This window comes from Zonotrichia leucophrys, chromosome 3 (genome assembly GCF_028769735.1).
Source record: "Zonotrichia leucophrys gambelii isolate GWCS_2022_RI chromosome 3, RI_Zleu_2.0, whole genome shotgun sequence".
NCBI lineage: Eukaryota > Metazoa > Chordata > Aves > Passeriformes > Passerellidae > Zonotrichia > Zonotrichia leucophrys.
The window spans coordinates 66,416,666-66,560,844 of record NC_088172.1 but is presented as its reverse complement, the minus strand read 5'-3'; the positions used below and the strand labels follow the sequence as shown (position 1 = coordinate 66,560,844).

Here is a 144,179-nt window from a genome sequence, read left to right as displayed (position 1 = left end):
TCCACTTTCACTAAACCATCAGTGGCAGGTCCTGGAACCAACCCCTCCCAAGTGTCTCCACATCAGGCATCACACAGAGGAACAGGTTTCCATACCTAATAACCTGCAGCTAAAATATGGATCTCTTTCAGGTCCTAATAAGCACTTCTGCCTACCCACCCTGTGGCATGGGAGTGTGTCAGGGGGCTGCAGTGATGTTTGATTTGATTTCCAGTGCATCCCATCTGGCCACACACAGGTTGCACTAACAGGTGTCAAAATGCCTCTCTCAGCACCTCCAGGGGATCTCTGCAGCCATTCCCGACCAAATTCCTCTTAATTGGCAGGCCTCTTACAGGCACATCCAGGAGACATTAACTTTAAGCCAAAAAGCACTGATGAAACAAGGAAATTAAGAAGACAAGAGCATGAAATGAGTGGCCTGTACAACCACACTTGGCCCGTGCCTTTCCCTTTTCCTCAGAGCAGGCATGCCTACCCATTTTATTTGCATAGACAGTCAAGGGTCAGCACAAAGCCTATAGACTATTTAAGACCTTGGGCTGGCCTTCTGGGCAGGGCTGAATTTTGCCAACATCTTTATTATCTTGGAGTAATCTCCAATCTCTTGGGTTTGCCACATGCAAAAATACCTCAGCTGGGAGAAAAAACCCTCCTTGACTATTTGAAAGATCTAAACTGGGTGGAATTTTCTTTTTCCCTAACATTATCCACATGATATATATTTCATTGTAATTTTGATCTCTATCTGTTAAGTTCATACTTCTGCTCCCACCAGAGTCTGTGGCTAACACTCCCTTGATAACAGGAAAAGCAAGCCATTGACCCGGAGGGAGTTAGATCTCTGTGGAAAGAAAAGCAATTATAAGAGAATTCTAATTTCATATCCATAGTAATAAAAAGGAACAGATCAGATAATATTGAATTAAAAGAATGTGAAAGCTTCAGGTCTGTAGGTTATTGTGAGATTATTGTGTCTTTAACAGTCTCTGTCTTAAATGTTAGACTAGGAAATCAAAGTTTGATCCAACATTAAATCATCTGCTTAGCACAAAATCTGATGCATTTAAAATGTGGCTTCATGAAAATGTCATTCATTGATGCAGTATAGAGAGACTGCCTGGTATGTCAAACACCTTCAAGTAGGTCATCTTTCAGGGATTAGTCTAAGTTGCTATCTGTTGACATTTCACATGTGACATCATAAGCTTCTTAAAATGAATGAAATTCTGTTTCTTTTCTTTGCTTTTTTTTTTTTTTTTAAGGCAAATGATGGCTGAAAGGCAGAAAGATTTGCAAACCCAGTTAGTGATTTTTGGCTGCCTCATATTTGAAGTATCCACTTTAACAGAATCTAAAAAGTCTGTTTGTCTGCAAGCGAGTTTATTTTGTTCTGAAAATTAGACCTTTTGTCAAACTGGAAGTCAAACCGTGAAACATCACAGTAATGAACAGTGTACTCTGAGAATCCCAAGCCATCTCCTTCCAATTAATGATATGTTGCCCTGTTACTTGCCAGAAAAATACCAGTTAGGAAGATAGATGTGAGCTTGATGCTCTAACTTCCAAAATCAGGTCTGGTACCAATTTCTAGTGTGCCCTTGAGCAAGATAACTGTATTAGGTGTTTCAGAGGTGCTCTGCTGGACTGTCCCTTGGGCATTACAGCCCACTTGGAAAGGATCTGCAAAGCCTCCTCCTACTGCAGAGGAGCACTGTCAGCACAAGGAGTGGGGGTTTGGCACCATCCCCATGTAAAACTGACCAGTGAGACCTACACAGGTCTACAGGGCATAATAACACACAGATTTTTTTTTTCCAGATTGTATTTCAACAACCAGACAAGAAACCCCAAGAATGTCTCTGAGTTGGGCTTTCTAATGGAGTGGCTGAAAAGTACAGCAGGGCTGCAGCTTATTTTGGTTGCTCCTTTCCTCTTTGTCCTCACAGCAAGCACAGGCTCTGGTGTTGAGGACAGTGAGGGGAGGTGAACTGCACTGGAAACTGAGGTTGCTCCCTGCTACTGGTCAGGGGAAAACGGGACAAACTATTGCTTTATGATGACCAAGACTAATAACTTCTCTGAATGCATTTAATAAAAATGAGAGACATTATACAGGAATGTTTCCTTTTAGTGTAGGGAAGCAATGTGTTTTTATTGTGTGTTCTAATGATTTCAAGCCATCATGTTGGCCATCTTGAATATAGTTAAGAAAAATATGCTTACGGAACGATTTTCTTTGTAACAGTAACTGGAAAGGAAAGCTAGTGTGAATAATGGTACACAAGTACACTATTTATAAATGTGATTTATTTATACATCCTTTGTATATTTGTGTATTCATTGAGACCCTAATTTCTGAAGAAACTTATCTCTGTATCTTATTTACTCGTCTGGAGTGGCTTCCCCTTTTGAAACAGTCAACTAAACATATAATTGTTTAGAAACTCTACGGAACTTGCCAAAATATGAAGTCATGCACAAGGAAGGGGCAGAAGTTCAGATTTCAATCTGGCCATGTGGGGCGGCACGTGCTGTCCTAAGCTGCTCTAGTGAAGTTGTTCCTTTTAGTTGCTCTCCAGAGGCTCTTTTATTGGGAGAGAAAAAAGATCTGACTGCCAAGAAGGAGGACGATGCTGTCTGCAGAGATGTATCAAGGCTCTGATAGGGAAAACAGAAGATTTATTTTGTCTTCTTTCTCTCCCTGTTCTGAGGGACTGTGGGAGAAAGTATAAGCTGAAAAATGGTAACTCTCTGCAAGGCCATACTTTCCACTCTGGGCCATGGTCTGGCTTTCAACTCACTGTGCTGGGACACTGATTGCCCCTTTTTGTTACACTTCTTTGCCACTAGAAAGGAGCCCCTAATTCCAGGGTCACAGCCTTCTCTTTTTCTTCTGTGGTCCTGCAACTTGTCATGCACCAAGCAGCTGTAACCCGGATGGCAGTCTGCCTTACTGACACACAAGTATTTTCTTGCACCTTAGATACAACTCATAAGCAATATGCCATCATACAGTTCCACACTGGGACAAGACAAAAAAAACAAAGAAAAAAGTCTTTTTTCCTTGGACACACATTCAAAGGGCTAGTCACCAAGAGAAAAACCATGGATTCCAGGAAAATTTGAGTTTTTCACCTTTCCCCAAAAGCAAGACAAATGTTTGTCTTCAGCTGTATGGTGCAGGGAAAAATGATCCACTGCTTTTGACCTTAACTACACACAATCAGAAATATGGATCACTAAAGAGTACGCCATAGGTCTCACATGTTGTTTATTTTTTGGCAGGATGCCAAGCAGCCTGTGAGCACAGAAGTGGAGACCACATCCTCCTTGCTCTCACATCTTCCAGGATCATTCTCTTAGGATGCTGACTGGTACCTATGCTGGGAGTCTCCAGGTCTGCCATGAAATGAAATGTCTTTCCAGGTGAACTTTACAAAAGGTGGCTGCATTATCCCTGCCAGGTACCCCTAGTGTCATTCCAGGTGGCTCTTGTGGGGAGCAGCAGCCATGCTGCCAACTTGCACAGCTCATTCCAGGCTTTCTGTTCCGTTTGAATTGCTCCGTGTAAAATGCCAAGAAACGCTGCTGACCCAGAGTCAGCCAGAGCAGGTGGTGAGGCAGAAATGCTGTGACTCCTGTGAGCTGAGGTCTTGAGAAGCTGTTGAGCAGCAGCTGTTTTGTGCAGCCTCAAGGACACATCATGAAAAGAGCATTAAGGCATCTTAGAGCCTGACAGCGCAGCTTCTTTCCCAGCTCAGTATTCAGACAGCATTTCTCAGCACTTTAGAAGTCACAAACTAGTGACAGGCACTCCTGTGAGCATGCACAAGATGCAAAGGACCCATGCAACGTGAATGGCATGCAAGAAAACTCAAGCTAGCCTTCACTCACCCCATCATTCAGATGAGCTGGAATAGGTCATTGCAAGGAAACTGTGAGAAGATGACTGCTTCTCCCTTCTGCAGAGGTTTGCCATGTGTTATGGCTCAGATGGCAAATTCTTCATGGGATTGAGCTTTCTTTCCCTCCTTGGATAATATATCCCATCCCTTCTTCATTCGTTATTTTCCATGGTACATATGGCAAGGCTTGGTGCACAGAGGGGTGGGAGGAGGTGAGGGTGCTGTGCTCAGGTGCCTCCTGCAGTCAAATCGCACAGCCTGAAAGCCCTGGCTGGGAGGAAGACAGGGTGGCACAGGATGCCGGGTTGCTATTGGCATGTTCTATAAAATATGTCTTTTTGACACATTTTGGGAGATAGTGCAACAGACATGCATATGCCACTTAGCACACTTCTGGGAGCATGGCAGCAATCCAGTGGAGTTAGAGATTAAAGCTAAAATGGGATAGGATGTCTTTCAAAGATACGTACCAGGCACTCAGGTTAAGACCTGTGGATAAAATTTGTAACTTGTAAAAAAAATTGTGCATATGTTTTGTGATTTCTCTTATATTTCTCTTGACCTGTATTTTACCTTGATCAGCAGATATTTCTTCTCAGATTAATTATCCTCCCTGTGTTCTACAAGGAACTCTTAGATCCAAACTCCTGGAGGATACATGCCAGCAGTTTTAAGGAACAGGTTGGAGAATTATGCAATTATAGGGACATCTAGGCTATGCTTTCTGCCTACTGACAGTTAGACTGATTTTATGTGCAGCATCTGAACATTATTTTGTGGGCAAAATTAGTAAAAAAGGTAGTTGCAATTCTCTATGTATATATATATATATATATATATATATATATATATGTATTGGGGGGTGGGGGCTAGAGGAGAGTCTTGACATCCCAGCCATAATCCACTCATATATCAGAGCTGGCCTTTTGCCACTAAGCACTCCAGGCCTACCTTCCAGAGAGAGAAAACGGTATAGACAACTCTCTGTGTTCTTCCTCAAGGTGTGGCATGAATTCAAAGCACATCTGAAATCTGATAGAGAATCTGTATGAGTATCCTGACAGCCACTCCAACTTGACACCTCTTTGATGTGCAAGACTACTGTCAGACACTCTCTCTTCCTCATGCCTCTGACTTCCAGACATGCAAGTCTATGGTCCTTCTAGGAATATCCCAACAAGAGGGCAATGTATGTGTTACCTGTCTGCAATTAGAATTTTTCCCCATCCTCCAATTCTGCATTGCTATTGATTGGTTTTGTGCTGGCTGGCTGACTCTAATATACAGCATATTCACCACCTCTAATTGATTGCAAGTTCATCATCCTTCGCCCAGTACCCTGAGCAGATTGCTGTTGACATTTACTTATTTCATGATACTCTTTATTGCTCTTTGTCTTCTCATCAGCTTTTCTCTTTGCCTCTTCTGTCCTTTTTGCTTCCCTTTTACTCTGGCTTCCAAATCTCTGTTTGCCCATGTCTTTCCTTTTCTTCCTGTTACTTCCCTACTCTACTACATCATAAGCCTGTTTTTTTGCCATGGTCTTGGTGAAACTTGTGTTTGCCACAGTCTCCTTTCTCACTGACACCTGTCTGCACCACAGCCTCTCTGTGTTGTATTGTGGGCCTCTCCTCATCCCCTGCTGCCCATGCCCTCAGCAGCTCTCAGGAGACACAGATGGGGTGGCACTGAGCACAGCCCATGGGAATGCAGGGATCTGAACACACACCTGAGGTGATGTGCAGTCCTGAGCCCTTCCTCAGGTGCAGCTCAGTTGTGCAAGTCATGGTGCACCAGGTGAACCAGATGAGAGAACAGGCAAGAGTTAACAGCAGGCCTTCCTTCAGTGCACAGTGAGGTGCCAGTGTCTGTGCTGTGGTGTGGGAGTATTTTCCACAACCCCTTTGCTGACCTGCCAGCATAATCACACAAGTCCTGGTAAAAAAATCCCTAAAAATGAGCAGACATTGTCTGTTGGGTTGTGAGCCTCTAGCTGATGAATGTGGACAGTCTTCTACGTGGCAATGGTGCATGTGTGTGACCTCAGAAGGTGACAGCCAGTGGGACTGTGGGCAGCACCATGCTGGTGGATGCACACTGAGGGCTGTAAGCCTCCAGCGTGCCCTGCTGCACTTGACATGAGCCCAGCCAGAATGCAGCCCAGAAACAAGCACACCTGTCTTCAGCACTGCTCATCAGCATGCAGAAAGTGCTACCCCTGCACAGCAGGGTACAGCTACTGAGAGCTGAAGGCCAAGAGAGAGATGCTGGGGACAGCATGTTCAGACATGACCCACAGCTTTATGCATTTCATGGATCAGCACCAGGGAGGTTTGTGCATCTCCTCACCTGCCTTCCCACTCCCATATGTGCTTGGTAACCACTGTGTCCCCTTCCCAGGTGGTGGCTGTCACTGCAGCAATGTGCTGCATGATGTTACTTCACAGACAGGAGGAAAGGGCACAGGCAACTGGTACCCAGCAATCCCCTTTAGCTGGTGCCCAGTCCCAGTGACTCTACAAAAAACAAAGGAAGGTTACCTGGAACACTCAGAATGCTCAGGAAAAAAAAAAAAAAACAAAACCAAACCAACCAACCAACCAAAAAAAAAAAAAAACAACCCAAAAAATACAAAAAACCCAAAAAACCTGTAAGAAGGGGCTAATTTTAATAGCTTCCAGCCTTGCACTCCTGTGTGTCTTAGAAGGAGTTATATTGCTCTTCAACCTTTAAAAATAGTCTTGGGTTTGGAAATTATCATAGTGCAGATCTTCCTTTACTGGAAAGTTGATAGCAAGGTGTAAAAAAAAAAAAGGAAAAGAGCAGACAAGGATCTGGAATCAAAGGCAGGGAAGCACTTAGAGATGTGTCGACAAGAAGTGCTATATAGATGCCACATTGAAAGGACTGGCAGATCTCTGTCTAAGCTGTTCCTCCTCCTGGCTGCATTCATCTCTCAGCACAGTGCTTCTTCATCCATACCATCCCTGTGACTGCAGTGGCATTTCCAGGGAAGGCCATGTTTTGAGCAGAAGTGCACCGTCCTGTCCACATTCTGGGTTCATAGGGCCCTTTCCAAAGCAGCAAGGTCCAGCCTTTGGTCCCTGACCTGTGCAGTGCAGCAAAGGGGCAGACAGCAGGGAGGTGACCGTGGCTCAAGTCCATGTGTTTTTCACTCCTCCTTTTGGCCCATGATGGAAATAGACCATGTTGAGCTTCACTTCTAATGCAGAAGCTTAAAGATATCAGTTCATAGGTTCCAAGCAAATACCTATGGGTGACCAACAAGACAGCCAAGAGTTTTCCTCTTCTAGTGGGACCTGCACTTGCCAGCACAGTGCTGCAAGGCAGGACTTTGGTCATAAAAAATTTAAGCTGTTTCTCCTGCCCAGCACATGCCAGAAAAAGCACAAATGAACAGCGCTAATTTCAGTTAATTTGCTGGACTAATTATGTCTAATGAAGAAATGGCACAGACGGGGCAGCTGAAATGAAGGGTGTGCAGAAAGGAAAAGTGTGAGAGATCCCCAGGCAGGTCACCTCAGACCTCTGAGCAGAGGAAGGGCAAAGCCTCCCTGCACCAACCCCAACATCTGCCCAGGGCTGGGGACTCCCAGCAGAGGAAGGGATGGTGTGGTGAGCAATGGGCTGCTCAGGCCAGGTAGGTCACCCTGGTGTCACTGGAGGGGGCAGAGAGAGTGGCTGCTGGCTGGGGACCACTGTGGCTGAATGGCACACCGGACCCTGCAGGCACCAGTCCTCTGCTGAGGAATTTGGCAGTCACCCGTCTGCAAGCAGCAGGCAAAGGGTCAAAAAGAAGCCAAAACCTTACCTTTTAAATTGATTTCAGAAGATACAGCAACACAAATTTTGAAATCAAAATCATAGTTCTGACAAATTAAAAATGATTGAAATTTGATTCATCATTCTTATTATTTAACTTTAGGTGGGAGAAGCAAAATTTTCCAGAGAGGAAGGATAGATAGTTGAGTTTAGGCGTGATACAAAGCTAGTTTAAATTTTTTAATTACCTCTCCTTTATCTCCATTTTTATCTTCTTTTAAATGAAAAAGAGCATTACTTTCTTTTATTTTTTAATCAAATTGGTAGAATTTAGGCTTTGAACGGGAGAGAAGACATCTTCACCATAAACAAAAGATGGCTTGTGGAAGTTTGTATTTGACAGCTGTCTTCAAACAGGTAATCAGATTAAATAAATGCATCGGATATTCACTGAGAGTTAACAGTAAGAGCGCTAACAATTACACACAGGAAGATGTGACATCATCAGTTTTGATGGTTTCCCCTGTGGTTTTTACTTCTCCTTTTGGTCAAAGTGAGACAACTGTGATTTTCTCTCATTTCCACTCTCTTCAGAAATAGTGAAAGTATCTGTCTTTCTTTTATATCAGAATCTTCACTTTGCTGTTGATTCTCAAGCAAATCCAGTTGTACAAACAGATTAAGTCTAAAGTGAAACATGGCTAGAAAGCAGCATTTTTCTCAGCCAGTAGTTTATGCACAAAACCTCCAAGCCACAGAATCACAGAACAGTTGAGGCTGCAAGGAACCTCTGTGAATCTCCTAGTTCCCCCCTCTGCTGCTCAAAGTACATGACATACGGGGACCAAAAAAAGTAGAAGTGTGCTCTGCCTGTCACTTCAATGAAATGTATGCAACAATTTCTGTAAAATACTAGCATCTTCTTAGTGCATCTAATGAACAGTCATTGTTTAGATATTTTGGAATACAGATGGCATTCAGAATTCATAAAGTAGGCCAGAAGCACTAATCTTCATCCCAGAAATCAGTAACACAGATATAAAATCAAATGAATACTTGTATACTCATGCCCTAGATGATAAGTTTTTGACATAACAGCATGCCAATGAAAAGTACTGAGCAATTTTCCTTTAAGCAGAATGCAGGACATTGTTTTTGTGCTTGCAAGCCCCTAGGTGTGTGAATCCTTCTGCAGTTTTATAGTTTTCTTAGCCACCAATTTATTTTACACAAAGGAGACGCACACTCTTCATCAACATTTAGCTGCAAGCAGCAAGTACAGAGAGGTTTTTGAAAGAATATGAGAAGGCAGCTGCATCCAATGTTTCTACACAGGAACACTTACCAGCAGCACACTGACATTGGCTGGTCTGTGTCCTGTTCTGAGCCACTGACCCTTCCCTGTGCTCTCTCTAGGCAACCAAGCCCCTGAACATTGGTTTAGATGCAAGATTTTATATGCCCTGGTTTTAGCCACTTGAACTCTCTTGGCTTTTCCTGTCTGCTCCTGAACTACACCACCCAGTGGGAGCCACCAAACACACCTGTGCTTGTGCCCACACATGGCTCTGCCAGAGCAGGCAAGGGCCAGCTGTCCAAAATCGTTTGCTTTAGGGACAGGCAGGCTGCAGCAAGGCTCTCCCTCCTTACAGGTCTTTCTCATTTCCAGCTGCTCCAGATTTAGCTGTAGACTCTTTCTTCAGGTTAAGGAGCATTGAGGATTTTGGTTCATGTTTTTCTCACAAGTCACTGGAAGATTTTCTTACCACCTTTCTGTTTCTTGCCACCTCTGCCAGCTGTCACCATCCTCAGAGCAGAATCAGGACAACAGCTTCAGCCTCTGTTTTAAGAGTGGACTGTCCTGGGGAATGATGCCTGAGACAATAATGCTCTAGATGTCTTCCCCATGCCTGCTGTACCTGGCCTGTGCTGCTCATTATTCAGGTCTGAGCTTCTGTGATTTCCAGTCAAAGAGTGAAAAGCGAAGCCTTGCAGATTTTGGTCTGCTCCAGACATCCCTCTGTGAGAGGCAGCAGCAGAGGGACTGTTGCACAAGCAGTTCCAGCATCTGCATGACAAACAGGACAGCAGAGGCAGTGAGGAAGAAAGCTGTAAGTCACACAAATGACTAAGTAAGTGGTTATGCCACTCCCAAACATCCACACAGTGATTTCACTGCCATGTCAGTCGACACATGGACAGCCAGCGACACTGCCTTCGAACACTGGCAGGTTTGGCTCCAATATAATTAATTTAGAACTAATTACAACTGCCATACCAAAGTCAGATGAGCCTCAATATTATATAGGAATTTAGTCAAATTCAAAAATAATCAGATCTTACCTTATGCATTTTTAAAAGAATCAAAGAAGAGGGATGTCCTCTGTTTAGAAAGTGAGACACTTTTGCTGAAACCTGTATAGTTGTCATTGAAAATGTTAATCTTCTGTATGCTGAAATAAAACTACCATCTGACAATTTGATTGTCTTAGAAACCATGATTAAAGCTTTCTTCTTAGAATTGTGTTGTTGAATGGTTGAGTACTTAGACAGCCTTCTCTGTGCTTTCAAAAATCATATTGGCAACCTTGAAAATCTAGTTGCTGCTTTTCCCTGCATCTACTGTCAGAGATGCTTATTAATTTGATAAGAAGTTTGAAAACTTTATTTACCAAGAATTGTAGATAATGGATTCTTTTCAGACTTTCAAACGTACAATAGACTCTAAAACCAACTTTATAAAATATTGTTTGGATAGTAAAGCCTCCCCTAGATTGACCTGCCATGTGCTCATATGCATGCATTTGATAGGCCTGTTTTCACACATCAGATTAGGGAACATAAAAAGACCATGGCATTTCACAGCATAGAATAATGCTGGGGGGGAAGGAGGGGAAAAGTAATAATAAATTTCTGAACATAGTTGAAGTCTGAGAACATGTCAACTCTTTCAGGCTTCTGGATTCGTACAAAGCAAAACCTAGGATCGCATCCAATAAGGCAGATGGTGATCTGCTGGTCATCACATCTCCTGGACACATTTTAGCTCCATTCAAGATGCCCAGGCACAGGCTGGTAGGGGTGCTTTTTGGTGCTGTGACTTTTCTCTACCCAAGGTAGATAGTCATGGAGATTTTTGCTTCTTCTTATTCTTTTTTGGGTCAGATCTTCTTGCTCTCCCTAGTATCTGTCCAAAGCATTTTGACAAATCTGGTATGAGGCCTATCTTAAAGTCAGTTACCAAAAACTTTCAGGTCAACTCCCTAATTAATATCAGCTTTTAAGAATTCTTAATTTAAATATAGTCTGTGTTCTGCTTCCCACAGTGCCTCCCTACTCCAGTTATGTACAAAATCCTTAGACAGAAGACCTTTTTGAGGAAACTGGTGTGGTCTTATCTGGCTGAAAGGTCTTGAGATAACATTGTGTCACTAATGTAGAGAAAGTTCAGCATAAAAATAGAAGTCACTACTTAAAAAGGAACTATGATAACCATTCATCACTAAGCATATGCCCATCAGAGATATTCAGCATGTTTATTTTAAAGGTAAGTTTCACTATGGTGATTTTTTTTCCCAGAAACAGATGATATATAATGTTTTACTAGCACTCGAATGGGTTCCAAGTCAAGCTGTTTGTCAACTGGAAATTTCATCTTGCAAGAGAAAAGTATCTTAAAGCTGCTCAGCAGTGAAATTCACATAAAGGAATAAACTCTATATAGCAGATTTGTATTCCTTAGCTCATCTTCCTGTGCTGGAAATCTGGACTTCACAGCTCTGTGCTGTTGAGAACAGAGAATGGTTGAAAAATATAGCAAATACTGCAAATATACCAAATAGTGCAGAAATTTCTTCCATAATGTCACTTTCACTGGGAGCTGCATTCATGGGAATGCTACCATCTCACATTGCCAGCAGCAGTAGAAAGTATTATTTACATGAATCCACACAGACATTTACATCATTCCCTCCTTGAATCCCACAGCAAACCACCTTTTGTCTGAAGTCAGAGCAAACAGAAGAAAATAAATATTGTGCTGGTGAATGTGATTAACAAGGCATAAAACATTACAGCCATGGTGACTCTTAGATGGGAATAGAAGCATAAATGCCAACTAATTCTTTGTCCTGAAAACCAGGGCTCAATCATCCTGTTGGCAGAACTACTAGTGCTACAAGTACTCCTACAGGGAAACTGTCCCATGACAGAGTCTCTGCAAGGCAGATTTCATCATTTATCCACAATAAGAAGATAAGAGCAAACAGAAAACTGCTCAGAAACTGCCAGTGCTAAGAAGGAATGACTCTGCAGGCTACAGATGTAGATTAACAGAGAGAGACCATCAGGAGCTATGACTCAGAGACAGTTTCGAAGCTGTGGTTCCAAGATTTGGGCAGAAGCGTTCCCCCAGAATTGCTTAAAAATTATTCTTATTTCTTTAGTCTCTTCCCTGACAGAGTTTGTCATCTTTATTTCTACCCATGCCTCCTTGGTCTACATGCTTTACTTTGCATCTGTTGCCTGGACTAATTCTTGTCCTAATTCTTGTCCCTCATTTTTAAGTCTTTGCTCTTTATGTTTCTCCTTCCTCCACCAGAAGGCTTGAGCATGGGGTATTTGATATGCCAGGAGCTCCTGACTAGGGCTGTTACAACAGTCAGGACAGAGGGAAGCCCAGGCTGATGGACCACTGCTGGAGCTGATGCTCATATCTGTGTGAATTTCTACACCTGCCTAAGCTACAATTCCCACAATACAGAGGGAACATGAGTGTAAGGACCCACCTTTATCTACAGATAAAGTAACACCAGAAGCATCACTTGTAAGGAGCAATCGGACTTTGGGTCACTCATTTGTGCTCCCTTCTGTTAAACCTATGACAAACACTGGGGAGTAAAACAAATATTCATACATTTTTAGTTACATAGCCACATACATATGTGTTACAGCCAAGTATTAAAATTCTTATGCATCCATGATTTCACACTGACTTTGCGCTGTATTTATATCACTACAAAAGAGGCTTTAAAAATGCACCAGATTTTCAGCAAGTGTAAATCAGTTTAGTTTCACTGCAGTGCATTGCCTTGACTTTGGTGAATTTAATTCAGACCTGAATCACTGAAAGCCCACTGACTTGTACCAGCTGAAAGTCTAAATTTAAGACACTCATGAAACAACTAATGCATTTATCTCTTTGTATCAGAACAAGCTTGGGTGAAAGCAAGCCAATGAGTCTATCTGTATACATACTACTTTCCACAGGACTGCCAAAATTTTTTTTGTTTAGAAAATGTGGCTGACATATGAAATTCTCCATGGGAATCAAACACAAAACTGTTAAAATTGCCTCTCTGCAGCTAATTACTTCTTCCAGTTCTTATCCATATGACTAAGGTTTTGCTTATCTGACAGCTAGAGTCAGAGTTCTATTATGTATTGGTAAAGGAATTACTTATATTTAACTTAATAATGAAATAACTGGCTGATTTCTTCCTGTCTAAAGGACAGGTCAATTTGTATTTAGTTTGCTTTTTTTTTTTAAACACTCTGCAAGAAAATGCATTCATTTTTTAGAGAGCTACAAAGCAGATTTAATCTGATACTCACTGCCACTATGTAGAAGGCAAATTGCCAACACTGCTGACATAAATGAGCACATAATCTTAGCAGCCCTTAAGACCCTCTGCAATCTATTCTGGCTTCCACGCTGGCATTGTGGACTTAGCTGCTAGCTCATCTACCAGACATTTTCCAGCAAGATCTCTCAGGCATAGTCTGAACTTCTAGGATCTCATCTCTGCTTGGTGCCTAAAATTGAGGTTTTTTACTTTAATTGTAACTCAAGTTTTACCGACTAACAGTGTGGTGGAGTCCTGCCTTCAAATGTGGAGCTTTTGCTGCTGAGATTCAAACACACTTTTGCTGACTTAATTCTGTAACAAAACTCTTGACCTGCACGTAGTACACAACAGGAACAGATTATGAGTGGAGAGGTCTTCAAGAAGTCCTTTTTGGGAGAATTTGACAAGGCAAGTTGTGTGCTGGGGCTGCTGCTGAATATGGGAAGGGCACTTACACCTCCCAACTACCCTCTCCACTGGAATGGAAACTATTTGTATCAGCTCTTGCCGAGTTCCCTGAACATATCTAGGGTACTTGACAGGTATTTAGCCCAGGGTGGTGTCTGCCCAGGGACAGCTAAGAATAGCTGTGTTTACTAACACCTCTCACAAATGACAGCCAAGAGCGGCAAGACAGGTAGTAGGGGGTGAGTAGATAGGAGGAGTCAGGAGACTGCTTCCTCTTTCTGCTTCGTTGAGTCACTCAGCATCTGCTTCCTTCTCTCACAATGGGAGTTTCTAAGCTCACTCCCACTTTTGATAGCTGGATGAAAAGAGGTGATGCACATTATGATTAATTTTCATAAGCAGCTATTAGGCTTGCTCATGGCTTTGAAAAGCCTGTCAAAGAGAAAATCAAACTGAGATCATGATCTGACTCCTTCCCCACATCTGTAAAGACTCAGTAGTCAGTGGACACTGAACCTTCTCATGTGGCAGGTTTATACCCCACTCTGAGATACGGCAGTTTCAACAATGCAGTCAAACTCCCCGGCTGGGCAGGTCAGAGAAGAGTAGGATTCCCACAAGGGAACTTGTTTGCCTGACTTGGATATTCAAATTTTATCAGATAGGATCAGGATCTCCCTCTGCAGTAGGCGAATTTCCTTCTGTCCTGTGTAAGGTATAGCACAGGCTATAGTTCAGGAACATGACAGCATTGGGTACTTCAGTGCAGGAACAAGATGAGTGCCAAAACAGGGTAGATTGGGGCACAGCTGTGAAAATGTCAAGCAATGGAGGATCCATCACAGCATGACAGGAGACTCTGGAACATGCATCTGTGTCTTCTCCTCTTCCTCATTGTTCACATATGTGTGTGCCATGTCCATCCTGTAAGAAAACATAGTATAATAAATGTGGTGGATTAATCATCCTGAGTTTTTACCCAGTTTTCTCCCCCAAGGAAGGCCAGAAAAAGGATATTTGCTGCAGCTGACCTGACTCTAAGGGCCTGGGTGCCACTCAGCTCCCAGGGATGTGGTAGTAGTGAGCTTGAAGCACATCATCTGCTCTCCTGCCCTGCACCAGGCTCCTTTGCCCACTCCAGCCCCATGGGGGCCAGAGACAGCACACCATGAACAGCAGAAACAGTGACTGAAACACCTTGCTCCAGGGTGGGGGACTTCCCACACACAGGGTGTGGGGTCTGGCATGGGATGAGACTTGAAGTGTGTGATATGGGAAGGATTTCCTACTGTTGCTTCTAAATTAAGGAAGAGAATAATTTCCAGGGGTTGATTCTGAAGGAGTAAGGAGAAGATCTTGTCCTGAAGTGCCCTTTGTGAGTGAGAGTCTCTCTTAAACAACAAAGAAGTTGCAGTGAATGTGGCTTTCCCAGCCTCTGTGAGCATCTTGTTATCAGCTGGAGAAGTCTTTGAAGATTCTAATTAAGGTCTGACTTCACCTAAATATCTGTAGTCAAGAAAGATACTTAAGCCTAGAATGAGCTGTGTTCTTCATAAAGAGGATACTCAGCAAGTATGTAACTGTCTTCTAGAATGGGCAAGGCTAGGCAAAGAAAAGCTAGAGAAAAGAAAAGAAAAGAAAAGAAAAGAAAAGAAAAGAAAAGAAAAGAAAAGAAAAGAAAAGAAAAGAAAAGAAAAGAAAAGAAAAGAAAAGAAAAAGAAAAAGAAAAGGAAAAGAAAAGAAAAGAAAAGAAAAGAAAAGAAAAGAAAAGAAAAGAAAAGAAAAGAAAAGAAAAGAAAAGAAAAGAAAGAAAAAGAAAGAAAGGAGGAAAACAGAACAGAAAAACCAGAAAAAGCAGAGTGAGAAGAGGAACTTCTAAAATGGACAAGGTTTTATTTTATTTTACCCTCATCCCTTCCCTGTGTATCTATTACAGGTTCAATGTTACTTTTGCTTTATCATTAAGCATTAAGTGTGCCAAATCACCTTGCAAAAATCTTGAACCAAAAATGAGCCTCAATTTTGATTTTGCTACAGTCACTAGCAAATCCATTTATATCAGGGGCTAAAGATCATGGTGGCTTTGCTTGAAAAACATTGCATCAGTAGCAAGAAGGTGATTATAACGTGTTAGGCTGGGTTCTTAACTACTTAATTCAGTTTGGGTCTGGTGTAATTTTATTTTTCCACCAGTGGTGTGGAACCTAGAATAACCCTTTTAAATCTCCTGTAGAGTTAATCCCACAGGCTGCTGTACAGAAATCAGAGCATGGCTGGGCAGTTGCAGTCACTTTAAGATGTTTCTTAAGGAAAATAATTATATTTAAAAGGAATAATACTTTCTGAAGACTGTTTTTTTCTCTGCTCAGTCTAATGGAACCCCTTGAGCTCAAGACATTATTGTATATGACAGTATGAAATTGCTATTTTCTTTGAAATCTGTTTCACTTTCTTACCCTCGCTGAAATGCTGAAGGCTGTAACACTGATATATCTGCTTCCCAGGGACAAATGCAAGTAACTAGGACTTTGAAACATTTTGTAAATATTTCTGAAAGCACATTTAATACCCCTACATAATTTTTCTCCTTTTTGAAGTGTATGTGCTGTAGCTTGCTCTGAGAAAGAAACCCCCAAACTGGCCACTGAACAATGCTGTGGATCACAGGAATTTTTAACCATGTCCTCTCTGACCTGCATGACTGTGTTTAACAATAACAATAGAAGAGTTATCATATATATATATATATATATATACACATATATATACACACTCACATAGTCTTCAAACCCATTGCAAACAATCTGGGATTCACTGCAAAAAACACCACTGCTTTCCTTAAGGATGTTTTAGTATTTCATCCATAAGCACCCCACCAGATCATTAGGGCTGAACTTCAGACCCTCCCTGATGTACCTTAACACATCACTTCTTGGCCTAAAAGCTTGACATGGGAAAAAAATCCCTACATTATACATATTTATTTCTATTTAGAGAGATTTGTGAGTGATTAGAAGTTTCTTTGCACTTTCAGACATCAAAGGACAGGTTTTAGGAAATGAAATTAGTTGTATCACTGCAGACAGAATTTATTTCTCCTTAAGATATTTAATGTTTTTTAAAGAGACATACGGCTAGAAAGAATGCTTCTGTGCACATGGAGGAATGTTGCCTTAATATGCACTTCTTAAAATTAATTTGGGAATGCTTTGTACTCTCAAATGAAACAATACAATACTGGAAGTTCAGGAAGAACTTGATACAAGAAGTACAGCCTGATATATGCAGAGTTAACCTTTGTGCCAGGAGGCCCTGAAGAACTTGGTCTGTGCTCCAACTCCTACAGCCAGAAATATAAACAGTTGTTCTGCTAGATGCTAGTATCTCCTCTCTGAAAAGTCAAAATGTGCTTGCAAGTGCAGTGAACAACCTTAGTGCTTACTTCCAAAGTAGGAAAAGTGTGTTATGGTGAGAGGGAGGGTTGTCTGTTTAGCTTGTTAAAAAGAAGATAAATTGATGTCCCTTTAAACCAGCAGGTAAGATATGAGTGTCTTAAAAGAGAGAAAATAGAATGTATCAAAGGGCTATTCAACAAAACAGAGAAGTGTGACAAGTACCAGTGCCTGGAAGTTGGATTTGGGCACATTGGATACGATGCATCTCTCAGCAGCAAGGATGATTAATGGCTGGAACAAACCCCATGAGGTTCTTTATCCTCTGTCTCTTGCCATCTTGAGTTCAAGCTGTTATGAAAGATGGGACTTCACCAAGTGTAAGTCTCTGAATTACTCTAAAGACCAGCTGAATTAAATTCTACAGTTTGCATTAAACAAGCCAGAACAAATCTGCTGCTCATTCTCCCTCATACAGATGAGTTTTCCCATTGCTCCCTCTTCACAGTGGCACTTGTGCCATAGTCCATGCCTGCAGCAGAACATTTTATATTTTGTCTCCTTAGCAGATGAAGCTTACTTAGTTCACTGTGAATCAAAAGTTATAGTGAGAAGGAGCTGTAATCTTTTCATACTGCCTTCTCATAAGACAATGTCAGATTAAGGTCAATAACTGTATGGAAATCCAATATCCAATCCCAGGCTTGGGACTTCAAAACACCCTTATTCCTACTGAACTGCCCATGTCTTGGGATGACAACACTGTCCTAGCTGTAGAATGCTGCTAGCAGCATTCTGGCCCCTTGGCTCAGCATCATGCTCAGTGAGGTTTGCAGAGCTCCCTGTTGCCACAGCATCCTTGCTAGCAACAGGCCAAGCGGGCAATGCAGCCCCATGGCAGAGAGCACAGCATCGATGGGCCCAGAGCAGCTGGGCACTGTGCCCTGGGGCCAGGGCTGAGCAGGCAGAGCCCCTGAAAGGGAAAACCCACAGCCTGGCAGCATGGCCCAGCTTCAGAGCAGTGCCTCCAGACACCGGTGATTTATCACACTAAGCAGTTTACATCCATCTGCCATAACCATGTCAGGTGAAGCAATTTTGCCTTTCTCTTGAATTCCCATATTCAGACAGGTGCTGTTGGGAGGCAAAGGACACATTTTTCAAGCCTCGTGGTCTAAATTTGTAAATGAAGACTCGAAGGTGCCTTTGATGACTGGGAATTTATGACATTTTGGAAAACAGGTCATTAATATAGGTGCCTATTTCTGTGCATGTTTCTAACTTTAGTCAGAAAGCAAGAAATTACTATCTTCCCATTTCGAAATGTAGAAGTAATGTATTTGAGGATCCTTCACTTACAGAGCTGTACTCCTCCATAATCTTTGTCTATAATCATCTTTGAATTTTTGATTTCTCATTTGATTGGCCTGCAGAGCTGGATCTGAATAAACTTCCTTGGGATATATGCCTTGGCAATGATACTTTCTTTGTGTCAGATCTACTTCAAACTGTTTAGGATTTGGATTTCTTTTTCATCTGGTAACATCTAAGTGCACTTTTACAATGTGAAAACAATGTAGGGACAAACTTTGCACTTATAAAAACTGCATTTGGGAAAGTTTGTCTGGGAGGTGTTGACCCTGAAGGTAGTTACAAGGTAGAGTATGCTGTATTTGTTTAAGTGAATAAATTCCACAGTGCCTTGCTGGATTAACATTAAGTAAGGACACTCTTACACATTTCTTATCTGACCTATGAGGGTCATTAACAGCAAGATGTAGCTGCTATTGTGTCACCCTGACTGTACTGGCCAGGAGATGGTCTGATTTTTCCATTCCCTGTTACTGTACAAAATTGCACTAATGGGAGAGAGAGCCAAAGATACAAAATACTGATGATTGTTGTACCAGGGTCTGGTAGTGCCACTTGCTTTCCAGCAAGCTTTAATATTAATCACATGGTGATGCAACCTTCCCCTGCTGTTTTGAGCTGTGCTAACTGCTAACTGCTACATGTCCATAAAATATTGGTCCTTGCCTCAAAACAATACAGAAATCCCAGCACATACTGAAACACAGTAACGTACCAAGGAATACAATGACCAAACAGAAAGGGGAAATATGTGGAAAACAGGGTAAAAATGTGAGGATTGTGGTTAACATAGCAAACAGAGGTCACACCACAGCAAGTGCGTTATCGATATGCTAGTACTTGACAAGCTTCACAACTGTACTGAATTTAGAAAGGTCTGAAGGAAGTACCTTGGTTATTTTGGGTGGATGTATTCCCTCAATAAAGGAGTGGCATGGGATAAAGGTGAGGGTGTCTGGCTGAGAAAGAATAGCAATAAAAAAAAGCACAACCTGGTATTAAAGGTTGATCTCACAGAGAAGAGTTAAGGCTCCATTATTTCAAAGTGTAATTATTGAGTATTCTTGCACTGGCATATGCAGTATTGAGCATAGATATCACAGAGAGCTGTCCAGAAAGTGAAACAGAAAGGAATTTTACCTGATAAGTTTAGCATATCATGAAAAGGACATGCTTTAAAATGTAGCCCAGGAAGCTCTATTTCTGCAGTGTAAACCTATTTCCTAATATGCCCCCCATGGCTATTTCCTTCTTTAGCCAGTTGGGCAAGGCTGAGCTGTGACACCTGTAAATTGAAACCCAGGTCCTTCACTGAGTTTGTGACATTTGGTTTAACCCAGATGGAGAGACTGGACTTCATGTAAATGAGATGATCAATACAGTTGTGCCATACCTGATAGAAAAATAGCATAATTGGCTAAAGCAATGCAGGGCTTAGAGGTGCAGCCTATGCCAAAATCAACAGACTAAAGCTCTGAGGAAGATGAGGGATAGCAGAATTACCCTCAAAGGAGGATTCATCTCACTTCTCTGCAGCCTTCTAAAATTATGGTTTAATCTTGCTATATGTGCCATTACCTATAGATAGAAGGGTCTATACTTACCCTCTTGTTTTAAGTTTTAGACAATTCAGGTTTGCTAATATAAATCCCACTCCAGGTTTCTACACAGGAATTCCCTGGTGCTTTCCATTATTTTTTCATTTTTACATACAAACTCCACTTCTATTCCATACTTGTTCAGGATGAAGGCCTCAAAAATGCAGAAGCATTACTATGGGAAACTTGTAGAGGGGAAGATTGACTTTTTTTTTTTTGCTTTCATTTCACAGGTTTACATTACTGTTTTCACTTAGAAGCATTTGTTTTAAGGCTGAAGTTCTCCACATACAGAACTCACACATATTGAGTTGAAAGAACTGCAGGTGCTGGACCAAAGAAATGAATATCCATTACACTTTCAGCTCACTGGATATTTCTACATAAAAATCCTTTTGGTGCTTTTAGACCTCACCTTTTTCACAAAAAAAGTGAAATGAAAACAAAAAAGCCAAAAGCCTGCTGACCCAGTCTGCTCCCAAATGAAACTTTTCTAACAAAAACTGCCCAGATGTGGCCAAATGACTTCTGCTAATAAGTGAAATGTACACAGGAGTTATATTCATCGTGTGAGTGTGAAGGAAGATTAAAATTAATGCTCTTTTAATTTTCTATACAATGTATGCTTTGAAAGGTGTTATTTTTTCAGTCAAGTAATTACAGGGTGGAGAGAATGTGAGGCCAATGGCAGGAGGTTAATTACATGACCAAACACCCACTACATCTTGCTCAAAGGACCCTGAAATGATTACACATTGTTGTAACTAATAGCCCAGTCTGGACTGCTGGTTGGAGGGCTACCCTCAGCTTAAAAGAAATGCATAACTTCTACGTAAGTATCTTTACTATTTTAAAAAAAAATACTGTATACCACAAAGAGACTAGCTACATTTCTGGAGACGGGAGACATCAGTTTATTTACACGGTCCACTTGAGGATTGTACATAGACTCTATTTCTTATGGCCAGCCAATTTCTCATCTTCTTTCACAACACAGCAGTTGGTAAGGAAATAGCTTACTTAAAGTAGAAATCTGTGATTAAGAATAAAAACTATCGGAATGCTTTTTTTCATACCTGCAGCAGCTCTGAACTTTGCTTTAACTGATTTCATTTTAGATTATATTGGAAAAGGCCAGGAGATATCATTCTATAATCTAATGTGTATAACAGTCATTAAATCTCTCCTCTATACTTCTGCTTTGAAAAAACCCACTCCCTGGATGTAAAGAGTCTTCAAGAAAAACAGTCAGTATTTATCTGAAAATGAATCCAGCAGATATTACAGTATTAGGATAAGACTGAGTGGTAACCTCTTACTGGGACCCACCTCTCTTCCCAAGTGCTTCTGATTTCCAGGAGCTGTTCACCTGAGGACAAACACACATCTTGCTGAAGTCAATCTGAATGCCCATGTGCTACAAGACAGTCAGACTCTCATCCCCCTTGCTGAACATGGATCACAGCACAGCTCAGCAAAGACAGGACAAAGGCTGTCTCTGCTCTGAACCTACACACACAGGTATGCCTGAGCACCCCATCCAGCAGGAGACCCTGCCTTGAAGCCAGATGCATAAGAAGAGCTTCCAGGCTCTTTCTCTAAAATGGTCCCCTGGGCCATTTCAGCATCCAGATCTACTCCTTTATTGCCCAACTATCTGTAAGTTAAGTGGTTAGCAAAGTCTGGCTGGGAAATGGATAGCTCATAGACAACTCCTGGGCATGGACTATGAAAGAACATGTGCCAGCAACCTCTCCAGCAGGCAATCTGCACACAGCCACTCTATTTTACAGCTAAAACAATTTTAAACCATGGAGGTGGTGAAGCTAGGTCAGCTGGCTGTAGGGCTAGAGAAAGGTCCTTACATTGCCTATTTCATTAGTACAAATATAACTCTAGATATTTTGATCCAGGAAGTATTTACTAATAAATTACTTTGAAAGATCTATACATAATAAAAATTAAGCATTTTCCTTAAGGGAAGTTTCTTGACAGTTTTCATCCATACAGAAACCAAAAAGTAAGATGTATTTATTAAGATAGCTGCCATTTTATACAGTTCTGTGCTTCCCCCTCCCTAAAAATAGAGCGAGGATAATTGAACTGAAAAACCTAAAGATTTCCAAAACCCAATTACATAACTTGCCACACTTCCTTTGTTTTCCCCTCTTACTTGTATTTCAAAGAGGTCAAGGTTATTAAATATAGGTTTCTGCATTAATACAGTAAGAAAATCAGGAACTAAGCACATAGTAAAGATTTTTCATGTAACGTGAATTTGCTCACCTAGCCTGTATAAAGTATGTTTACCAATTTGGGTATGAAATTGATACTTTGATGTACACAGTGTGTGCAGTTCTTCTAGGTGAGATAATGGTACATTAAAAAACTTTTCTCTCCCTGATTTATGTGTGCTTATAGTGTCCAAAGCTGCAATCCTTATTCTGGATAATTTATTTTCCTCAGTGGGTGTGTCATCTATGCAGACACTGCAGTTTGACGACCCAGGTTTGTTAATATTGCTCTAACATAAGGTTTTGCACTGCATTATGCCAAATTACAGCTCTGGTACCTCTGCTCTCAAAACACACACATGCTTGGGAAGCCATGAGAAGGGTTACTTTAATAATTTTGGTCTTACATATGAATTTATAACTTTCAGTAGTGCACTGACTTACACAGCATGGCACTATACATCAGATGCATGCAGCCTTGGAAAATTAATGCTGCATTCTGGCAACCATATGGGCAGCTGGCAAGCAGCCAGGAGACCAGCAGAGCATGACCCTACCTTCATGCAAGCCTTCCCGATGCAGGAGAGCTGTTTGCATGGGCTGCACTAGCCAAGGAGCAGAAGTAAAGGGATCCTGAGCGTGGTTGTTGCTCATAACCATCAGATCCCACAGGGACCAGCATATGCCAGTGTGATTAATGAGAGGAGCTGCACAGACAGCAGACAGACCCTTGTGGCAGGTAATCACATGGGCACTTGTGACTTTGTGATGTCCAGGGAATGAAGAGGATTGCAAAGCCATCCTTGTACATCTATGTTTCTTCTTTATGGTCGTCTCTTCTAGCTGGTGCTCTCACCTGTGACAAAATTCAGCTTGCAAGCTCTACAGGGAAGGGCATTTATCGTATTTGTTCTGTAAAATGCATATTAAATATTGAGTGCTGAACAAACAATCAGAATAATAGCTTACAGCACCGTAGTTATCTTTAGCACATTGGGAAAGAACACTGTTCAGCAAGAAAAGAATTTTTTTAAAAACTACCATCACTTGCAAGGAGAGCAGTTTTTGTTTCCCGTTCTTTTGCTTCACTTACTCTATTATTTCTTATCAAGCATGTGATCTTCTAAGGACTTAAATCTAGTTCTGCCACCAGCTTCAGCGGGCATACCTGCAGGAATGATAGTCTGAATTGGAAACTCCTCAAATAGGATTGTCTTCTCACTGTGTAAATGATAGAAATCTCACAAAGAATAGAGAGAAGAATTTAATTTAATGGTTTCAAGTAACTTTATGCATGACCTTAAATGGAAGATGCCTTGATGACAGTCAAACACACAATCCTGTTTATAATATATTTTATACATGTAATGCTTTCCATTCATAAACATCTTTAATTTTTTTTAAAATTTTCACAGGAATCGTGTCACTCTCCAGGCTTTACAGCAGCTGTTTTACTTCTCATTGCAATGGCCCTATGAAAAAAAATAGGGACTGCAAGTGAAACAGCACACATTTTCCACAGAAAACTAGCTGGTACACTGTAATTTAATGCTTTAGTTCCCTGAACACTTGCTTTTCCAAGGAAATCAAGGCTTATGTTTTATCTTCCACAGTATAGTCTCTATATGCCGGTCCTGCTGGTTCACTCAGACATCTAAATTTTTGTCTACACCAGTATTTTCCTTAAATCCTGATTCTGTACTAAAGATGCTGTCATTTGCCTGTTGATGGCAACTTGTTCAGCAAGTACAAGCAGGCCTGGTTTCTTCCAATGCTGCTTCAGCACTGACCAGATCATGGCAGAATTAATCATCAGCATAGTTGCTGCTGCTATCTGACCATCAGCAGCATTTCCACTGCTCCTGCTACACAGAAATACGTTGTAGTCACTCAGGATTTCTGAGAAGTCACATCTAAACATTGTTAGCCTGCTCCAATTCTGCTCCATTTGAGGGATTTGTTTGTATCCAGGCTGGAGTCTAGCTGTGGTTTAGAAATGCTGACTAGACATAGTTAAAATAGAAATAAATAAATTCTCAGCTGATTATATCCACCATGTGGATCCAGCACAGTAATAATTTCATTCCTGGTGCTCCCTGGCATTTGAAAACCCAGGCATGCCAGCAATGCTAAATCAACTACTTTCAGCAGCCAGTTTTCCCAGAGCAACCACCTCTTTTCCCCAGGAAAACCAATTTTATCCATGTAGCTTGTAACAGCAAAACATCCATCTAATTCCTCCTTTCTAATCCTGAAGCAATACAGCCACTGTTTCTCACCCTGTGAATTGAACCAACCCATTTCACCAATATGCAGACAGAACCAAGCATACAAACCAGCACAACATTCTGCAAATGTCATCTGTGACAGAGCACAGAGATATCTGCCTTGGGTAGTGAGCTATCACATCACAGATGTGATACTTGGTTTCTGGGAGGCATTGCAAAATATCAAATGCTATCTGGTAGCACACTCCGGATTTTGGAAAAAAAAATAAATTCAGGCTTATTTTCCCCCTTTCTTTTATGTAAGAAGGGTTTTGTCTGATTTTTTCTTCTCTCTACACTTTACATCTAAATGGAATACAGTATAGTTTTAGTATGATAGCACTACAAGAACTTGAGATTTTGTGTGTCTCCCCTGACTCCCGCTAAGTCCTCTAAGGGCTCAGACAGGCTTTCAACACATCCCAAAATCTGGGACCCAAGAAATAGAATCCCTTCCACCCTTGGAACTGGAAACTCTGAATATGGCACAGTTACATATGTAGGGCAAAAGTATAACTGACCTTCACCTGTAAAACCAGAACTTCTGGTAGTTATACAGGTGCTGTACTACTGGATAAAAACAATAATTTAATTGCTTAATGTAGACAAGGCCTCTGAGGAATCTCCTTCTTTAAATAACCCAGCCAAATCAAAACTTCATCAGCAAAACTCACTCCTCTGAACTCCCTCAGCAAAGAGGAACCTGAAATACTTTGCCAGGTATGCTAAAAGGAAACGGTAGTTCCCCCTTTTTAACCACTCAAAGAAACCAAAAAAGATACACACTTGGACAACCAAGTTCAAACAGGATTGTTCAAGTAGTAAGTTTCAGAGGATGCCCAAAGCACAACAAATATGACCGCTGAACTATCAGGATGCATTACTTCTGCGGGTTAAGAAACAAAGCCAAACCCCCAGAGCTGGACTGAATTCCAACGTCTACACAATGGGCGATGCCTCGTAGGGCCAACTGACACGTTTTGTGAGAAACCACAGAAAAATGACGCGTCTAAAATCCATTAAAACGTATCTGATGCTTTAACTTCTTATCAGGTTTATCTCAAGCTGTGGAAATTTCTGTCAATACAGCTTTTTTAGACAATTCCTTCCACGCGGCTCTCCCAAGGCACTCCATAACCATCATCAAACGCAGCAGCCACCGGGACACAGCGGAGCGTCGTTCCCCCGGCTGTGCCGGGAGACGCCGAGGCACCGCGGCGACCCGGGGGCCGCAGGGCGAGGGGGCGGCCTTGACCCGGGGCCACTCCCGGGCCGTGCGCCCTGACCTCCGCCCGCGGGCAGGGCGGGCTGGGCAGCGCCGACATTCCGCCTTAGCGCGGGGAAGCTCCGGCGGGGCCGCGCCGGGATCCGCCCGCAGGTCTTTGTTCCCGCGGCCGCGGCGGCTCTTTGTTGGTGCCACAGCCCGAGCGCGGGCCCCGCGCTAAGGCGGCGCCCGGGGCTCCCGCCGCTTCTCCCGCGGGGCCTCCCGCCGGCACCGCGCTCCCCGCCGGGCCGCGCTGAACCCGCCGCCGCGTGTCCCCGGCCGCCGGGCGGGCACTCCCGCTGCACCTGGCCGCGCCCCGCCCCGCCCCGGCCCCCGCCGGGCCCCGGCCGCCCCCCCAGGCCGGCAGGAGCAGGGCAGCGACAGGAAGGCGGGACACGGAGGGCACTCTCCGGAGGCGCGCGCCGGCGGGAGGCGACGGCCGCCGGGAGCGCGCGCAGGCGCGCACACGCCCGGGAAGGGGAGGAGGAGGAGGGCGGGCGGCCGGGCGGGGGCGCGCACGGCCGGTGTGTGAGGGAGAGAGCGAGGGGAGGGCGATCCCGGGGCGGAGAAAGGCGGCGGCAGCGGCGGCTTCGCTCGGCTCAGGGCAGGCGAGCGGCCACAGGCGCTGCCGAGCCGGGAGATACGGCGGGCGCTGCCGACTCGGGGCATCCTTCCTCTTCCTCCCCGCCCCCTGCCCGCCCTTCCCCCTTTTCTTTCTCTCCTTCCCCACTGTCCGCCGGGGCCGATCGCTGTCGGCGGCACGATCCCGGGGCGTTTCCGCGGCGCCCGAGCCGGCAGCGGCCGCGGGGAGAGCCGGTGCCTGCCCTGCCCGGCCGGGACTGAGGGACACCCCGCTCCGTCCGGGGCTCGGCTGAGAGGGCCTGGCCCCGGCCCCGGCTCGGCTCCCCGGCGGCGGGCTCGGCGAGGATGTCGGGCGGCGGCGGCAGCCGGGAGGAGGAGCGGCGCAAACTCGCCGACATCATCAACCACTGGAACGCGAACCGGCTGGACCTGTTCGAGATCAGCGACCCCACCGAGGTGAGCGACCCCGGCGAGGGCCTCCCGCCCGGCCGGCCCGGTGAGACGCCGCGCCCGGGCCAGGCCGCGCCCCGCGGCCGCCGGGCTCCCGCCCCGGCCGGCGGCTCACACACGGGCGCTCCTGCGCTGTCCGCGGCCGGGGCTCCGCTCCTCGGTGGGCAGCGAGGGGCCCTGGCCGTGCCCGGGTGGAGGCAGGTTGCAGCGGCCGGGGAGAGGAAGGGAGCGCAGGGCCGGAGCCCTCCCCTCCTCCCTCTGTTCCCTCCCGCAGGCACATGCCGGCCTGACCCCGCGGGACAGGAGGCTCCGAGGCAGGGGAGAAACCCGCTGGGAGATGGAGGTGGCGAAAGGGGGCGGGCAAGGGCGACAGAACAGGAGCTGCCCCCGTCCCGAGCCCGACACCGGGTACCTCCGTGGGTTTTTGGGTTTTTTTTGTCTGTCTGTGACTTTAACAGTACGTACAGGCGGCTGGTGGAGGAGGATTGAGGAGCCTGGTGCTAGGCGCTTTTTTTGTTGCTAGCTTGTTTGTTTCTTTAAATATTCGTCTTTGTGCGGAAGGCGCCTCTTACAAAGCAACCTGCCGCTTGCAGTCCGGCGGCTCTCCGGGTTGCTGGTGCAATCCCTGGAGTGGCTTTCCCAGGGCGTGACGGACGGAGCGCCTTGGCTCTCCGAGCCTGCAGGCTGCCAGCCCGCCGCCTAAAGTAAATACCAGGAGCAGGTTCGTAGACCCGAGTTCACATGTTGTACTGGAAAAACACAGCGGGTAATTTCTGCCTAATGAAGTGGGTGTTTCTGATGGCCTGGAGAGGCTGGGGTTTGTCCTTTTTGAAAAAAAATAAAAATGTAATAGTCAAACCACACCCTCCCGCTGCCCCTTGTCATGTTCCCTTTGGCTGGTTCGTGCTGCGCGTCTGGTTTGAAAGCGGCGAGGGGGGGTAGGGGGAGGGCTGGGGACGCAGGTTACAGCCCTGTTTGTGTGTGAGAGCGGGCTCCCTGCTCCGAGGGTGGAGGCTGATCATGTGCGTGTTCCCGGGGAAAAGGAGGAAATTCACACTTGCTCTTGGCCTGGCCCTGGTTGTTTATTAACAGAAGCCTCTGAGAAATCACGTTGGCTTGGTCTTGAAGCTGGCTCCTGTTCTGCACCTTGGTGCTGACTGCTAGCAGAGCCACGAAAAAGTGTTGAAAGCAATTCTAAGATTAGGAACTACGACACCTTCGGGTATTTTCAGTTCTGCTCATCGCAGACAGTTTCTTGAACACAAAGAGGAAGGTTTTCTGTGATTATTCCCTACATCTTCCAAGATTTATCCTAATTAGAGTTCCTTGATTGCGTTGCTTAGGTTTTAACAATGTCATTGTTGCTTGATAGTCACTATCTCAAAAAAGTGGGCTGAAGCCAGTGTCAAGAAGCTTTCATGATTGTGTTTGAGAACATAGCACGGTCTTTTTGGAATTGCAGGTTGACTGCTAACTGCCTGTGGCTGAACTTTTTGTTTTATTGATGAGTTTGTCCATTCCCAGTACATTCTAACTCCAGACTGCCTTTGTGTTTATGGCAGACTGTGCTTCTGTGGTTTTGTTAGTAAGCAGTTTAACAAATCATACTTTCTTTAGGTCAGCCATGCATATTTATTATCATAGTTAACTAGAGTTTGCACGAAAGTCACCAGCTTCATTATAAATATTATTGAAAGAAAAAATAATTTTTCTGGCATTCACTCTACGCTTCTGCACTTAAGCCTGTGAACCTGTATAGGAGCATACTCACCATTGTCAGTGATGACATTTCAGTTGAACTACTGAATGTAAAAAATGAAGTGCATGCATAATATCCTTGAATGTATGAGGTCTTTAGCTTACTAGTTCTAAAAGCATTTGATAAGACTGCAGGTGAGTTTACATCAAACTGGCAGCAGGTAACAATTTTATAGATAAAGTCTGTTTTCCTTCCAGATAATTACATTTACAAATGCTCGCATTTATTTTCACTCTTACCCTGAGCTGACACAAATTTGGCAATATTTTCAACCTAGATAGTGGTGTGATTCACATTTGTACTGTTTATCAACTTAAATGAAAGCCCTTTTACTAGACTGCTTGAGAACTGACAATCCTCTGTTGTTTCCCTGTTTTTCCAGGCTCAGCTTGATCATAAGGCATATCTTGCTTTTTGCAGGGACTGCAGCAAGTCTGGCATCTGTGAAGATGCAGTAACCTGGATATGACTTTTGGCTGTGTGTGCCTGAGCTGAGTCAAACTGAATCATTTTAAGCTGTCCAGGCATAGTTGTTGGGCTGCTGGGTCAAGTTTGTAGCCCAGACTGCAGAATGTCATCCAGGAGCTGCTGGTTGGTGTGTCAGTAGAGTTGGTGCCTTGTAGTGATTCTCAGGCACTTCCTCACTGAAAGTGACCTGGTTTAAGTGAGTTGTCTTGCAACTTTCGGTGTAAGAGAGTAGGATTTTCCAGAGGGCTAATCACAGCCTCAGTAGTGGGGTTCAGAGTTTTTGGTAAAGCAAAGGAAAAGTGGAATCTAGTATAAATTGACTAGGGTTCTAACAGTATAGACTATGCAGTGACAGTGAAAGGAATTCAATGTGACCAACTGATGTACCTTGGTATTAGCTTGGAAGGTCTAATTCTTTGGTGAGATGAAGTTGTTCCAACTCCATTAGATCCTCTTCGCTTTACTGCAGTGTGTAAAATGTGACTTTGTTTTGAAGGTTGGGTGGTATTTTGAAAGTAGTTCAAATGTGTGGGGCTTTATTCAGAGAAGTGGTTCATGAAATTAATCTGTTTGAATTCCTGTTAATATTTTATTGAGTAGACTAGTCCTAGGGAATTAGAGATCTACTTGTTTACTTGCCTCTTGAGAGACTTCAGGAACAAATTGTTAAGGTATGTAAGACATTGAAGAGCAAAGCCTGGATAGGGCATGTTGAGTTCTGTTACTAACTTTTTCTTAACTTCTCTTTGACTCTAGTAGTTAACTAAGTAATTTAGAGTGGCTTTACTCCAGCAAAACAAAAATGAAAACTTTCTTTTGCATGCTCAGAGTTGAGTATTCCTCTCTCTGTATTATGTGGAAAGCTGAAAGACTTCTTGGGAGTGAGGATTTCGTATCTTCACTGGCCTTTACTGAAGTAATTTGTGGAGTCATGCTTGAGAGCAAAGTGATAATTTTAAATTTATTAGATATTTACCTATTTGAGCCATTGTTGCTGTTATGAAAAACCTGTTAATTTGCACTATATTACTCTGAAATTTTAAAATTATTTTTATTCAGAAAGTAGCTCAGAGAAGCTCTGTGGCTTGAGAAACTTAAAATTGAACAAACCCAAAACTCTGCATTTGCTAGCAGAAGTTTAAATGATAGTGTTTCAGGAGTGCTGCTAGGTACAGACCTTTGTTAAAGATGTCTGTAATACTGGTCATCATTTAAACTTGATTAAGCTTTAATGTCTCTACTTACATGAGGCAGCTACTCACTTTGGCAAGTCTGAAAAAAATACTGGACTTCTTGGGGGAAGGTGCAGTGAATCGTGTTTTTGTTTGTAGATAAATTAACAGATTCAAAATGAAGCAGAATGTTAACCTTTTTCTTCAATTGTTTCTCCTTGCCCTTGGTCCAAGTATTGTGGATGCTTTTTCCTTTTTTTTTTTTTTTTTGTCAGGCATAGAAACACAGTAGAGAGACTTAGAAAAGACTTTGACCTTTTGCAGTAGGAGATAAAATGATGGTTTGATCTTGATTTAAGTCTTGGGTGCTTACAGCATCCAAAGTTTTCAAAAAGGAGTGAGTTCGAATGAATGATTTTGTAGTAAGTGCAGAGATTTTTTGGGAACTTGTAGATAGGAAATGATTTGCATTTATACAGTTTAGCTTCTTTAACCTCCTCTAATAAAAGTGCTAACAGGAGTTGATTGTTATATAAAATGGATGTTTTGGGAGAGAGGAAGGAATGGAGGGGTGCTGTAGACCGTGCATTTATCACTGTTTGAATGCATCTAATAAGATGCCATATCTGAACTATGTGTTACAATTATTGTTGATGACAAAATAAGGTTTCATCTTTAATTTATGCTTTCATAGCTGTTATATGAGAGGAAGAGAGGTGTTGTTTTTTCTAAGCATGGTTTGTGGACTAGGAGTGTGAATTGCATTTAATTCTTTTGAGACAGACACTTTAGTAGAACAAGTGGGATTTTTTTATAACAATTGCCCAGGGGCTGGAGGATTGTTGTCAGAAACACTGATCTGTTGTAGTTTTGTTCTCTGATGGAGAATGGTTTTCTAGACTAATATACCTCTGTGTCAGCAAAAGTAGAAAGGTCTAATCAAAAAGCTTAGAGAAATAACATGCTTTGCATTAAAGAATAATTCCTGATACTTTGACTTTTAAATGGCCATCATTAAAAAAAAAAAAAGGCATTTCAAAAGTCTTCATGGTTATTTGATTACCTTATGTGTGAAAAAACTTAGTCTTAGCGACAAGTTATTAGAAATAACCCTTCAGAATGTGGGCGGGGCTTTTTTTTCCAGGTTGCTTTGTTTTGGTTTTTTTTAATGTTGACTTTCCATGTGTTGTGTTTTGTATGTTTGGTCTATCCAGTATGTTTTATATTGTTTTCTTTGGCTTTGAATACAGGTAAGCAATATATTAACAGAAAATATTGCACAGTACACTGTATGGCAGGATATTTTAGGGCTGATGGAATTCTGGTCTTCTTCTGAACTTTTTGGTTTCAGATCTGTTTCTGCTTCATTAAGTGTCACAGGGAAGGTATAAGCTTTTCAGCCTTTTAATGGTAGTCATGCAAATTTGTTATTTAAATCTAGTTAAAGCAACAAGAAATGGGAATTTTTAGGTTTTAACCCCCCTGCTGTTTATCTGCATGGTTGCTCACCCGCAAAAAGATCTCACCCTTTAAAAATCTGGCTCTGAGGCTTTTTCAAGACCTGTTTTTAAAATTGGTAATCTGTTGTGTTATGGGTGATACTAGTAGTGGAAATGCAAGTCTGCAGCTAAGGAAGCACCATCTAAATGGTGGAAATACTTGTGCCCTCTCCACTAGTCAGATTGTACCACTTTCAGTAGTTTAAGCAAGTGCAACTCTCCACACTGTATAGACCTCAAGAAGCTGGTAATATATCTGAAGGTATTGTCCTTTTCAGTTTGCCAAACCCATGGTGTGGAAAGTTATCTCTTTGCAACAAATGTTTAAACTACTATTTAGTCAGTCTGGAAGGGTGATTGGAATCCTGAGGACTGATGCCTGTGCATTTTAGTGAACAGAATGTTTTTCAAATAATTGCTACCACTAAGCAGGCACAGTTCAAGAGGACATAAAAACACTGAGGCATTAGTTAGAGGTTTGGGATTACTAATTGCACTTTACTGAGTCTGTTGAGCTCTGCATTAAAATGGTTGGAAAAAAGAAGTCAGGGATGCAGCCTGCTCACGTGCATCAGAAGGAGTATTTGGAGACCAGTTTTCCTTTAACTGAGTCAAAGTGAATAGTCATTACAAATGAAGTCTTAGTGCTCTCTAGAGAGTCCCAATTATAAGTTTGAGTTAAGATATTGACCACAGTCTACAGACATCATAATGTAATGAAGATAATTCTAGGAAGAAGTTTTAGACTGTGCTTTTAATATTCCTTATACAAGTTATTTCTTGAGCCAGTGGCCAATTAGTTCTATTCAATTCAGACATGCTGGCTTTAGGAATTCCCTCCTGATGTGTGGATCTGTTCCCAGCCTGAAATGCCATTGACAAGCATTACATTTCAGCTGAAAAATCCCCAGACATCTAGACATGTATGGGATTTGCTTTGTTTGTGCAAGTGTGTTTTTTCTGTCAAAACCATTTCTCTTTCAGAGAGGTTAGACCAAGATGAATGGAACACACTGTCATGATTTTTGAGGAAAACTTAGCTTTATGATTAATGAAATTCTGCTCTTGTGTCTAGATGCATTTGTCATCTAAAGGGGGTAACAAAAGCTAAAACTTAGCTGGAAGGTGATAGAAGTTGAAATGAGCTGGTGTTTGTGGGAAGGCTGTAGATGATAAGAAACCACTCTGAGTTTGTCTTTGTGTCAGTATCTGTTGGAGTAGTTGCTTTGTTATAAATAAAGGGAAATAAATGGTAGCTGTGCAAAATTCAGAACATGCATAAAGAAAACTCCTTGTTTTGAGCAGTGGTTCTGAAGAAGGTGGAGTTGAGACTCACAGTGTGAATTAGTGAACTAAATGTTGTGCTAAACTTTAGAGAAGTGTAATTTAGCAGATATTACAGATAGGTAATGGAGTGTCTAATCTGTTTTTCAAAGTGAACTTCATGCTAATGGAAGCCTCTTCTGAAGTGTATTTGAGTAAAGCACTATTTAGGTAATTGTTGATTTTTCAAGATTTTTGGCTAGATTTGGATGAATATTTACATGTAAAATAGATATTGAGTGATGCTCATTTCATCTTGTGCAAAGACTGAAGCTTGTTAATTTCTGCTGTTAAGATTGTTCAGTAGATAAATGAAAGAGGTAATTGATAGTTGTTCTGGATGCATGCATCACTTGGCTCATAATTGTGTTAAACTTCTTGCAGAGATTCCTCTTTCCCCTCAGGTCTTTAATTGTGAGTAAAAATTACTGCTTTTTTGTAACTGTCCCTGTCTGGAAGCTTAAGAATCAAAGATGAAAACTTGAGTCAACAGAGGTAAAACTCTGCAGTAGTTCAGACCTAGCAGTGGCAGTCAGATTATCTTCCTGGACTGTATGGTGCCTCATGAGCTTTTGCATAATGAAGATATATAAGGTTGTAACATAACTTTTTTCAAGTTTTCCACGTGTTTGGTTGCCTTCAGTCATTCAGTTGCAGTTCTGCCTTTTGCTGCTGTCTAGTTTGGTTCTCAAGAAAGACTAAAAAAATCTGCTTTGACACCAAGTCCAATGTTCTTTTTTTTTTTTTTTTTTCTTTTAGCCATCACCTGTTTTTCTCATACCTTCTTATTATGCATGGCTTCAGTGTTTTCTTGTGTTGGGTACATGTAACTTGCTAAAACTATTTTCTTTAATGCTTCAGGATAATGGTCATCTTCTGTTACAGGCATTGCCCTCAAAGTTATCAACTTATTGTTATTATATATTCAATTAAATTTTCTAGTCTGCTTCTTCCATTGCGTGCTCAAGTCAGACAGCTCCTCTTCAGATCATCTTCTAGCACAGAGGGCTCCCTCTTACTAGGGAGCCATTCCTCTGATTCTTGCTCATTTTTGCCTCCTATGAAGATGCCTTCTGTGTAGATACTACTTGCTTCATTTCTCTATGCAACTGAGTAGAAGAGGGCTCTTTAATGCCCTGGTCTGTCTTGCAGAATTTTGTTGTAGATTACTCATTACTCTGGGAAATTTGTTTAGAGTTTGAATCCTGTAAGAACTGGAAAAAGTCCTAGGACTAGGGTTGTCATCTAGAAGATCAGTATAGGGCATTAGTTTTAAGTGCAAATTTGCACTCAAATGTAAACTTTACTTGGTTACATGAATTTGTAATTTGTGTTTGAATTTAATCATATTAATAGAAGAGTCTGTAAGAGTTTGATTGTACTGATGAAATTGTGTACACTCCTGTAAGTTTGTTCATGGCACCTCTTCCAGTGAAGAGCAGAAATTACACATCATTACTTTGGAAAATTTTAAGCTTTTATTAAGTGGTGCTTGGTATATCTTAAGAATAATAATAAATGGGTTTCTGATTTTACTTATGTATGACAAGATTATGAAAGAGATTCAACTTTAAAAAAATATGAGTTACTATAGTGATTCTATTCAAGGATGTTGGAAAACTGGCTGGTTTGGTATGGAACTGGCAATTGTGTGTGTTTGGCTATGACCCCTAATGCCAGGTCAACTCCTGGGTAAATATTTTGGAATGGCTTTTATTCACTACAGTACTAGTTGCTATAGAGTGATGGCAGACTGAAACAATGGCTGCAGGGTGGGGTTTTTTATTTGGTCAGTGTTTTTCTTACTATGATAATTTGCACTCTTGTGACTAGAACTCAGAAATAGGAAAGCTTTCATAAAAACTCACTACCTAGTGAAAGATGATAGTGTCCTGATTATGTGGTTTAAGGCTTCCCCGTGGTGAATTGTGTCCCAGGGCATGGCCCTGCTGTGTAGTAAGGGAACCTTTTATAGTGTGAAAAAGTGAAAAAGAATAAGTTGTCTGGCAACAGTATTTATTTGGCTGACAAAGTATGTTGCTCAGAGCAGTATTTGTGAACTAAGATTTCAGTGCGTAGACTTTTCAAGCACTCCATGATGTGTTTAGTAGAGCTTTCTCTTGGTTACATGACTTGATTTGTCAGTCCACACTCTTCTGTTTTTTAGAGGCAAAATACAATTTGATGTCAGTGTCATGCTTTTACATATATTTACATTTTGCTTTTTCATATATTGTATTGCTTACAAAACCCAATGGAAAATCAGAATCTCACTTCTTAATGAAAATTAGGGGCTGTTGGATAACCTGTGGTTGGGCAAGAGTTCAAAGGACAGAGAAACCCTGCCCCAATGTCTAAAACAAGAAAAGGTCTAATTCTCTTTGCCCTCCAGAAGGTGCTCTACTTTGAGCCGTACATCAGCTTGAAATTCAGAAGGTCCCTTTAAACATTTTGTTATTGTTCTCAATTTTAGTAAAAACAGTTTTGCCATGTTCTTAATTTTAAAAACATTGTGACAATGCTGTCTGTGATACAGTGCCCTGGATGGGAAATTGTCTATGTGGAAACAAACAAAATTGAACCAGGTTGTGTTACAGAAAGCTTTGCAGTGCTAAAATGCTTTTCATAATATCACTTCTTTTATGTTGAGAAATCTGGTTTGCATTCACCTTCTGTGTACAATTTGATAATATTTTCTGCGTTCGGATCATATCCAAGCATTGCATATTTCTTGTAGAATGCTCTGTGTTTTATTGGGAAACATGTAAGTTGTTTCCACTTAAAGTGATAGCCTTACTGAACATGGCTGCTACTTACTTTCAGTGCAGACAGAATGAAAGTTTTAAGACTTCTTTAATAATCACTGTACGGATTCTGGCTGTTTAAAGATTAGGATAGTTTATTTTCATATCTGGAAAAGGAAAATAATCTGAAAGTGGTGATGGAAAGCCAGTGTTTACTAATGAAAACACTGCTCAATCCTGCTAATTGATTTCGATGGATTTGCCTGTTAGGTCTAGTGTTTGCTGTATAGTGAAGAAGGTCAGAACTGGAATTACTTTAGATTATTGCATTTTGTGATCCAATTTTTTAGCTTTTTGAAACCTTTAAAAAATAAAAGGCCAAACAACTGTTTCCTTCTTTAAAAATCAGTGAAATGCTCTAACAAGGCCCTTCTTTGTTTTGAGTGAGATGTATTGTAATACTTTTGATAAAGTCTCCAGCAATACTGAAACTGTATCTAGTATTTCATGAGAGTTTTTCTTGTTGCCATAGTGCAGCAAAGGCTATTTCAATAAATTCACTTGTTATGCCTATAGCAAACTGTTTTCAGACAGATAAGGATTGATATGTAGAATGGGGAGGAAAAAAGAGAACAATGAAGTAATTTTATGCGTTGACTACTGGTATAGTCACCAAAGCCATCTACCAGCATCCAAAGACCTAACCAACCCAAAGTGGTGACATTATTGCAGTTGTGGGAAGTTTTCAATATATGAGCTGGGTTTGCAGTCTGCCTCAGGTGTTCTGTCCATTTAACAGGAAAAAAAAAGTGAAAGAAGAGAGGATTTATCTCTCTCCTGGACCCTTTGTCAGGATTTCCAGTAAAACATCTAGTTTTCTATTACCTTCTGATTTCTGCCTGTCTGTAGCTTTTGGCTAAAGTAGGATCCTGTAAAGTGGATCTGTGATGAAATTAGAATGTGTGAGTTTTACAGTGTTCAAAATTCTGGTAGAATTTTCTGAAGCAATAATCAACTGTATCTCCTAACATTCTGATACTGGCTCAGTATCTTGAGTATTAGATGTTCTGAAGGAGCTACTAATTCTTACTGTTGTAAATAAATTGTTTGTAGTCTGCTACAAGCTCCAGAATACTTTTGTTTCACGATTTGCTTTCTCACCTGCATTAAGTTTAAGCTTGAGCTCAAAAAATTGGTACCTCAAATTTTTGATAGATTAGACACATTTGAAAACTTTGCCTTCTCAAAGAAGTCTTCATTCATTTTGAGTGATCAAGTGGCAGCACAAAAATTGGTAGCGTGTACCAATGTGAGACAGTCACGTATTGAAGCTCAAGTGTTGTACAACGTTCTGATACTGGTGGTTTGGAAAAACTTTTGAAACTCAGCACTTGTTTAAGTGCCTGTCTTATCTTCAGGGTTCCACGTTTGTCTCCAGGTCTTTGACATTCTTGTGTGTATGGATGCTCAGAAATATCCATGTATATAATTATAAATGTACTGATCTAGCTTTCTCAGTAAACCTACCTGTGTTGAGACCTTTTCCCCCTCATTTCCTCCCACATGCACTCTGTGCCAAAACTCTCACATCCACAACCTTAAACCAGACACTCCAAACTTCTACTTTTAGGGAAAAATACCAATTACAGCAATCTTCAAATGTGTTCCTGCTGCACTGGCTTCAGAGAGCAGCCTGATGATTGTCTGCCTCTGTGAGAAGTTTCCCGCCAGGTTACAGATCAGCCATTAAATCCTGTCCTGCTGCCATGTGGACTTTGTAGTTTGGAGTGGCCTTGCAGTTGGAGCTGTGTATACCCAGCCAGTCTGGGTGCTGATGGTGGCTGTGACACCTGCGTTTGTTTTCTTCTAAGGGAGAGTGCTTTTTTGCTTGCCGCACTGTTATAACCATAGATACTTTTCCCTTATTTTGGAGAGGATTCCTTTTAAGAAGCTTTTGGCTTGTGTCATCTCTTCTGGGTGTCTGTTCAGTAGAGACAGAGTGAGTTTCCTGGATTAACTGAATTCCTTAGCTGCTGAGAAGGAAATCTTGCTCCAAGGGGAAAAATGCCTTCCTAACCACCTCAGTGGTAATAAGGATGGTACTCAGAGCATGTAGAGCTTAATTTATCCAAATCCCGAGGATAAATAGGATGTTTCTGTACATTGCAAAAGGGTCAGGACAATTTCTCTGATCCTTGATGTACACGCCTTTCTCCTAGTGTCTGTTGTCTTCTTCTATGGCAATATCATGATGGTATCAGTAGTAGTAGAAACCTGCAAGTAGAGTGAGATACCAACATATTTCTGATGCCTTTATATCCTTAATTTATGAAGTGAAATGTTGAATAGCAGTGTTCTTTGTCATGGCTGATGGATGTGTGAGTAATCTGAAGCTATTTCCACCCCAGCAACTGCAAAAGAGGATGAACACTTTCACAGGTACACACACACACACACTGCGTTCTGCAGCCCCTTCTTCACCCACCTCTCAGCATTTCTGAGGCACAGAAAGGAAGTGGGCAGTGTTGACCCTTTTCCTGCCATCCCTGCCATCATGTGATTGCTCTCGTGGGGTTCTGTCTTCTGCCACGCTGAGCTGTCCATCTTTGATTGTCTTCCAGCTCTGTGGTGTTGGTGATACTGACTTTTACAGCAACCACAAGTACATGGTAGCAGTTAAATTTGTATGACCAGCCCTGTCTCTGCCTTATTCTCCACCCCCAATGTCTGTCTGACTTAAACATCATTAAATGTCTACATTTAATTTTAAAATTGGTGCTTAGTTTATTTCAGCATTTATTTTTTATATTCACATATGTGAAATTTAGGTAAAATAAAAAAAAAAACCTTAAAGTTTAGGTTTTGCTAAAGCTTACTGCATTTGTTTTTGGGAAGAGCTGCTTACTTGTATGCAAGGAGACTTTTTAATTACTGAGCTTTCCTGTTTGTATATGCCATTACAAAATAATGTGGTAGTCTGACGTTTCCTTATGTTGATTATCTGTCTAAACCAGTTTTATAAGTAGAACATTTATGATACATTTTGTTCATGCAATGAGCAATTTTAAGTCTAATTCTTGAAAGTGGGCAATGGTCATTCAAGTGTATTTGGAACTGAGCCATATTACTTGATTTGACTTTTTTTTTTCCCCTTTGGAGTGCTTCTCCAAGTTGTTGCTATTAGCAAAATTCAGGGTTGGGACTAGATGGTGTTCAAGGTCCCTTGCAGCTCAAGCCATGCTGTGGTTCTAAGATGATATTTATTTAGATCATGCTTAGCTTGTACCTGTGAATAGCTGTATCATCTTCATAAACTGTCTTGGTTTGTATAAAAGAAACCTAACATTCTCACTTTGTTATAATGTTTCCAGGACAGTGGGATGGGAAAAGTGATGCAGATACATGAAGTAATGTGTTGAAAACTGTTGTAAATTTAGTTACTACAGAGGCAGAAAGAGAATCTAGATTTTTATAATGTATGCAATTCTCTAGGTTATCCTAATTTGGGATTTCACCCTATAAGGCATAGGGATAAGGGAGTTAATCACACTTAGAGTGTCATCTACCAGCACCATCACACGACCTCTGGTCTAACTCGTGCATGAGTTCTATGGTACAGCAAAGATTGCCCCTTTTCTCTATTGGGGAGCTGCATAGTTGGCAGAGTTATGTATCTTCCTAGAAAAATGGAATAATTCTCATATTTGGGGTTTTGTTTGTTTCAGAAATACTTCTGTATCAAATGTACATGAGACTGCCTCACTTCAGTAAATAGGTAACCTTAGTTCCAAATGTGAGGAATCAAACTGCTGAGGAGGGGGAATGGACCTTAAGGATCACCTGGTTACAACCCCACCTGCATGGGTGGGGACCCCTGCAACTAGACCAGGCTGGGTTATCCAGTCTGGCCTTGGACACTGCCAGGGTCAGGGCATCCACAGCCCCCCTTGGAAACCTGTTCCAGTGTCTCACCACCCCCACAATAAAGAACTTCTTCCTAGTATCTAATCTTTCCCCTCTTTCAGTTTTTGTACCCATTACTCCTTGTCCCATCACTGGAGTTCTTGTCAGACTCCTTTTCTAGCTTCCCTGTAGGCCCCCTTCAGATACTGGAAGGCTGCTTGAGATTTCCACACAACCTTCTCTTCCAGGCTGAACAGCCCTGGCTTTTTCCCCAGCAATTTCCTTTTTCCACATGTGTAACTTTCTGGTGTTCTAACATCTTGTAAGCTGTTAATTAAGGCAAGCATATATGTTTTATTAACATTTTTGAAGTGAATACTGAATAGAAAGAAATTCAAAATCCCCAAATGCTTTGCAATAGTAGTTAAAAAATGAAATCTATTTGAACGAGTTACTCTAAGTATCTAATAGTAAGGAAAGTTTGTGTCTCACTGTAGAGAGTAATGAAAAATGCACAGAACAAATGATATGGTGTTAACTAAGACTATATAAAATGTGCCTGTGCTTTTGCTTGGAGTTTGGGTTTTTTGTTTCATGTTTTTGTTTCTATACAAATAAGCTTGCAGGAATTAGTCTGGAAAAGTTCACTGTCCTCAATGGTAGAGAAACACACATGCTGTAGTCAGGATACATACTGCACTAGGAGACAGCATAGGTTGTTATTTAAAAGGAAAAGAAGCTAGAGACTTCTTAGATTTGTAAATTCTTTTCCACTTCTGCATGATCCTGTCTGTGCTTCCTGACAGAATTTTTGTTTTGGGTCATTTCTCATATTCTTGTGTCATACTCCTGCACTAATGAGAGGGTGGACCTCATTGGTATAACTTTTCAGCTGTGTTAATTCTGATTATTTGCTGCAGAGACTGTTTGGCTAATATTAGCAGGTAAAGCCTAAATTGTTTCACTGTGAGTCAGAGTGTACTTGAAATCTTGTACAGTAGTATCATTTATGCCTTCATTAACTATGTTTTAATATCTGAGTAAGCCAAACCAAGTTACTGAATGCTTTTGTAATCGGAGCCTGTTTAAACTCGAAATAGTCCTGTTCACGGTTAATCATCTGCGTTCATGTTTGAACTGTAACTTGTCCTTGCTCTGTGTGCCACTCAACTGACAGGCCCTTGATAAGGATAAAATTAAAGGTATTTGATACAATTGTGTTTCAGAGCAAGAAAATGCCTGAAAGTAAGCAACCATTTAATTTTCTGATAGTTTCTTGCAATGTAGAGATGACAAATGAAAGGTGGGAATTTAAGTGAAGTTAACTAAACATACAAGCCTTGTCACTGGCTGCAAAACTAACTACTGGGCAGAGGTGCAGAACTTGGTTAAAAGTGAGAGTTCATGCACAGTACACTGGCAAACACATTCTTCTGGCAACTCCTGATTAACAGAGCTGTAGAGACCAGTTTTTGTTAACTAGTGTTGTATGATAAAAACAGCAATTTGTTCTCTTCTAGAAGAAATCTGTAGAGTAGAGCTGGTGGCACTTGTTTTAAAACACAGCTCTCTGGTAACCAAATTTGCTATTTGAAGGTGAAATGAGCATTTTTATAAGTAGACTTCCCTGAGCAGAGTTACTTTCCTGGCTTGGGAAATACTTCTCACTTTCTTGTTCTATATTTTAAACAAGTATATAATAATATTCTATGCAAATAAAAAAGTATAATTTTTGTGTGTTTGAAACATATTACAAAAAAGTCAGTTGCAAGAAAAAAATTGCAGTATAAAATTTACTTCAATGTATTGAAAGAATTAGATTGTATTTTCAAAATAAAAGCATTTCAAGCATTTTTTCATAAAGCTGAAGAATATTCTAGAGGATTTGAATTTAAATAGTGAACAAATTTTACTTAAGAAAAAAAACCCCAAGAATTGCATTGCTTTACTAAAAATGCATCTGATCTGGGCTTGATTATTGTAAAAATCTGCTCCTTGAAATGACTTTCTTCTTGAAACAAGCATGAAAATTTTCAGTGCTTATTTTTGTAAACCTTACTGATGATGAAGAGGGGGTAGCATGTGGGACAGGGAGTAATGGCACATCTAAGTTCACTAGTTCTTGATCATGGCTTAAAAACAAATGGCTACTGGAACTACCATTTCTGACTTTGATGTTGAAAATGACTCCATCTAAGTTTATTAGTATGGATTGGTCCGAGGAGAACAGCTTACAAAATGGACATCTATATCCTTACAGAGAAAATTATGCTTTCTCTTTTTTGTCATTCAGAAGAACTTCTGAAAAATTTGGCTTTGGGGAAAAGATGTATTTGCTGGCTTTGAACTATTCCAAGGATAAGGCATCCACCACCTTGCTGGACAACCTCAGGGTAAAGAATTTCTTCATAATAACTAATATAAATCTACTCTTTCTCAGTTTAAAACCATTCCCCTTAGTCCTGTCCAATATGTGCCCCTGTAAAAGGTCCCTCTCCATGTTTCTTGTAGCCTCCTTTAGGTGCTGTAAGGCTGCTATAAAAATGCTTCCCTAAAGTCTTCAGTTCTCCAGGCTGAAAAACCCCAATGTCTCAGCTGTCATAGGAGAGGTGCTCCAGCCTTCTGATAATTCCTCTCCTGATCTCTCTTTTATCTTGGTCTATCCCACTTCCCTTTTGTTCCTGCTTTCTGAGTTTGTTTTCTTCTGATGTTCTGTTGCTTCGTGGTGTTCTCAAAATCAAGCTGTTTGCTGTGGTTAGTTTGTGATTATTATTAATAATAATATTTCCACCCACTCTTGCCTTCCTGTGCCTCACATACCCTATAGCAACTATAGGTTAGCAACAAACGTGTATTGATGGTAATGAATCACTTCCCTTGTTCCACTCAGATGCTTGTCTAGAGCTTCAGGACTGAACTGCTTTCAAAAGTAACATGTAGAACCCATGGAAGTCTCACTGGTTTGAGGATGAAGGGAGGGTGGGGAATATTGAATTTTATTTTTTTTTCAAAACCACTTCTTCTGAGTTTTTGCCTTAAATTTCTGTATCTCTTGAGTTTTTTGATCTTTCATTGTTTTTTGGTTATATAATCTTTCTTGAAGGATGAACTTCTATGTTAAAAGTATTATTTCAGGCATATAGGTCATTTTATCTATATTAAAAGTGAAATCATTATGCAGTTCACTAACTACAAAAGTGTTCTGCAAAAGAAAACTTCTCAGATGCCAGTGAATAGTCAGGTAGTGGAACGGGTTGCACAGGGAGGTTGAGCAGTTTTTGTCCATGGAGATTTCTAAGAGCAGGCTGGAGAAAGCTGCAAAAGAGCTTGGTAAGACCTCTTGAAAGAAAGAAAGAAAGAAAGAAAGAAAATGACCTTTCTATCACTAGGAGTTTGGATTGGAAACTTCTGAAGTTCCTTTCTCCCTGAATTATCCTGTAATCTTAGATGGTTCCATGGTGTACATACCCATTCCAGTTTATTTCCAATTGTGATGGATTGCATTGCATTATTAATTACTCTTCTTATGTGTAGTAGAACCACTTATATAGGCTTTACTGTCTCTGTTGTCTGCCAGTTGGGCTTGTACCTGAAGAGAAATTTACAAATGTTATGCTGCCACTTAGAGTACTTTATTTAGCTTTTTTCATCCCTTTATTAATCATGGCCCTTGTTGAGACACATGTTGGTACATCTCAGTATTGGGAGCTCTCCTGTTGGTTGGAGGTCATGCCTAAATTAAGGGTATCTGCCTGCCTGCCTGCTGTAACAATTAGTGTTTTCTGTAGCTGAGCAGTCTTGGAAAATTAGCCTGTCCTCCACAGTTGTTTAAATATGTTCCTTTGATTAAAGATGTTAAAATATGATCATTTGATTTGGAATAGACATCAGGAGATTTCTGCTCCCACCTTCTGCTTGAAGAAGTGTCAGTCCTGGTGCCCCTGAGGGCTTTTCTCATAAGGTGTTGAAAACCCCCTAAGGACCAGTAACTGCAGGAGCTCTGGGCACTCTCCTTCATTGGCTTGACTGTTCTAATGATGAAAAGAGTTTTCTGTATAGTCAGTTTAAAGGCTGCTTTTATTTCAACTTAATGTCCAGTGTTTGTCCTCCCACCATGCCCTGATGATCACTGCTTCATTGTCTTCTTGGCCTCTTTGCAGATCCTCTGAGCTGCTTTGTAGGTCCCCCAAAGCCAGTTCTTCTCCAGGAGCCAGAAACCCAGTTCCTTCTGTCTTGCCTCCTAAGATGGTTCTTCAGCCTCCTGAACATTCTGTAGCTCTCTGCTGAACTTCAGCTGATTTCTGTTCTTCCTGTACTGACAGCACAAAAACAGAGTGTTGGGTAGAGCAATACAATTGTTTTACTTGACCTAAAGCTTCTATTCCTCCTGTTAATGCAGCTGAGCATGATGTTGACTTTGCTGCCAGGGCATCATCTTCAGCTTGCTGTTCACCAAGATCCTCAGGTTTTCTTTAGCAGAGCTTCTTCCCAGCCAGTCTTTTCTTGAGTCTGTGTTGTTGCAAGATATTTTACCTTTCATATTTGTCAGGACTTCTGCTCTTGTTGAATTCTGTTGAACTGAAAATCCACTCAAAACCTCAAGCAAAAAACAAAGCAAAAATACCCCACCTAAACTCCCACTTTGAAGAATTTCCTTTGGCAAAGCCTTTAGGCATGTGCTTGAAAGCTTTGAGTATTGAAATGCTTAGATTCTTCTTGAAATTGAGCACAGCGTTCTTCTAGCCATCCTGCACAACATTCGAGACTGAAAATACCTTAATGTTTCAGGATCACTTCATGTATGCTTTGACTTAATCAAACTATGTTCTGTCAATGTATCCTGTGTGAGGGATTGCCTAGGGGTGATAGGGTGAGGTCCTAGTGCTGCAGGACTGGAAGTGTTTGTAAGTTGTGTAAATTGCACACAGTTTTGCTCCCATTTTCTGTTCCAGTGCTTCTTCCTTCTCCAGGTGACACGCCTGTGTTAGTTACTGGAATGGATAGTTGCAGTGAATGAACTGTGCTGGATTATTTTTGTTGATATGTGTTTTTTGGGAATAAAGATTTGCTTTCACTCCTGATTATTGTTAGTGTGTAAAACTGTATTTGTACAGTATGGTGTACTGACTAGTTCAATTACTCATACTCAGCCTCATGTTCTTTGTTTTGAGTTCTGCTATTGTGATATTGGTCTCTGTGTGATGCTGAAAAATAGGCCATGCTGGTAGTTACCATTTTTGATAGAAGAAATGCTGAAGTTTGAAAGCAGACTATAATCTTGCCTGGCCACAGATATTTTTAACAACTTTGTTACTTCAATGGAGTAATTTTACTGTTAAAATTTAAGTTGCTGTTTAGAAACCTGGGTAGCATTAGACTGTTAATTCTGCAAATGTTCTTAGGCCAGTTTTAATATAATAGGCATTTTAAACTGGAATAAACCAAATAAGAAACATCTCAGAAACGCAGCACTGAATTGTATATGTTGATATTAATTTTAAAGAAGCTTTAAGTCACCTTTTCTGCATCTTGTGTTTGAATCTATTTTGATGCAATCTTGCTAGCCGTTCTTAAGTAGTTGAACTACTACTTTAGCTGTTAATCCCTACATCCAGATGCTTGTTCTAGGATTTCCTTCCAAAAACACATGTTTTAAAAGGTTTATTGTGCACCCTGGGAAGTCATTGGATCAGGACTGGTTTGCCTCAGAAGTTCAGAGATCAGAATTGTGAGTTCCTGAAGAAAAATACCCTTCTGATGGTCTCCTTTCATAAGAGGAATGTGCTCAGCTGAAGACAGTCATTGCAGTGAGTGGGGGGAGACTGCCTAGGTTACGACAACATGAAGTCTTAAGGGTGAGCAAACTCTGGAAGGGAGCTGTTGAGTTGGATTCTCTAATATCTGTAATCATCTGCTCTCTCAGTTCTAGGAATGAAGCTGCTACCTAGAGTAAGCAATGTACAAATACAGAATTGCACTGTTTATTTTCAAGTTCCTTATTCCAGACTAGGGTGGGTAGGAAGGGCGAGGAAGAAAGTAGTAATGTGAAGGATGCCTATGTGATGATTAAGTATTCAGCTTTTCAGTTGTCTTTTTGTTGTTTCTATCTCCTCCCAGCTCCACACACCCAGTCTTGTAACTGATGATGTGACTGACCTGCCCTCTGAAACTTCCTCACTCTTCTGTAAGCAGGCGGTGGCAACCTTTTGTGAAACAAAGAGCGAGGCACTGCGAAATGAGGGGGCAGTATTAGTCTGCTTGCTGACCTACCAGACTAGATTTGTTCTGATGCTAAAATGAGAAGTGAGCAAGCAATTCTTGACTGCTTCAAATTTTGGGAACTTAATCAATTGAATGATTCCCATACTTGCCTTTCAACCCCTCATCAAGTCTAAAAGTGAGGCTAGATTTCTGCATTACCTTATATCACAACAGAATGATAATTTAAGATGTCTTATATAATTTTAAAGAAGTAATGATATATTAGTGTTTACGACTGGGAAAAGAGCTGCCTTGCTACTTTTTGAGAATCATATTTTTTCATAAAACATGAGTAGTCTTGCACAGAACACTTACTCTAATGAGAGACTCAGCTCCAAAATATTTGAGAGGTTATGATAACAATTATAATTCAAACTATTTTTTGAACTGGGGTATGTGTATCTCGACTATTGTTTGAAAAACTGTTGGTGGTTTCTGACTGAATTCCTTCTGACAGAAAATCGCTGGAGTTGGTCTTTATGCTACTACCACAAGATACCTTTCTCTAGATTATTTCTGCTGTTATGAAGAGAACTGCAAAGGAAATGAGGAGCTTCCTATGTAATCAACTGGTCAGCTGCTGTTTCCTCTATCGGGAATAGTGTTGGAGATTACTCACAGTCGCTGTGTTTGCATTGTTGTCCTGAGCATGGAATAAGAGACTGTGAAGCAGTAGGAAAAAAGGGAAATACAGTGGCCCTGCAGTTATGGAATACTGCAGTTACAGAAAGAAAGTGGCTTTTTACACCCATAGTTCTCCCAAGCACTCAAAAGCTTCTCTGTTTTAATGACTGGTGGCACAATGAAACGTTACCTTTAGCAGATCTAAGTGAGCTTTTTAAACATGTGTAGCCCACCCTGTCTCTGAACTGACTTTGTTAATTGTCTGCTTTTTAAAGTCTCATTGCCTTTTAATAATTTTGTTTCCTCTCCTCCTCTGGCTTGTTTTGTTGGAATGGTGCTACTGTGGTCTCTGTAGGACTTTGGAGACTGTAAAAACTGCCAGTGTTTGTGTGCAGACAACGTCTGATGCAGCAGTGTTTTGTGAAAGATCTCTTGGCATTGCTGAGTAATTCCTGTACCATTTGTGTCATTCCTGCTTGAGCTGAACCCTTGCCTTTTTATGCTCAGGACATGTAAAAAAATTTGGAGGCTAGAGTTAGAAGCTGGTGATTTGAGCTCTAATGGACTTTGCACTTGATGGCTCCTGATGTTTCGAGAAAATACTTTTTACAATAGAAAATAATGCCACATTGGTATTTGATACCTTTAGTTACTTTTAGTTGAAGCAGTAGAGAACTATGTATATTTGTGTGTAGTGCTACTCATAGGTGAGAGTTGCTATGTCCTCTAGTAGTAAAACAAAACCATGACTAAAGTTCTCCTCAGTTAAATGGCTAAATAATTGAATTACAGTCTGATTTTATTTTAATAGCCTTTTTTAGGTCTATTATAGTGAGTTTCAAATACTGTATTACTTTCATAGTGTTTTGTTTGTTCATCCTTAGGCAAGTGAAATAGATGTTTAGACAGGGATGATGAAATTTCTGCATTCCCACAGATAACCAGTTTATTTCCACTGTGGAAGCCAGCCTCTATCATACAGCTGATTGCTTGGATTTCTGGATCTGCAGAAGCATTCCTTGCCTCTGTAAACTACTGCTGTTGGTTTTATTTTGGGTGCCAAAGCTACCCAAGGGAAAAGTTCGTGGGTGAGGTTTCATACTTATAGCTGAAGCTGGTAAAATGGCTTTCTAGCTGCAAGAGAGTGCTCCCTTCACCCCTTCTTCAATTGAACAGGTTTGTTTGGGTTTTTTAATCCCTCCTTTATGCTGGCTTTTGGTTTTATGTGACTCCATGGTGAAGCTCTTAGGGAAGCTGAGAGACTAGGATTAGTTCTTGTTGGGCTTTTCTCTCTCAGCTGGCTTATTAGAGTTCACCTAAATGCTTGTGTTGAAACAATTATAGTGACACACAGCTGGAGTGGGGGTAGAAAGGGTTGAGGAAAGCCCCTTCCAATGGAAATGTTAGTTGCCATTGGATTAGCTTAATGTCATATTTTCCCTTGCTGTCACAAGCAGGATTTACAGAGTAATTTTTCTCTTGAGATGGCCATCCAGTAATCAACAGTCAGGGACTTTTTGGGGAAATTTATTTCTACATCTATGTGACTAATGCCTTCCGTGTTCTGTAATAATAATAATAATAATAATATAGAAGATACATAAAAGAAGAAAGTATTCATGTATAGAGATTTTCTTGTTAGATAAGCCTGTTTAGAGAGTAGGACCTTTCAGCCAATGAACTTGCTTCCAGTCTGGCAAAACAGACGCTGTTGTAGATTGGGAGCAAACGTGGAACCCCACTGGGGAAAAGGAAGTTGGTGGTAATTGGAATGTAAAATCCTTCTTCAGTGAGATGGGTGCCAGCTCAAGTACAAAACATTGAAGTGTATTGTTGTCTTGATAGCTACGTGGTATCTTCTCTTTCAAACCTAAAAGTAAACAGAGCATTGAAGGAGTAAAATCAGGAGCAAGGTAATGTTTTTGGTTGTGCAGGTGCCTTAGGAATAAACTTTTTTATATGGTGGGGAGTGCTTTGAGCTAGCTTTTGTGTTGGAATGGAGGATTTTGTGGTATGAGAACAGTCAAAAGAAAACATCACAAAACAGGGAGTACAAAACCACTGTCAGTATGAAGATATTGTATATGGTGTTTCTGCAGAGAAAGCCCTTTTTTAGCTGTCAGCAGTTGTTTTTAAATGCAACTAACTGAGGCTGAATGTCATTCATGAAGCACAGTGCTTGATGAAATTGTTGCCAAAGATTATACAACAGGTTTAAGTAGGATTTGCAGAGAGAAGGCTATCAACAGATGAATTTTACCAAACTATTAGAATTACTGGATGGATTTTCCACAAACTGTCTGTGGCCTTGGTAGTCCAACATGAAGATAACCAACATTAAGATAACTAATGACGTTAAAAAACTGCTTTGTAAGTTTTAAGAAATTATCTGATTCCTTTAAATATAAAAATGAGGCTTCCTGGAGGAGTTTTTGAGTGACTGAATTAAAAAAACCCCAAACAAACAAAACCACAACTCTTTTTGGGACATTCTCCCGTTTGGAAGCTGTAATGTCAACCCTGTGTTTTCTTTTTAGTATTCAAGTTAATGCTTTCTAATGTTGAAAACTGTGTGGCAATTTCATGTGTTAATTTGAAATGTGTTTGGTTGTAGTGAATGAATATCTTTTTTTTCTGAATGTGTGGTAGAAGTAACCAGAAGGATGTCTTAGCTCGTGTATGTGTATGTTTGCCCTAGACAAAGCTGCATATAAAAGCAGAGAGGTTGTGTGTCTTTGGCTATGGCACAGATCATCTCAGTAATTTCAGTCATCAGTGCAGATTTTCAGTTTGGGGTTTTTTTCAGAGCTGTTTTTGTAGCCATACTCCGTAGTCTGAAGTGTGGCTGATTTGCCCTTAAAAAGCAAAGGGGAAAGTATTTTAGGTAGGGAAGAAAAACAGTAGTAGTTCAAAAAGAGATCCTTTGCCCCATTTCTCTAGAATTTGTTACAGTAAAATTGCATTTAGTGGTACATTTTGATGTTATAGTATTACTTAAAACCCGATTGACTAATGTAATTTACTTGGGAAATAACTTTTTGAAATCTACTCAGAGGTTGTATTTAAATCAGAATGTTGAGTTTTGAGGTTTGGGCTATTTTTATTTTTTTTCATGCAGATTCTGGGCTGCAGTTTGTCTGCTTCAGGAGAATCAGGTGCTTGTTTTTTCTGTTCAGCTTGTTAGCATTCCTACTTCAAACTCCTGACTAATTAGCCTGGGTGCCAAAGCTCCTCCATCCAGTGTATCAGATAGCACCAGCGTCTTTCTAGTTCAGACAGTGTAGCTGGATGTCTTAACCCTGTGCGGTGCTGATTCCAGCTCATCCCACAGGAATGAAAAGCCAGGCTAACACATTCAAGTTTATCAGTACTGAGTAGAACTTGGCTCAAACTTTACTGGCTGTGTCAGCATAGATACATGGCATGACCCTTGTTGCATTATGTAAAATTGATTCTGTTTTTATAGTTTCCTTTGATAGCCTCATCATACTAAAGCCTGATACTAAAATAGTAAAAATGCAGTGCTAATTACAAGAAATTAATCCAGACAGTGGTTCATTTAAAGGATTGTTGGTGTCGGGGTTTTTTTGTCCTGTAGTGAGAGTTTATTTATATCATTTCCTATATAAATATAGAGGTTATACTGAAAGCAAATAAATATGAATGTTTTGTCAAGTGAATGTGAGGTGGTTGAAGTGGGCATGGTTTCTGAGCTGCTCTACGTATTTGCTCATGACAGCTTATCAATGGGCACCAGCTTGTCAAATCTGGGTTTTATTTGGTCTGTTGGTTCTTTGATTGAATCTTCAGCCTATGTCAGGAGTGTGAAGTTGCCACTGTAAGAGGTCAGAAACAGACAAGAAATTTGATTTAGTTTGTACTAACTAGTATATGTACTTCTGGTCACTAGAGAATCTGTATGGGAGGGAAATGTTAAGAGTAATTTTATTTGTGCTATCTATAATAAAACTGTGATCAGCTTTCAGAAGACAGCCAGGCTTCATGAGTTTGATTGCTGGTGGAAATGTTTTTTTCCTGTAGTGCAGCTTTCTGCTGTAAGTAGATTGACATTTCTGTTAGAAATACTGAGTTTTCACTCAAAAAGAAGTATCTTTTCAGCTTTTAGTAGTTTCACAGATGAATTTGCCAACTACTTGTATTGTTATTTTTTATGGTTTTAAGACTGTTCCTAAGACATTCCTGTATCAGGAATGAGGAAATCAGAATTACAGTTTTTCAGAGGAAAAACTGTAATCTTTTTAAGCTGTAGAGAAATTATCATGTAACTCTGGAATCTAACAGTTTGTATGCCTGTTATAGAAATAGCCTTAACATTACAATGTTCTAAATTTTACTTTGTGACTGTAGAAAATAATTTATCTAAATGCCATGTGATTGTGGACTAAGTCTTTAAAATATCTGAGAGATTTGCCATTCCTGTAACAAACTGCAGTTTCCACTCAGCTCATCAGGACTGCCGGTCTCTCTCTGCTGGGCTGCTGCATTTCTGCTGCCTTCTTTGGTCTGGTGCTTATCTGACTGTGCCAAGGCTCCCGGCCCAGCCAGCGGAGCCTGAGACAAAAAGCAGTGAGAGCCCGCTGGCTTATCGTGCTGCAGGCAGGTACGGGCTGGTGCTGGGACACAAGTGGGAATGAAGTGTCCAGCTTGGCAGAGGTTGCTGTTTCATGGTTCCTTCAAGCTGACACAAGGTGCCAGCAGAGGAGTTTCCCTCAGCTGCTGGCTCTGACAATTTCCTGCACACTGAATGAAGGGAAGGGAAATATCTTCCGAGGTAACCTTATTCATGTTGCTGTACAGCTGCAGGATGCTGGTGCCTGGCATGAGAGGGGAGGTGGGAGTGAGTGTGTCAGTATGAGGAAGTGCTTTCTGCAGCACTGGAGTTTCTGTTGCTGACTGTGTGTCTGCGCTTTTAATGTTAAAGTGAGTAAGGGCAGTCTTTTTTGTGGCCTGATTGATGTCTGAGGATATTTTAAATACAGGGATTGCAGCTCTGCAAGTAGCAATGACAGTGAAAAATCAGACTTCTAGTGCCTGAACTTTCATTTTCACCCTTCAATTTTCCTGTTGTATTTTGGTTTGAGGTGGGTGTAATAACCTGTTTCTTTTCCTCTAAATGGAACTGTTCTAAAAAAACAGTTTTTAACACAGTAAATAGTATGAAGAACTTTGATTTATTTCAGTGGGTTTTTAAGATGCATCTGAAAAGTGTTACAGGGGGTTGTCTGTACTTTTAATTCTTCTCGAAGTTTTCTGGTGTTGCTCCTTAGCAATTGTCTTAGTTGCACAACAGGTTGTAAATAAATAGTAGAAAGGTAAGCAATATTTTATTTGAGGCCCATTGCTCTTTGTTATTTTTCCTCTTTTAAATATGTCATGTTAATTCAAAAGAGGCTTTGTTTGGTTTTGACTTGCTTTTTACGTGGTTTCAGGTGTGATTGTGCTCTGCCTGTACCTCTCTCCTGTTGTTGGAGACCTTCAGGGTATTTTGATACACAGATGTACATCAATCACTTTTCTGTTTCCTTAATGTCACATCACTGCCTTCAAACAATTTTCCTAATCATAATAATAATAATAACAACTTTCTTAACAAGCTTTTGTGGGGTATATTTTTTTCAGAGTATGTGTTGACAGTTGCTGCAAGGCCCTCAGTATAAGAGTGTTGGGAGAGTCTCTATATGATACCAGCATTAATATAGTTTGTAACTGGTGATATGTTTTAACTTGGGGATATGATTTAATCTTCTGTAGCTTTATTTTTATTTTGAATGTAATCAGGCTGATGAATGATTAAATAGTTACCAAGCTGTTGGTAGTGCTTATTGTTGAAAACATTTTTTTATTTGATTTCTTCAGTTGGCTGCAGGTTTCATTTTGTACAAAGAACAGATATGGGTGTGCTCTGGTTGATTGTGTAAATGCTGTCCACCGCAGCTTAACAAAGCACACCCTGCAGGGGGCAGGCAGCAGCTGTGTTGCAAGTGCTGTGCTGATTTTGCTGATCAGTACTGCTGGTTTGAAAGTTAAGGATTGGGAGGTAATGTCTGTCATGCTTTTGAGGAGCGCCCTTGGCAAATTTTTAAATTTTTAATGAAAAGCTGCTTTTCGACTCATAAATCTTATGTGAAGACAGTTCATGTTGCTTGTGTAATAATATCTTGTAAAAGGCTATGACAACTTTGGTGTATTCAGAATGAAGTAGGGTTGATGGCACCACAGAATGTGGCTCTGGTAAAAGACTACTCTGGAAACACCTGGTTTTGTTTTATTTTTAAGTCAGTAGGAGCCGCTTCATCTACCTGGTGTAGATGGGTCTCTTTTGAAATTTAATTTTTTGATCTGTGAGATGTAAGTTAGCAGGAAAATATTGAAAATTACAATAGTGTTTGTTTAATCCCAAGAGTTTTTGTGTTAATTAGTCTTGCTGTTGGGGACAGATAAGCAACAGGAAGCAGGGACAATGCATATAAAGTATACAGTAAAATATCTACATGTGTGATAATTCAGGGTTCATATGGGCATTAAAGCTGCATTTATGAAATTTAGTCCTTTTGTACTGGATGTGATAATTATAGACTTGAATTTTGGCCTTAGTTTAAGATTTTGTGTACTGTTTGTTTTACAGTGCAGTGGCTTTTGCATTGACTTCATTGCATTACATTTATATTGTGAAAGTGTTTGTTGTATCTCTTATCTTTTGGTTTTGAGGTTTTGTTTCAAAATGTAGTGGGGTTGGTTCATAAGATGCAATTTTCCTCAGGAAAATAAAGAGGAGGTTTCACTTAGTTATAATCTTCGTGTTGTGGGTTATTGGTAATTCTCTCTGACAGAAAGGTCAGCTGTTGGTCCTGCTTCTGTGAACATTACAGTGTCCAAAGTGTGGCAGAATGAGTCATTCTATAGTGGAAAGTCTTTGTTGATCCAGGTGTCAGAGGTTTGGAAGAGGAAGTAAAGCTGATGAAAATTATTTTTTTATAGGAGCTGTTTTTTCATCTGTATTGTCCTTCCTTTCTTCTGTTAGATTAAATGTAGTCTTTTATCATGAAGCTGCCCTTTTTGAACTTAACTCAAAAACTGTAGCTTAACAAGAACATTGTGTTTCTTTTTTACACAAGAAACAGTTTATAACAGTTACCAGGATTTTAAAAAAACCACCCCAACTATTTGAAATTCCTTTTTAATAGTATTGTCTGTCCTCAAGTTTCAAGTTGGGTCATTATTGGAATTGAGTGCTAGAATTGGGAATGAGTGCTAGAAACCTCACCCTCATGTAATTTCACAGTGCTTATTGCCTTACTGATTTAAATGGGTTTTAAAATATCATAGAACTTTTTTTTTTAAATATTCTTGTACTCGTTAGAATTCCACAGATTTGTTGCGTACATATGGCTTTTGGAGAGGCAAAGGAAGCAATTCCATTTTACTGTGAAGACTGACAACAGGTCAGATACAAAGGCACTTATATGAATGTTTCAGAATATTCTGCAGTGGTAATACTGTTGTTATGCTGACCTGTTCTATCAATATTGTGACCCGAATTCATTTGAAAGCAACTTATATGTGCTTTAATTCTGCTTTTTGCACTGTGGATTTGTTTTATTGTTATTTATATTCTATTAGCAAAACTCCTGAGCAGCAAGCACATGTACCTGAATAGTAATTGCAGCTTAGTTCTCTGTAGATTTTTGCTTGCAGAATTTGAATGGGGCACGAAGAAAGATGTGATGTTCTTAGTACTGGATTTCGGTATTTTCTAGATGCAGTCATGCAGAATGTGCTTGCGAGGCAAACGGTGTTATCAATGCAGCTGAAAGAGATCAAAGCCTCTTGGAGGGGGTGCAGATGAGGATTTCTGAAGGGAAGCTTGTATATTCTCTGCTGCTCCAGAGACTGAATAGTTTACAGAATGGGTAATGTGTAATAATCTTTAAGTATTGAAGTATGTAGTGTTTTGTGATGCATACAGGTGGGATAGGAGTTTTAACAGCCTATAGCTATTCTTTGCTGGCTTGTGGGAGTAGTGGTTTGATCTCATTCATTGCTGTGCCCTACATATTGTGATGAATACTCTCATTATCTCTGACACTTTAAAGCAGGGGTTTCCTTTCTCATGTGAGCATGGCTGTAGGTTATGGCTCCTGGATATTACTGTTTTGTTTGCAGAAGCTTCTCAGATTCTTCAGGAAGTTCAGGTTTCCCTGCTGCAAGTCCCATTGTGTCACATTGCAGGCTTTTTCTGAGCTTCATGTACAGTGCAGTCTTTTTATCTCTTACTACTTGTTTTCCATAAACCTTCTTGACTACTATATTCTTGTGTAAAAAGCATGGGATGATTGGCAGAAAGAGAGGTTTGGACGTGATTTTTTTTTTTTTGGTGGGGATTTTCTTTGTTTTGGATTGCCAAAGTATTAAACACCTTTGCTTTCCATAATTATTAACACTTTTCACATGTATATATAACCACTCTGTAATTGGAGAGGGGAGCTTGAGATGCTCTTCCCTCCATCCTTTACTTACTTGGATTTCTCTGTAGCATAACTTCAAATGAGTGATCTTGATTATTACTCATTAAAGTAATAATGCTTTACTGCTTTAAAGCAGAAATCCACCCTTGACAGTAAGTAACTGGGAACTAGATTTAAAGATCAAACTGTTTTGAGAAACCAGAGTCACTTTTGTGAAGTCTCATGGAAAAAATTGGAGAGAATTTATATGATAACTTATGCCTCACATCTTCAGTTTTAAGTGTGACTTGGGTGCTCTGTGTGACTGACTTCATTATGTATTAAAGTTTGTTTGCTTCCTGCTTTCGTAGTGCTCCTGGTCATTTAATGATGGTCTGAGGTCCTCAAGGGGAATGTCAGAGGAGAGTGATAGCATGGAGAAGGCAGATGTTTTCTAAGAATGTTTAATGGAAGCTTTTCACAAGATTTTGTAGAATTATGAAGTGGTTTCACTTTATGAAAGTGTTTCAGGTGTTTCATTCTGATGCTTTTGTTTGTTTGTATTTTTGTTTTCTGAAGACACATTTTTGGAACATTTGTTCCATTGGTTTTAAAGCAGTTCCTGCCTGTCATTGACTTTATGCAGAAAGTCATAACTAGGTATCTGAAATGCTTCTATGAACTCTTTCCTTAGTGCCTAATGAAGAGGAGGTGCAGCTTACTTTTGTTTGTAAAACAGGGAAACAATGGTTAACTGGAAACTATTATGTAAGTTGAAACCTTTTGAGTAGGATATGTTTTTGGAAACGACCATAACTTCATTTGATAATAATAAAAAGGAATAATTATGCTTTGTTTTTGAGGAAAGTTGCCTTTATTCTTTGAAAGGCCTAAAAAGCTGACTTTCGCTGTATGATCTCCAAAATATGTTTTGCGGACTAGATGATCAGAATTAAAATTTTGTGAAAATTGACTGTACCTGTGTGGCTGAAGACTGGTCTGTATCCTTGCATTCCTGCATGATCCATGAACTTGTACTGCAGATACACAAAATACCAAATGTGATCGATATTAGATTGCTTAAATTGCTTATCATGCATATAAACTCCTGAGAGGAATTTAGGAGTGTTTATACGCTTAAGCAATCAGTCACTCTTGAAATCCAGAAAACATTTTCATTTCTTTTTGATAAATGACAGTTCTTATCTTCGGAGAAAGATAGAGAGTTTCAAGAGATTTGTAAGTGTTTTGGGGAGATTCCTTTGCTTGCAAGAATATATCAGGGAATAATAGATACAGAAGTATCTACGTGGTTTAGGACAAGCAATTTTTGTTCTTCAGCCTCTTTTCCTGACATGGAAACTGCAGTGAATGTGCCTAGCATTCTTGACAGAGAAATTCAGTTGTGAATGAGTTTGAGGATGAAACACAAAACTCTGAAAAATAAACACTTTAATGCAGAGTTAGAGTGGAGAGTGGAAATTTAAGTGCAGTGCCTGCCTTGTTGTCTGAGTGTGAGTGGTGGCATCTGTTTCTGTGCAGTTGGTATTTATCTGCTAAGCATGTGGCTGCAAAGTTAAATGTGGCTTGAACTGCAGCTATACACACACACAAACACGATATCAAAAAATGATGAAGACTAGAAGGGATCTTTTTGGTCTCCTATTTCCTGATTTTTTTGAAATGTGAAACCAATTTCTTCCATGTCATCAAATACTTTCATTTAAATCTGTAATAGTCCAAGCAATGCCCCAAGGTACAGTTTGGAATGTAATGGAAATAAACATTAAAATGACTTTTATATGGAGAAGTGATAGAAGATTGTGATGCTGTCGTGCAGTTGTTTTTTTTTTTTTTTTTTTTTTAGAAGAAAACTTTGGAAAAAGTAGAGGGGAGGGGACAAGGACATGGTTTGGGGAGACACAGCTTGAGAAGCTGCTGTAGAAGAGATTGGGGGATAATGGACAGTCAGTGCTCACTGCACTCAGTTGTTTTTATATCCAGGTTTTCAAATGCCAATATTAGAAAAACACATTACTTCATTTTGGAAAATAAATACAAAACTTGCTTATACAGACATTGTATCTTTAGAATTCAGAATACACTTTTGTCTCATCTGCTTTGTTAGTACCTGGAGGTAGAAATAAGTTGTAACTTGCGATATTATTGATATTGCTAATATTAACAACAACAACAAACAACATGGTAGTTTAGAAAGCTTCCTGGATTGTTTCTTACATCTTCTCTGAATGGACCTTTGCTCTTCAGTCTGTACTGTGTTGTTAAGAAATCTGCAGATTAAAAGCATGGCTACTTGGCAGTAGAATGTGTCCTCAGTAAAATAATCTGCTCTCCCTAAAAAAAAAACCAAACCAAACAAACAAACAAACAAAAAAACCTTTGAAAAAAAGCTACTTGAATCTTATCTCATTATGTACTCACACAGTACATACTTCATGGAAAAGATTAGGAATGTGCTCATTTTTCTCTTTTAAAATTCTTGCTTCAGCAGTACCTTGAGATGGTGGTGGGGTGAGATGGGGTCTCATTTAGAACATTTATTTCCCTTGTATAAAGGGAAATAAGTGTTCTAAGTGAGACATGATTGTGCTTCATGATACTTCTGCAGAAGGCTTTTGTGTTGTCTTTTGCAACGATCAAACAAGTGGATTGAAACTTAAAATCGATTATAAAAATACTGTGGCCGTTTTGTGAAGCGTCACGGTTAAGGAGTATTGGCAGGAGAGGCAACCATTTAAACCAAATCTTTACAAAAGTGTGCATGGAACGTGGCTTGGAATATTACCTGTGAGAATCCTCTGCTTTCTAGAGATCATGACATGCTTAGATTCTTGCAAAAAGTACAGAATTTCCCAAGCCAGTTGGAGATGCAGCACACCGGCCCTAGGAAGGCTTGGTAAAGCTAAAAGGGGCAAGTAAGTAGCCAAGTGCCTGTGCCTGCTGGGAGTTAAAGATGCTGTGCCGGAGGAAGAGACCAAAAGCATGCCAGCTATCGAGGGAAGTGTGAAAGGAAGCTGGCATGACTGAACATCGGGCAAAGACAATTACTAGAAAGCTGAAGTAGTATCCAAATGAGGAAAATTGTAAGGATGTAAAATCTGATAAGTAGAATATAAAAGCATGAGATGGAAAAAAATATAAAAAATTGAGGAATGCTTTCAAGTCAGCATTTGTTAAGAGAGAAAAAGGCAGGAAAGCGAGTTAGTAGAACTAGAGAATCTTCATCCAATAACTGAAGGAAGTGAGGGATGAGGTAATTTTCTAAGTGGTCTCTAATGGCTCTGTTAGGTGGACACCTTCAGGCCGTTGGATGCAAATGCACTGTGAAATCAGTATTACAAAGGGTGTTCACTGATGTTCTGTGTGAGAAGAAACTGCATTAACTTACAGAATTCATGGACACGTGGTGTTTGTTATAACATCCTGTGGAAAGGTCAGCAGGACTTAGAAGAGAAGCTGTGCTTCAGACCTTTTGGAACTCATGGAAGGAGTTACCAAGGGCACCTGTAAGGGAAGCTCCAATTCTCTATGATAGGTAGGATTTCCAGAAGTCATTTAGTAGCCTTCTGCATGAGAGGGGTAAGTCCTTGTATGGATAATTAGTTAATAATTCGATATATGTAATTAAAGACAAGAAATGAAGTAGTCAGGATACTTTTGAGAGGTGAGTAGTAGCTGTTACAAAAATGTTCACAGCTGAAGAATTATACCCGTGGTCGTATAAACTGCAGTTAAATTCAGAGTGTATGTAGAGGTGGGAGTTAGCTGGAGTGAGGAATGTGGAAACTGTAACTTCTTGCAGGAAGGAACACTGTATTGCTAAGTACAATACATAGTTCTGTGGGAACAGCAGTGCAGGCTCAGAAAGATTAATTCTGTAAATTGTTCAGATAACAACAGAGAATAAAGCACAATTGGCCATTGTCGAGGTCCATGGTGCATTTCATTGGACTGCTGTGTTGGTGTAGGCTTGGGAATATCCTGAGAAGAACAGTTCTTATTTCTGCATGTATCTAGGTGACACAGATGTTTGTCTAAGTGTAGATTATTTGACTTCTTAATTCCTTTTTAAATATTCTTATTTTTTCATTTCTTTTTGCAAAGGTCTTCTGAATGATAGAGTAGCTAAAGTAAATATCTTGATTCTTTGCTGTTCAAAGAAGCATTGTAATGCGTGTCCTGTGATCAGATGTAGTACTGGAAAGGGCTGTGCCTAGCATAAAATCTATCACTGTGCTCAACACCTAAGGATTTGCCTATTTCAAAGCCTCTGGATAGTGAAGACAGGAGCAGTGATTATTAAACTGTAGAGTAAACTTGACAAAGTCAGCTGGAGACTTGAATATCCTTGATTTCCCTTGAATGCAGGGCCCCATGACTGCAAGGGGATTTATGCAAGGGGCAAAAGTTGGCCAGGTGGAGACCACTGGGGAACTAAAATTTGGATTTGGAGTTGTTATTCAGACTGGTAGTGGAGTAGCATAAGCAGACAGTATCCTCCTGAGGTTTGGTGTGCTGCACTAGAGCATAGGCTCCAGTGGCAAAGGAAATCACTTGAGGATGTGAAGTTACAATAGTTTGAACAAATTCCCTTTGCAGTTGTAGTGTAGCCACCTGGCTGACAGCTGCAGTCCCTTTCTTCACCTCGTGTTGGTGCTGAAGCTTTTTTCCCTCACGGAGTGCTTAGGGAGCTGTACCAAAGAGTAACCTTTCTTAAAATAAAAAGTACAAGCAAATCAAATGGTTTAGCTTCCTTAAAAGGCTGCTTCTGGGACAAACAGATGCCACCATGAGACAGGAGTGCATGAAGGGGTGAAAACAGGAGAGAAAAGATGATCCTGTGAGTTCTGTGACAGCAAGCTGTTCTCATGAAGACACGCTGCAGTTCCTTGAGCATGCACTTTTACAGACTTGGCTTGCAGGGGCCTATTCTCAGTTAGTCTTCAGGATGTCTCTAGGCTTTAGAAAAGAGGTTTTATTAATTCTCCTGAATATAGTTGTAAATTTGAATACGTAAAAGATTCAAGTTCAGTATTTTCAATAATAGATAGTCCTTAATTTCTTTTTGCAGGATAGCTTTTCAAGTTTATAGTTTCCTGGCTTTTAATTCTACTGTTATGAAAATTTTGAAAACCAGTGTAATATTTGGAGGTCTGATATTTTCATAATAAATTTGTAACAAATAATAAGAGAACTCTGAACCTTATAAATGTTAGCCAGCACTCAGATTTGTATTTTTATTTCTTTACAGGATCTCGAGTTTCATGGAGTAATGAGATTCTACTTTCAAGACAAAGCAGCTGGAAATTTTGCAACAAAATGTATCCGTGTCTCCAGTACTGCCACAACTCAAGATGTCATAGAAACTCTTGCAGAGAAGTTTCGACCAGACATGCGAATGTTGTCATCCCCTAAATACTCACTTTATGAAGTGCATGTCAGTGGAGGTTTGTATTTGTTCATAAAGTCCTTCCTGCATCCTCACCACCATTATATCTACTCCCAGCCAAAGTATCTTTATATTTGCCATCAGTTTCTGAACCACATGAGACTTGGGTTTTTTATTCTTAAATATGTTGCTATTAATTGTTTTTGGGGAGTGGTTTTCAAAACCTGATTATACATACTAGGCCTGCAGTTAATGTAAAATTTGATTATGATTTGTAACATGCTGTGATTGACTTCCTGTTAGTGTGTTGACATTTGTGAGAGAGTTGCTATTTTTAGGATTAGTAGGTAAAGACTAAATTTATAATGGCAGACTAGGATTGTTAAATTGACCAGTTGAGAGTACACCTTCTGTTCTTTGACATTGTGGGCCTGTGATGGTAATCTTGTAACTCATGTTCTTTTACTGCTGAACTGGGGGAAGTTCAGCTTAATGTTGTTTGAAGCCACTGTTTCTTAAACAGATCCTCTGATGTTACCTGTGGAGAACTTGGATATTTAAATAGTCTTTGGTACTGCTAAAATTTGTCTCTTTCAGATCAGAAGGTGATAGTGTGGGTGGTGGTGGTGGGGACAGATAAAAGAGAAACAATTTTTTGGTTGTGTTTTTTATTTTTGTTCTTAAGAAGTATACACAAGTGCTTGAACAACCTTAAATACTGCATTTGAACGACTGAAAATATTTTTTTTTTCTGCTTTAGATTTCTTTAAAAGTCTGTTAGTGCTGTACCTATAATCAAAATGAAATTGTTTTCTTTGCGGAACAAGTTCCTGATTTTTAAAAGATGATTGAGGCATACAAGGTCAATAGGAGTGTTTCTTACTGAACAAAATAACCACAAAGACATTGTTGTTTTCCTGGGCATGTGTACTGTCTCCTCCTTTTCAAAGGGAAAGTCAAATGGCAAGACTTGCTTAAGTTTTTTAACCACTCTGTCACTTGTTTTTCCATATACTTAAAATAGATGTAATACTCTAAATGAAATTTTGTCTTGGATCTGAATAATTTTGTGGGGGCTTTTGATTTGTTTTATAGTTTAAATTTTGTAATCTTGTTTATTTTTGTGCAGTCTTTTTAGGATAGTATTTTTGGGCTGCAACCAGGCTGTGGTCTACTTTAAAAAGTAAATTTAAAAGTAAATTTAAAACAAGAAAAATGAGTATTTACAAGGCCCAGGATGTTACAAAGTGCTAAGCATTTCAACTCTAAATCTGACTTACCCTCCAGAGTGGTAATGTTGTGTTCCAAGACTTAGTTCTGACAAAGGAGTTGTGTGACTACTTTATGGGGACATTTAGCTTATGTAGATAGATGGAACACTTGGGCTTTTTGCTGGAAAGGAGACATGCAATTAATTCTACATTCCCAAGCTTGCTTTCTGTCCCTGTACTTAAGAGGGAAACATCAACTGATGTGTTCTGTTAAGCAAACCTTTTGGTTTTATTGAAAGCTTAACTTACTTCAAACTATCTTTGCTCTTGAGATACCAAGTAATTGTTTCTGCTTTTCATTTTTTTGAAGAAGAAAGAAGATTAGATGTGGATGAGAAGCCTCTTGTTGTACAGTTAAACTGGAACAAAGATGATCGCGAGGGAAGATTTGTCCTCAAGAATGAAAATGATACACTTCCTCCAAAGGTGAGTCTCTACAGAGCATGCTAGTGCTAACAGCAGTTTTGAAATCTCTGGGGTTTGGTTATATAGGAAAACATAACTTTCACTTTTCCAATTCCTGAAAACAACTGCTGCTCATGACCTTCAATATCTGGAGCAAGTATTTTTAAATACTTGGAAGTGCATCTTTGCGACACAGCTCTTTTGTTATCTTTAGATGGCTGTGACCCATGTAGCTGTCTAGTACTGGAGCATGCCTAGAGAACTTAAAGCTTGCTTTGTTCTATTATGATGACTTGAAAAATACCTCAAATAGTATATGGTGCCGCATACCAGGAGGTAATCCTGTCTCTTGCAAAGCTTTTAATAGGGAGTGCCAGGGGGTGTAAAGAGCTAAAAATTATTACCTCCTTAGGTAACATTCTCTTTCTTGAAAAAAATGATGGAAGACTTTTTCCTTTTGTGCAGGGTTTTTTGATTTGGATTGGTTTTGCTTCTTTGGTTTTTGATTATTTTTTTCTCTTACAATTGCAAAATGAATGAGCTGCCAACATCAGCTGTACAAAAATTTGCTTTAATATTAGCAATTTAAACATTAAATTAGATTAGACTTTGGTTCCTGAAGTCATATAATTATATATATTATATGTAGCTTGTTTGCCTATAGCTATGGAAAACATGCTATTCAGTGTGGGCTATCTTAAGGCGAGTTTTTGATCTTGTGCTGAGCACTAAATTTCCTTTGCTTTTGGAGCTAGAGCTTGTTAATTTTAGAAGTGCTTTGGGTATAGGGATGTGAGCCTGTACTGGGCATTTGACTCCAGGATACATCCATGTTACAGGGCGGAAGGGAAAGTTAATGATGCCTTGCACTACATGTACCAACCCTGCTATTCCTATTAATTGAATTAAGTGATTTGCAATCTTCCTTCTCTATGTTCTTTGCTTCCTGATAGAAATGAGAAAATCTGCATCTTCTTTCTCTCATGCTCTGTAATCTTTACAGAAGGCAAATGAGCCTAGGATTATAGGTATCATGTGTATGCAAGGAGCAGGAATTGAAGATGATGATGCTGGAATGACAACTTGAAAAAATATACCACTGGGGAAAAGTCTTCTGTAATGTTTTTCCTTCTGCAGTTTATCCTTATCTGGTGCTCCAACACAGTTGCCTTGAAAGCAGATTAAGCACAGCACTGTTACAGAGTATTTTTACTCAGAAGCAAAAATTTCTTTTGCAGCTTCAGTTAATCTTTTGAGGCCAAGTAGATAGCAGGCATTATTTATGTAAAAATCTGCAGTTCATTCACTTGGTTGGGTACAATTAGTTCGTACCTTCTTGGGAATGTGACATTATATTTGCCTTCTCTGTGTTTCCCTTGAGAGCATTATTCCCATCGCTGTGTAATGGAGTGTTGGCTTTGGGTCAGTGATACTGTGTCTTAAACAGGTTCATCTGCAAAGTTAAAATCAATGCTAACTTTTCTTTGGATTGAAATTGATGGAAGCTGTTTTAAACTCATTTATTTCAGAAAGCTCAGAGTAATGGGCCTGAAAAACAAGAAAAAGAGGGAGTAATTCAGAATTTCAAGCGAACTCTCTCAAAAAAAGAAAAAAAGGAAAAAAAGAGGCGTGAAAAAGAGGCATTGCGACAAGCGTCAGATAAAGATGACAGACTTCTTCATGGGGATGATATGTAAGTGGCTTTAACTTATTTTTTAAAACTTAAATCATAGTTGTTTTTAAGTGCATTTGCTAAAGAAAGTGTGACATGCAAACACATGCTAACTCAGCTTTCCCATGCTCTGCAGTATTGGAAATCATAATAAAGTTAGTAAAGTAAATCATAATAAAGTTAGTTATGTAAAGTTTCTTTAATGTCTTTCCTCCTGTCCCTGTGTTTAAGAGGTAGAAGACTTCTTGTTTTCTTTAAAAACTAGCAGCTAGTAGTCCTTAAATTTATATCAGGTGAGCATGGGTATATGAACAGCAGTAACTATGTAGTAAAAGTAGCAAAAGTGAAATTCGTGTAGAAACCATCTTACAATAACTTAAATGAGCTCCTGTCTATGAATCCTGTTGCTTTTTTATCCTATGTGAAATAATAAAGATGTTTCTCTTTTAAGCTCTTAATGACATTCTTTTTATTTAAACTAACTTGGCAGTGAGAATTTTCGCCTTGCAGCTGAGGTTTACAAAGATATGCCTGAGACTAGCTTCACTCGCACAATATCCAATCCTGAGGTGGTTATGAAACGGCGACGACAGCAAAAACTAGAGAAGAGAATGCAGGAGTTTCGCAGTTCTGATGGCAGGCCAGACTCAGGTAGTTGAAGTTCTTCTGCTCAAGTTATAAACATTTTACTAAGAGAATATTCTTAAGGCCAGCAACTCCTGTAAATTTGACTTTGGCTTTCTCCACGTTTTTTGCACATGGCTAGTTTATCTGGTGTGTAACTGAACAAAGGGTTTGTGAAGGTAGGATTCCACAGGGGGATGTTCCATTGTGAGTACAAGTCAAAGCTTTCAGTGGTGGGCAGATTGAGAGAGAGTGTGCTCATTGAACTTGCTAACAGTAGTGCTAAACTGGGAAAAAGGAAGGATGGACTTAACCTGGCAATCTGAGGAGGTTGGCTGAGATAACTGACATTCCTTGTACTAAGAATGAGCTGAATGACCTGATGGAAAATTCAATCAGTAGTGTAAATAAAGGATGTAAAGGACTGATTGTTCTGCCTAAAGGATTCTGGTAGATCTTGTGAATAATAGTGATTAAGTATTTCTCATTCATGCAATGGGGATATGACAATAATTGTATATACACCATTAGAAAACAACAAGTGAAGCTATGTTAGAACTGCTAAAATCTGAAATTATTTTCTGTTCATGGAAGAGGAGTGAAGAAAGAGTTAGAGGTGTAGAGAGCATTGTCCTGAAGGAAATCTTAAATGGGCGTGTTAAAGAAAGGGGAGGTCAGCACAGACTTCCTGACAAGATGGTAAAGGTCTGTTCATCAACCAGTCATTGACCTTATTTCATTTTAACTTCATGCAATACTAAGCATGGTGAAAAACATTAGGAAAACACTTCATTAGATAAATTACAGAAATATCACTGGAGATTTTTACCAGTGGAGAGATAAATCTATTTTGGGGATATTACATAATTTTTCTTTTATTAGTAGAATAATGAAGTTATTTCTGAAAGGGTTTGTTCTTATATTCTGTTAGAAACATAATGAATTACTTCATGTCTGTCATTTTATTCTGTGGTTGCATTGTTAATTCCATTTGGTTTCCAAGGTGGGACGCTGAGAATTTATGCAGACAGTTTAAAACCAAATATACCGTACAAGACAATCCTGCTGTCCACTACAGATACTGCAGACTTTGCAGTTATTGAAGCGCTGGAAAAATATGGCCTGGAAAAAGAAAATCCCAAGGATTATTGTATTGCTCGTGTAAGTTTCTAAAACACAATTTCTCACATTTCAAGTTTGATTGTTTTTTTTTTCTTGCAGTAACTTCCAAGCTAAATAGAATGACTCAGATAGTTCTGTGACTAAATTCCCCCCCCAATATCTAACAGCCTCAGGAATTGTGAAGTGACATATCAGATTTTTTGTTTGTAAAACTTTAATCTTCCACTTGTTTTGCTTGCTGTACAGGAAAACATTAGTACTGAAAATGACATATTTCTTCATTGGGCATTTTTATGGGTTTTATACCACTACATGTGCTGGTGATTCACAGAGGTATAAGCTAATAGTTCATCCTGTGGATACCTAAATCTGTGCACAAAACTATTTCCCTGAACTAAGAGTGTCCTCTCTGAAGGGGAAGTGCTGAGGTTGTAAAAGGTGTATGTTGTGTGCTGTTTCCTTAAACCTTGCAGTGGGAGCTGACCCTCACTACAAATCAGAAAAGATTAAAGGGACGCTCTTAATTTCAGAATTTAATTATTTTAGGAATTCTAAACGAATTGCGTAGAATTGTTATTTCTTAGAGATATGGCTTTAATCAAAAAGTCCCATGGGTAGTACTGATTAAAGATTACAAACTTCTGACCATGTTGTCCTCTCAGGGAGAACAGCGAGGCTTGAAAACAATATTTTTTGAGTTCAGTCTTTGATTACATTTTTGGCTATGACGTGTCTAATAAACGTGCATTTTTGCTCCTTAAAATGTTGGAAAAATGGGAAAAAAGTTTTGTTTCTTACAATACTATGGTGGTTTGGGAGAATCATGGGCTACAGCAGAGACACTGAGACTAAATTTGGAAGATAGTTTTACTTCATTCTGCTTAGTTCAGACTTATGATGCCTGAACTAAAAAATTAAAAAATCTTTGAGTATTAGGGAATTTATTGGACTAATTGCACCTTTACCCAGGAAACTATTGAAAGTTATTCTTTTTGTAATGGTGGTGTTCCCCCTTAGATCCTCTTTTCTGATCTTGTGTGGGGATGTTTAATGTAGAAAATAGTCTAGGGAACCTTGCTTTGATCTTGGCAAAGGTTAATGAAGTCATTGCTGCAAAAAACGTGTTTTTTATATTAGTTTTTTGGGAAGTACTTCTGGAAAATATTTTGTGTTTCCTAAGTAGCACATCTTCATACAGTGTGTCTGAACTGATGTCAGTTGTGTGCTTATGTTTACATTTGACATACAAGAATGGTCTGCCCTGACCAATAGCAGATCTGTTTCAATAACTCTTACATATAGGAGACCTTATTTGCTCACAGTAAGTTTTTGTAGCTGGCTAAAATCTGCTTGGCCATCCTCTGCTGATACAATGCTTGGCTTTTAATATGTTAATTCTTCTTTTATTCATCAAGTTGAGTATTTTAAATCTAGATTTTAAAATCTACTTTTTTCCTGATGTTTTATAAAGCTGCTTTCCTTGCTTGAAACATGAAAATACCCAAGAATTAGCCTGATGTGTCTTTAATGTTGTCTTTTTTGGAAACTCAGAAATGCACCACTAAATTTATCCAATGGCACTCCCTTTATACTGAAGTCTCACAGCTGTTCTCTGTCCCTGGTTTGGCTTTTGCCCCTGTTCTTCTGGCGCTTTATGGTGCTCTGTGTTAGACAGGTCCTGCACATGTTCTTATTCTTTACATTTTGCTAAGTTCAGCTGTTATCAGTGGAACATACAAGTTCAGTTTCTTATTGGTTGGGGTTTTGAAACATTTTGTCGTCTTTGAGTGCCAGGTACAGTGTCTTCTCTGAAGATTTAAGCAGTTGGCATTTACTTAATTATTAAGATGAATTTTAAGTTACAGGACAAGACCATTATAAGGCTGTATAAGTACCTGTAATAAAGATCACTCCTGAAGTTTTAGTTGAAAGATAAACATTGTAAGACTTTTTCATAACATTTTTGACAACTTTTATTGTAAATGGCATTTTCCTTTTGGTTGTCTGCTTTCCTACATTGGTTTGCAGTGTATCAGGCTGTACCTTTTTTCCTGGTTCTAAAGTGCTTTTTTGTATAAGCAAGTAGACACCAGTTTGTTCCAGTGTGTGTGTTTTGTTTGTTTCAGTTTGCTTGGTTTGAGTTTCCCTGAGTAATGTGGGGTTCACTGCACTTCTCTGAAGATGTCAAATTAATTAGACAGTCTTCCAAGCTACCTGTGCATATTCACTCGGGGCATTAGACTCCAGGCATGCAGCAAACCAGTTAACTCTTGAAAGCAGAATCTTGATTAGACTTTTGTTTTTAGCATGCACTTATTTTTTTACTTGAGGGTAAGGCATAAATAACTTCTTGTAATGTCAAGCAAAAATATGCATTTAATGGTGAGTAGTTTTGTTGGGTTTTTTTAAGAAGTAGTCATTACAGACATGAGACAGTAAGTATTTTAGCAAGATCCATTGGGGGATTTTGTAGGTTTTTTTGTAGTGTTGTTGCTGTTGTTTTCCTAGGTTTTCTTTTTTTTGGAGTTTGTTTTTTGGTTTGTTTTAGTAGGGGCATGCACAGAGCCTGCATTCCTAGCTTGTAAGGAAAACTGTAGATTAATCATGATAAGCAGATATACTCAAATATACTACAGATATGAGGGTTTTTACTTAAACATAAAAATTACAGAAGAGCTTATTGAAGACCTGTTGCAGCATGGAGTGTTCTCATGTGAGACTTTTTTTAAGGATGGATCTGATAATTTGATCTTTAGTTATCACAGGAGGCTTAATACTCAAATACATGCCTTCTCTTACTTGTTTATTCCAATGAATGTTATGAAAGTCTGAAGTTGCTGTGGTCTTCATTTAAATTTCTTAGCTTGTATTTTCTGCATGTTTCACTGCATTTGGTTTTTCTTTGGTTTCCTTCCCAGTCCAGTATTGGCCAGGTCCTGGTATTGCATGTATTTCGTGCTTTGTAACTAGCTACCTTCTGTCTCAAGGGCTTTGGAATTTTAAGATTGTTGCTTCTTGAACATAGCTTGAAACGCAGTGTTACCCTAATTATCCTGTATGTGTAATTGTTTTTAAAATCTGAGATGCGAAATAGAGCAGTTTAGCAGGATAAGGTTTGAGTGTAGATGTGTTTCTGTTTCCCTCTGGTTTATACATTTTAATGTTTTCCTTCTTTTATAATACCTTGTCTATTTGAAAATCTAATTAAAGATAATTTAATTACTCCTATGTTTAGCCATGTTTTGCATAGAAAATGGTTTAGGGATTGCATACTTTTAATCTTAAATGTAGTTGTTTCCTGCCTGGAAGAAGATGAAAGGATGTTTGAGGTAGATCTGTGAGAACTTGGTTAACACAGAAATGGGTGTGGAAAGGAGGGAACAAATGAGAGTGCAAAGTCTCTAGAGGGCTGCAGTGTAGTAGGATGCTGTAGCCAATGGTTACATCACTTCAGAAGGTCTTACCTTGGTCATAGTTCAGAGATGGAAATAATTTGGAGTAGTTTGTTTAAAATAGAACTGTCTATGAATTTAAATAACATTATTAGGATTGCAAGTGTGGGAGTACAACATATTTTATTTTATTTTTTGATTCAGCTTTGAAAGATCTGTCTTTAATAACTGTAATACTGCCTGTCATTGTTACTTTTTCTTGATCTCTGTGGGGAGCAGTAATGCATGAAATTACAGGCTGTGTCTCCTCTAAGATCAGATTTCATGAATCAAAATTTCCCCCTTCCTCTGCCTTGTAAGGATATAGCTGTAAAGGTAGCAACAGTCTGCAGTTCTGTTCCAAAAGTATTCTTGGTTTTGTTTCGTCCTTAGAGCTAGGCAGCATGAGGGCAGTTGTGTGAAATGCTCCAGTTGTGCCCTTAGTCCCTTGTGTAGAACAGGTAAATTTTGGGTAAGACAAGGATGCAGCAGGTGTAACATAGTCTTTGCTGTGTCTTTTGTAAAGATACATACATGTTACATACAACAGAATGGCATTAGCAAAATGAAATGCTGATTCCAGTGTGTGAAATAATAATGGAGAGTTCAGTTTTGTTTTTTGACTATCATCTCCACAGATTTTTTTTTTCTCTTAGCTGATGAGAAATTGAAATAACTTTCTTACTGAAAGAAGATCTTGCATACTTTAGGTGTAACTTGCTGTTCTTTGCTTTTTAGACTTACTTGGTGTTCTAGGAAGTGCGATTTAACTGTAGCAAGAGGCGAGAGAGGAGTGTTAGAAAATCTTGGAAACAAAATACATTCCAAGTTACTGGATTATTCTTTGGCCTTATCTCTTGTTATAAATAACACATGCAAAAAAGTTATCAGAGAATATACCCTTGAATGTTCTAATTGTCCACTAACAGCTCTGAAAACTGATAATTCTTTTTTAGGTCATGCTGCCGCCTGGTGCTCAGCACTCCGATGATAAAGGTGCTAAAGAAACTATTCTTGATGATGATGAGTGTCCACTGCAGATATTCAGGGAGTGGCCTAGTGATAAAGGTATGTCCAAAAACCTTTAAGATATTTTTGTGCCTTGGATTGTAATCCATGTTGTGGAGCCCCTGTAAAGGAAGAAATCCTAACAGATATTTTGTGTGTTTGGGTGTGTTTTGGTTTTAGACACTTAAAATACTAGGGAGTATTAGCATTATTTACTGTTTCATTATGCACTGTTTGTATTATTACACCATTAGGTGGTAGAAAGGTTTTGCATTTTGTCCTAAATTTTTTTAATTATTCACTACACTGAAGTATGCTTTTAATCTGTATGTAGTGATTTTTAAGTTAAAACTATTTTAAAGAAGTGACAGGAATTTAGTAAGCTGAAAGTAGTTCTATGGGACACTTGCAGATTAATAGATGTTGGTTATGTGCTTATGCAGTGGTAGTGTGACTCAAAGGATGATAAATACTGTGTTTTAGGAATACTGGTGTTTCAGTTGAAAAGGCGGCCTCCTGATTATGTCCCAAAGAAAACCAGGAAGATCGCTGATGGAAAGCCATTGAAGGGGAAGGAAAGAGTTGACGGGTCTGGCTATGGCTCTTGCCTTCCTCCTGAGAAACTACCATACCTGGTAGAATTAAGCCCAGGTAAGAATTCTGGCTATCTAATAAGCTAAATTACATTATTATGTATTGATTTGGATTTTTCAAAACTAAGACATTCTTTGTAAGCATAAGGAACTCTGTGTGGCAGGAAGTCTGTGCCACATGAGTTGTTCTTCTGATGTCAGATTCTGAATTGGAGGTTACAGTTCTAAAGGTAGAGGTGCATGTTGCTGTAATATCAAAATCTTAGCAGCAAATGTTTGGAGTGAAAAAAGGGAGAAATTATTTACTAAGCTTATCTGATTTTGTTTACATTCACAAGTATATTGTAGCATAGGTGGCATTTGACGGTGCTATACGTGGAAAATCACATTTTTTAACAGGACAAGAACATGAAGTTGTAAATCAAACTTAGATGTGAAACATTTTTCAGCCTATATAGAACTTTCTAATCACTACCAAGCTGACTTTTATTTTGGCATAATTGGAACTTGCTGGGCTTTGTGGTAATTTGCAATTAATTTTTTGATCTAGGAACAGCTGGGGTGATTGTGTATACACAACTACTGATAAAACATACATGATTTATGCTCTTAATTTCTGTCATCCTCATGTTTATAGATTTGGATATGGACTTTTATTTTTGGTGATGGAGTTATACAGCTCTTTTTCCTATTAAGTGTAACCTGAGTACACTCAGATATTCAAGTAAATGTTACAGTTTGAAGTCTGGCTGTGTACCTTTTGGGAAGCAAGGTTGGAAATTGGTGGTGAAACCTTTGCTGGGTCAGAACTGCAAAAAAACAGGTTAAGTTTATGGTCAAATAGTGTGGGAATTTATTTTGGTTTGTTTTAAATCCAGATGAAATTATCAGTACACAGAGTATATGAAACGTACTGTCATGTTCTGCAGATTGAGGTTTGGTTTCCATATTAATATTTGGAGTTCTTTTAATAGTACTGTTGATTTCTTTTCTTGTTCTCTTACTCTGTGGGATTTGTTGCTTTATCATTAAAATGTTGTTCTCAGGCAGTGGCTCGAGATGCCCATTAACAGAGAGAGTAAAGCCAGTCTGCAGTGCCGCAGGTGTCAGTGCTGCGTGCTGAGCCTCACACATTGCTTGTGGGACTGACCGGTTGTTCTTTTTCTAACAGCTTGTTATCACTTCTCTAAACAATAAGGATTGTTTCATTCAGTAGCTTTGTAGTACTGATGTCTTTATATTCTGCACAGTTTCTAAAATTGAAAGAGTTTAATGAACTTCATCCTTATAAATTGAATAGGTGTTGTCTGGCTACAGTTTCACCCTTTCCTGTCTTTTCTTTTCTTGCCCTCCTGCGCATGTTCTGCATGGTATCTGTCCTGCTGATGCTGCCTTCACCTGGGTCCTCTGCATGTGTTTCTAACCCCAGGGAGAAGGAATCACTTTGCCTGCTACAACTATCACACTTACGAAGGTAACGCTCTATTTGATAATCTTCTCTCATTAGCCACTAAAACCTTCTCTGACTATAAATCTTGAGTTTCTTTATGACAAATGAAGGACTGTCTTATTTGTCTTAAGGGTTTTTTCCAAGGGATTGCTTCTGTAATGTAGTTATCTATTTTGTTAGTTACCATTTAATTATTTTAATTGTTTGTTAGTTGCCATTTAATTATTTGAATTATTTGATTGGTGAACAAACATCAACTATAGGTCGTGAATATGTTGTTTTCCAAAGAGTTCAACCTTCCAGCTACAGTTAACAGCTAAATTTCAGAGGGTGGTTTACAAGCAGTGTTGTAGTAGAACTAAAAGTTCTTTGATCTATCTGCTTGCAGAAATCATAGTTATTAGGTAAATGGCATGGAACTTAGCTGTCCTTTTCAGTATTTGACTGTGTTGATACAGTAGATGAAGTCTGTGGTGATTTTTATGGGAAATGGTGCTTTGACCCCTGGCAAAATTACTTCTCTTTCTAATCTCTGTGTTCCATAGCATCCTTTGGTGTTTCTGCTGCCTGGTTTGTCTGACATTAATGGTGTATATCAAAGATTTAGCACTTCAGACAGTAGAGGCTTGTTCATTTCTTGTAGTTCTCAAAATTGATAGCCCAATGTACAAATCATTATGGATCTTCAGTTCTCCTTAGAGTAATGTGCAGAGGTGTTCTGGTTTGACCAATTAAACAAGAATACAAAGCCATTCTCTTTTCATTGTGAAATGTCTGCCAAAATATTTTTTTATTTTATTACTTTTTTCCCCTGTTTCCTCAGTTTATTTTCTAGACTGCTGTAGAAGAACTGCTTGTGGTTGTCAGCGCTGCTCACCCTTTCCTTTATGGTTGTGGAGTGCAGTACTGGGGTTTAAAGAACTGTGTTCAAACTTGTGTCCAGTGCTCCATTATGTGAATTGAATTCAGACTTCCATTTTGTTAACATTGTTATTCCGGAGAGCAGAAAGGTTTCATAGAGTGTGCTGAACTAAAAATCATGGATAAGCTCTGCAGGAGCACATGACCATTAACTAGGAAGATTGAAATTTGGTTGCATGTCACTGGAGGAAAAAAAAAAAAGATAGCTTTTTAAATTTTTATCTCAGTGGACTTCATACTCTCGAGTCAGACTGTGTCTTTGGAAAAAAAAACACTTTATAATACTTTTATTTATTATAGAAATAACTCCAGTAGAAATGTCCTCCTGTCAAAACAGAGGCTGTTTATATTTCTGCAGAAGAACCTAGCAGACTCACTTTCACACCCTGTGCAATTGCACAAATTCATGAAGTTTGCTAGGGAAGTATGTCCAGCTTTTCCACTTCTCCACAGCTGCTGATGTTGCTGTTTGTACCACTGTTTCATTGACTGAAGATTACATTCTGTATGGTAGAGGATGCACTTCAGTAGCTTGTGGCTGCACATGCGGCAGCCAGCAATTGTCTCTGTATCCAAGTCACATGAATGAAACAGTAAACTGAGATGAATCTGATAGTGATAGAAATAAACTGAGTAGACTGAAATGACATTCAGCAGCACTTTGAATAGCTGATTCTGTCTGTCCTATCTGTGAATATGGCTTTTGATGAGTTCAGGAATGTTAATAACTTCAGTTGTACAATCATAATATTTAAAGGCTGAGAAAAATAGCAAACCCTCGTATTTTCAGATGTGAGCCTCAGATTCTGCAAACCTGAAATTAAAATTACAAAGCATACATAAAAAATAAAAAGGCAACCCCATAAGGCTTTTTTCCTTGCTTCATCACAAAAAAGAGCATCTTTGAGTTGTAGAACAAATAGCCGTGGGAGATATGGAGGACATGGAGGTATAGCAACTTGGACAGAAGAATTGCAGAAGGTTGGAGAAGTGGAAAGCCTTGACCAGGGGGCTTTCCTGGCTAAGCTTCTTTCTGAGAACAGAACTGTAGTTTGTGTAATACTTTGCACATGAGTTTGTTGTCTGTTACAATAAAAAAAAGTTTACTATTGGCTCTTTCTGCTGGAAGTGCATATCTTGCCTGAAATTTGAGAGTGGAATTATTTCCTGAGTTCAACATGGTGTTTCAGATCTGCCCAACCATCTGCTAAGCTTATTAATGTTTAAACCTTTAGTAGTTAGGAACTAGTAGAGGAAATACGCTTTAAAAGTGTAGACTTAAACTAATTTTATCTCAATAGGTAAAGTCCATTGTGTGACCATTTTTCTTCAACTTTGGGCTTACTTGTTTTCTGTGAGCTGATCGTCATCATTTGCTTTGGTCTGTGCTAAGTCATTACTATTTCCCAGCATTGTTTCAAGCACTGGACCAGTGAAATCAATTGAAGTTATAATTTTCAAAGTGGTGTAGGATTCACCTTTTGGTGAAGTAACAAATTTAAAATATATATCCATGAATAGTGCCTTGTCTTGTTGTTTTCTTTTTTTTTTTAATTGTTTAAAAAATACGTGTTTGTGTTCTAAACCACTGACTTGATGTCCTTACAGTGATTATTCACTTTTGTTCACTGCAGGCTTTTTTTGTAACATTACTATTTAAAGTGTTTTTGACTTTGTGACTCTTAAGTGCATATATCAAGTGATGAAATCTGTTTGTAGTGCATCAATTTCTAAGATCGCCCTTTGTGGACTCTTGTGGCCTGGAGAGTAGGGAGTAGGGCCTTCACCATAGGTATAGCAGAATATCTATCCTGCTGCAGTGAGTTATAAGGGATACACTCCAAATACCGTTTAGGTGAGGTTCCAGCTGTTGGAAAACAGGAAATACACTTTACACTATAGTACAACACAACTATCCTTCCCTCATGCGTCCCTCCCCTAGAACAAAAAGGCCTTTCGTCGCTCTTAGGAATTGTTGTAATTATCTTCAAGATTAAGATACCTTTTACTGTAGAAATTGGCTTTTAATGCTGATGGAGTACAACAAATAACCCAAATAACTCTGATTAATTCCTTAAAATTTTCTCCTTTTTGTGGAGGAAATATTGCATTTGCATTTAGTGCTGTGGTTTTAATACAGGGTGTTCTGGGAGTTTACAACTAGATTTATAGAGCTTCTGTTTATATTCTTTCACATAAAAATTTGAAGATAACTAGTAGCCTACTGCAGACAGTATCAATATATGTGCCATGGCTTTAATAATATTCTCTATTGCTTTTTTGGAAATGACTTAAAATCATTGTTCATTTCCACAGATAAGACATTCTTTGTCTTGCAGCCTGTCTTTTACTTTGCTTTGGAGAAGAGATTGGAGAGTAGTTAGAGATGACAGTATTATATCAGTTTCTGCTCATATTTAAAGTTGTACGGTTGGTTTTCTGGGAAGTGGAGAGGATTTATATGTATGACAAAACCCATTTGTGATAGCCTGTGAAGGCACCAGCTATATTGTGCACACTTTGTATGTCCAGCATTTTTCTGAGGGGAGTAGAAAGTTGGACTTTATTTTTTACCTAATTTTCTGTGAGATGAAAAGATAAGTCAATGGAACTATAAAGACAAGGCCAGAAGTTCTAAAGTCCTGTATATTAAGACTAAATACCATAGGTAAACATTTTGTAGGATTGTCTTTTAATATTGCTCTAGTTCAGTATCTGATGAATTAGAAACAGTTTGGTATGTGGATCACTCGGCAGCAGATATTGCTCATAACGTGCACTTTAGTAAGATCAGTAGATACTATTAATGTGGGATCTGGAGGTGTTTTATTTTCTTTATCTTCTAAACCCATACTGGTATACCCATATAAAATCTTAGAGATTTACAAAAACTGTTGCATTGCTTAAAGTACTAAGGAAATAGAAAAGGTTTTTCACAGTATGTTCAGAATAGTAGTTCTTGATTACTTTATTCTTTGCATTTGTAGTGAACAGCTGCTCCAAGTAGGCTTTCTCTACTTTCAGGGTTCTTACATTATGAGGAACAACCAAGGTCCCCACAATCTTGAAAGAATGTCACTTGGGTTTTCTTTTTTTGTAAACATTGCTATTCTGACTAAGTTGCAGTAAATGTGGAGATACTGTGTGAATATTTGAACTTTATTAACTTACAAATTAATATTTGTCACTTGCTGTACAGATGGTTCTGACTCCAGAGATAAGCCAAAGCTCTATCGCCTACAATTAAGTGTCACTGAAGTTGGAACTGAAAAATTTGATGACAATTCGATTCAGGTATGGAAAAAGGCAAGCTCACATTACAGTACTGATCTGGTCTCTGCTGTGTTATATGGCATTGTGGAGTCTTAATAAAATATGCTGTAAATATGCTTCAAAGTTTGAAGGGTAAAATATTGCTGAAATTTTGTATTAATGGTAATAATTATCTGTTTTAATTTAGTAGCACTCTTGATTTAAGAGAAGGGTTTTATTATTTTAAGTCAAATTTATATTTTTTAAGGGGTTTTCTTTTTTGTAACTGGATCAAAAAGTGCATATCAGTACTGCTTAATGGCTTTCAAGTGCTAGTCTCAATCCCATTGAGGTAGGATTTTTTAAGAGTATAAAACAAGCATATTTGTATGAAGTTCATGCCAGGGAGTTCCTTCCAGTAGCCTGGGTCCATGTCAGTGCATTTAGTTGATTTATAATTAATTGCACTATGAGATTGCATATAAAACAACAAGTGGAAGAAAACAGTATATGACCAAAACAGTGAAAAGTTTTTCATTAAGGGATGTCTGCTGCACATGTTAGTTAAATATGTTTTATTATTCTTGTTGCATTGAAAAATGAAGTGAAACTCACTGATTTCAGTACCACTCATCTCTGTAAATTCGTAATCAAATTTAAATAACCAGTCTGTAAATAGGTGTAGCTACATCTTAGTCTTTGGTTTTTTATTTCTGCTGCAGTATAATTAAATTTATTCTATGTTAATTAATTTTATTCCCAGTTATTTGGTCCAGGAATTCAGCCTCATCACTGTGACCTCACTAATATGGATGGTGTTGTTACTGTAACCCCAAGAAGCATTGATGCTGAAACCTATGTGGAAGGTCAGCGTATTTCAGAAACCACCATGCTGCAAAGTGGAATGAAGGTTCAGTTTGGGTCTTCCCATGTATTTAAGTTTGTGGATCCTACTCAGGACCATATTATTTCCAAAAGATCTACTGATGCAAGTCTTATGGTCAAAGGTCCAAGACACAAAACTGGGTGAGTAAAATTTATTTTCTTCCTATTGAGGTTAGAATGAGAGCCTTGGGAAAAAATGCATAATGAAAGCATTATAAATGGCCAGGGACTAGTGTGTGAACTCATTTAAGTGTTAAGTATATAATTTTAATACTTGAGCTCCACCTTGTGTTTTTATGTAGGATTAGCAAGTGTCTTTTTCATTATGAAGTATTCAAACAAGTTTTCCTCATGCTCACTTCTGTCTGAAAAACACTATAATGCCTTTTTTTCATATTTCATAGTTCATCCAAGCTCCAGGAAAAGTCAAGAAGTTGCTGAATGTTTTCAGAGAGTCTGGTTTTTGTTTTTTATCAGATAATAACTTTCAAAATTCCTCTAAAAGGATTTGGAAGTGAAGTAATCATGAAATGAGGCTGTTAAGATAGGGAACTATATGTCTCAAAATAACAACCACTTTTTGTAGTGGTTTCTGTGTTGCAAGGACTGACAGTCCAGAAGTCTACCCTGCTGTTTCTCATTCATATTTTTGATAGGTGCATAGTAAAAATACTGATCATGGATATTGTGACTCATAGGGGTTCAGATGTTTTGTTCAATGTCTATAGAAATACTCAGAAGAAACAATCTTAAAATCAGTTTGTATAGCAAGGGAAAAAGCAACATCCTATTTTCCATCTTCTCTGAGTCCAGCTGAGGCTACTGTTGTTAATATACACATTATTGTATAATGTTGTTCAGAAAAGTAACAAATTGGCTTGGGGATGAATGAAAGATACCTAGGAAAAGAAGCTTATCTGCTGAATTAATATAGATGTATGCTTTAAGTATTTTTATTTTTTCTCCACTGTGTTTTCTTATGGAAGGACACTGTGCTTTTTTTAGACCCTGTCTGCAGGAAGACCTCCAGCCATGTGGCTGTCGTGTAATATTCTTGCTTAAATCTTGAGTTCATCCTGCATTTAGCCTGCAGATCAATAGATAAGTGCTCTTGCAGATTTACAGTCAACTGGAAAGCATTGTATTACTGCAGAGCTTTATCTGGACAATAAAATCTATGGCAAAGGGCTGTTGCAGCTTGAACAATCAAAATTTTTTTTAAATCTTTAGAATAAGGAGATAGTAATATGCATTACTATGATTTATGAGTTATTTACATTATGTGGTATATTTAATACTAAGGACCTGAGTAAAAAATTGTAGCTAGTCTGTTGTAGTGAATGCAATGTGTATTTTTATTTTCTCACTTGAATGGGAAGATTAGCTATGAATCTTGTTTCTCACTTGACTGGGATCATTAGCTATGAATCTGGTTTTGCAAATGAAATTGTCTGTATAAATATTTTTAGGTTTTATTGATATGAAGAAGTAATAGAGTATTTTAAAAAGTTAATATTAACTGGTCTCATGGTATAATCCTTGAATTGTAATTTTAATTACTCTGTTCCTTGTTTATTAAATGTTGAACAGTATAATCTCTAAAACATACTGGAAATGTTATCTTGCTTGTAGAACTGTCCAGGAAACCACATTTGATCTGGAGGGAGATATTCACAGTGGAACAGCATTACCAGTAAGCAAGGTATTGTATTATGGCTAAGCTAGCAATAAATAACAGCATGTGTAAGTTAAATCAAAATTACAACAGCAGTACTATTTAGGGAAGTGTGGCCAATTCATCAGTCTCCCCAGCTGGTTTTCCTTGTGGATGGGCTCAGACATTATATGCATTGTTATTTTAGTTTTGGTTTATTTTTTTCCCCAAAACCTTTTGTTTACATTTGTATTGGCATTGGGGATGCATCTCATGTCAAGGGTAGTAACATTTTTTAGAAAGAGAAACTCTCCAAAGATGAAGTCATTTCTTCTCAAACTGACTTCTGGAAAGCAGATTACATGCAGGTAGAGATTCTTGTTAGAACTGGTACATTGTTACCTTGTGTGTGTAGCATATGGCTGTTGTCATTTGTGATGGGGTAAATAAATGTTTTATATAAAATGTGAAAGGGTGTTCAATTTTAATTTAACTAGGCTTTTAAAATTTAATGGATGTGACTTTAGACTTCAATAGAGCTCCTGTACACACATTGACTAAACAAACTGTCTCTGCAGTCATAATTATAAACATTTTATGAGGTGATAATCTCTTCATGCTTTCTTTCTGCACTTTCTGTTAATAGATTTTGTGTCAGAATTGCATTTTCCAAGAGCAAACAAAGAGTAAATGACACAATGGTTAATGCCTTACTTTCTATGATCACATGCCTCAGGTGAAATGAGAGAATGAATTATTTCAGCAGTATGAAATGGAGTAATCTTCCCAGAACTGCATTCCCTTTTATGTTTTATTTCTGCTATTACACAACTGAAATACTTGTAACTATTTAGTGACATTAGTGTAGCAGTGTAGGTATTAATAACTCTCATAGCTTTTGAATGTATTTTTAGTTTTATTTGTTTTTTTACCACAGTCTTTTGATTCAGTTTCTCTACTTTCTTTGTACTGTCGGGTAGTGCTTTTATCTTATAAGTGTTCTTCACCTACTTCTGACAGGAATTTTAGTGATATTTTAAAAGGAAGAACAGAAACTTTGTAAATTAATAAAATGTCCTAAAATTTCTCAGAATAAGAGTTTATGGCTTTATTATAGAGTTTATTTCATATCCTATTCACAGTCATTAGAAAAATACTTCTAGTGGATTTAGGGATTAATGGGAAAATTTAGTTTCTTTTTCAGTTGTGCTGTTGGAGACTGTGTACATCATCTTGTTAAAGCGCTGATGAGTCACTCATTCTCTAACATTTGCTCTCTTCTAAGTTTGCTTTTCTCTTTGGAAAAGGGCTGACAGTAAGTTTAATGAAAGTTCTCTGAGACGTGGTGGTGAAAAGTGATTTAGTTCAATCTCTTGCTTTGAGATGCACTTGTTGGCAGGTTTGCCTATGTTGAAGCAAATTATTTAGTCCTAGAGATTTCTTAAGAAATGTTGAAACACTTTCTATTTTACTGATGTCTTGTTTTCTACTCTTCATGCTGAAAAAATTTGCTATTTATTTTGCTGTTAAAGCAGCATATTTGTCCCATTCCTGATAGGGTTTGATTGAATTAGAAATCGTAAATTAAAAGCTTCCTATTAAGGAACATGAGACACCAAAAGAAAACAAATCAAATGTTATATAAAAACATAACAGTTTGAATTGCCCCTTCTTGTCTTGGAAATGTACTGCCTGCCAGATCAGACTTTCCTGAAGATCAGGATAAATTGTTACAGATCAGTAGTGCAAACACTTGAAACTATTGCAGAAGCAGAGTGGGGGAGCATGACCAGTTTTAAATTTGTAAATACATTTAACTTTGTCTCTTACCTAAAGTTTTGATTCCCAACTCATTCTTACTTTGTATTGTAGCTATGCAACTTTTGATTAAAGATGTTTGCAAGCTGCATTATAAATTCTAGCAGTGCATTAACAAAGAGCTGCTCCTGGCTGGCTGTTGTCTGTGGAATTGGAAGCAGGCTCTTCAGTGCTTCACTGTGGTGAAAACGCCCGCTGAGCTGTCGCTCTCTGTGCCACATTCCCTTCTTCTGTTTCCCCATCTCTTTTCAAGCCTCAGACCTCAGCTTCATTTTAGTGCTGCTGGGCACAAATAGTGGCTCATGCAGTGCTTGCATGCTAAGCACCTGTCCTGCTGTTTTGAATTAGAGCACCAGCAGGCTGGACGGTGACAGAGCATCATCCGCATCCAGCACGGCCGAGCGAGGAATGGTGAAGCCGATGATTCGGATAGACCAGCAGGATTACCGCCGACAGGACAGCAGGTAGGAAATGTGGCATCCATTACTGCTCAGAATCGAAAAAATGGATTTGTTTTTCCAGTGGATCAAGTGCTGTGTTAAAGTATTTTAAATTATCTGGTTTTCCATATGGAGAATGAGATCTCTCTTCAAAAAAGCTCCAGGATTAACAACCAAAGCAAAAAACTTCACAATACTTAAAAAACCCCATAAAAGTAATCCTTTGCCTCAATATTCAATTATTTGTGGTTCTCTTTCTGTAAAGTCAGGCTGACAGTCATGTCACATCATTGTTGATTTCTGGTTAGGAATGTCATATAAAATGAAAAGTACAATTACGTAAAATTTCCATTTGTCAGTGGCAAGATGATGTGATTTACTCTGGAGAGTGAAATAACCAGGTCATTGCTATGTCTACTGTGCTGTTGTCAGCTGGTGTGGAGTCTGTCCTTGAAGATTCTTAAAGATACTTAAAACCTGACTGGACAGGGTAGTGAGCAACTTGCTCTTGTTGATCCTGCTTTGAGCAGGGAAGTTGAATCAGGTGATCTCTAGTGTCTTCTATCACACCTTAGCATTTCAGTGAGGATGTGAATAGAAGTTTTTTCAAGTCTTTCAAAAAATACAAGATTGCATTGCTGTCTACATAAATCAACTTTTAAATTTAGATGAGCAGCTGTGATAAATGGATGAAAGGTAAGGTAAATGTGCTGCAGGGTTAAAATGTGCAGTGATCCAAGTTGTAAAGCTTGCAGTACGAAGCTTTGTGTATCTTTAAATTGATATATTATTCACTAGACAGAAAAGAGAATTCAGAGATGTGAGTGGCATGAAAAAAATACCATAAAAGGGCAGAAAATTGTGCTTCCACTTGAATTTGAATATTCAAGTGTTTTATAGCAGGGGCATATTTTAAATACTTTCGGTGAAGTTAGACTAGAATATAACTCAGTTCTACTCTACACTCCCTTGTTAGAGTGCCTGACCGTCTTCAGAATTTTCTAAAAAAATTCTTTTTTTTAGAATTTTATTAAGATTGTGAAGATTTAACTCCTTCTTGGAATACTAGTATTGTAATTGTAATTTTCCTCATAAAAGATTAACAATAAGTTCTTTCTGAACTTTTCATAGCCTGTCAGAAGTTCTTGAGGCTTCTGTTCTTAATATTTCTTGAACTATGCTTCTGTATGTGTATGAAGTTTATTAAATTTCAATGAAGAGGATTATCTTGTGCTGTAGTTCTGTATTTCAAAAACACAGAGCCATCTGTGTGCAGTATCTTGGCTTCATTTTGATGGGGGTTTTTTGTTGCCTTAAATTCCTTTTAAAGAGAGTACTCATTGCTAGTTTTTATAAAGGTTTATTCACCATGGTTCCTGTGTGCAGAAATTATTTTTAGAGGCATCTAAATCACACTTAAATATGTGACAACTACAACTTAAGAGATCTTCATCACCAGCCCTGACAGTGATATTTTATTTCTGTATATGTCTTAAATGTCTGTAGTATGTGTTGTGTAATGAGTTTTATTCATCCTGATACAGCCCTTCTATCACGTGCTCTTTCTCAGATACATTCACTGTGTTCATGAGAATAACAAATTAGCAAAGTCAGGATGTCAGATTAGGACTTGACATATTGGACCATGAGTTGCCTGAATACATGGAATTCCCCTTTATGGATTGTCATGGTTTGAGCCTGGCACAGAGCCAGTGCCCCCCATGAAAATGCCCTCACCCTGGTGTCTGCTGTGAGATGCGACCAGGAATAAGCAAAACAGGCTTTAGCTTAAACATAAAGAACACTTTATTACCTAAACTACAGGAAAATAGGGAAAAACGATAAGGAAAAGAAAAAAAAAAAATTGAAAACCTTACAAAAACTACTTTCCTCCTCTCCACTACCTGACTTTCCCAATCCGATACATTCTCCCAAATCACCAACTGCCCAGCCTGGCACGACACTTTAGTATACTCAAACTTCAGTTCATGAAGAGGAAAGGAGTCCTTCTTGTTCCATAGGCTTCCCCTGGAAACACACTGAAACCTCGTGTGCTTCCCTGTCACTTCGGCACCGCCCGGAAAAAGAGTCCTTTTGCCGCTTGTGACATCTTCCTTCCATGCCCAGTGCTCTCACCACTGACGCATGGACCAGAGCTGCTTTTAGGGTTGTCTTTCAAGGATGCCTTGTCTCACTCCAAAAAGGCACAGTCTCTGCTTTGGGACATCTGTCCCCCCCATATTTTTCCAACCCCCTGGGGCCGGGGGGTCCTCACGATGAACCCTCCTGGTTCTGAGCCACTGCTTCCCCCTAAGTGCAGTCTGTGTCACAGGAACAACTGAGTCCATGGCCACAAGAAAAGTCCAGCCAAAAGGCCACTCCAAATCATCTCTCCCCATTCAATCATCTCCACGTTCTTCGGGCCAGGTCCTTGTCTCATCTCATCTCTTATCTCCCTTCTTATTCAGCTTCGAGGAGGATTAGCATTTTTGCAAGGCCCCAATCATGAAAGAAAGGGGTTAAAACTTTCAGTCTCTGTCTGTCCCGGAGCGGCACTCCCACACACGCTGCCGCTCCGGCCGGGCACTCTTCCCCTCTTCCCCCCCCTTCTCCTCCTGGGCCGGCTGCTATCACATTTGGTGTCGCCGGCTCTCTCTCTCTCTCTCCTGGGGGGGGGGAATGGCTGCCCGAGGGCTGACTCCCTGGGATCTTCCACCCTTCTATCTTCGAAGCCCCCTCACCTCCCATTTCTGTCCAGGCCCAGGGCCTACCACGTGGCTGCCCTCCCCCGCCCAGCAGCAGCGACTGGACAGGGGAGGGTGATCTGACCTCTTCGCCGCGACGTCCCAAGAGAGCCTCCCAAGGCCAGAGCCCTGCTTTTAACCCCTGTGTATTCTCGGAGGTGTGTCCAAACCCCACTGGCTACACCAGGTGTCAGTATGAAACTCAGAACATCCATTGGTTTGACCACAGCATCTCAGAATTCCCACTTCTTCCTGGTCAAACCACCACATGGATGTATTTTGTGGACCTTTAGTTAGGTTTCCTCTGGGATACTCTGCTCTCATTTTGTGAACTCTAAGGGCAGTAATTGTGAACTGCTTTATTAGTTTAAAAAAACAAAAATTCTTCACTGGCAAGTTTCAGGTTCTTGTTACTGTACAACTTCCAGCCCACATTAAATGTTCGTGTGATACTCTGTGTGTTCATCACTGCTCTATAAAGGTGAATAATAACACAAATAAGACTTTCTTCTAGAACTCGCTGAATAGGTTGAGACTGAAGATTAGAACTTGGCTGCCATATTTTTTTCATTTCTAGAAAGAAAAAAATTGACATCTGAGAGCATAACTCCAGTTTACTTACTGGGTGTGCTTGTTCTGATTGTAACATGATTCTTGGAAATGAGACATAATGATTACTCAGTTAAGGATTGTGATCATACAGGCTCATTAGGTAACTGACTACAATATAATAAAAATGAGAAAAGAGAGGTTTTTTTGTCCTGAATACCTTTCAGGAGTTCTTAAAGGTGTGTTTGGTGGGAAAGGAGTGTGGTGATATATAAGTGGAGTTAACTGAATGCAGATGCTTACCTAATTCCTTGCCTTAAAAATTTTTACATAGTATGCCTACAGGAGCAATCACACAAGGATGTTTCATTTTTTAATGTGGTTCATCAGAGACAAAATCTAGGGGAATACCGAAATATCAGAATGTATTATTGCTTTTAATGTGATTTTAAAATGTAATGTTACCTGACACTATACTGAGAAAAGAGACAATGCCTAATCAATATTTATGGGCCTTCTAAACCTAACTAGACTTTCAGACTGGTTTAGCTGAAAGAATTTCATCACCACAGAGAGGCTTTATCTATAGGAGCAATAGCATAATGACAATATACACTTAAAATGTATCCATTAAAATGTGTTATATCAGAAGCACAGAGAATGACTTCAACTTAGATTTCTAATGTGCAAGGCTTAATTAGAGAGTATTTTTTTGGTGTGTTTTTAGGGAAAGGAGGAAGATGGTACAGGGGTTGGAACTAGTTGATATGCAAGGGCCCCTTCCAACCCAGACCATCCTATGGCTCCAGGATTTGTTGAAGGGAATTCCTATTAGATAGTAAATAATTGGTTACTGCATCAGTTCCTGGGCAACTAATTTACAGATAGAATTAAATTTTAAGTTTTTAAAGAATACTTTGTATTAATTTAGCTCTTGTGGCCAATTTCCAGAAGTCTGTGAGCAGTCTTGCATTAATATCAGGCCTCATCATTCATGACACAGTGTCTCTTTTTGGCTGGGAATCCAGTTCCTCTGTTTGTGTGCTGAAACTGATCAATATAATTTTGTTCTAAGGAAAATAAAATAAATCATCAGCTGAAATCTGTCACTGGTTTACTGGCCAGTTTGCGGAACTATTTCTATCTCTTATTACTATTCCAATAATAAAAGATTAAAAATTTTTCTGGAGTTGTTACTATATTTCCATTTTATTATTTTTGTGTATTAGTAATTTTTCTGTGGAAGTCATTAAGCTCTCAGTGGAGGAGCACTTTTGACAGTGCGGAAGTAGTAACAAATTAATTAATTTTAAATTTATAGTGTAAAAAGATAGAAAATACTACAATTTACACACCAGCTGGGTGCTTTTCATAAAGACAGCATGCTGTCATGTTTGAAATGTAACTGAAATGGCAGAAATTTGTATACATACTGCCATGCTGTGCCTGCTATTCCTTAACTTTTAACTTACACAGAAATTGGATTTGCTGAACTCTTCTAGTAATGCATTATCTAGGTGGCATAACCTGAGTTCTCTGCTGGTTTAAGGTTTTTGTAAGTTTGTAAGAAAACAAGGAACCAAACAAAACCCCACCAAAACCCAAAGGTACCCTGGATTTTTGGATTCAATATGCTAAAATTTAGTTTAGATCTTTTGACAGCCATCAAAATTATATTGTGGATTTTTACTACAGGAGATACAACACTGAAAGCCTTTACTCAGTTATCTTTGCCTTGTGGCATAACTAATAATCTTCAGGACAGCGATGTTAATATATTACATTCCTTTCTTTGTCAAAGTTGTTGGGGAAAGTAGAAAGCTGCCTGTTGTTACATGTGGTTAAAATGGTTATTGCATACAGAAGCTGTTAAGCTTTTACTCGTTCCCGAAAAACAGTTGCCCAGCTGTAGAGAACAGCTCAGATAATGTCATTGCTTAAGGCTATAATGATTTATTAAATTAGGAGAAGGTTTTTCACTCAGAGAGTGGTTGGGGACTGAAACAGGCTCTCCAGTGCAGTGGTCACAGCACCAGCCTGACAGAGTTCAAAAAGCATTTGGACAATGCTCTCACGCACAAGTTGTGACTCTTGGGGTGTCATGTGCAGGGCCAGGAGTTGGACTCAATGATTCTGATGGATCCCTTCCTACTCAGGATATTCTGTGATTCTGTGAAATACACACTTAACCTTCTGCAGGCACCGGAAAAGTCAAATCTCTGTTCAGTTTTCTACTTGGTGATTTCTCTGATGGGTTCTGGTGAAAATAGCTCTGCAGTCACTTTCAGTGAGGACAGTTCTGGGGCTAATAGCTGTTTCTTGATGTAATGTAGCAACAGCTAGGTAGGGACGGGGTTTGACCTCCTTTCGCCCTTTACCAGAAGAAAAGGTTGAATAGGTTGACTAAAGTCTTCATAAATTTTGAAGGCATAAAAGGCAGCAAAGTACATTTGTTGTAACTAAGCTGATGTTTCAGGCAAAGCTTCATTCAATTTCTTTCATGTGTCCATGAATAATTTGTTATTTGAATGCTGTAAATAGCAGATGGCAAACTGATCCTATCAGTCTGCTGTGCAGCACACAAGAGGGTGCTCATTAATATCACAGACTCCACAGTTCAAGTCTGTTGTGTTGCTGGCAAATACAGCTTGAATGATTCTGGAGGAAAGGTAAAAAAAGTGTCATTCTGTGGAAGGTTGTTGTGTCAATATTTGGAACCAGTGTATTTGGAGTAATATGTAATTTTACAGTAATTAATATCACCGATGTGGATTATTTGTTTCAATTTTTCTCATATTTATTTAGATCTCAGGATACCCATGGACCAGAACTGATACTGCCTGCCAGTATTGAATTCAGGGAAAGCTGTGAGTAAATTGTGAAGTTACAATACTAACCTGTTAATGCATTCTTCTATACTGTAATATTTCAGTCAGCTTGAAAACTTAAGGGTGATATAAGTAAACATAGAAAGAAACTATGACTATACAGATGCTAGACAGTATAAACAGTATAACTTGTTTTGTTGGGAGGGTGAGCAGATACTTTAGATATTGAGGCATGTTCATGCATATCTTAATTCTGATGGCATTTCAACACCTTCAGATTTTCAGATTAAATGTGAAAAAATTGTAATTCCATTTCAGTACCTTGGATTCATTGTCTTCTATGTAGTTCTCTTTGCCTTGTGTAATAGATTGCATCTTGGTCAAAATCCATTTTCTATAAAGTCTGATTAGATTTACATTGTCATTTAGAGTTTAATTTATTATTATCTTGGTCTCCAGGCTTTTAAGGCCTCAGATCTGGTAGCAAAATAACCTACTAGAGATTGCCCATACTTCAAATATCTGAAACGAAATAGATTAGTGAGCAAGCAAAGACTGATTTTTATTAGTACAAGAGCTTTGTTGGAGTAAAATGTGCAAGAGAAATCTTTCATTTTCCTGTTCCCTTGAAGATGCAAATTTTCAGTAGATAGGAAATAGTGCAGAAATGTTTCCCAATGATCAGATTTTCTGGCTTTATATGGAAGTGTTTTGTTAGTGTGTCTAACTAATTGTAGTACATAATAGATAATTTGGAGTTCAAATGCCTGTAAGTTTCTCTCCCTTCCTCTTCTTTTCCCTAAGAAAATCCTTTAAGCCTCAAGTTAGGAAATAGTTTTCTTTCATTTTCTTTCTGTCTTTGGATTTATGACATAGTGTTTCTTTTCTTCTTTGTCTGCAGCTGAAGATGCCTTCTTATCTGCCATTATAAATTACACAAATAGCTCGACAGTTCATTTTAAGCTGTCACCAACATATGTTTTGTATATGACATGTCGGTATGTATTGTCCAGCCAATACAGACCTGACATCACTCCTGCTGAGCGTACTCACAAAGTCATTGCAATAGTCAACAAGATGGTGAACATGATGGAAGGAGTGATACAGGTGAGTTAGTCTGCCAAAATATGTCAAGGGAATTACCTACAGTTTGTGGATAATTGAGCAAGCTTCTTAGCCTTTTTCTTAGTCTGACCCTTAAAAGTAGTTGATTAAACAGTAGTACCTGCATTGACTGCCCTTATGAGGGGCAGTCACTGCTTTTATGTCAGTGAATAATGTCTGTGGTAAGAAACTCTCTCCTGAGCAATGTGGGAAGTTAGGGAGTGGCTGTTGCTCTGAAGATTATGTTCCCTGACAAGAGGTGACTCCTTTCTAGAAGGTAAGGTCTTTGGAAACATTTCTGGCTGTGAACCCTTGTAAAACAAGTTGGATTGGCTTATTAAAGAATACTGTATAGGTAGCATTTGTTTGCACTGACTGATACTTGAAATGAACGTATAAAAAGAATCGCAACTTTAAAATTCCGACCTTGTCACTTTTACAACTTTTGTAACCACAAAAATGGTTGGATGTCTTGAACATAAAGCTGGATGTAAAACTTGGGCATCTTGAACCAAGCTGACACAACTGCTTTGTAAAGAGAAATATAAGTTCTCAAATGTTCCAATGTTTTATATGTAGTCTAACACTCTTGTACTACATGTGCAAGACTTCTACAGAATCACAGGGGAAATCCTGTTTTGTGTAAAAATTCAGGATAAAATCCACTGGGCTGTCTGTGATATTGGACAGTACCTTGCATTGATAAAATAGACTGGTCATTTTCTCAAAAAGGAGTACTAGTTCATGTATCCTCAGTAATTAATTAATTAAACTTCTTTGTCTGCAGGTTTTTCTCAGAAGAAAAATTGAAATCTGTTTCTATGTTTATTAAAACAGGTGTGTTCGTTGCAAATAGTGCTGCCAGAGTAGCAGCAAGAGCCTTGCTGCACTAAGTGCTGTACAGGCATAACATAATATACAGGCATAAACATAAATGTGTCAGTTCTGCTTAGAAAATTTACATTGCAAGTGTTACACAACAGCTTGAGTAAGGGAGAGTAGGAAAGTAATCAACAGGAGTGGCATGAAACTCACAGCAAACCAAAATTGTTCAGGTTTTGGAAAGATTTAGTGAAGTTTACAGCAAGGGAATGTTAGCTCTAGACTAACATTGTGTAATCTTATACAACAAGCTGCTACCTTTCACAAGAAAGATTGGGAGGAAATGCTGTTGTTGAGGACACTTTGCAATAAGAAAGTAAGATTTGTGTACATTCCAAAGTTGATCAGAGACAGAACAGCAGTTTGCTTCTGATGTGAAGAACTAGTATGTTGCTTTGAATCCTGATGTCACAGTCAGTGGATATGGAAATGGTATCAAAAATTAATATCAAGCACTTTTATTTAAAAAAAAAAAAATTAAATCTGTAAGAGAGGAGACTGTGACTACAGGGGAGAACATGAACTAGCAAGAGCCTACACATCAGCAGTTCAGTGGCTAGAATGGAAAGTAAACAGAGAGAAGTAGGCCTCAAATATAAATTAGAAATTGAAATTAGAGGTCTGAATCAAAGAAAGTCACTCAGTCTATAGAACTAATGTATACTAGTTATAATGAACTTAAAAAGACCTGTAGTGGCAGAGGCAGGTACACTGGGAAAGCAGAGATAAAGTTTTTTGTTCCTCGTTGAATGGCTGACAAGGTGATTGCTGGAAGATACTAGAGGGATGGACTCAAAGATCAGTTTTATTTGAAAACAAATCAAAGCTCAAAAGTAGATTATCCTGTGAAAAACATTCCTTTTTTTCACTGAGAAGGGCTTCCCAAGTCACATGCAATCTTGTGTTTGTAAGCAAATGTATTTTCTATAATCCTGCTAATACTATTACAAAACTGTTAAACCCAGCTGTTTGTCTGGACTGTCCTTTGTGGAAAGCCATTTCTATGGCCTTGTAACTTCAGCTGCATTCTAACTCCAACCTAAATATTATGGAACACGTCAGCAAGGAAGCAGTATTTGTGGTTTGTGAAAGATGTTGCCTAGTTACAAGAAATTAACTGAAAGAAGTCAGAGGTTGCATAGAAATTGGGAGGAGTTTCATTCAAATGTCATGGTGAAAGGAGCCAAAGGAAATGGGGGAAAATACACCCAGGACAAAAGAGAAAAACTTTAGTGAATTTCAAGGTCAGTAGTCTGAAGGCAAAGAAATACATTGATTCTAGGTACCAGTAAAATGTCTTTAGCTTGGACCTATCTTAGTGGAGTAGAAACAGTACAAGATTAGCTAAGTCAAATTACTTCATCTAAGGTGTAACATAAGTGGTTGTATTTATGGCTGTCACAGTCAGATCACCATGTAATAAATTGTATCACAATAGCTCAAGTGTAAAGTGTTCCTGCGCTGAAGGGGATCTGATGGTGAGAGACACAGAAAACAAATGAGTGGCGAGTGGAGAGAGGCACCCAAAACAGGAGTGAGAAGGTGCACAAAATCCTGTGCTATATTGTGGGAGTAAATTAATGACTGAGATCTTAATTTTGCCTGCCTAGATCAGAAAGCTGTTAAGTCTCCTTGTGAAGTTACTCAAGAAGTATTTGCTAACAAATTAAATTTGTGACTTCATATGTAGTTTTTATATCCAAATATTATAGATGACTTTGTATGAGATCAGTATAAAATAGGAGAGATCTATGGGAAGCCTTAGTGCTTTCAATAAAAAAAGCAGGATTAGAAATTTAGTTCATATTAAAAAGCCCTTTTTTTGTATCCTTTTTTTTTTTCCCCCAAATCATTCTGTGGCATTTTTCATCCTTTTTAAATTTTAACATTTGTTTGTAGAAAGAGCATTTCCTTTTGTTCTGTGCCAACACATCTTCAGTCAGTTAAGAGTGCTTTGGTTGAAAAGGGCGAGGAAACAAAAAAGCAGCAATTTGGTGTTTTGAGCTCTAACTAAAATTAAAATAGTAACACCTCAAATATTTGCATGTAAGCTCACTGTGTTGCAGGTGGGGGAGAGTGATCTGAACAGAAAGAAAAAATAATTTAAGAGCTCAGTTCTAAATAATCAGACAAACATCTGGTGGGTTCTTTTTTTTCTTTTAACTCAGTGTAGCTTTATATTTACCAACATTTAAGAAACTTAGTATGGTATTTCATTTGACTCTTCTGTTGTTTCAAACAATCTTTTTGTTCTTTAATTGAAAAGTTATGTATTAAATCTGTCCTAGGTGTTCTGTGTATTTTGTTTGCTTTTCAATGTTGTTGTTGGGTTGTTTTGTTTTTTTCCATTTTGGATGGGGATTTTCTGTTCTCTCTTTGTATGTGTTTGTATATTGTGTCTATTGCAGCAGTGTGGGCAAATGGCTCCCAGAATCTGTTGTTTGGATGGCTGGTTACCCCATTGCCTGCAAAAATTTCTGCAAGGTTTCTCTGGCACACTGAGCATGGAATAACCAGTCTGGAATGGCAACTAGTTTAAGACATTAATTCCGTGAATTAATTGTGACATGTAGGCACTTCAGTTCGTAGCTGTTGTGCTACTGGTCCTAGTAAAATCATTAATTTTTTAGAAGAAGCTCAGTGGCTTGCATTGTGGCTACTGATTAATGCATCTGTGTATAACTGTGAACATGTGTTGTACCTTCATATTTAGTGTTTGATTTCTAAAGCTTTCATGATTGTTCACAAGTTTCTTTCTTCTATTCTGTTTGATTTCCTTCGTCCGTTTTTCTCCAGGAGGTAGACCAGGTTGATCAGGTAGGATATATTTGCTGGGAACTGATCCTAGCTATGTTGGCTTAGCTCAGTTTCTCATGCTGCTTCCATATCAAAATACAATACTCAAACAGCTGGACTTGAACAGTTCATAACACTCATTCAGCAACTGGAACATGCAGTACTAAAATCCTTTTTTGACTTTGCAACTTTTACGGCATTCCATAATTTCTGCTTAACGCACTTCAATGTGGATATGAAATGACCAAAGTTCTTTTTCTTCCCTTTATTTTCTTTTTTTGTTGTTTGTGGTTCCTATTCTTTGGATTTCATCTGAGGTTGCCTGGCCTGGCATTTGTGGTCGGGAGATGGTGAGATAGATCAGTACTTGATACTGAATCACGTGGTATCAAAGCCAGTGAGCGCAGTATCAGTGTGGCAGTGGGCAGTAGTGAATATGCGCTTAAAAGTGCACAGATTACCAGATACTGCATCTGCTAAGCTCTTAACACTGTGTAATTTGATGCTTACACTGTGGCTTTCATTGATGTGGCTATTGGCAATTTATTAGCATTTCATGTGTTCAGTGAACATGTTAAAATTAAACATAGTAGTTACAGCAATTGCAGTATTACGTACAAACATTTTGCAAATATCTGGTATCTGAGAGATGTTTGGTGAAATGGGAAGAGGTACTGGTCTATCTTTTGGAGCCTTTTTAAGCTGCCATGCTTTATCAGAAAATTATTTCCCTGTATTATTTCTTGCTTCTTTCCACTTACAGAAACAGAAGAATATTGCTGGGGCCCTTGCCTTTTGGATGGCAAATGCATCTGAACTACTCAATTTCATAAAGCAAGACAGAGATCTTAGCCGAATTACTGTGGATGCACAAGATGTTTTGGCACACTTGGTTCAAATGGCATTCAAGTAAGGCTATCAAACTTCTGTTTCAATTACCATTTTCTTTGTTTCTCTGATTTGTAGAACAACTTCACATTTCTGCCAAATTTTAGATATTGCAATAATATCCTTTGAGTATTTTTAAATACCTCAGAGGAAAACTTAGAAGAATGGCCTAGACTTACTTCTTTAGACAGATGCCCTGTCTTGTGAATATGGATCACTGAGTTGTGCACAAGTTTTATCTCTTAGATGATCTTGTGATAGTTGAGGCTGCCAATGATAATTTTAGGGAAATTTAGTTTGTGTTGATTGCTTTCTCTTAATTTAATGTGAAATTGTGAGGTAAGTTTAAGTTTAGTTTTCCTGTTAGTATGTAAATACATGGGCTTAAATATTCCTGAGTCTTTAAAGTAATGAATCTTGTGCTCATTAAAGGCTTCTAAATATAATCTACTTTCATAATTCTCCTAAGTAGCATTTTTCACAGTGGTTTTTTTGCATAGATTTTTCTTAAAAAAGGAAGGACAGGTTTTGGTTTGGAGTAAAAAAATCAAGCTATACATGTCAGCTCAGGCAATTACAGTACTGATTGAAGGAAAAATTGTATTAAATAACCAAATGGGAAGGGGAAACCCTCAGAGGAAAGTGTTATTGAATAAAGATAACAGTATTGGCTAAGCACAACATTAATCAAAATAAAGGCTTAATTTTTGTTCATATGCAGATTTTTTCCTTCTCCCCAAGCCACTGCTGATGGAACCCAAGATTGGCCTGACAGCATTTCTTTGTGTAGCATATGACTGTCTCTTAACAGTGTGGTGGCAGTATTGCATGTAAACGCATATTGCTTGTTCCCAGACAACCTAAGTATTTGTACAACATTTCTAGGAAATTTATGGCAAAATTGGTCTCTCACCCCTTTTAAAAAGTATTATTGGGTTTCCTATAATCACATTCATAACACAAAAATTTCAGGAATCTTGTAGTTTGATAGAACTCTTCTCTTTAGAACCTTTGTAATGAACATATGGAGGATTTAAAATTCACTTTTTTCCCCATTCCCTTCCAGGTACCTGGTTCATTGTCTGCAGTCAGAGCTTAATAACTACATGCCAGCATTCCTGGATGATCCAGAGGAAAATAATCCTCAGAGGCCTAAAATAGGTTAGACTGCTTGATCTCTTCTGAATTTGGTCCCTTAAACCTGTATCCTCCTTGTGCCAGGGTTTCTGAAAGTGGATGCTGTGCTCCAGAGGCAGGCTGGCAATGCTGAGTGCATAGGAAGGATTGCTTCCCTCTCTCCCTCCTGCCAGCTGCACTGCTGCTGACTCAGCAGCTAAGTGTGCAACTGGATACCTTTCAAGCAACAACACACTGTTCAATCACATTCGTCCTGATGTTTACTAGGATCTCGCCTTAATTTTCATTGAGGTTGTTTTCTGTTCAGGTGCCACCTGTCCTGTGCTGTTGCACAGACTTACTCTGTCCTATGTGCAGGACTTGACAGTTGCCTTTGACCTTCATGAAATCCCTGTCAGCCCATTTCTCCAGCCTAATGAGGCCCTCCTGAAAAATGCTGCTGCTCTTTAGTGTATCAGCATTTTGCCCCCTCTTGGTATCATCTGTGAACTTGCTGAGAACGTGCTCCATCACATTGCTCACATCATTAATTGAAGGCATTAATTAAACAGTATCAGTCTCCCCTCAAAACATGAGGGCAGCCACTAATCTGTGATTGCCAGCTGGACATTGCAAATGCACCGAGTCCTATTGTCCAGCCATGTGTTGCCATCAGTTTATCCAGTCCTCACCTTGGCAGTTTCCTCCCATAACTGCAGAGATGTTACGGCAGAACCTGATGAAGAGCCTCCCAGCTGCTAAGGTCAGGCTGGCTGGCCATGTAGCTTCCTGCCAGGCTTCCCTGCTGTGATACTTGAAACATGATGCTTGCCGCCAGAGCGCCCTGCTCAATGTGTGCTGTATCACCCTGCGTTTGTAATCCTTGCTCAGTGACTGTGCTCAGGCTTCTAATGCCTCAATAATTGAAGGAAAAGTGATCTACAGAGCAATTAAACAGAGCATTCTGTTGAAGTACGAAAATTTAATAGATGCTTTCTGGTACTTTAGATGTTAAGCTTTCTGTTCTTGCTTTTTCTCCTGCATTGAACCTTTAAGGAAGACTGAAGAGACATTGCTATGTTTGTAGGGCCGTGCACTGTGAGAGTACTTCTGGGGACACAAACCCAGAAAATGTAGCAAACTGATACTGGAATAAAAGCAGATGCTGTTCATTATTTCAGTTATTTTTGAGCTGCATTATAGATTTCTTATAACCATTATAGATATTTTTTCAGACACAATCTTGAGTTTTGATTCTAAGAAAACTAATGGTCTCTTCAAAAGAGATTTCCAGTTAAAAGTATTGCTTTAAAGAAGACCTGGACATAAGTGTGTTGCTTCCACTGGGAAGCATATGAGGGTGTTTGCTCTTGGTGATGCTAATAGAAGTCCCTCTTGCTTGTTAGGTAATATTGCAGGGGACTAATTGGAAAATGGGATTTTGAAGTGTTTTAAAAATCTGATGTGTGAAAAGAAGGTGCATTTGATAGTTTACCTGCATCATACAGTGCAAATAACTTCAGCTGAAATTTCTGAGTACAGTTTGATACTTAGAAGAAGCTATGGAATAATTAGAATATGCGTTTGAAACAGTAAAATGTAAAGTTTGCGCAGAAGAACAGAATGTGAACTTGTTATAAAAACTAATAGAAAAAATCAGTTTAGTGAAGTGAGAATGTGATTTAAACATTGGGTATAGCCAGTTGTTTACTTGCATGATAAATATTTTCCCCAAGAATTTATTTTCATTTCAGGAGTTATGTTCTACCTAGCATTTGAATGTTGTTCTATCTTTAAAATCATGGACCAGTAAGTGTATTTCTGAAAGATGTGTAATTAAATACGCACAGGTTCCACCTAGCATTCGCCAGCCTCACTTGAGTGTCTTTGTGTTATTGCCTAAACCAGGTGTACTCTGCAGTTTGTGAACGTGAGTGACTTTTTGTTTTATCTCTGTAGATGATGTGCTGCATACCTTGACTGGAGCCATGTCCCTGTTGCGGCGATGCAGAGTAAATGCTGCTCTCACCATACAGCTCTTCTCCCAGCTATTTCATTTTATCAACATGTGGCTTTTTAACAGATTAGTTACAGCCCCAGATTCAGGGTTATGTTCACATTACTGGGGAGCTATCATGCGCCAACAGCTTGGCCACATTGAAGCCTGGGCAGAAAAACAGGGTTTGGAATTGGCTGCTGATTGCCACCTGAGCAGAATAGTACAGGTGAGTGTATTTGTGATTAACACTTCTCACATATTCAAAGACAATATTTGCCTGTGCTGTGTTCCTAGAAAATAATATGTGGACTTGAGGGAGTCAGTCCTGGAATGCTAGATAGCATGGAGGTAAAGACACAAAACATGTTTTCAATATCGTTAATGTTTAAGTTACAAGTGAAATTAATAGTGAACATGGTTGTTAAATTTCCATTTATTAAAAAGAAGACTGAGCTGTAAGACTGAGCTGTAACTATACCAAACAGAGACAGGAAGAGCAGCTGAAAAATTTATTACAGATTCAATATTAATTCATCTTTATTTAGTGTTTTTTTGGGGAGGCTCTTGATGTTGCTTCTGTTACAGATCTGTCTTCTTGCTTTCTCTTTTCCCATACCTAAAGAGCATTTAGACATAAGGCCTAAAGTTTTATTCTGGTTTTAATTTGTCATCTGGGACTTTTTTCTCCCCTCTAGGCAACCACATTGCTTACCATGGACAAATACTCACATGCAGATGTTCCAAATATTAACAGTACTTGTTTTAAGCTGAATTCTCTGCAGCTACAAGCCTTGTTGCAGAATTATCACTGTGCTCCAGATGAACCACTCATCCCAACAGTAAGTCTCTTCTATCACTCATTGTCCAGTTTTAACATACAGGAGATAAAAAACCACTGGCTGTGAATAGCTGTCTTACCTTTGGTGGATGTACTTCACTGACTCAAGCAGGGTGTTAACCAGAATCTCTTACACTGAGTCGGAAAGGAAGGTACCGCTCCATGTTGCACGTATTCAAAGGTGTCACTGCATCTTACACCATTTGTAATGAAATACAGAAAGGTGCTAGAAGAGAGAACAAAGCGCCCCTAAAATCTGGTTCTGTGTAACCAAAAGGAACAAAGTTTGCTAATTTGTAGAAATAAAGGAAAGCATCAGAAACAATACACTTTTTGACATGTAGGAGGTAAATATTGAGGGATCTTGAATCCCTCCATACAAGCAGCGGACAGATTGTCCTTTGATTAACATACTGATACCTGGAACTTGTATGTATGTATATGTCTAATGTTGGTTTTGGGACTGTGCTTTTTTTCTTGATATTTAAGATGACTGAGTATTCTAAGTTTTATCCGTGGCAAAATTCAAAAGACAGCTGTGTTATTGCAGAATTGTAAAAAATACTCTTCAGTAAACTTGGATAGTTCACTGATTCCCCCCCCCCCCCAAAAAAAAAGGCAGAGGTAGTCTAATATTTATATAGCTGCATGCATTATCAACAAAGTCCATATTTTATTAACTTGGGATACATTTGTTTATTAAGTCAGAAGCACTAATACAACAGCTCAAAAGGTGTTGGGGGAATGAGAGGAAGGACATGTAGCTTGAAGACATTTTTATGTATTGGCTACCAAACTAAAAAGTCTTTTGCTGAAGAACATAACCCATATTACCTGTTTACACATAGGTAGAATTCCATAGTTGCTTAGGCTTTTATTATTATTAATAATAATAATAATAATAAATTAAAAACATGCACCACTGGTCTGGAAAATACTGAAGTAAAAATAAGAGCTCATGTCTCGTTTGCTAATACAATTATCTATGGGATTTTATAAAATAAAGCAGTGCAGTGTACTGACTGTACATAGCAGAGACAAAGAAGTTGATTTTTCTTGCAGTCTTAGCATTATCTTAATGTAAGGTTTTTTAACTTCATAAAATGATCACTTTGTAGTAATAATGTCTTTCTGCCTTCTGTCCAGGAATTGATAGAGAATGTAGTCACCGTTGCAGAAAATACAGCTGATGAACTTGCTCGCAGCGATGGCCGAGAGGTCCAGCTGGAAGAGGATCCTGACTTACAGCTACCTTTTCTCTTACCAGAAGATGGCTATTCCTGTGATGTTGTCAGAAATGTTCCAAGTGGTTTGCAAGAATTTTTAGATCCACTCTGTCAAAGAGGTTAGTTCTTTTGTTGTTTTGCAATGATCTGTGTAGCAAACACAGAATGCAGAATATATTTTAGTAAAGTGTAAGCCACTTTTTCTTTGTGTACGATTCAGTCTTTTTATTCTATGCTCTTCAAGTGTTTGTTTTTGCAAGCCATTAAAATTATTAAGGCTTTTTTAATCCTTACCCTTTCTCCCCGTCCCTTTCTTTCAGTTTGAAGGTTCTGGAGCCTGCCAAAATATTGTTGTGCCTTAGCTCCAAAACTTTTTTTATTTTTAAAATTAATGTGAATCGAAAAGTTAGAATCAATTTTTTTTTTTTACTCATCGGCTGCTTCCATGTAACATTAAAAAACCCCATGAGGTTAAAATAATTCTTTCACTGTTGATCAGTATAAGAACTTATGGTTTGGGCATTTGTAATCCAACAGAATTTCAGATGACAAGTAGATGATAGATCTTGTGGTTGCATGAAACTGACTTAAACCTGTGGAAGTAAAGCAGGGGGTCTGTCTGAGCATTTTCAGTAAATGAGCAAGTTATAATCTTTATTTGGTGCTCCTCAATTTTATTAGAATTTCTTAATTTTCTGCTTAAAAGCAGTTGTTTAAAAAAAACTTTTACAGGAATGTCAGAGTAAGAAGGTAAATAAGAGGCTGTAGCAAAGGAGGCTATTGAAAAAGCAGACTTATTCTGTACTACAGTGAACCTTTGCAATTGTTGCTTCCAACTTAGTTTATAGAAAAACTATATTCTTGCATTTAAAAGAAAAGTAGGAACCTCACTGTTTTGAAAGTCCAGTTAGTAGCAGAGGGTAATTTTGAAACTAAAGGAACTTAGTAGAGTAGATTATTTAATTAGTAAGTATAATCCATTGCCATACAAATGGCTGTATATTCATTGTAAGTAAGGCTTTTAAAATGCATATGTTCAAAATTTTGCTTTTTGGGTACCCCTTAAATTATGCTGAGGGGCTTTTTGGAGTGAAACAATGTAAACTGAATTGCAGAAAAATGGTCTTGATGAGGAGGAGAATATCATATATTTGAATGTAGTGATTAATAATTTCTGTGTGATGTGTGTTCTCAGTGTCCCTGATATAGGAAAAAAATGTTGGATATTTCTGAACTGCTGTGGCTTCTTTTTCAAAATTCTGGGAATTTTTCAAATAAAAAAAAGGAAATCAAACTAAATACCTGTAAATTGCAGTGCTGCATTTGAAACCATATTGAATGCACACAGAGCTTCTCCTCTGCTAAATCTATGCTAAGACTGGTTAGCTAGACCCTCTGCAAATAAATTTCTGTAGCACTGTTTTAATCAGAGTTCTGGTAGTTTGTATTCTAAAAAATTATTTGGTGTTTCATGTCTCTTCTGAATCTGGTTGGTAAAAGCAAAATTTTGTAGCCCCAGAGTTTTCTGTGAGCTTGCAGTGTTTTTAAATAAGTGTGTTTCTAAGAAGCAGCAGCTATAGAATTATAGGATTTTGCAGGTAGTAGCATAAAATTGCAGCAAAGGCCATAATGGCATCTGAGATATAAGATTTGACATGTTAATGAACATAAAAAGATGAATACTATTTTATTTTAATTAATCCCTTGAGAAAATACCATTACTTTATTGACATTACTTTTTCTTTTAGGCTTTTGTAGACTAATACCTCATCCACGGTCACCAGGCACATGGACAATATACTTTGAAGGTGCAGATTACGAAAGTCACCTGTCCCATGAGAATGCTGAGCTGGTAAGTATTGATTCAGTGAATAATTACTGACTGCAGTCTTGGCAATGCATTGAGTTTTATGTGATCAGTTTTAGCCCTTATTAGGAATAATAGGATTCATTGTTAAACATGCAGTTCATCAGTGACTTGGTGCATTTAAGGAACTGTTTGGATATTTTTTTAAGTCACTGTTTTTCTAGGCTGTAGCATGATTGTAATTTTCACATAAGTAAACTTTGTCATATTCCTCCATCTGAGAATAAACAGTGAAGAAATTTCTTCTAAACACAGGCAAAAATATATATGGATGTGGGTCTATAAATAACTTATGGAACCCCAGGCTGCTTTTATTTATAAATTGGCAGTTACCAACCAAATATTTAATATTAAGTTCTAGTCTGATGCTTTTTCCTGAAAAAAAACCCAAAAACTTTAGCTTTCCTTTATATTATACTTACTAAAAAGGGTCTCACTTCAGTGCAAGGTAAGGGTTTTTTTCTTTTCTGTTGTAAGGGTTTGTTTGTTTGCTTGCTTTGTGTTGGGTTTTTTCTGCTTGTCTGTTTGAATATCAAAGTTACAGAACAGCTTGGTTTTGGAAAGAGGGTGGCTGTATGTGAAAAATTTTTTAGAGCAACTAAAGCAATATAGCATCACATTTTAATTAGTATTTTCAGCTTAAAAACTACTTGCATTTCTAATACTTGAACTCAATCAGAAAGTACTATTATTTTTTTAAATTACTCTCCTTGGCTTATATTTTTACTTGTCATGGGTCTTGTGGAACTTGCAGTTATGTTTCAGTATGAATACAAGCTGGTGTGCTCCAACTCACATTCTTCAGCTAATGAAGATTGTGATGACAACTTTTTGAGTTGAGGAACTGGCAATGTTAAAAGATATGTAAAAAAAAATTGCTGAACATGTTTGGGGACTCCGGCTGTATTCAAGAGTATTCAGAAGTGAAATTTTTTCAAACTTTATTTCAAAGATTTAATTCTGCTTTTGAAATTAATTGGCTTCTTAATAATTCTGCAAAGAAAATATAATTTTCTAGATGCAGCACTAAAAATTGAGCTCTCTGTGTAGATCACCCTTTACCTTTGTAATAGGCACCCGTGGAGTCTGAAGGTCAGTTGTCGTTAAAAGGTACTACAGTTTTATAGAGCAGTGACGTTTTGATTTGTGATCCATTAATAATCTCTTTACTGAATTAAAGAAGGAGGACCAATGAGTAGACCTCAAGTTTCAGCGGTGTAGTATAACACAGGTGTAGTACTTAATATGAATCCATATTGATTAAATGTTAGCTATTCTACCTTTCTACCTGTAAAATAGATACCAGATATATTATTAAGGATGTGAGACCTGCTGCTCTAACAAAGTAGTTTTGTTTGTAATGAACTGTTTTGCTTAGTTACTTTACTAGCCTGGCAGTGAATATGAACTTCTGAATTTTTTCTTCTTTCCCCTTCGCTATTTGATAGGCTCAGCCTTTGAGAAAAGAACCTGAAATTATCACTGTAACACTAAAAAAACAAAATGGAATGGGACTGAGCATTGTTGCTGCCAAGGTATGGAAGTCAGTTTAAGTCTTACTGAAAAAAGCCTGCTATGGGAAATGTTAATGGAAAAAGTCTGTTTCCCTTAAGTTGTTTGTGCACATTGTGTTGATCACGCTTTTATTCTGATTGGGAAATGTTTCTGTAAAATACACAGATGGGGACAATACAAGGGAAGCCATAATATGGATGTAGTTATTACAACACTTTGATTCAAACCTCTGCTACAGGTTTACTGCGTTTTTTCAGAGCTGAAAGTTAGCAGTGTCATTAAACAGAATTAATAAACAGGTGTATTTAGCACTTCTGCTGAAAGTCAAGAAGCAAACACAAAGAATGTGTGTGTGGGTTAATTGATGAATAAACAAAACAATTCAAATGTATACAATAAAGTTGGAATACTTTCTGCCATGAACACAACACCTTTTCTTTTGCACAGAATAGAAGTGCAGGAATGGATTCAGTTCTGTTTCTTTACAGTGGAGACCTACAGTGTAATAGCTAAAATTGTGGGTGTATGCTGTAGCTAGTATCTGTAGCTAGTAGCTAGGGTGTAGTGTAGCTTGTAGCACTACATAGTAATGTATAGAATGCACATACAGCTCCAGCCACCAGATGGAAGACTCCACTAGTTGGTTGGTTTTGCTTTATTAACTGAATCAAATAGCAGACATCATCTTTTGCATTTAAAACTTGTTATAAATTATGCAACTGTGATACTGAAGAGTCTATGTTGTGGTTAGGTGGTTTACGATAGATGGAATAAGTCTTTCCTAATGTATCTCTTCACTGTGTAGTTTGTGAAACTTCAGAATACTGTGGTACTCTTGGCACTTAGTGCATGAGCTGAAAACATGATTGTTTTACTTTTAAGTTACCTCACATAGTTAATTGCTTCTAAACAGCACTGTTTGATTTTTTTGGTTATTTTTACAACCTTCACTCATTTCAAAGTCTGTTCTTGAAATGGTAATCTTGCATGGTATCAGATTTTAAGAATTATTTCTGACATCTGTAAGAAATAACTGGTGTCAGGTGTATAGTTCTAAACAATTAGCAATTATTGAGGAAACAGTTCAGGATCTGGAAAGTCAATTTTCCTCTCTGATTTTAGTGGAGTGGGTTAATAATCTGAGAAGCAAATACTTGTTCTTGACACTGGATTCAGTATGTATTGGACTTCTGACTGCCATCTGCATTTCTGTTGAATGTTTGAAAATGTGCCATGGAAGTAATTTTTTTTCACTTTACTCTGTGAAATCTAATTTCTCATCTAGAGTGAAGCAGCATAGTAAAGGGGGGAAGTTTCCTTTTTCACTAGAGCTGGCTGGCTTCTAGATGTTGATTTAACAACTGACATTTAGCTTCCATTAGCAGTATGCAAGAGTGCTACTGTCAGTACGTAAGCTTGATCTGAAAGTTTTCTACAAGTTATTTAATACATTTCATGATTTCTGACATCTGTAAAGGAATACCTCATCAGTCATGGAAGGAACAGTTTTCATCTGCACAGTTGCAGGAAACACTGGTTCAGGCAGTCCCATTTTATCTTACCACTGTGTTCTGCCCTAATATTGGAATTCTGATATAAAAACAGTCATGTTTTAAATTTTGCTCTGAAATAAGCAAGAAACAGATTGTTTTAGTTTTGGTGTATATACAATAGAAATTCTGTTTAATATGAAGTCATTAGAATGTTCATTGGATAGAAATGATTGTATGCATTGTTTGAAACAAGTTGCTGTAGTAGTTAAATAGGATTATTTTCAAGAGGTTCAAAGTTGCTTACTGTGAGTAATTATCAGCGTTGCTTTTCTTGTAATAGGCTTCATTAAAAAAAAAGAGTAAAGAAGAATACAAAGAATACACAAGTATTAATTTTCTGGTCAGGGCAGAACAACTTAGAGAACTGAGTGAGTGTGACTGAGAAGCTAGCAAGGGTTGGTGCATTTTTTCTTTCTATTCCTTAGATTGGTGATATTTACTAGCATATATTTCTATATGTCTCAAGTAGTATATCTTTTAACAGCATAAAAGTTAAAATTCTCATTTTTAACTTCAAAAAGGTAGGAAGAAGTCCAATAGACAACTATTTGCTAAAATTTTGTAGTCATTAACTGGATGGAATGCCTGAAATGAGAGGGAGAGGCAAGTATTAGAATAGATTCAGTTTTTCTAAACTTTTTAATAGTAAAAGATTGGCTATTAGGTGCTCATAAAGTTGAAGAAATGAAAGCTCCTACTTTGAGAAATACCTAGTTGCTGCTGCCCTGCACAGGAGCCCAGTTTGATTGCTGACCCAGTTGTGTTTAATGAACAATTGGTTTCTACAGTGCTTCGCAAGGGGCTGTAGCAGTAGAAAGTGCAGCTGGTCAACAGGCCCTGCTCTAACCAGTGAAGGACAACCCTGACTCTGTTTAGCTTTTGTTAGGAAAGCAGTTCTTTTCCTGTGATGTATTTCCTGGATACTTGCTCTCAGTAACATGTTGTGAGAATACCTTTGCATGTCAGTGCTGACCTGCCTTTCTTGTTACGTGTTACGGGGCTTCTCATACTTGTCATGGCCTTTGGATTGAGTTTGTTAACATGCAGCTTGATGATATTCTAGAGATGGACGAAATGGGCAGATTCTCAGGAGATCAAAAAGAAAAATAATTCCAAGGGACTGTTTTTCTTTCTTCTACCCATTGCAAAAAAATGTGTGCTTTCCTTGTAAATCTCTGTTCATCTCTGAGGAAACATCTAAAACATTTGTAATCTAATGATTGAGTTTTTATTAGTTTTGAGGTTTTATTGGCTTAAAGTCTGTGCCAGTTAAGAGTTTCTAATGACAAAATTAGAAATCATACCTTATATAATACCTTTACACCAAATGTTCCTAATTATCAAGTGACTGTTGCGCCTTCTCTTTTGCAATCAAAAAACAAGGATTGAAGTTGAAACCAAGGTTGTACAAGCAGAGAAGGAATGCAGCTTGCATTGGAATGCTGTGCACCTGTTTATTCTTATGATAGAAGTATTACCTTGGGATACTAGGTGTTTGCAAACACATGTACATTAATATAATTAAAACCAAAATGAAACCTGAAGAGGTGAGTCAAGGATTATAGGAAAGTGTCAGGTCTCTGGAGAACTCTCTGTTGATCATCTTCCCACCTAGAGACAGGTAAAATGTTTAAGTGCATTACTTCTTTCACTTTCTAATCACAACTACTCATATTTTATTTAATTAGAAGTTTTAAAGGCCTGCTAGGAGTGCCAGAGAGAGCAGAAATTCAGTGCATCACCTAGTTCACCTCACTTTGGTTATCTGAGACAGGACAGTCCCTCTGAGCAAATGTGTAGTAAGTGCATATGCTATATGCAAGCATAGCAGAGAAAACAGGTTTACTTATGAAACAGCTGTTAACTTCCAGAGCACTGTAAACAGTGTTGTGCTTGTTTGGGTTTTGGTTTTTTTTTTTATAAATTGAAAAAATACCTCAAAGAAAAAAAAAGCAATTCTTAAACTGAATGCTTTAAACCAATTTTTATTTTTATTTAAAATTAAAGTGTATAGCTTCATATGTGATCCAGAAGAATAACTTCTTGTTCTGCCCTTTGGTAGATATTGCATGTTTTCTTACAGTAATACTCTGTAGCTTTATTAGTAATAGCTTTTGTAATGGAATATGGAAATGTAGTTGGTAGGAGTGGTCGGGCATAGGGAACAGGGAACAGTGTTGCTTTTTGAGGTTGTGTGCAGACTTTGGTTGCTCTAACCCTGAAAGATGTTTTGATGTTAAAAGCTGCCAGACTCCCAACCACATTGTGGTTAAGTTTTTATGAAATCCAGATGATTTGGAAGCTGCGTGTGCATGCAGTTTACTTTAAAAATATATCACTTTTTTGGGAGCTTTCGCATGTGACTTCTTAGCCATCTGTGGGCCAGCACATTACTTCCTGTTTAATTTGGAGGTTTTTTGTCTTTAGTACAAAAGGGCTCCCTTTTTGTTTTTTCTAGCAGTTTTCAGAGTTTAATAAAGCCTCTAAAGTAAATGGAAGTCAGAACGGCATAACTGATTACGTAAGAGTCTGAATATTGTATTGGTTATAGCTGGTGTTGATAAATGCTACCCTGTGTCATAGCAGAGCTCCGAGTTATCTCGATGGGTATCTTGGAAAATCCAGCAGACTAGAGCTGGTGGTTGCTGTTGAGGGCTGGAAGAGAAGTGGAGAATTGTTTTTTTTCTTTCAAGGATCTGTAGTCCCGGAGATCAAAATGTGGTTTTCTGTTGTTGGAAGAACAGAATCCATGGTAAGTCCGTTCAGGTTTCTGTTGGGACTGTTTTTCTCTGAAGTTTTACTATCCCTGTACTTTTTCCTGCTCTCTTGCCTGTTTAAACCTGCCAGTAGTTATTTGTTCATGTAGCAACTATGTAATACAGCATGCAGTTAAATATAGTCAGATGTTAGTAGCTAACTTTCTAAAATCTAGAAAGAAAAAACTAATTTTTTAGCTTCTTCTTCATATGTACTTCTGAAATTTGTGGAAGTGACTATTAATATTTAAAGTTTCAGGTGTGATAACTACTATTTTACTGTGCCAGAGCATGAATAGCATGACCTGTGATCTGTTTACTTGTCATATTAGTTGGCTTTAATCAAGGTTCCTCTAAAAGTCTGTTTTCCTCTTAAAAAATCTTAGTGGAATAATTAAAATCAATGTCCCAAGCAGTGTAAGATTTTTAGTACTCTCTAGACCCTTCTGAAAAGATCAGAACATTCACATTTGTTGCAGTTAGGGCTTGTTATTGAACATGTTTGCAGAGGAGAGGCATTTAAATTCTCTTTAGATTCCTACTGCACGAAAGAAAGGATTCCCATGTCCTGCAGGAAGTTTTGTTGATTAATCTTTGCATGCTGGTTATACTCATTAGTATATTGGGATTTACTTCTTTAAAGTATGGAACACTTCTGCTTATTGTCCAGTCATCTTTTAGTAGTATCAACAGAAAAACTTACCTTATGAAATATACAAGGACCTTAAAATGCACACGTATGTGGCCCCACGGGCACATAAATGAGAGTGTATTTTCTAGGATTTTTTAGCAGGTAGTCAGACTAAGTAGTGCTTACTGAAATAGTGTGAGAGGTGATAAGGTGTTTCTCTTTTGACAGAAGCATTTTAAACAGGAGTATGACAGTTCAGCAGTAAATACTCCAGGGAACAGACTTACTGTTCTAAAACAAATTTGTAACATCTTACCCAGAAATAATTTGCATTATTTGGAAACCTTGTTTGTTCATAAGGATGAGTTAAATGATCCTAAATTAAAGTTGCTTTAATTTCTAAACCACTGTTTGTCATTTTATATTTAGCAGTCAGTTCAAGGTGTTAAATTTAAGGAGGGTTTGAGTCTACAGGAATATAAATTTTAAAATAAAATTTTTATGAGGGTTTTTCTGACAAATATCTTGTAGGAGATCCATGTAGAAGGAACAGGTTTAAACATGATTTTAATTTTTTTTTCCCCAAAATTGAAAATTATGCTTGTAGTTAATTATACTGGTAACAATGTACAAATGTGGGTCTAACTTGTCTTTGCAAATACAGACAGTTGATAGGATTTTTTTTTTTACTTACTCGGCTTTTTACAGGTTCTAGGTCTTAAGATTTCAAATATCTCAGCATTTAAAGCCTTCCTGTGACTGTTTTCTAAGCATTTAAGGAAATTTTCTGGTCTTTTCTCCCAGCATGAATTAATTGAAATGTTTTGGTAATAAGATTTAAAATTTTGTGGAGGTGCTTTTTTATTGGGTTTTGTTTTTGTTTTTTTTAGCTTTCAGTACTAAACTGCTAAACTAAACTACTGGTGTTGCCTTAACAGGCTTCTTAGGAGGACTTTAGGGAAAACACAGTGTATAATTCTCATTTTCAGAACAGATTTCTCAATCCCACAGAAATAAAATAGTATGTAGGTTGCCAGTTTAGTTTTCATAATGAACAAATAAGTAGCTGTGTGTTAACAATTTGCTTGTTTTTTGTTGATTCCTAGCTTCCAGCAGAGTTTTTGCTTACATTTCAGTGTCCTGTAGATGTTGTACAAAATTTTTTTAGCGCTTTTATGTGCTGTGTAAAATCTGAAGGTTACACTGTCACAGTGTGATTTTTCTTCTCAGTAGTTGTGAGACCTCAGCTCTGCTCAAGTGGAGTGGGTTTTGTCTTATTTATTCTCTGGTATTTAGATTGATACTGCAAATAGGTGACCCAGACATGTATTTTAGGCCTTGTGAAAGAAAGTGAGTTTTAAAATTCACGTGCCATTTCCTCATTGCACTAATACCCTGTGTATGCAGGCACTTCTTTGCATGCCTGCTAAAATTGTAGCACACATACGCTCTAGCTAGAATTCCTGTACCAGGCTTCTTTAAATTCTGGCATTCTAATAACTTTGAAAATTCTGTTTAGATACATGTTAATACAGCTTTTCTTTTTTTTTTTTTTTTCTATTAATGGAAAAAACTTTTGGAACTTAGTAAGTTCGGTGTTGACTTTTTGCTGTATGAGTAATACTCTCAGTTGGAGTAGGAATTTAGGTACTTAATAGTATGTGTTAGTGTACACACTGATCCAGGATTACTTTGTATCCATCTGAAACTGCAGAGCCTGCATTATGTGGAAGTTAATGCTCTGGGTTTTTTGGGTTGTAATTTATCCTTAGCTATAAAGGCAAGTGCTATTTCTTTGAAAAAGTGCAGAGATACAGAGTGGGTTTTTTTTCCAAAATAAATTGCCCAGTATGTCTTGCCTGTGAAGCCTAATGCAGACATAATTAAGCTGAACCATAGGATCAGAATTGACTTACCGAGGAAGAGCATCAGAGAACGTGCAGCACAACTTGTGGATTTGTACGTAACTCTGAGTATTATTAGTGTGTCAGTGCTCATGGAGTATTTATAGCAAATATACATGAAAAAGTTAACCCTTGTCTGGTGAAATAGAGCTCAAGCAATAAATTTTCCTTGAGCTCAGTGAAAGGGTTTTCCTTTGAACAAAAGAGAAGTGGAATCAAACAGGCTCATGTATTTAATTTCTTTTTTTGTTTTTTTAATTAAATTGCTTTTAATGCATTTCTAGTATATTACATTAAGTTACAGCATTTATAATAATAAAGAAGATGACTTTTTCCAGAAAGATCAAGACAGACTAATGAACAAAATTTGCTTAGTCTTTTACATATGTTGTATATGAAACCTTTTGCATTTACTTACCACTTTTCCCATTTCTTGACAGTAAGAATAAAGTAAAGTAAGTTTGGAGCTGTTGCATACTTGATTCCAATCTTAGGGTTAAATGTTAGGTCAGTTCCTGGAGTGTGAGAGCAGTTATGCTGTTGTAAATTTATGTATTTCTGTTTAGCACAGAAGATGCTAGAGCTCTTTGCGTCAGTGTACCTGCTTTCCATGCTGAACACTGTTAAAATCCCCATACAACCACATATGCACAAGAGTACAGCACAGGATAATTTATTAATGCCATTTCAGGACATCCACTTCAGAACATGCTGGGATTTCCTGTGAGAAGCACATTTGAAAGACGAGAGTATATTCACTTGCTTGCTTTGTGTGCAAGTCAATCTTGATTGCAAACATTCCTTTATTAAAAAGTAACAAGTAACCCTTATTCCATTAAAAATAACAACAAAACTCTTCAGTCTTTTCTCTTTACTCCCTTAGAGATTTCTTATAAGTAGAGCATTTGGATACACCAGACATAAAGTTTCTAGGTTGTTGGATGTGTCAGATGTTGGATGTGCTGCTGCCAATCTGCTTTTTTTTTTCCTTTGTGTATTAAGGCACTTCTCATCTGTTTTTCCCACTCAGTGCAGTTTAAAGCTGCTGTGGAATTGGTCATAGCATTTAAATGCTTAGTATCTTTACCTGTTCAATAATATTGATTATCACCAAAGTTTTGGTGAGAACCTTTTGCTTGTTTTGTTTAATTGGAAATACTTTGATTTGTTTGATTGGAAATATTTTTGTTTGTTTAATTGGAAATATTTTGCCCATTTGTCACTGTACTTTTTCTTGCTCCAGAAACATTTGGGTCTTGGCCCCCAGCATGGAGGAGTATGTGAGAGGGGAAAGCAGAAGTATGTTGTATGTAGAGCATGGGTCAGTCTTAAATTCTTTTTGAGTCAGAGTACAACATGACTCAGTGCAGCTGTAACTAACCACAGCTAACAGGTCAGTTTTAGATACAAGTAGGCTGGTTCACCTCATTTATATTTGAAAAGTATTTTCTCTAATGATGACAGCTTTCTGAAGTGTCTGCATTGGTCTTGAGACAACACAGACCTTAGCTTTCTCTGACAAAGTGGGCTTTTTCTGATTTTCAAGTCCAGAAAAGTTTGCACTTGCTAGAGGTGGGACCAGTAGCTACAAAGTTGGCCTTTCTCTGCCTCTGGGCCCGCAGCAAGTAGTTCAGTGAGTCTTAGACTAAGTATATTTACTACCTAAAGAAGATAAAATTTATACTGATCCAGAAACAACCTAAAGAACACATGCAGCTTTATGGAATGTGAGTGGGTGGGTGGTCAAAAACCTTTGCTTTTGCCTCCTAGAGAGTGAATTTGTAAATGTGCTGCATAGTTTAGTAAATTGTTATTTTTTAAAATGCTTACAAGCTTGGGTTATTTAATTGCTTCTAGATAAATTACTTTCCAGGGCAGTCAGAATGAGACTTGATTCTGTTCCATAGACTTGCTTTTAAGGATGTTTATTACACCTTGCAGAGAGCTTCTGTGGAAGCTTAAGAATCTGGAATTGGGAATTAGCCTTGATAAAAATCAGTGAAATCTACTCTGGGTGTAGGCAGATAAAAGGCTTGATGGCTGATATCAGGCCTGATAAGCTACATTTCTATTCTATTTTCTTTTAACACATTTTTTTTGCAGTTGATTTGTTGCATATCAAACTGTTTAATTTTTGTAAAATACCACAGAAACTTAAGTGACTTGGAAGAACTGTCAGCTGTAAAGCATTATGAGACATCCCAGACACCTTTAGTACGATATATTTGTACACATATATGTGTGTAAGATGTGTGCACACATATATGTGATACCTACATTATTAAAATAAAATCTTATTTCATGTTTGCATAAATATGAAGAATTTAAGAAAATCTTGAAAATTACTGATTTTAAAAGATGTATGATTATGTGAACTACTGAAATGTTTTGACATATAGTCTTGGTATCTGAAGCCACTTAAATTGGAGTATTACTTAAAAAGGTTGGTGACTGTATGACACGTTTGTGGATTCAAGGTATATTTGGAGAGCGAAGATACTTTCAGTTCAGTACTAGTTTTTCATTTTACTATTTATATGAAATGTGAAACCATTTACATGTATATGTACTTAAGACAGAAATGTACATTTCTATATTGAAAGATCATTAGGAAGACATTCTGACATTTTATGGAAATTAAAGTCAGCTTTTATATTGAAACTTTTTTTTGTATTAAAGCATCTAAGATTTTAAAAAAATTTGTTATGGAAGGGTATGTTTTTAATCAGGTATGATTTTGCCAGACTTCATTGGAAGCTGTTCATTGCTTTAGTTTTATCAGAGTGATAAACAAAGTTATATGAAGCTCAACGGGTGTGGGCAAAAGATGCTTCAGAACAAGTAATGACAAGACCTTCCTGTTAATTGTCTGGGGCAGCACCGGTTTGGTTAGGTGCTGTACTGCAGATCTGCTCTGCAGATGCATAGTTTTCCCTTAATTACTTAATACAAGTCTTCTATTATTTTTAACAACTGTAAAACTGTTTCTATAATAGTTTTTGTAGTTCTAGTTCTCATTATAGGTATTGAAATAACCAGGTCATTTTACAGGTCTCCTAAAACTTCAGGAATATTGCTAACCTCACAGAAAGTACAGCTGGTTTGTGATCCACCTCTGTTGGATGGGGATGTGTGGGCATGGGAGTGGTTCAACTGTTAAGAGGTTAGCACCTGGTCAACAGATGGACCTTCACTCCCTCTTATTCCTTACACTGGGATGCTGGTGGGGCTGTGTGGTGTCTCAGCACCTCCAGGCCATCATTCTGCAGGTGGCAGGTCCTCATGAGTGTGTCACAGCATGGGTGGTTCACCTGGGAATGAAGCTGCATGTTGATTCTCACTAGAAGGAGCTGGCTGTTGTTTTCACCATGCCTTTATGGCTGCTTGTCCTGGCAAATACCAAATGGGAAGGAGGAGCAAGCAGAATTTCTTCTGCCCACTTTTCATGCTTCTGTGGTGACTCACCTGCTCATGGATGGCTGTGCTGCTGCCATTAGGAAGTCTGTCGGATATTCCTGTTACTCAAACTGTGACTTTTCTGTGCAGTTGCACTGTATGGTGTTTTCTAGTTTTTATGGCCAATAGAATGTATGTCAGACAAAGTTCCCTGTGTCTGTTACTGACAAGGAAGTCTTAAAAAACTCATCTTGTGACTAGCAATAAAATCTGTTCTCCTTAACTTTTCTGATTAAATCTGTCATGTTTATTAATTTGTTACTGTGGTACTTTTGTACATCCTCAATTTTATATCCTCCTGATGTAGGAGTAGCAATTTCTTTTTTTAGATCACTGTAGTTTATCTTGTTCTTGTCTTCATTAGTCTGAATGTTCTATAGAAGTAGCTGTAATGGTTTGTTTTGATCAGGTATTCTTTAATGCTGCCTCTTTTATTTCTACAGTTTTCATAGTGATACTCTTAAGCAAATGCAGTATTTTGGGCACAATCCTTTCAGAGCAAGGAGGGGCTTGCAAAATAATCCTAATAGTGCAAACAATTATAAGCTACTGTGTACTAATATATTAAAAATGGATGTGATGGAAAAGGACTTGTTTCTTGTTAGGCTATCTCAAAAACTTAAGTTAGATTACATTATCCAGCTTGGTCCTTCAGCTTCTTTAACATGACAGAATTTTTGTGATTAAGGAGAAAATTGTACCTGGCTTAAAAGAGGCAAATACCCTTTTGGATAACAGGTATGAAATCTTTGTATAGCATTGTCTCAGCTGAACTTTTTTTTTTTAGTGCATTAAATTGACTTGGCTCTGTTGTATCAAGTTAGTTTTTCTTCCATCCTCCTGCTCTCAGTGAATTTGTAGGTTTTTTTTTTCTTTTTGAGATTGAAGTCTTTTTGACTTGAAGAATGAAAATCCTATAAATTGGGGGGAGATTGTTTATTTTCTTCACCTTTCAGGTTCTGTTTTAGGGAGGTACTGTAGTGGTTAGTTGTTTGCTCCCCTGTCCTGTGTCAGTGCCATCTTAAATATAATATATCAGTATTATGGAGACTGAAGTTGTGCTGAACAGAGGTGCCAAAATTGGCTCTTTAGCTGCTATGGATTGCAATAGGTACGTGAGTTCTCGGAACTCTTCCAGGCTTTCAGGCCCTACAGGAAAGCAATTCAGTTAATTTATTTGTTTGTTTGTTTGTTCAATAAATTCTTTACTGAATTCCTTTATGAAAGGTGATATGTGCTGAGATCTAGCTCAGGTTTTCCAGTTATCCTACTGCTATTTAGAAGACAATTGTAAGTGAAAGTTTACAGAGTCTTCATTACACCTTAATTTTCCAAACATGAGTACTTAGCAAGCACTTTTCCTGCATTAGTTGAGAAGAATATATATGTGTCATGTATAAGAGCACATTTTTCAGAATATACCAATGTTATTTATGTATGTTAAAAAAAAGTTATCTCTTAGGTGAGATTTTAATGTCGACTTTAATTGTTGCATTTTAATGGGTTTTTTGTTGGCTCCAGTCTGTCTGAATTCATTCATCTCCAAGATAAATAGTAGTGTTTTTTTAAAAAAGAACTGGAAGCTCTTGCTGCAGTTCCAGCTGGTTAGCTGTTCTCTGCTCCAGTCTTTGGTCTTATATTCAAGTGAAGTTAGATTTGCATGGACTCTGCAACTCATGGCCTGTAACCAGTACTGATAGAAAACTCAGCAGTCATCATCAGCCAGATGCCTATTAAACCCTCTCTGTATTTTACTTCCTTGCTTTTTATTTTCCTTTGGTTTTAATTTATAGCCTTTGGTTGTAATTTCAGACTCTATCTTGTAAGATTTTTCTAAGCATGCTTTTGTTCTGTGGTAAGAGCTATTTCAAACTAATAACAAAAATAGAGCTACTCCTCTTTTCTTAAAGCTTCCCTATCTTCCTTCAGTCCAGCTTTAAATATTGTCACACCCCGTACAGGGCCACACAGATGAGATAAAGGTAGGTCTAAGGAAAGTAGAACTCCCGGTGAATTTTAATCTCTGGATTTATTGATAGTGTTTCCTACCTCAGTTTTTCATTTATCCCCCTGACTTGTAGCTCCATTTAGTCTATCAGTAAGGGAGGACTCCTTGTTTATTTTGTTTTTATATGGTTTACATGGTAGTTTGGTCACATAGATTTTCTTCATTTAGGTTTAGAATAATGACCTAAGTTACTATTCTAGCAGACATCTGTATGCAGAAGTGTCCTGTCTTTATTTTTACCTCCCAAGTAGGATTAGAAAATCTTTTAGAGTTCCAGTTATTAAAATTCCAGTTAAATGGAAAAGTTGTCCTTTGTCATAGAATTCCAACCTGTAAACCACAGCAAATTTAGGATTAATTATTCTCATACTCTCACTAAACTCCAAGTGCAATGTATTAACATCTTTCAACTTGTGCTCTTTTAAAACATTTAATTACTTCTTAAGATAAGTGTGAGAAGATTAGAAAATCTTTATACAGGTGTTGCATCTCATGCAAATGTGTGGCTTCATCTTGGATACTGGATTTAATAGCTTGCCTCAGTTTCCCCCATGTGTTGGCTTTATGCATATTAAAGATGAATAAGCCCAAGCATGGAGAAGATTATTTTCAAGAATCTTTTCGTGCTTGGCCTCAGAGATCTAATAAAGTTCTGTGGAAAAAGAGGAGGGCAGGAACATAATATTTATATCCTGTTGTGCAATTAAATGAGTAAAAGAGCATTGTGCTTTTTAGCCAGATGCATTTTTGTCAGTTCTACATATGTCATTCATCTCCATCCTTTGCTAAAGTTAGGAAATTTTTTACATTTAGGAAGGGAATGGATGGGACTAGGCAAAATTGGGAAGTGTGTTTTCAGTGCGTTTGCCATGCAGGCGTTCAAAGGCTTAAAAATGAAGACATTTTCCACTGTGTAATTTACTTCTCTGTGTGGGAACCTGCATGTATGTGGGTGTTTGTTTTGCAATTGTTTTGGGGATCAGCTCCCACTAGAATACAGTTGTTTTGCAGGCACTACACAGAGCTGCTTGAAAAGTTAATAGGTGAGCTATAGTAAGATTTAGGAATTTCAAATGGTTTAAGTTGTTGGGTTGAAAATAACGTTATTCACCAAATAAAGAATTAACCTCCTTTGATGATTCAGGCCCCTCCTAGCAACCTCCTTTCCTGCACTGTTATGAACAAGTCATGCTGTGCTGTAAACAATTTAGGGAAGCTGATTAAGTTGAAAACAAAGCTTGTATTTGGGAGGAGGGGAACTGGAGACAGGGATCAGCTGGGTCTCCAGCCAGGTCTGTCATGGGACCTGCCACAACACAGTAGTGCCTGCACAGCTCCAAGTGTGAGACAGCATGCGAGCAGACAGGTGGGTTTCTTCCTGACGCTCTGTATAAGTACACTACCACTGTCACTGTAATTAAATTATTATTATAGGATTTTTAAAATCCAGAAATGTGTGGAGAGTGCTTCTTTGCTGGCCTCCAAACTAGTTCTCTCAGCTTTATGAGCTTTATTTGTGTATAAAGGTTTCTGTGTATTGATTATTTAACTGGATTGTAAAAGCACAGAATGGAGGTGTTTCTCATATTGCAGCTTAGGTCTGATGTGCATCAGGTATGAGCATTTTTAAATACCATATTCCCTTCTTCGGTCTTCAGTCCCCAGTTCAGTATTTGTTGAATTCTGCTCAGCTAATATCTTCCGTGTGGAACTTCTTTTCCCCTAGGGACCTGTTTTGGCTATGCATTGTAAAAGTAGGTGTCATTTAGAAGTCCTCAGAGTTGTATTATAGTCAGTTCAGTTAGAGAATATCGTCACCCAGGTGAACTGAAGCAGCACTAGCAGTTTAGTTTTTTTTTCCTTAAAGTATTACTTAAAGGAGAGGATTTCCCAAATTTTTCCTTCAAAGAGTATCTTTTACTTTCTGCAAGGATTGTGGGAAAAAGTTGTATCAAGTGTGAAAGAAAATGAGTAGATTGGTATCACTAGCAAGTGTGGTACAGCAGATGAGGCTTTTTTAAATATAGAATATCTTACATTATTTTTTGAAAAATCCTTGAGAAGGTTTTCGTGATTTTGTATTTGGTTATGTATATTTGAGAAAATGTGCTGTATGTTTCAGTATGTTGATCTTGGGGAAAGGGAATAAGCCATCTCTTTATGCTTACTGCATTCTTGCTTTCCGCAGTCATCTGACTCCTTTACAGTTGTGTTCTTCTGTTTGGACTAAAAGCCATATGGATGCACATGCTTCTGGTATTAAAGATTGGAGAAAATAAAATTAAGTGAAAAGAAGGTCTATCATGCTTTTGTTACTGATACATACATGTTATTGCTCTATCTGTGGGGGAATAGTTTTAATTATGTTGACTTTCACATTCCTTTGAAAGAAAAGCAGTTTAATAAGTAGTTCACAAAGAAATCTGTTTAATTGTAAAGCCTTAAATGAAAACAGGAAAACCCATGTGGAGCATATAAGAATTTTATTCACTTTGGAGTTTAGTATGACTGACTACATACTAAGAACCATTTTATGTTTCTAAAAAATTGTATATTTTTTTTCTAATGCAGCCTTCTGAAAGGTAGAAACAAAGCAAAATCAAGTCTATTTCTATAGAAATTAGGAATTCGGATTCAAGTTACCGTAAAGCTTAGGGTGAAAGTTGAAGGGAAGGTGATGAGTTGATTTTAAGTGAGAAGCCTTGTAGTGAGAAGTCTTCCCAAGCTTGTACATGTATATCGTTAGAAACATGTTAAATGACATGTGAATTAGAGGAGAAGCTCACTGGTCCTAATAAGACATGAGTAAATGTGGTAACTGATAGAGATTTTTTTTGTCATGTAATCTGAACAGAGATTTATTTTTAAGTAATTTTTATGCTTTCAAAATGCATTGTTTTTGTATTTAAGTGAGATGACTTGGAGCTAATGCATCTGCTCATAACTTCCTTTAAAAGAACAGGAAAGAGATTGACAAACTGTATAGATATCATAAAAACATTGTAAAAGAAGCAATGAGGAGTAAAATGCTAGCTCCTTTGAATCATAATGAAGAATTACTGTCAGGGTTATCAGCGCAGTTAAAGCAAAAATCTGACTGATATGGTATCTTCCAGCTGTGGTGCCTTTAGCCAAAGAGCATAACAAAAGTGTAAGATTTCTTTCCTGTGAGGAAGGGGTGGGAGAATCGGGATTGTTCAGCCAGAAGTAAAAACTCCAGAGTAGCCTAATTGTGGCCTTCCAGTACCTAAAGGGTGCCAGCCAGCCAGCTGCAGAGGGACTTGTTAGAAGAGCAAGACAAGGGGGAATGGGTTTAAACTGGATAAGAGTAAGTTTAGATTAGATGGTGAAAAGAAGTTCTTTACTGTGAGAGTGGTGATGGATTGGAACTGGTAACTCAGCTAAGTGGCGGATGCCCCATCCCTGGAAGTGTTCAAGGCCATGCTGAATGGGGCTTGGAGCAACTCACTCTAGTGAAAGGTGTCCCTGTCTGTGCAAAGGAGGTTGGAGCTAGATGGTCTTTAAGGTTCTTTTTAACCCAGATTATTCTGTGGTTCATCCTGGTTTCTAGCTTTCTATAATTTCAGAGTTGGTTCTGTGTTGGTTGGTTGGTTGGTGTTTTCCCTAAAGCCTCAAAGAGCGCTACCGAGAATCCTTGCTTCTGTTTACACTTTGGCATCTTTCAGCAGTCTTGTTCCTGGCTGTTTCCCAATTTAATTATGAAATCTTATGGAAAATATTTTGCAGGGTGGAGATTGGTTGCATTTTGTTTTTGTTTTACTATTTAAAGCATTCTAGATGTGATAGGAGAGGTAAGAGCATGTTTTCTACTGGCTGATCAGAGAGATGATAAATAATTCTATCAGTGCAACTCATAATCCCATTGGCCTTCAGTTCCTTGATTGTTGCTGAGCTGAGGAACCAATGTGTCTTCTTAGTTGGTTCTCTCAAGAAAGGTATTCCATGTTTCTGATGATTCTGTTAGTGTCATTTTGTAAGGGAGTAATTAGAATTATAAGCAGCTTTCTAAATGTGACCCTTTTAGATTTTTAGCGACCATGGTGGCTTTTGCTTTGTTCTTTTCTATTCTGCTGGCTTCCAGATTTCTGAGCTGATATAAGATGGCTCTGGAAACAGTGATTAAACTTTAGAAGTTAAAGTCAGTTTAGAACCCATTCTTTATTGTATTTGTGCAATTGAAAATGTTTATTTCATCATTATCTGCAAACCAGTATAAGCCACGTATCATGGGCTTATACAGAAGGTTTCAACTTTGATTAATGTGCCTAAGAGTCATAATCAAGCATGACAAAGGTGGTGTATATGGATGAATATAGTGCCTAATGCAATAAATAGTACCAAAGTTGTGTGATTAATGTGTGCACTGTTTTAAGTGGCAGTGCTCTTCCAAAGGTTTCCTTGTTTTTACCTAATCATGGTATGAGACAGATCTTTGTCTGAATTTCTGGACCTAAGGCAAAGAGATTCCTGCTAGCATCCTTTGAAGTTAGTACTGAATAAAAATGCTATCAATTCCAGGTGGCTTAAGAGGAATCTGATTAGCCTTGGTCAGTGTGGCCACTAAGAAAAGCTGGTGTTTGGTTCCTGCCATGACAGATGTGATGCATGAGGTTACAACTCAAGGGTGGGTGGGTGAGTTGCTTTTGATTATTTTGCCCTTTGGAATTCAAGGTTCTTGCCTTCAGATGTGCTTAGTGACTCAAGGCATAGGAAGGGACATGTAAACGCTGTCATTTAATTTTCAGTTCCCAGCTAGGAAAGCTTGTAACTGGTTCTGCCAACAGTGCCCTGGTGGGAAACCAGCACCTTAGAAGGTTGAAACATTACACCACATTTGAACCAGTGAAGTACATCTTCACCCCATTACTGCTCCGGTGTTCAGCATCAGGTGATCCATCTGCAGCTCTTGGTTTTGACTTACTTGATGAATCTTCTATTTGGTACATTTAGTTACATTACTATTATTTGCCCTTTTCTGGAACACGTAGGAGCATGGTAAACAGCGCATACATTTAGGGCTCCTCTGCAAACTTCTGTTCCTTGTGAAAACTAACAACTTTTGATTCATTATTGAACCTGTTATTAATACAAGGACAGGTTCTTTCTTATTGCGTGTCACTCTTGAAGAACTCCTGCTAAAAGATCTTGCGATGTCCATCTTGGAAGTCTTGGTGTTCAGCTAGATCATCCTTCCTCATACGCATCTTGGTTCTTTGGGGGAAAAACAAAGAGATTTGTGAAGCGTGATTTCATTTTCCATTACATTTATGTAGCTATCTTCTGACTTATGTTTCTCATAACTTTAGCCAATTTTTCTGGTATAAAGTTAAAATTATTCTGGAGTTACAGCAGTGTTTCTTTAGAGCTTAAAAAAAAAAAACAAACCAAAAAGAAACTGAACTCTCTTAATTTCTTTGTATTCTTTCTAGACAAAGAAAGTATCTGTATTTCAGTTATTTTTTGCATTTTTCCTTTTTACCCATAAGTATGACTTAAGCAATTATTGTGAAAAATTTGGACATGTAAAATGTCATTCTGGAATCATAAGACTTGAAGGAATTATTTTTCTGCGTCTTTTGTGTAAACATTTGGGATTAACCTAAGACTTAATGAAAATAAGTCTTTCACTTGTGCAGAAAACCATGTCTGTGTAACACTAGCTTTGGAATAATCTTCACCTTGGTTTTGATTTTACTCTATTAAAACAATGGGAGCAATGCATGCTTTTGCTACCAAAACCAGAGTTGCAAAGGAGGAGGGGAAAAAAGGAGTAAGCTATATGTTCAATATCAAAGCAACTCGGGTTGTTGTACAAGAAAAATGATGTTGCAATTAAGTCTGTGCTCTGTTGAAAACGTACTTAGCACTCTCCTAAGTGACTTGCAGAGTGAAATGGCACCATTTACTGAAGTAGATAAATGACAAGTAATAGTCTTACATTATAAGAGACAATTGAAAGGTTTGTGATACTAACATTTGGACTGATTTGTGTGGTGTCTTGTACATTGGAGCATGTGGATGACACAACAGCATGGCTTGAATAGATGCTTCCATTCTTGTATCTTGGTATCTGTTGGTATCTGTCTTGCAATAAGTTCATTGTTAACAGTCCTTTCAAAATGTAGCAGAACACTTTTGAGAAAGATGTTTTATGAACAAAATTGCATGGTTTTGCACTAGACTTAAATATTGGCTCTGTCAATTCTAAAATACTTATGTCTGCTTTACTTGTTTATGTAAAGCTAAAGGCACTCTCTGTTTCTTTACACTGGCTCCTTTACAGTCCTAATGAATGTAAAAAAACATTTCTATTCCATTTTCATGTAATCTGCAGTTTACGTTGTTTCACTGGGGTACAGTGTTCTCTTCAAAAACATAATACAAAGAGTTATAATTAGCATGTGTATAAAAGTGCAAATAAGTATTTCTTATTAGAAGGAGACTAGAGCAAACTTCTAAAGTATAAGTTTTAGTTAATGTATTTTTTTTATTCAAACTTCCATTAAGACCAAATATTATTTGCTTCTAACAAAGCTTGCAGTTTTGATAGGCCTACTATTAAATTTTTCGTGTGAATTAAATTGAATGTAACTTTTCTCTGCATAATTGGTTTTTCTCCAGTTTGAAAATACATAAAAGTAATGAGAAAGTAGAGGTTTACTTAACCATGTAAACTTTTCTAAAGTTTGTGGAGTGCTTAAGAGATCAAATATAAATTAACTAAATTAATGCCTCTTTCTCTGTAGGGTGCTGGTCAAGACAAACTTGGAATATATGTCAAGTCTGTTGTGAAAGGAGGTGCTGCAGATGTGGTCAGTAATATTCTTAATTCATCAATTTCAAAAGTAGTAAGAGCCTTCAGAAATGCTTGCAAATCCTTTGTTTACTAGTTTGTATGATTCAGTAGTTTGTGAATGATTGATTGTTTTAGTGGAGATCATGCTGGCATTGATGTATGAATTTCCTTCTTTTGAACACGTATTTAGGATGGTCGTCTGGCCGCAGGGGATCAGTTGCTTAGTGTGGATGGTCGAAGTTTGGTGGGCCTGTCCCAGGAGAGGTACAGAATGCTTTCCTTGGTTGTTTTTATAGAAAGAAAATGTTAGCTTAATATGTACCAAAATGGGCAGAAGCTCATGATTTTTACACTTTATGCTTTGTCTTGGTGTCTGATAACTGCCTATGGATAACCTTAGCAACAAATTCAACTGTTTGTGTAGTATTTTTCTCTTCTTTTCATACAGTATGGGTTATTTATATAGAGGAGATTGTAAGATTGTATTATACATTTGGATTTTGGTTTTGAACAATCTTTATTTCAGTCTAATTTTAAATACTTTGGCTTCTGACATTTGAAGCAGAAACTGGGACTAAGTAGTACTTGCCAGTAGGTATTGTCTGCGTGCATAAGCCTATCTTCTTGTCATTATCTTGGAATTTTTTTCAAAGTGATTTTAAGTATTAGTCTGAAAAAGAGTGCTTTGTCAAGCAACAGATTACTGATAATAAGGGTAACTAAGTAATACACTGCCTAATTTAATTTTGTTTTATTTGCTCTGCCTTTTTTTGCAGGGCAGCAGAACTTATGACTAGGACAGGTTCTGTAGTAACACTAGAAGTAGCAAAACAAGGAGCAATTTACCATGGCCTGGCAACCCTGCTTAATCAGCCATCCCCAATGATGCAAAGAGGTAAAGATGCTAATATTGATGTTAATAATAGCTTTGTAAGTCTGTCTTCTACATTCATAAGAATGCAGAGAACAGAATAATTTACAGTATCATACCAAGCATTACTATAATATTAAATCAGAAAAGAAATGTAATTGCACAGAAAAAAAGAAATTTCCTTTCTTGTCAGAAATTCATCTGGTTTTAAATACTGCTTGAAATTTTCCTAGTTTAGTAATGAATAAATCCTTTGCACATGTACCTTTTAAAAGTTAATTATGCATTTAAACACAATTCTGATTTGAATTCATTTTTGTTTTAACAAATGGAATATAATTAATATAAAGGGCAATTAACTCAATGGCATTTTTTGTCCCTTTTATAAGAGCTTCTCTCCTCTCAGAATTGTCTTCCTTGTAACCACAGAGTGCAGTGTAACTAGTTGGAGAGAAATAAATGTAAATAGAAGCCCTGAAATGTATTTTGCCATTGAATTTTAATTTTTTTTTTAACTAGAAATGTTGAAATGTATCTTCTTAAGTTTCAGTGTCTGATCATAAGACGTTCTTGGATGCTTCTCCAATGTTTTATTTTATCATCCTACTTCAGGGTACTAACAAAAGACATATTAAAGTCCAATATAAAATAGTATTGTAAAGGAAATAATTTTGTTAATGAAGACATTTTCTACATACAGTACCAGTATAGGAAAGAATGGGTTAAAAGAACAAATCCTTATTATCACAGTTGACACCACCATCCCAGATGCCATATGTCCCAGTCATCCAGAGACCTCTCAGTATAACATGTTTAGTTTTTCCAATTGTTGTGGTACTTTGTCAGAAGTTCTTTTAAAGAATACAGATGGAGGGAATTCTGTACATTTGATAGAAGATTGGGATTATGTATTTGAAGAAATAAAGATTTTTAAATCTAGCATTTGCTTTACTGGGAACTTAATTTTTAAATATAAGCTCAAGGTAGCTCTGGTTTGAAAAAAAAAATACGCTAGGCAATAGTTAAGTGAAAAGGAGAAACTACATATCCAACTGTTACAGTTTTTGACCGCCGTGGCTCAGGTAAACCCCGACCAAAGAGTGAAGGTTTTGAGCTGTACAACAATTCCACACAAAATGGATCACCTGAGAGTCCCCAGCTGCCCTGGACGGAGTACAGTGAACCAAAGAAGCTGCCAGGGGATGACAGACTGATGAAGAACAGGGCTGATCATCGTTCCAGTCCCAATGTAGCAAGTAAGAAAAGTTATCCTTCTTTAGGGGATAGATTCCTCCTGCAGTAGTTTTAGAGGCTGTTGTATTCAAAAGGGGGCGACTGTTTTTTTAAAAATTGATTAAGTTTAAAATACCAGTGTAGTGGCAACATTTGGAGCAAGCTTCTTGCTAGAACTACTTAAAGACAATATAGTTATTTTGTGAATACTGTTACTTTATTAAGTCTTTATTAAGGCCTGTAAATTATTATTAACCGTCATGTAAATGCTTCCTTTAACTTTCCAACAGATCAGCCTCCAAGCCCTGGGGGAAAGAATGCTTATGCATCTGGAACTACCACCAAAATAACCTCAGTCTCTACTGGAAATCTTTGTACAGAGGTCAGAAATGGCAAGCAAAATGCTGGCTATTAAACTTTCTTTATCTATTAGTAGTGTCAGTGGGCTTGACTCAAATCAGTGTCTCACTGAACTGTTTGACCACATTCTGTTGCTTGTGACTGGGTGGGGTTTTGCTTATTACAGCTAATGAAAGGTTTGGAAAGTTTTCAATGATTTCGTTAAATTTTGTTCATGAAGTTGTCCTTGTGATTTTTAGGTTTGTACAATGTTGCATACTCACTTTGAGACCATAAAAACATGAGTCATAGCCACAGTTATATTTGATACTAGGCAACCTCTTCATCTCCTGTCCCAGATGAGTAATGCTCTTAGGAGCCAAAAGAAAATATTTGGAAAAAACATGTTTAGAGCAATCTTCAATGCAGATCCATGTGATTAGAGAATCATACCTTGATTTTTTTTCTCCCTTTTTCAGGAACAGATTCTGCCACCACGACCTGAAGCTTATCCTATCCCAACACAGACCTATACTAGAGAATATTTCACATTTCCAGCTTCAAAGTCACAGGATCGAATGGGTCCAGCTCAGAGTCAGTGGCCAAGTTATGAAGAAAAACCACAGCTTCAGGCAGAAAGTAATAATTCTATCAATACTACCATGCAGGTGAGAAGTAATTTTTTTTCAGTATGAGGAAACAACTTGCTTTCCATTCCTGGGCAGCTAGAGACTTTTTTCAGAATCGTCAGTTCTCTACAACTATACCATAAGATGGGAACAACTGTACTTTTGCCAAGGTGGGCTTGAGTTCAGGAACCCTATGGTTTGGGTTTTTTTCCTTCGCATTTTCCCTTTTTTCCCCCCCCTTCCTTTCACAGAATTTGTTACCATGTTCTGCAGACCTGTTATCTGGGATATTTTAATCCCCCTGTTGGAGATAATGAGGTGTCAGTGGTAGTAGGGTTCATCATGTAAAATGTTCTGTGGCTTTCTGAAAAGCAAACTATATCTCCATTCTTCCAAGAAGGTTTATGTGGAAAAATGTTTGCCTGAAGGGTGTGTTATTTAAGTGATAAAGTATTAAAATTGAAATAAAACAGTTCTTGAGGCCTATCCAAGGTGTTCACTGAAACATGTTCCCTGCTCCTAGCTAAAAAAAGAAATATATAATTTCAAATCATATCTATTATCAAAGTGTAGATGCATCTTGATATGGAAGGAATTTACACCCATTGTACTTTTAGAAATTCAAACACAGTGCTGTTCTGCTCCTTTTAGTGAGAACTTCACTCAAATCCATGCAGGAAATTAAACCTAGATCTCCTAAATCTAGTTACTGGATCATCTTCTTTCTCTAATCTATCAGACTTAAAAATATAGAGAGCTTCTTTTTTCCTTGCTATTTCTTAATTAGTGATAAAAGCAGAGCTTTACACCAGGCTTATCCTTTACTCTTGGAAAAGTGCTGTGTACATTAGCTCGAGATTCTGTCTAAGTAAGCAAGGAAAGAATTGTTTATAGGTTGCTCACACATGCATGGGCAAGTGTATTCAGTAAAAAGTCACTTTTATTTTAGTGGTTTTTTAGTATTCTAGAGATAAAATTCTCATTATTTGAGCTGTTAAAAAAATAGATGTTTTGCTCAAAGTAAGACAGTAATTTTGAAAGGGAAATGCTGCAAGTTGAACAACTTTAGCAAATAGATACAGAAATATTTTACTGAATTTCCATGCTTAACTCTTACACATTTCATGATTTCCTCTCACTTAATCTTAGCTGCATAGCTAACATCTACATGCTCTCTGTCAGTGATGGGAGAAAGGGAGGTGGGTGTCTCCAGAGAACAGTTCCTACCTATTTATCTTAACTGAATTCTATGATAATTGTTGCCTGGACATGCATCTCTCCCCTGCTTAAAACAAGCTTAAGTGAGTAGCTTAGATGAGGTGGTTAAAACTGGTAAAGATGAAGCCCATCTATTAAAGTTGTTGACAGACACTGAATTTGAGCTATAGCCTTAAGGCTGAAGGCAGGGCAGAAAAGGATTTTGCTAAAGCAAAATAGAAGGTTTAACTCCTTACTAGCACTGAAAGTGTTAATAGATTTTCCCTGCCAGATGAGAGTTCTTTTAAGTTGAAAATTAGAAGAAAACAGAAAAAAACTTTTACAAAAATAAAAAAATACACTTTAATCTTTGCAGAAAAAACAGGGCTTGTAAAAAAAGCTGCTAAATGCCTGTTTTCTATTCTGAAGGCATTAGCAAACTTTGGCTAGGTGCATCTTTACAGCAAATCTACCACAAATAACTTCTGTTCAGCTCTGTTGGACTAATAGAGCATAAAAAATACACTTGTTCCTCTCAAAGAAGGCATTCTTTAGAGGTCATGGTTAAGGTCATTGATGGAGGAAGATAAAACGAGTTTGCTTTGTTAGTCTTCTCTGAATTGTTGATAATTGGTGCATTATGTGTTCAGTGCTTAGCAGTTCCTAACATTCAAAGTATGAATATTTGCTTCAAGAAAATCGTTAACAGATTTAATAATCCTGGTTTATGGTCCAGTGTTCTTTTCACGTGGTTGTTCAGTGTAATGGGACCCAGAGCTTCTATAGAAAAAGACTTAGTGTTGCACTAAAGTGACAAAAATCTCAGACCATTATACTCATGTTCCAGGAGCAGGTAGAATTAGACTGCCTGCCTGGATTCTGTACCCTGAATTGTGTCAGTAATGGGAGCTTCCTGCAGGGCATCTCTCCTGCTAATGGAGGAGGGTAGGCAGAGGCGCTCTTCTGTCTCTCTGTCTGCAGCCTTTGTGTTTGCTTTCCCAATAGGAAAGATGCTCAGTGAAGCCAGCTGAAGTCTGAATGGCAGAGCTGGTATGACTGAGCCACTGCTCAGAGCTACCAGGACTTCCATACTCACACGTGGGGGAGGGGGTGTCAGGGACAGTCCTGAGAAACTGTGCGAGCTGGGGGGTTTTTCAGCTTAAACTCCATTTTGCATTCATCATTCCTCCCAGTCCAGTTACCAGGCAGTTCCCAGGAGCTTGCTAAGTCTTCCATGGCTTGAATGAGTTAAGAAGACAGAAAAATATTTTATTGTTAGTTTTGGGAAACCTACTGGGTATGGAAATGCTGAAATTTGTTAGAAGTAATTACTTTCAGTAATTAGGATGTGTTTTGTAAGCCATTTTCAAATATGTTTTAATGTGGATGGACTGTGATACACATGCCTTGTTTAATATTTTTCAGCGTGTAGCTCGTTCTCAGGAAGAGCTCAGAGACAAAGTTTTCCAGCCAGAGAGGAATCGTTTGGAAGTTGTTATACGCAAGGATGTGGAGTACATTGATCGGAAGTCAGACAGCGATCAGTGGATGAATTCATCTGTGGATTCCAGCACATCTAGCCAGGAACATCTGAACCATTCCTCCAAACCAGTGTCGCCTGGTTCTTGTTTAACTAAAAGTGGACCTGGCCGTTGGAAGACTCCAGCCACTAGCCAGCCGACTCCAGTGGCCATTTCCCAGCCCATCAGAACAGATCTTCCCCCTCCGCCGCCACCTCCTCCAGTGCATTATGCTGCTGAATTTGATGAACTACAAATGGATTTGCCTCTGCCTCCACCTCCTCCTCCAAACCAGATAGGAGCACAAGCATCCTCCCAGGTAGCTGCTGCTGAGCGTAAAAAAAGAGAAGAGCATCAGAGGTGGTATGAAAAGGAAAAGGCACGTTTGGAAGAAGAACGAGAAAGGAAACGTCGTGAGCAGGAGAGAAAATTGGGCCAAATGCGTTCTCAGACACTAATGCCTACTCAGCCCATGGTTCCTCCTGTCTCCCTTCAACAAGTGAAATCAGAAAAGCCCTCAACTTTGCAGAGACCTCAAGAAACAGTTATTCGAGAGCTGCAGCCCCAACAGCAGCCGCGGACTATTGAGCGGAGAGACCTGCAGTACATTACCATCAGCAAGGAAGAGCTGTCCTCTGGTGACAGCCTCTCTCCAGATCCGTGGAAACGGGATGCGAAGGAGAAGCTGGAGAAGCAGCAACAGATGCACATCGTGGACATGCTGAGTAAAGAGATTCAGGACCTTCAGAACAAACCTGATCGTACAGCAGAAGAAAACGACCGCCTCCGCAAACTCATGCTTGAGTGGCAGTTCCAAAAGCGACTGCAAGAATCAAAGCAAAAGGATGAGGATGATGATGAAGAAGAGGATGATGAGGTGGATACTATGCTCATCATGCAGCGACTGGAGGCAGAAAGAAGAGCAAGGGTAAAATCCTTTCTAGAAAAAAATACTGTTAATTTTTAGCTTGGTGGGTTTTCATGCTTTGAGTGTTTTGATGTTCTTAGACAGTAAAGGAGGATGAGACTTTCTTAAATGGCTTGAATTTTAAAATTAGTAAGAGTGGTTTCATCAGTTAAGTAATATATTGTGAAAATCTCGAAGCTACCTTTTATAGAATTCAATTTTAGCAATTGAATTTATTTTTCTGGTTTTGGGGAGAGAAGAGTTTCCTTTGGATAAAGGTATTTTGCCATGTACCTAGAGTATGGTTAGAAGGTAAACTGTGTTAAAAATTTGCTTGGAGAAAGGTAAGCAAAAAGATGTTAAATTACGTAAGTTTGTAGGAGAATCAGGAATAAAAATGGTGTGATTTCTCCCTCTCCTCCCCAGTGTATTTACCTCTAAAAGTTTTTATTTATAGTCTTGGGTCATGAACACAGACACCGAATGCATACTGTTTCCAGGGAGTAGTGAGCTGAACAGACATTCCAACTTGCTGGTCTGATACAGCTGCTACCTCTGCCTTTACCACCCCTCAGTGCTGACCTCAGCAGTGGAGGGAGCATTGCTTGAGCTGTGTGGTATTGGGTGGTGTAATAGCTAATACACCTTGTCTAGAGCTCCAGCTCCTCCTAATCCGAAGCCTGGATTTTTCATGGTTTAAGTTTAATCAGCATCTGAGGTTTGCTTACCTTAGCTTCAGTTCTCTGAAAGCTCATAATATATGTAATAACATAATACAACTGAACAGTATGGTGAAATTTTTAACTATTCTTGCTGGTGGCTGTTGTCTCCCAAGACTCTGCTAAATCTACTGTTATTGAGAAAAAGTGTCTATAGGAAAATCTGTTCTTTCCTGAATAACAGCATGAATTCCAAAATTACATACCAATAGCTATGCTTTTCCAGGCTTAAAAGCTAGCTCTGTAATATGTTCAGTGTCTTCTGTGTGTTTGTCTTGAAGAGTTGACTTAATTCTGTGATAAGCAGTGTTTAATTCCTGAGAAATGTTTGGACATGCTTGTTTTGACATTTAGAAATAGCTGGTGGCTTGAGTGAGATTTGAGTTCACGATTGTTTTGGCAGCTTCATTTCCTAAACTTACTCTTCTCGTATTCGCTGCAGTCTGCATTGCTTTCCTTTTTTCCTCCTTATGCCTAACTTTATTACTGTATAAAAGAATAGATGCCTCAAACTTGGAAATTGAAGAAAGAAAAAGCTAAATATGCATTTGGCAAACAGGTTTCCCTGAAGTCCAGCATTGCTAACAGGCAATTTGTGGCATATAGACAGTTACCTATGGGCATAAAAAATTAATGTGTAACTGCCATTTTAACAAACAGTGTCTTAAAAATTTTACTGTGGCAAGGCTCAGAAAGCCACGTGTTAATAAAAAAAAGCCAGTTGTATTGCATAACAATATTAGTCTTCTCTGCAAGTGCTGGCTTTAAAACACTATTTGTGCATGAAGTTCTTCCAGCTTTTTGGAACATTTTGAAACTGAAAAATAACAGTTGTATTGAACTGAATTAATGTTTTCATTTTGATTACATTTCGCTTTTAGAGATGCAGTTAAGTAGCATCTTTGCGGAACTACTGAGGTGGATTATTTGGATATTTTGGATTATTTGTTTTAATTTCTGTATTTCACATTTATGTCCATTTAGTTCCTCATTCTAAAGCAGCCAACTAAACAAATAAAAGAAAATGCTTTTGAAATAACACATGTCTAACCTATCTTTATTTACACTGTGCATCTTTCTTTTTTTTCCCTTTTCTTACTACCTGCAGCAGACTGCTGTGCCAGCAATCTCTGTTCTAGATTTGGTATGTTTGTTTCTTTCTCTTCAATATCTCTTTCCCATTTCAGTTCCTTATTATTATTAATAACAGCCCTATGTGCTTTGGATGATGATCTGGCATCTTTGGGTGTTCAGAGATCATTATGGTACTGTAAGCAGTCAGTTAACTGCAAGCATGCATTTGAATGTTTTCAGATATGGTGATTCCTTTCCCTGTGTTTCCTTCCTCTTAGATGTTGTGTTCTGCTTGCAGACTTGATTTGTTTGTTGCAGCAGAGATCTAACATAAAAACTGTATCTACTGATTTGTGCAATTTTGTTTATAAAATCTTACTAATAACTTTGAATGAACAGGCTGTGAGGTAAGATTGCTTCCTTTCCCTTTTGCGCCCATGCAGGTTTTAGAAGAACTCTAAAGAACATTTCCTTTACAGTTTGAAGGGAAATTGTACTGAGAGCCTAATAATACAGCACACTTCTTCAGCACATGCTGACACCCTGTTGTTTGCAGGTGTTACAGCTGTTTGGTTTTGGCAGATTAACATAAAAATGGATTGTAAACTCAGAAATCACTTCCAAACTGCTATTTCCAAGTTGGTTGCATAAACATGCAATCGTTAAATTACAATATAATTTCAGTTTCAATTGGTTAATACTATTCTCTTGCATCTAAGACGTGACAGGCTTTCAAACTGCAACTGTAATTGCTATGACTCCAGCTAATTTTGTATTTTATTGCGCTCATTGGGCATGGAAAAGGAGTTTTGTAGTCTTCCACAGCAAAAATACACCTCCTTCAAAGTCAATTTCTGTGTAATCAGTGTACCAGTTCTAAAAGAAAGGGGATGTTAGTAAAATTTAATTTCTGCTGCTTGGAAAAACTGTCAATGTGTCAGTTCAAAATATGGATTTGAATATTCAGCACTGTCTTATGAAAAAAAATCACCTTTTAAAATGCATACTTCTTATAAAATCTAAGGTGCTCAGTTTTGTATCTGTGTGCTACGTGAGTGTTAAACAGTTTACAGCAATGGAACAGGTGAAGCATTTCACCTTCTTGAATTTAAGGACAAGCCAGGAGTCATGGATTTTTCAGACTTAGCATCTTATCAATATTTTCTAATTACTACCTATATTTTTTTTTGCTCAAACCTTGATTCCTGGAGCTGCAGCTCAATAGATAGAAAGCTTTTCCAAGCAGACAGCAAACATCTGGATCTTTCAGCAACAGGAGGTTGGTGAAGGCAGACGGTATCAGCAGCTTGAAAAATGGATTAGACAAATACATAGACATCACGCCTGCAAGCAGCTGCTCAGAGGATTAGACAAGGCTGTACCAGATGACATCTCTGGCAGTGTGCTAAATGCCAGGGGAATGCTAGAAGAGAAGGCCAGGCTCAAGTGCAGCTCTTTTTGCCTTGGTCAGAGACAGAAAAATACTGGGCTAGATGGATGCATGGCCTGAATCAGTCGATGATTTATGATGTTCATAAAATTAGTTTTAAAAAAAAGGCAGCAAGCTAATACTAAAATAGTTGAACGCTACACCCAGAAAATACCACTTTTCATAATTTCATTATTTTTATCCCATTCACATGACTTTTGAGACATAAATGCATCTAAACAATGCCACTTCATATACCCAAGTAATTGCTACTTTGTTTATTAAAAAAAACCCAAAACCAGCAACAACAAAACCATGTCTTGTTTGATGCTTATTTTGTATGTCTAGGGTGAGCATGGTTGATAGCTGTTCTTCTAATTACAAGGCTGAAGGAAGGTGATGAACAGTTAATACAAGAATTGTCAGCTTAGATAGTGTTTGTTTTTTAAATTCCCCTGGATCTATGAGATCTGACACAGCTTTTTAGCTGTTGTTAAATAAATAGGTATAAATTTAAAGTTTTCCTGGAGCATCTTTTAGAGTGTTATAAGCAGTGGTTGGAGAAATTAACGTTTTTTGAAATTTGAGACTTCCTGGATTTGAGAATGGCCTGCCAGGCCTGTGGATATCTTAACATTCCTGATAGGATCAGCCCACTGACCCCTTTACCAGGATCAGCAGCTCAGAGGAAGGGTGGACTTCTCTGCCCTCCGAGGTGTAGGAGCAGTTCTGTTGGCAATAAGGAGACAAAGCTGTGTGACTGAGCAAGTGCTTGGCACTTTGCAGTAGAGCTGGGTCAAAGCAGGGGAGAAGAATGGATGCTTTGTGCTCAGCTGCTTTGCTCGGTTACAGCTGGGAGAATGCTCTTCTCCATCACTCTGGCTGTACAAATTAGTTGTTCTTCCCTGTTAAAATATAAGCACATGGCTTTGGAGGAGATAGTGGAAGTTCAGTAAATCAGGTGAAAATATGTCTTTTAAACAAGAGAGAAACTGATTGGGATAGAGAAGCATCCAATCAAAATACTCAATCTGGGAATCTTACAGCCCTCTCAGTAGAAGTGTGATCCAAAGCTGATTTTCCTATGCATCTTGAAAATTTGGGGTGAAGGTAGAACTGGGTACTGTTGAACACACAGAATTACAGACACATCCCTGCAAGTGCTCTGGCATACCTCATCATCCTACCACTCCCTGCCTTGGTCTGAGAATGCTCCAAAATAGAAACTAGTTAGTGATCATCAGGAAATGAAATGTCATCTCTTAATAGTTTCTGTATTCTCATTTCTGCCTTCCATACAATTTTTAGCCATTTTCCTGTAGATATTATGGCTAGAATAGCCTCTGACCTGAATACAGTTGTCTTCACAATTCTTACAATTCCGATGTTAACAACAATTACCAGGTGGGCAGCTTGGTAACTTTTGCCTTCTCTCTTTAGTTATGGTCAGAAGACAATTAAACAAACCAGTCCTAACTTTCTCTATAATTTAGTTGGACATTCTTTACCATTTAAGTGCTTTTGAATAGGAATATTTGCTGCTAAGCAGTAAGGCATCCATACCATAACCTGGGAGCAGTAACTGTCATGTTCAGGGTGTTTTTCTAATGTAGTTGGGACAGGAATTTTCCTGTATTTTCTCACTGTGCAGTTTTTGCTTGCCTTTTTTTTTTCTTTTTTTTCTTTTATTATTAAGAGAAAATGACTTCTCTTGTATAAACTCCTGTGAATTACTAGCTGTATTTCCTTTTGACAGCAGTATTATCTCCTTTGCTAAAATAATGTCTTTCTAATAACTAAGACATGAACTCTTAATCCAAGCAGGGAGTTGGTTAACTACTCTGTTCCCTGCTCTGCAGTGCAAACTGAGCTTGATCTTTATCTTTGTTGTTTTCAGCAAAATTTTAGCCCTAAATAAGGGGAATTTACTTGGAAGTAGCATCCTCTAAAATACATTCATCAAATTAATTTTGTTCTTTAGCTTTCATGCTCAAAAATGAGCAATGGGAGGAAATAATTGGAAGAAAATTAGCCAAACTGTTTATACTTTTTTATTAATTAATTGGGGAGGAAGGTACTTGCATTAAGGTTGTCCTCACAAAATCTATTAAGATTTAATTTCTCTTTCTCTCTTGTACTACTTTGTGTCTTAAGGGTCTTTTTCTGCAAGTGAATTTGGATTGTAAAATAAAATCTAGGAGTAGAAAAGTATCTCTGTTACATGCAGTTTATAGCAAAATCAAATAATTTTTTGATTTAAACTAATAAGGATTTTTTTTTAATTGTGGGGAGGAAAAAAAAAAGATACTTTGAAACATATGCAGCAGTAAGAAATAACACAGCATGTAGTCCAGTTAATTTCTAGTTGTATTACTGTGCCAGTGAATATTCCTGTCCGTTAAGGGCTTATATGCTGCTTGCTTTAAAAAAATCAGGCAAATTTTGGATAGTGCTCAGTTTTCCTATCTGTGCAGCATCATACACGTATATAAACCAGTATTGTCTGTTGGACATGAGTTGTTCTTGTGCGCTTGTTTCATCCCAGTAGTCAAAGGTTTTCTTTCCTTTGGTCTCTGCTTTTTCCAAAACCCATCTGCTGCAGATACAGTGGGAGATTTTATTTCCTGAGTCTATTTGCAGACTTGCTGAATGAGCCTGTTACTTTAAATGGATTGACCCTTTGACTAATGAGTCATGATTTTCTGGTACTTAAATTCTAATCCAGAATGAAAAAAAGAATTGACTGCTGTAGCTGTGGACTTTTGGTTCCAAGTGTTTAATTTCATTTTACTGTACCTATGACACTATGGTTATTGAAGCTCTTCAGAGCATGAGTAACATCAGTCTTCTACTGGGGGTTCATACATGACTGCTAAAAATCTCTCCCTGTGTAATTTGTGCTTTTATGTATGTATTTCTGTGCACCTCTATTTTGCTTTTTCTTTCCTTAGGGATTTTAGGCAAGCCAGTGTAACAAAGCATACTCGTAATGACTGGAAATTGTATTGATGGATCTGTAGCATAGCATTTTCTGCTGAATGAGTTACTTTTAGATGCCAGTATTTAGTTACATTTTTAGTTACCTTTTTGACCCATCTTGCCCATGTGAGTGACCAATTAAAATTGTGTCTCTGTTAGTTACAGGATGAAGAACGCAGACGGCAGCAACAATTGGAAGAAATGCGGAAACGAGAAGCAGAAGACCGGGCCAGGCAGGAAGAGGAGCGCAGACAGCAAGAGGAGGAGCGGACCAGGAGAGAGGCTGAAGAAAAGGTTGTGGTCTTCTGAGTGCCACAGGGGTTCTTGCAGGCCTTTCCTCGTCAGCCTGCCCAGTACCAGCTCAGTGTTGGGTCAGCAGGGTTTAAACACAGTAGCCTGGTGATAGGGATCATGGCCCAAGGCTTCAGTTTGTCTATCCAAACCAAAAAGGAATTAAAGAAACAGCCCATTCCTGCTGGCTGGAGTTGACTGGTATTGCAGAAATAGTACTGCAGGCTTAGTGCCTGACAGTTCTTAGCAGGAGCAAGGCTCTTAACTTCAGAGCCTTTCTGAAAATTATGGAAGAAATCAGGTACTTCCTGTTTCCCTTCAGCTCCCATCATAAATTGCATACCTTTTTTATTATCATGGCTCAGTTAGTGCTATTGGGTTTTCCTATGTCCCAGTAGATGGCACTTACATATTTCTGTAGTATTTTTTAATATAGATACAGAGAGAAGCATGAAATACGATGGAGTAGTGATGAATATTCCATATTGTTTTTTATGTTTGGACTGTGGGAGGGAAGTGGTTTCTAGAAAGCAAGTAAATAATTTTAGCAGATAAGTGTGCAGTCAAATTATAAAAATTCAGGGTTGTAGGTTCTGCTGAAACATTATACATAAATATGAGAAGCTTAACTGATCAAACTAGAAGACAAAGCAACTTATTTGACTCAGCATGTTTCTTAAGACCTTTTTGTTCCCAGAGAAAGCAGTTACTTCTGTTCAGTTTGCCTCTTAGTAACACTGACTTCAGAAAGAAAGCTGGCTTTTAAAGTTGTTCATCTTGAAAGATTGAGCAAATAAAAAAGATTGAGAAAGCTCCCAAACTTTAGATACATAAACTTTGTTCATTTATTTTTCAGGCTTTGTTAAATTGTTTCCCATAAACAGTATGGTTGGATGAGTGGAAGAGGTGGTAATAAGAGAGAAGTGAGGAAGGTGTATCTGGAGTGCGGAAAGTTTTTAAAAGTAGATTGTAGACACCTTCAAAAATGCAACCAACAGAAAACAACTATGGCTTTCTTAACTTCTGAAAATGATGCAGCCACATGACATTTGGATCACACTTGAAAGAGTTTTCACTGGCAGATGTTGACTAAGATACTTCTACCAACTCAGAACTCAGTACCATCAGTAAAATGGTTTTAGAGAGTAGTACAAGGAGATGAGTTTCATGTCTTTGCCACAGATGAACAAGATCAGATCTATTTATTATTTTTTCAGGATAACTGACTCAGTATTGGACAGATAAGCATTAAGGTGGATTTTTTTAAACATGTGGATTAAAACCAGAAGTTAAGGTTATTTCAGATGCCATATATTCCCAGCAGAAGTTATTCTATGCTTATACGCAAAGGGTTTTGTAATGTACATACAGTTCCCAAATACACCTCATTTGTTATCGAACTACTGAATAAACCCTTGTATTAATTTACAATGTGTCTGAGACAAGAGCTGAACAGAATTAAATGTTATTTAGTTTAAAAACAGAACAGTCTTTTAAAGAGGAAGAATACACAGAAGGTATTTAATGACCTTTTAAATGGTCAGTAACCTCATGTAGATATCATTAGAATAATTTCTGTTTTAAATGCCTTTAACAGTATTTGTTTGATGCCTGTTTTGGAAAAATTCTTCGTAATACTTTTTTTGTGTGAAAGTAGTGTTCCTGGTGTTTATACTAGAAACTTGGTTAGGAGTCATCTATTCCAAGGCTCTCTTGACTAATTTACATTGTATAAGCATGAAACAAAATCACAAAGTTCCTTTAAGGCAGTAGTTAATTTTAGTTATATTCCTCTCCCACAGATTCTCTACAGCTTTAGTAAATCTGCACCTTATTAACTGTAGTTTCAGTTTGAGTAATAAATGCTGGAATGCCCTTAGTTTACGCAGGCAGTTGCTTTAGTGACCACAGGCAGTGGTAAATCTGTAAATAGCAGCTACACTGTGTTACTGGATGGCTGCTGGGTTTTTGCAAATGTGATGGTTTGACCACTGGCCAAACACCAGTGCACCCACGAAAATCATTCACTCTTAGTAGTAAATGTTCTCTGTACAAGTACATATAGATGCCCTGCTTATAGCCAGAAAAGGAGACAAAAAGGATTGACAGAAGATGTTTGTAGCTGATTGATGGAAAGCTTAAATCTCGTGGATTGAAATGTCTGACCACTGTGTTTCTGTTTCCTCTGGGCTTTCAGAGGCGCCAGGAAGAGGAGTATTACAGTCGCTTAGAGGCTGAAAGGCGCAGGCAGCACGATGAAGCTGAGCGAAGATTGCTGGAACCTGACGAGCCTGGTCTGTACAGACCTCCGCTTCCACGGGAATATGAACTCCCATCCCCAACCCCTTCATCTAACGCTCCTCCTCCCCCACCTCAGCGAAACACCTCTTACCTCAAAACACAGGTCCTCTCCCCTGACACGATTTATACTGCCAAGTTTGTTGCTTACAATGATGATGATGATGAGGAGGAGGATTCCAATCTAGCAGGTCAGGATAAGTACTCCAGCACAAGAAAATCCTATGGTGACTTTCCTCCTGCCACCCTTAAGCCACAGCAGCCCTCCCGCCAGCCTCGCCCAGTTTCAGATGGCATCTTTCTTTCCAACTCATTCCAGTCATCTTCTGTCAATGCCAACAGTACTACTGTCAAAAAAAGCCAGCCCCTGCCCCCATCAAACAAACCAAGTTTCGTCCATGCCAGCAGCTCTAAAGGTAGAAACAATGAAATAAGTCATCTCTTCAAAACTGTCCTTGTATTTTCAACTCCAGGGTTCTAGATTTAATCACTTATTTTGTGATTTCCCCCTCCCTTAATCACTATTTTCACTCTGGTGATCTACCTTAAATCTTGATCTTAATATGAATCCTTCAATTTTTAATTATTTTGATCTCTCAAATTTTCTTGCTCTTTACCCAAACTTTTCAAAAGCAAAAATTCCATCTTTCATGTATGAATCAGAAATTATTTTAACTGCTACTCAATCAGTTTGAAGTACTGTTGGTTTTGGCTTTCACTCTGTATCTTTAAGTGATTTGTTTTGTATGACTGACTGCTGTTTACTCTGAGCATCTGGAAGTGCACCTTTCTTGAACACAGGAAATCTCTCCTAATGGGTTCATGGACAGATCTTATCTTCTGCTTTGTTGTTGGTACCAGGGTTCTCTCTCTTTTAATAGTGTGTGCAAATGGCTTTAAAATTTGTATTTGTAGATGTAGATCTTAAATACACAAGCACCAAGGGAAATACAGGTCTTGCAGTTAGTTTCATGTATTAGGCACCATTCCTGAATTTCTGGTTTGTACAGTGCAGTTTCCTTGCAGAAAGACAAAAATCTAAATTTCATCTTAGTACTGTTTTACTCCTTCCCTTCTATACCTCTATGTTTCTTTGACTCCTCATCTTGTTGTTGTTGTATAACTCCAAGCTAACCATAATGAAGTTTAATTTCAGTTAGAGTTCTAGCTGCCAGGAACTTCAGCACCATATTTTACCTGCAGAGTACTAGTTGAACTATACTCTTGAATTCAAAGCTAATTCAGTCCAAAGTCTGGGGATATTTTTTAAACTGATGCTGTATAGGAGTAATCTTGTATACTTGACTATTTGAGTATGTCTCACTCTGACAAGATTGCACTTCATTGATATAATACTTAGTCTTTAAACGGCAGCATCTGCTGGTACTTCTACATTTGTTTTCTTCTGTGTTCTTTTGAAGGTGGTGGCCATGACATTCTCATAGTTTATTCTTTTTACTTACACTGGCAGTTAACAAGTGCCTGACAACCAACTCTATGTGATCAATTAATCCTTCTAAAATGAAAAAGGTAGCAAGTCACCTGAGATCCCAAGGGAAGGTGTTTATGCTGGCTTCTAGCTGAATGGCCAGCTTGTTTGCTGGACTCAAGTGGCACAGATGGAATCCTGTAGTGTGTTACATCCCTCATCACTTTTTTGGCTACCTAACAAATTAGGAAATCACTCACTTGCTTTATTCAGCAGTGTGCCCTGGGCATTGGGAAGATATGAGCCTCCAAATAGGTTCCATCTATTAGAAGCACTTCTAATCCAGCTGCAATAATATGTGACTCTGATTTAGGATATATACAAAGCTACTGAACTGCTTGTCCACATCCTGTTCAGTTGAGGCTCAAGTCATCATTTTCCAGCAATGAAAATTAGCATTCTTTCCTTTGCAGGGCTGATAAGCTTCTGCTACCATTGAACTGCTTCCAGTGCTGAAGAGAAGCTCTGCACTGTATTGTGTAGTTTTTAATATTACTGAAGGACAGTTTAGCTCAGTTATAACTACTGTCCCACTGGTGCAGTTGATGATCAGTAGTTCCACTGTTTGTGTCAGCACAACACCCAAGTTGCATAAAAAAAGTATCTACAGTGATTCTCCTGTAAAGTCAGGGGAAGCCTGATAATTTATGCTGGTGTTGCATGTGAGATCTCAGGATCTAGTCGTCTCTGTGGTAATAGCCTCTCTTCTGCAAACCCACTGTCACTCCTCTCTAACTCTGTAATAGGTTCTGAATCTTAAAGGAAAGTGAGGGAAGGTTTTAGCTTTTCAGTGTGTTTTCATTAAACTGGAGTATAATTCTGGACGCTACATGCTGTGTACTACCATAATGCTTACTACCATGCACCTGAAATCTCTGATATACCCACAGCCAATTTTGTACCAGAAGAGCTTCAGCTTTTGAACACCAGATATCACAAAGAATTAAAAATATTCTGAAATGGCAGGCTTCTGACATGAAACATGGGTACTTTATGCCTGTACTTAATTTTTTTTCTTTCAAAGGACTTTCTAGGAATTCTTATTTGAAATTGACTGTAATAAAAAGTAAAATGTGCCTTCCATCACAGCATGTAGGCTTGCAAAAACTGTTGCTTCCCTTCCCTATTTGGCACTTAGAAGGCTGCACATGTAATCAGTTAGGCAACCCTAGAGCCATCAGTCACTAGTTGTCACCACCACTCTCCCTGCCTCCCATCATCCACAACCCAGAATGCTATTTAGTATATAATTGCATTTCTAATCCTGCTTTCTGTTAATATTAATTGAAAAATGAATCTCAGGAAAGTGAAATGTTCAGTGGTATTGTTTGTGCACATTTGTTTTTTGTGGAAAACAATCAAAGGACAATTTACAAAGATTTGGTTAGGGTTTTGGTAACAATTAAGGAATATTGTAGTATGATGCTTCGCCTTTAATAGCCTAATTCATAAGCCATACAACTAATTATGAATACTCTTATTTCATAATTTTTAAAATAGCCATGAGAACAGGTTAACTTCACTTGATTGCTCAAGCTTCTCTGAAGACTGCCTGCGTAACGTACAAAGCCGTTTGCACAAAATGCAGAATTCACTGTGCAGTTTGACCATCTCCCATCTCGCTGACTCTGTTACATTCCTGTCCTTTACAGCTCTTTCCTGTTCTGAGTGTTAACTCTAGTGAACCATGCTTCTGCAAATTTTGCTCTCGTGCTTTCTTCCACTGGGTCTTTAAAGACCATTGGGTCTGTCAGCTCACCAAGGAAAAAGTCAACACCCAAATGAAAAACACTATCTAAATGCAAATGAAACCTTGTGGATCCAGCCACAAGCTTTTCAAAGTAGGGAAGGCAGTACTTACAGGAATGTAAGACTCACAACTAAGAGGAAAAAAAAAATCTTTATATGCCTGGCATACCTAGTATGATTTGGTTTGCTGCAAATTTTTGATGGAAAAAATTTGTCCTACAACACATTAGCTAAATTGGCTTATGGGTTCTAGCCTCAATCAGAATTACTGAATATTTCTGAGAAGTTAGATGTACCAGTGGAAGAAGCAAACATCTCCTTTTGTACCAAAGAAGGTTCACAAGACATAACATGAACAATATTGAGATCAGAACTGTCTGAAGACAAATCTGAGTAGTGTGCTACACTTCTTTTTACTCTTTTCATGACAGTTATTAAGAGAATATGGTCTTAAATATAAATTAAATTATTAAGCTTCTGATTGGAAATAAAAGGTTTTGTCTTGTGGCCTTTACAAGGAATTAATATAATGTGTAAAACCTGTGTGTTATATCAACTTAAAGGTGCAGTGCTGCAGGACTTGAAATTTAAATTCAGAGGCAGGAGGGAGGGGCCATCTCAGTGATACAGTTTGTGTATCAGACTTAACAGCGACTAAAATTTTGATTCTGCTGAATTGCAAAGAAAGAGGAGCTACAGCTAATTTACTTCCTGTGAAGTTTGTCACAGGATAATGAAGAGTGTTGCTCTTCCTGTTGATCTTCTTGAACAGCTTCTAGTATCTGCTTTACAATAAGGCTTAATAAGATAAAGACCATGATTTGGCATGTGCTGGACAATCTGAACAAAATGGGTTTTGACTCAAAATTAGGAATCAAAAAAATAGCCCATTTGGAGAGGGTTTGAATTTAATAGTACTGGGATTAAATATTCTAGAGATCACATGACCTCTGATTATTTATGATTCTCATTTGAATTGTTTCTTGAAAGAAGCACTGCACCTTTTTGAAGGAATACAGTATAAAACTTCTGTGTTGTTGCTGCTGTACTTAAACCTACTTCTTTCTTTTGCATAAGGAATAAATTCATACACTGGATCTACAGGAGCTGCTGCTGGGGAAGTTTATCGGGATCCAAGAGACAAAAGATCTAAAAGGTGATATACAGGAGTCCATTGACTTTTATACAACTAACTTGGCTAGCTTCTGCAGTATCTTCTGTTGTCATCGTTGCATCTCCGGGGGCTGCTCCAGAGTTCTGCTGTTGGCTCTGTTATGGGTTACTATAAAACACAGTTAAGTTCTCTCCACAAGCCCTTAGATGATCTGAAACACTGCTGAATAGCAACAAGTTTTGGCTCTACAAGTAAGCAAAATGGTCACTGTAAATGAGCAACTTCACCTGGTTTAGGTGTATTTATAAATCTGAACAGTACCTCCGCAGTGGGATTCTTACAAAACCTGTAATAAGCATTAAAGATTTAAGTTGTGTACACATCTCACACAGGCTTTACCATGTATCATATTGATGATGGGATAAGAAAAGGACAAGAAAAGCACTTCCAGTGCTTTTTCTTAGAAATGTGCCACCACAGAAAACTGCTTTAGTTTAGCCAAAGCAGTAATGCTGTGCTAACACAGGCAGAGCCTTAGTTTATAACCTGCCATTCATGTTGAAATTGACAAGCATTTCCATTTATTTTGACATGGAATAAATGGTCAAGTCATGAATTTCTCTCAAGTGACAGCACAATGTCAGAGTTAAAGGTATGTGTGAGGAACAAAACCTTTCAGAACATAATGGAGACTGCTTTGCTGTAGTCAAAGAAGCTGTAATTACGTGTCATCAAGAATGATTATGTTTAAGGATCTTGTAGATGAGAATTATAAAGAATATTTTTTCTTTCCTTTGCAGTCAAGATGCAGATTTACCTGGAGCACCAGAAAACCTGACGTTCAAGGAACGCCAGCGACTTTTTTCACAGGGTCAGGATGTATCCAATAAAGTAAAAGCTTCTAGGAAACTAACGGAACTGGAAAATGAGTTGAACACAAAATAAGATTAAAGCACCTTATCAGATGTAATGGATGATCTCCAAATTGAGGGATTGAGATTGGGGGCACACTACTAAGTATGAACAGAAAATGAATGTTTTCTGAAAGGAGTGACTTTGATTCCTCTATATCTAAGACTGTTAATTAAGACTTAGAGATGTTGCAATAGCAAGAAAACTGATTACTTTGCCAGGAGCTTGTGGTTTATACAATGAAAGCACTGTAAATTTTTAAAGATGCGAATCACGTGAAGGTAACTTTTTTTCTGTTTTGGGGGTAAAGTTCTTTTGCACCAGACCAAGTAGCACTTGTCAAAGATAAGTTCTGTTTCCTGGTGTTTTACAGACACACTTTTGTTTTAGCTGCTGAGCAGAGAGAGTGAGAATAGCTTGAACTGCCTAAACTAAACTGTGCACTAGAAGTTAGTATTTTAGGTTGTTTGACAAGAAGCCAATGTCTGGGCCACCTTAAATAAGGTTTCATATGCAAGTGTGACATACTGTATGGTGTTCATAGAAGAATCAGTATATCAATACAGATCTTACCATTACTTAGTACTGGCATAACATTCTCTAGACACATTCTCTAGATAGAATCTTGGAATAAAAATGTCTCTATTCCTATGTATTTGTTTGGTCTAAAATGGATGCCTAAGATTTTATCTGTAGTTATGGAAAAGTCTACGTTCTTGTATCCCCACTATATGTGCTTCAGACTTTGAAAAAATGTGAAGATAACAACCTTTGGATAACTGTTTCACTAAAAATTACATAAGCAATAGATAGTAGGCTACACTTAGTGGCCCTTCATCAGCTAGGACCAAAATGTTAGTAGTGTGTTAAAGGCAAGGATTACAGAAGGTGAGCAGAACACGTGGGTATGTTTTCTGAGAAATTCATATCAGAAGTGATAGGGCAATTAGGCCTGGTACAGCATTGATAAGTCTGTTATTATCAGTTCAGCAATAGATTTTTTTCCTATGGAGATATCAGCAGGCATATTAGAGAAGAAGACTGAAGTGCAAAGCATCAAATACAGTACTGCAGTCTGGAAGTGGGAACGTTCATAAGGTCATTACCAGAGCTGGTGTGCTAGCAAGGAACCATCCCTGCTCATGCTGAGGAGCAGTGCTAGTGAGCTCCCATTCCGTCTAGCTGGCTTTACTGACATCCTATTATGGTTGTACTGAAAGCCTTTTTGGCAGTTCAAGCTATTTTTTCACACTGTTATAGCCTTATTTAATTTTTAATTGTTAATCTTTTTTCCTCCCACTATTTCCTCAGCTATGCTTATGTGGCTGATGATGTTGGGAATAAGGACCTCATCAGAGTCTTTCTCATTGTGTGATGTTAAGACAATATATATTGTGATTCCAAACAAATTTTCTATTTGACAAAGCCCTTTACTGGCTTTAGATGATTTTTTTTCCCTGTATCATATTGTTCTCTTATAAATATATATTTAGGGACTTGTGCACACTTCCAAATACAAAGGGGTAGACTTTCACTGCCTTAGGAATGAAATCACTTTTAATAAGAGTTGTATGATAAATAAATGCAGGTTAATGAAAATTGGAGTGTAAATATTTTTTACGTATTTCAGGTTTCTTATTTGAAAGTGTGCTTTTACCGTTTCACCTGTTAAATATGAAGTAGAAGATTAAACTGGTTCAAAGTGTTAATGAAGGATCTGCATGCTTGCTATGTCTGTTCATCAGCAAAAGCAAGCCTCTCCCAATTTATCTTGAGAACACTAGCAGCCTTACAGTGACACATTTTTCTTGAAGAAAAAAACTTATGCTGTGGCTGAATTACTGTTGCTGCTAGACTCTGAAAAAGGCTTAGCAAAAAAATACCTATAACCTTCAGTTGAGTGGATTTGGCCGCTATTGGGCATTCAGGTCAAGTGTGAATATGTGTAAAAGTGCTTTTCATATTTGTCTGTGCATTATTTGAAAAAAAAAAAAAACAAACATCAAAACTGCTGTAGTTTCCCATTTCTACTGTATTTCACTTGCAACCTATTTTTAATAAAGTTTGTATTGTATTTAACTTTGCATTTAATGTTTTTTGTATTCTTATTTAATTCTGCATTCCTAACAACAATATACCAGAGGAGCTCTTAATATGTTTTGCCTTGCCTGTCCTCTTAAAACGTATTTATGAGCAAAGTCAGTGTATCTCATATGAAAACTTCAAATTAATTTTACATGGAGAATCAACAGAGGCTGACCTTCACTAATCAGGAGAATTTCTTAGCCTGTTTGATACCTATAGTGCTGACATGAAGGAAGTGATTTTTACAGTAAACCAGCAGTTTATGAAGTAGTAAATACCAGTGGTGTCGATCATACAGACTCATCACACTGTATCTGTATCTTCCTCAAGTGTAAAGTTGTTTTTCTAACAGCAAAGAGGAACCTAGAACATGGCATCTTTTGGAGAAGTAAATAGTGTATGCAGAGTCTCCACTGGGATTGCTGTGGGTAATGGGAGTCAGCAGTTCAAAGTCTGCTTGGGGAGGGAGCCTGCCCCAGTGAAGTGCTGTAGATGCCTTCTGCTGTAGGTGTACGTCTGCTGAAAATGTACACCTATAACCTCAAAAGAACACAACTTTTAATTTTGAATGTAGACTGTCTAGACTAGAAGAAAATGGAAACAGGGAAACAATCCATTGCTCTTCTGTATGTGAGTCCTTCAGTCTAAACAAAAGAGCCAGTACAAACAGAAAGTGGTGTATTTGAGTCTGTAGTTATTGCAGCTGTGAACTTTGTCATAGAAACTTATTCTAGACCAAACTATTCCAGGGTTTATGAGAGAAACTGTGTGATGGGCAGTAGTAATGCATTTTCAGTGGGAAAAATGTT

At 38.3% G+C, this 144,179-nt stretch overlaps 1 protein-coding gene across 22 annotated transcripts; it reads left to right on the top strand.

Moving 5' to 3' along the window:
* Window positions 1-26,429: 26,429 nt before the first annotated feature.
* Window positions 26,430-143,371, top strand: AFDN (afadin, adherens junction formation factor). 22 transcript variants are annotated; one of them, XM_064708635.1, is made up of 35 exons: window positions 26,432-26,890; window positions 60,375-60,570; window positions 62,094-62,209; window positions 63,718-63,881; window positions 64,351-64,511; window positions 65,488-65,645; window positions 69,994-70,105; window positions 70,529-70,696; window positions 72,068-72,112; window positions 76,209-76,303; window positions 77,025-77,287; window positions 78,779-78,848; window positions 80,967-81,082; window positions 87,157-87,218; window positions 88,081-88,286; window positions 91,962-91,982; window positions 92,725-92,870; window positions 93,916-94,010; window positions 95,925-96,190; window positions 96,660-96,803; window positions 97,949-98,147; window positions 99,777-99,880; window positions 101,344-101,430; window positions 120,486-120,551; window positions 120,726-120,799; window positions 121,312-121,430; window positions 122,468-122,662; window positions 122,930-123,021; window positions 123,458-123,646; window positions 126,230-127,252; window positions 129,059-129,094; window positions 133,592-133,726; window positions 135,921-136,017; window positions 140,337-140,415; window positions 141,174-143,371. In XM_064708635.1, exons 1-35 carry the CDS (start codon window positions 26,780-26,782, stop codon window positions 141,316-141,318), a joined length of 5,355 nt encoding a protein of 1,784 aa, XP_064564705.1. In that variant the 5' UTR covers window positions 26,432-26,779; the 3' UTR covers window positions 141,319-143,371. The 22 variants fall into 22 exon arrangements, with proteins under 22 accessions (XP_064564696.1, XP_064564688.1, XP_064564689.1 ...); XM_064708625.1 differs by having other exon boundaries at window positions 135,921-136,212; XM_064708629.1 differs by lacking the exon at window positions 129,059-129,094 and having other exon boundaries at window positions 26,433-26,890; window positions 62,097-62,209; window positions 135,921-136,212.
* Window positions 143,372-144,179: the final 808 nt, after the last annotated feature.

Excerpts from the sequence above, each read along its gene's own strand:
- AFDN (XM_064708617.1), top strand. The coding sequence starts at position 26,780 with ATGTCGGGCGGCGGCGGCAGCCGGGAGGAGGAGCGGCGCAAACTCGCC. Across the intron at positions 81,083-87,156 it reads TACCGCCGACAGGACAGCAG|ATCTCAGGATACCCATGGAC; the intron begins GTAGGAAATGTG and ends ATATTTATTTAG. Across the intron at positions 120,800-121,311 it reads GTGGGCCTGTCCCAGGAGAG|GGCAGCAGAACTTATGACTA; the intron begins GTACAGAATGCT and ends CTTTTTTTGCAG.